Source organism: Amborella trichopoda, chromosome 2 (genome assembly GCF_054954075.1).
Source record: "Amborella trichopoda isolate Santa Cruz 75 chromosome 2, AtrichopodaSantaCruz75HAP2 v2.0, whole genome shotgun sequence".
NCBI lineage: Eukaryota > Viridiplantae > Streptophyta > Magnoliopsida > Amborellales > Amborellaceae > Amborella > Amborella trichopoda.
This window is the reverse complement of record NC_142337.1, coordinates 53,909,822-54,054,000: the sequence shown is the minus strand read 5'-3', so window position 1 is coordinate 54,054,000 and position 144,179 is coordinate 53,909,822. Positions and strand designations below refer to the sequence as shown.

At 35.6% G+C, this 144,179-nt stretch overlaps 5 protein-coding genes and 3 long non-coding RNA genes across 22 annotated transcripts; 3 read left to right on the top strand and 5 right to left on the bottom strand.

The window, feature by feature from the left end:
- Positions 1-26,459: 26,459 nt before the first annotated feature.
- On the bottom strand, positions 26,460-47,436 carry LOC148783352 (uncharacterized). The gene is made up of 2 exons (XR_016049612.1): positions 47,304-47,436; positions 26,460-27,113 (listed from the first exon to the last, which is right to left on the bottom strand). It is a non-coding gene; the product is annotated as an uncharacterized LOC148783352 (long non-coding RNA).
- On the bottom strand, positions 29,448-30,325 carry LOC110006992 (uncharacterized). Its single transcript, XR_002280421.2, has 2 exons — positions 29,898-30,325; positions 29,448-29,774 (listed from the first exon to the last, which is right to left on the bottom strand). It is a non-coding gene; the product is annotated as an uncharacterized LOC110006992 (long non-coding RNA).
- Positions 47,437-58,909: 11,473 nt separating the features above from the next.
- On the top strand, positions 58,910-77,425 carry LOC18431455 (isocitrate dehydrogenase [NAD] catalytic subunit 5, mitochondrial). Of its 2 annotated transcripts, none has more exons than XM_011623992.3 (7): positions 58,910-59,103; positions 72,010-72,330; positions 72,461-72,622; positions 72,742-72,816; positions 73,158-73,267; positions 76,584-76,656; positions 76,948-77,425. In XM_011623992.3, exons 1-7 carry the CDS (start codon positions 58,918-58,920, stop codon positions 77,137-77,139), a joined length of 1,119 nt encoding a protein of 372 aa, XP_011622294.2. In that variant the 5' UTR covers positions 58,910-58,917; the 3' UTR covers positions 77,140-77,425. The 2 variants fall into 2 exon arrangements, with proteins under 2 accessions (XP_011622294.2, XP_088714696.1); XM_088858570.1 differs by having other exon boundaries at positions 58,910-59,116.
- An 8,181-nt stretch (positions 77,426-85,606) lies between these two features.
- On the top strand, positions 85,607-90,281 carry LOC18431456 (nucleolin). 2 transcript variants are annotated; one of them, XM_011623993.3, is made up of 3 exons: positions 85,607-85,755; positions 85,945-86,342; positions 89,728-90,281. In XM_011623993.3, exons 2-3 carry the CDS (start codon positions 85,947-85,949, stop codon positions 89,965-89,967), a joined length of 636 nt encoding a protein of 211 aa, XP_011622295.2. In that variant the 5' UTR covers positions 85,607-85,755; positions 85,945-85,946; the 3' UTR covers positions 89,968-90,281. The 2 variants fall into 2 exon arrangements, with proteins under 2 accessions (XP_011622295.2, XP_020521025.2); XM_020665366.2 differs by having other exon boundaries at positions 85,607-85,779.
- A 789-nt stretch (positions 90,282-91,070) lies between these two features.
- LOC18431457 (protein REDUCED WALL ACETYLATION 1) lies at positions 91,071-115,600 on the bottom strand. Of its 13 annotated transcripts, none has more exons than XR_016049608.1 (17): positions 115,488-115,599; positions 114,926-114,992; positions 113,491-113,582; positions 111,765-111,896; positions 111,622-111,678; positions 111,457-111,529; positions 110,957-111,115; positions 104,674-104,823; positions 104,038-104,293; positions 103,814-103,935; positions 103,332-103,418; positions 103,142-103,244; positions 102,979-103,041; positions 102,821-102,877; positions 91,885-91,981; positions 91,623-91,781; positions 91,071-91,501 (listed from the first exon to the last, which is right to left on the bottom strand). XR_016049608.1 is itself a non-coding variant. In XM_088858564.1 (17 exons), exons 2-17 carry the CDS (start codon positions 114,956-114,958, stop codon positions 91,496-91,498), a joined length of 1,635 nt encoding a protein of 544 aa, XP_088714690.1. In that variant the 5' UTR covers positions 114,959-114,992; positions 115,488-115,600; the 3' UTR covers positions 91,071-91,495. The 13 variants fall into 13 exon arrangements, 8 of the variants coding, with proteins under 8 accessions (XP_088714690.1, XP_088714692.1, XP_088714691.1 ...); XM_088858564.1 differs by having other exon boundaries at positions 103,142-103,230; positions 111,765-111,899; positions 115,488-115,600; XM_088858566.1 differs by having other exon boundaries at positions 103,142-103,230.
- LOC148783351 (uncharacterized) lies at positions 94,709-94,944 on the bottom strand. The gene is made up of 2 exons (XR_016049611.1): positions 94,860-94,944; positions 94,709-94,744 (listed from the first exon to the last, which is right to left on the bottom strand). It is a non-coding gene; the product is annotated as an uncharacterized LOC148783351 (long non-coding RNA).
- Positions 115,601-123,068: 7,468 nt separating the features above from the next.
- LOC105420446 (pentatricopeptide repeat-containing protein At5g19020, mitochondrial-like) lies at positions 123,069-124,535 on the bottom strand. Its single transcript, XM_020665503.2, has one exon. The coding sequence runs from the start codon at positions 124,533-124,535 to the stop codon at positions 123,069-123,071; it is 1,467 nt and encodes a 488-aa protein (XP_020521162.2).
- A 5,831-nt stretch (positions 124,536-130,366) lies between these two features.
- LOC18431458 (pectinesterase) lies at positions 130,367-133,160 on the top strand. The gene is made up of 2 exons (XM_006841583.3): positions 130,367-131,650; positions 132,349-133,160. The coding sequence occupies exons 1-2, from the start codon at positions 130,648-130,650 to the stop codon at positions 133,044-133,046; spliced, it is 1,701 nt and encodes a 566-aa protein (XP_006841646.2). The 5' UTR covers positions 130,367-130,647; the 3' UTR covers positions 133,047-133,160.
- Positions 133,161-144,179: the final 11,019 nt, after the last annotated feature.

Genomic DNA, 144,179 nt, shown 5'->3' with positions numbered 1-144,179 from the left:
AGATAAATACATGAACCTTATGTGAGATAGGCCACTTCCAAACCTTGGTCTTCTTGTATACTTTTCAGGTTGTTTTTGTTTTGTTTTATGGTCTTTGCACGGTGATCTATCCTCACAGAGATAAATGTGGGAAATAATGCTTTGATTCATATAACATACCCTCTTATAATGTTGTGATTAGAAAAGCTAGGGATGGTCTCGCTTGCCCGATTCGTGGGTTTATACTTATTCAAGAATCACCCGATTTGGATCTGGCAGATCAAAATTGTTCCCCTAAAGGTTCAAAGCCGATTTTGGAAATTTAAAAGAAATTTCTCAAAATGCACCTAAGACATAGACAATTTGATATTTTACCTATATTTTTTATTGGAAAAAGTTTATATAGGGCCGAGGGTCTAAACAATCAAATTAGAACCCAACTAAAAAATGTTATTAGAAGTCGTTGTTTTGATGCCCAAATATCTTCAAATTGATCATCTTGTTATCAAGATGCACATTCATGAGAACAAAATGGATTTCAAATTTTGGAAATAGTGCATCTTGTAACGTATTTTTGGACTATCAATTTTCAAGATTTTCAAGTTTTTATAGATCTTTTCCATCCACACTATTTTTGAAGCTTCAAATTTATAATTCAAATGAAAATATATTTTAAGGCTATCACAAAGATTTATAGTATTGAAACATATTTCTCAACACTATTTGAAAGTGTGATTTACTTTGATTATTTAGAGCCTCGGCTCTATGTAGAACGCATCCTTTTTTATTTAACATTAAAAGGCCCATAAAATTATATGTAATCATGAGTTGAAATAAGGCCCAGGCCTTATGAAAGAAAGTAAAGCCTTACCTCAAAACTCACCAACAATTGTACTTCTGGTGTCGGAAACCTTCAAATCGATCATCTCAGATTTGACCATTATGGTTGTGAAAAAAAAAAAGATTTCAAGTCATAAAAATAATGTATATTGTAATATATACCTAGACCGTCCATATTCCAGTGTTCACGAATACCGCCATTTTCTCTATTATGTTTAGTCATCTATCGTAGCAGCTATTAATGACCACATAGATTATAAGTATGCTCTCTTTGAGAGTTCATAAGCATGCTTTCCCTTGAAACGTGGCTAACCACGGTCAAGAGTCTCACCTTCAAACACCTTGACTTCATACGATCAATCCATGTTCATCTCTCATCTTTGTCTCTCATATTTTTTTTGCGAGTTCGAGTAATTCGTCTAAATTTAGTCCTATTTAAAAAAAACACAAAAAAGAAGGATAAATATATAATATAATCCGCCTTCAATTAACATTAATTGTCGCCTTGTAGTGGCTAGACTAGCCACCTTTTTCACAATGGATCTTGAGTCTGATTACCCTATTCTTTTTTGGCTTAAATCAGGGGGATTCGAACTCTTGTTGTGATGTGGTGCACGATGAAACTTGCCTCACTTTTAAGACAAAATCGAGTTACTCGACCGATTCCGAGTGACCACGTCCAAGGCTCAAAACAATGCTCTCATGTGTTGGCAACCTGGTTTTGATCAAACCACAGTTATGAGACTCCGAAAATTGTCCCCATCACGTAAGTAATAACATAGAAAATATTTATGAGATTGTTATCAAATTACTTGAAATTTATGATAACCCATGAAAATAGTATTCGTTTAAAGACATCACAATTTAAATGCTTTGAATAGATATTAATATAATTTTCCGCTATCGTGAACTTATAGTCAATCTCATGGGTTGATTATGACCGATTTCTCAAGTTCTCTTTTACCTTTAACTTAGTTAAGAGTTTTTTTTTAAAAAGTGTACACGAGTATTTGGTAGATAAATGGAGTTTTTTAAGTTTGAAGAACCATGGAATATGGCGAATTTTCGAAATTAACATAGATGAACCTATGTGATTCCCACAACTCACAAGCTAATAATTATCTCATTTTATATATGTCTCATTTTTTTGCCAATAATACTGTAAATATTGTGACAATATGAACACTTAGCGGGCGTCTAAAGCTATATGATTGCCATCATATACCCTATGATTACGGGCATGAGTTGGGTTGGGCAGGATCTGAACCTGGACCTAGACCCGAATAGTAGTTAGGTTCAAATTTTAGATCCATACCCAGACCCAGGACTTCTGAACCCGTTGGGTCTCGGGTCTATTGCCACCCCTAAATGCATTGCACTAAAGGATGTGAATGCAGCTTGAGCATTCACGAGATAATAATGGTCTCATGAGCTGGAGGAGTTTAGACCCAACAAGTCCCTTTATGTATATTCTGGTCAGGTCTAAATCGGGTTTAGCAGTATATTCGCATTGGTTGGCATATCCAACTTGCCCCTAAGGCATGCATGTGCCAAACTTGTGTATTGTACTGTTGAAAACCTACAAAATTATATCCTCTACACATTCTGCATTTTAAAAACTACTCCTTGCTTTTTTCTTAGTGCTTTTATTTCTTCATACAAGCCTTCAACATGCAACTACCTAAAATTTTTATAGGACTGGTTTTTCTACAAGAAATCCACCTTTCTCTCTCCATGCATGTGGTACCATCATATCATTTTCTTTTTTATGAAGCTAACTTCTCTCTAGGCCATACCTACGAGACCACTGTCTCTCTCTTGGGGAAGTCTAGTTTTCCTATAAGGTGCAGTTTGCCTACAGATGCATCCGTAGGTGTAGAGGTAAGGTGCACTTTCAAATTTTATCAGGTATATAATTTTAAATTTTATCAGGTATATAATTTTGATGTAAAATGTTTTTAGGATTATCTCAAAATCTATTTTTATATCTAATTATAAAATTTTAAATTTCGAAAATGGTTAAAATCAAGTAGATCTATAAACATATGAAAATATTGAAAATGGACGGTTTAGATAATATATTATAAAATGCATTATTTTTTAGACTTAAAATCTTTTTATTTTTCATAGCCGTACATCTCGATGTCGAGATGATCAATCAAAGGGTTTTTCAACATTAAAACTACATTTTTCTGATGGATTTTTGAGAGATATCCGTAGTTCTACATTATAAGATAGCATCCCTATAAAAACTTTTTCCTTTCTTATGAGGTGACCCAACAAAGACGTATATTATTGTCCTCTCATTATATGAGGAATCCATACTAAGTAGATAACTTTAATGGATTTCTTAACTAATTTAGAAAACTTTAATCATATCGATCTCTTTTAATATGGGATTTTTTTGTATCGATGATTTTGGATATCACCATATCCAACAATCTCCATATAAAAATCAGTAACTCGTCATGCCAATGCAATCCAATAGCTTTATGAGTTCTTATGTTTTTCCAAATACATCCCTTTATCATTCTTGCTGAAAAATACTATACCTGCCATCATATTTCTCCCTATCAAACCACTGGCATCGTTTGCCATGTACTATTATTCGACTAAATTAACAAAGCTAAGTCTTATATTGATTTATAGGTTCTGATACCACTTAGTGGGTTTTTGGAACTTTCTTAAATGTGGAGACATAAACCTTTAATATCAAGATCTTACCAGGATCATATACTTAACCGACCAAAAATAAAATTAACAAGAGTAAGAACCATAATACAAGGATAAAAATAAATCATAAAATACATTTACCATGAGAACACAAAGATTTACTGATGTTCATTTTGAATGGGCTACATCTACGGGCATGGCAAATTGAAACCCACTATACTGATGAGAATTACATAGTAAATTTGGGACACCGCGTTGCCTCTCAAACTTAGTCAGACAAGCCTCTTACACTAGCTCTCATAACTAACATATGTTGATCTTTTATCGGTATTATACAACTAAATCGCTGTCCAAGAAGATTATCGTGGGAGTAACTATGACTTTCTCTAACTGAGAATATATACCACCCAAAATCTCTTTGGAAACCTATAGATCGAGGAAACTATGAAAGACCAAGGTACTTCGGGCAAACTACCCCGATAGTTGAACTAGTCACACTTGTCTTGACCCATACATAAACTGCCCCCCATGAGCCCCAAATCGCTCGGCAGAGCTCAAAACATGGAAATGTTCCTTTGGAAGGTAGAACGCGGAAAATCAAAACCCATGACTACCAAATCAAAGGCATTCTGACGTTGTTACTAGTGGAGCCGAATCTGCTCCAAATGGCAACACAAGAAAGAAGACACGAACGTGACCTGTCTCGATGCCATTGCCAATAACGCCGATGCCCCTTATACCTACTCCAGGGCTCTGATAGTCAAAACATGGAAACAATCGGGACGTATGGCCCTATGTTGCAAGTCAGTATAGACTGACACGTATCGATAGGTACTGATGTGTCATACATCAATACGGAAGGGCATGCTACCCTCGAATTCGTCGAGGAAACATCACATTAGCCGTCAATCATATGATGGAGCCGAAACATTTGATTGACACAAGCGCAACTCAGAAGTGCGCCAAAGGAAGTTAGAAATGCAACAGATTCTGATTGGTCCATGGAGTGTATGAAAGAACACTCAGCCCACATGTTGTACCTGGACTGGATTACACTATTCCGGAGCATTTAACTTTGTTGACCATAATTAATGCTAATGAATGCGTTTCTGATGCCATTCTTAGTGGCGCCAAAGCACTTGCAAACAACGACAGAACTTGAAGGGCCTAGATTGCATAAAAAATGATCCAATGGTGATCCTAAGACTGTTTGTCTATAAATAAGGCATTTGACCTTGATTCTAGATGCCGAAGATTTCATACTAAGTGCATAAGCTCTTCCACATTGAGCTTATCTTTCGACACTATTTGAAAGTGCTCAACCTTATACAAACCACACCCAAAGAAATATCCGCCTCTCTCTCTCTCTCTCTCTGTCGCCACATGAGCAAGTTACCTGCAGACACTATTACTTACTCGGGTGCGGTTTGTATACATCCGAGCCTCTAAACAATCAAAGTAAAGCGCACCTTCAAATACTGTCGATAAATGTGGTTTCAATATTGAAAACTTTGTGATAGCCTTAAAATATATCATTTTTAATTATAAAATTTAAAGCTTCAAAAATAGTGTAGATCTATGAAAACTTGAAAATTTTGAAAATTGACGGTCCAAAAATGCCTTACAAGATGCACTATTACCAAAACTTGAAATCCATTTTTTTTCTCATGCCCATGCATCTTGATGTCAAGATGATCACTTTTGAGGACATTTGAGCATCAAAACAACCTATTCTAATGAAATTTTTGAGGTGGGCTCTAATTTGATTGTTTAGAGCGTCGGCTCTATATAAATGTTTTCCTAAATTTAAACCCTGGTTTATAGCGCATACAAACACAATAATTTATGAATCATTTGGTACGAAAAATACTTGACCACTTCAAGGAAGTTATCCCACCCACACGAAATTCTACCCTAAAAAGGTGACAATTGATGGAAAGTGAAAGGTCTTAGGGAGAATAATGCCAAACACAAGAAAAGAAGTATCTTTGCTAAAGTGATAACTTGTAAAATAAATCATTTAGTATTGTTAACAAATGGAAATAGGAGGGTAGATATTAACCGCGGCACTTTCAACTCTTAAAATCAGTGTCCAAAAAATCGAACAAGCCTCGGAAACCGGCCATTGGCCGGTTTCGAGTGACTGGTAAATTGGCCGGTTTAACTGGCCAAACTAGACAGGTCCCGGCCGATCCAAAAATGTTAAAAAATTAAAAACATGTAAATTTTTTGAAAACAATATGAAAAGCAAGCATATTATTAAACAAAACATATCTAAATGAAATTGAAAATTAATGAAAAAATGAATTTTAAAAAATCGATTTGTTTTTAGATATATTTTTAATTTTTTTTAAAAAAATAGAAAAATGTAAAACCAGAACGGCCAATGCCCGGATCCAATTTGGCCGACCGAGTTTGCGAATATTCAAGAGATTTTCTACATTCCAAAGTTTGACATGAGATTTTTTCTTATTAACAAGTATTCAAGGCACACGCAAGTCAATGCCACGTTTTTTCTCGTTTTTTTTTTTGTTTTTTTGGTAGTTTACGGGTAGAAATCGAATACAGAGATGTAACGTTGCTTGATGGATACCTTTTCTTTTCTTTTTATTTTTTTTCCTTGTTTTATTTTTTTCTTATTATTTTACGAGCACGTGTGGCAAACTACTGGCACGTATGCGTGCTTGCCCACATCTTCAACAATCCCCGGTAAGGCCATGATCTTTTTTCTTGAGGAGTTGAGCATGGGCATTGGGGAATTCTACTTCTGAACTTGAAAAAAGTTTATATAAGGTTGCAATATTAAAATGTAAAATTATAGATGCACCTAAACAATCTATTGGAAAAGGTTTTTTTAATGTTGAAATCCTTTTAATTGATTATCTCGACAACAAGATGTATGAATTTGAAAAAAAAAAGATTTTGAGTCTTAGTGTATCTTGTAACATATTATCTAGACCGTCCATTTTCAAGATTTTCATATGTTTATAGATGTACTTGATTTTAACCATTTTTGAAGTTTAAAATTTTATAATTAGATGTAAAAATAGATTTTAAGATAATCTTAAAAAAATTTTATACCGAAATTATATGCTATGATAAAATTTAGAAGTGCGCCCTAATTGGATTGTTTAAGGTTGCAACCTTATAGAAACGACACCCAATATAAAATTGCATTCTAAAGTAGTAAGGCGTTTGTTTACTACAAGTGATCTCCGCCATCGGCCTCGAGGACGTGCGCAGATGAAACGTTCCTCCACTTTCGTGAACCACTATGGGAATAGGCGGTGCAGACTTGCACATAACATGCCGACATTATAAAAGCTACTTGTACTATGGTAGACTTTTGGTTACCTTGTTACCAGCCGACCTTGTGCGAAGAAATAGTATTGGAAGTGCCCATTTATTGTGGGAGTGGTTGCATGCACCTCTCTGAAAATTTACAGAGAATAAATAGTGTGAGAAATAGTGTTGGAAGTGTAGGAGCGGTTACATGTGCCTATTTACTGTGGGAGTGGTTACATGTACCTCTTTAAAAATTTATAGAGAATAGTGCGAGGAAAAGTATTGGAAGTGCTCATTTACTGTAAGAGTGATTACATGCACCTCTTTGAAAATTTGCAGAGAATGGTGTGAGAAAAAGTATTAGAAGTGCCCATTTACTGCGGGAGTGGTTACATGTACCTCTCTGAAAATCTGCAGATAATAGTGTGAGAAAGATAATAGTGTGAGACAAAGTGTTGGAAGTACCCATTTATAGTAGGAGTGGTTACATGCACCGCCAACACCTTACGCGCCGATACAAGTGTACAAAGTGCAAAGTGTACCATCAAACGCCTTTGTGCCCACATTCGTGCTCCGTACATGCACCATCACTCTCACATTTGTACTAGGAGTATAAGGCATGAGGATGCCTACATTTAAATGCCACTCAATTCACATTCTCCTCTTCAATATAGGATTAAAAGCTATATCTTTCTCTCTCTCTACAATAGTAGAGCTCAGAAGAACCACATAAAACCATATTGCTATTTCGAAATACAAACAAGTATTTTTCAAAACAAAAAATATTAACAAGGTATATTTTCATATTTTATTTGATTTTGAACTTAGTTTTCCTTTCTTTTCTTTTTTTTGCTTTTTGTCTATGGTTATGATATAAACAATGAAATTGATGTGAGCAATTGTTTGTCATTATTTTTAAGGTTTTTTATGGTTTTTCCAAAGATGGCTATGGAGGTCGGCTGGTAAGCTCCTTTGTTATTTTCACTTCTTTAGTAGATTTATCATGTTTCCCTTTGCTTTCTCTTCTTGCTCTACAGCCTCCTTGGCCCCAAGCCTTGCCAAACCCTTGGACGTCAAATCAGAATCCCCTTCTTTGCATGATTTCTTCTTCACATAGATATAAGATATATGTTTTCTATGCTTCTCCTACATCATAAAATTTATATATTTCCCCTTATCCAACCGTCCATTATGAATGGAGGGCTAAAATTGTCCCAATCACAATGTCACGTCTCTACACCATTTTATTTTTTATTTTTTTTCTATAAACTATTTTGACACCGTATTTTGGATGTCCATTCCTCTATTAAACTTGCACTAGCAAAAAATATAAAAAGGATATTTTAATAAAATAAAATGACTAAAATACTTTTGAAAGTTTCAAAAGATATTTTGATCATTATATTTTATCGAAAAATTATTTTTAATATTTTTTTATAAGTGCGCCCCAGTGAGCAGATGATATGTACCAAATTTCATATTTATACAATTGGTAAAAAAAAAAAAAAAAAAATACTTTGAGACGTCAAATCTAAGATCAAACAGTGAGTGACTCTCTTGATCAAACTTGGATGGCTGAATGGTAAGAGAAAGATAGAACTTTTATGCTGTAGAGAAAGTATAGAAACATTTTCCATTAATTAAAAATACATTTTACGTAAAGGACCTCCTTATCTGGATTCCATTTTGTGGTACAGACGGTGGCTTGGGGCCTTGGGCCAGCCCCGAAAGACTTTTAGCTTAGCCATGTGAAATCTTTTAGTTTTGAGTAGTTTCCATGAAGTGATATACTGTCGCATGCAATTGAATGTGGATGGATTGAGGCTTCATAATTTCTCTCTACTTGGACCCATAACCAACTCACCCATATTCCTCAAATTTTCAAATAAAATCAAAGTGGAATTAGGTTTTCCATTCGTCCCCCATAGCATAGATTCGAGATGTTGAAGCATGTGAAGAGAAGCTAAACCTAGTAGCCATGCCTTTAATTCTTGTGGCATGGATGGATCATGGGCATGCTTAGTTCTCCATTCGAGTGGGGAGCCACCCCCTAAAAAAATTTGGACTTTTTTAGGGGCGGGCCTAGGGGATGGTGTCCCTCTCTTTGTAGGGCCATGTTCCTTGAACTCGGTCTCCCATGTTTAGATGTTCCTTGAACCTTAACAAAAGGTTGCATCTTTCCTCATCATTCAAAAGGGGGGGTGATTTGATTGTGTGTGTTGCAAAGCGTGGATCCAACTGTGAGCAGATTGAGTACCAGATATAAGAGGTCAATCCCCTATCCACCCCATGCCCTTGACATTTGATGCATTTAATTCCATTATTGTGAACCACGATGGTGTGGTAACCATTTGTTTAAGTCGGCTTTCTAGCTCAGCCTGGCTGGAAAACCCCGTGAAATGTTTTAAAGCTCGCCGCGGCCAAGCAGCACCTGCTTGGCCGAGGCCATTGGACGGGGCTGAGTAATGAACATCATAAAAAAGTCAAAACAAAGAAAAAGGAAAAAGTGCATACTTCCCACTCTAAAATTATTATTTTAGATAACCTTTCGGTCCCATGGATCCCTCCAAGTTAAACAAAAACAAATAGGATGTATAACTATTTTTTTACCTTTTTCATTGTCGAAATTACAGAATTTTTCTATTTTATTTTCTATAATAATCTTATTATAAAAAATGAATTTGTGATGCCTCTTTTAATCTACTTGTGAGGTTCTTAAGATAAGAGAGAGGGAAGACGAAGTCTATGGGTGAGAGAAAATGAGAGTTTTTAGGATTTATACAACATAATGATTAAGAAAAAAAGACGGATAAATTCTATAATTTGGGCAATGGAAAAAGTAAGTAGGGGTTAGATGTCTTTTGTTTCACTTGGGGGTTCCATTGGGGTATTAATAGGAATAAGGGGTTATTTGGGATGATAATTTTAGATAGTGGGTTTATAACTTTTTTTTATAAAAAATAGAAAAAGGTAAACAATTTTTAAAAAACATTTAAAAATCAAAAAACATAAAAGAGATAATATAAATCTAAAAGAAGATGAATTTTTTTTATAAAAGATAGATTATTGAGAAAGTTTACTTAAACATTGAATATTTTAGACAAATTCTAAAAATAAAAATATGAAGGTTCCCAATCATCTTAAAAACTTTTCTTATGTCCTTTTTTTTGATGTTTTGCAAGGTGCCCTACAACTCGCCCTTATTTGGCGCCGAGGTGAAGTTACTCAGTCGAGTCCAAGTTCGGACTCAGCCAAGTCCTACTATGTTCATCCTATGTATAATCCGCTAACTCCAATTTCACTTTATTTCAGGAAAAAAAAAATTGACCTTAATTGTGTTTCATGCTATTCATAATAGACCTAGGCAGTGCACCTTGTAGCCCCCAAGGTCACATCAACCCTACAACAAGTAGAAATGGCCTAATGATCTTTGTCCAGATTCTCAATCTGTGGGGGCTCAAATCTGCCTCTGTTACCACCCATGTCATACATTAAACCTTAATTTCAATATTTTATTCTTCTTCTTTTTTTTAAGGGTTAACCTGCAATTCATTCCAAAAATTGATCATGTACAATGAACGATTCACTATTGGCCAAAAAAAAAAAGCAAAGAAAAAGAAAGCCAATAAAAGAATACAAAGGAAAAGAAAAAAAATTGGACCTAGATTCAAGGGGAGACATAGAAGACTCTCCTCCATCAAAACAGGCCCTTAAAGAGCACCAAAAGGAGCACAGGCTGATACCCCATATATCAAGTAGGAACCCCTTTTTGGTAAAGTATAAGCTACACTATTTCTTTCTCTGTCGACATGATCAAGAAGGTATGCTTGTATTCCAAGTGATGAAAAATCTCATCCACTATTGGTTGCCACCTCCCTAGAGCTTTATGGATGGGTCTGACCACCAGGAAATTACATTTGATGGGTCACTATCAATCACTACACACACTCCTCTCAAAATTCTTCTTCTGGCAAAGGAAATTTTCTAAAAACACTTTATTCAAAATCCCAAGGACCACACAAATTCTAATGAACCTTAGCATATCTGGAGTTAGTAAAATTGCCCCAAAACCTTTCAAAACCTATCTCAAATTATAGTAGACCTCGAGAGCTTTCAAACGGTCCAATAATCACTCGGACACACAGATTAGAAGTTAGAAGCTTCAGAGGGGCCGTGGCTAAAATGACCATGATACCCCTAGGCTTGCAACCAAGCCACGCACCACACGACACATCGGGCGACGCAGCTTGTGTCATGCGTTAATGCGTGTCGCACAACTCGATAGGGCATGTGCGGTGCTAACTTGCCCAATTTTGGTTGATAAACACAATTAAGTTGGTTTTTATCCTAATATTCCATAAAATTCTAAAAATCCAATATGTTTGACTAAATCTAGACCTTTAGATCAAATTGATATATTTTCAATCATAAGTACCCTAGCTCAGCCTATAAATACCCCCTCTAAAGAAACAGGAAAAATATATAAAAATTCCCTTGAAAATACTGAAAAATACCCCCATAGGAAAATCCCTAGACACTAATAGATAAATTCATGAAAATAGGAAAAATCATTAGATAAATCCTATAAATTTAGAAAAAATCAAGAGAATTCTCCAAAAATACTAGAAAATCCAAAATATTATATTAAAAATTAGGAGACCCCAAATTCCCCAGAAAAGTATGGAAAATCATCTCCCAACTTTAGAAAATAATTAGGTAAAGCCTTACCTGAGATCCTTAGCCCCTTTCTAAACCTTTAAAACCAAGTGAAAGAACCTTAGATCCAGTAAATTCCAGCAAACAAAGGCATCCAAAAGAAGGAGATAGTGGCATGAGAAGAGCGATCTGATCTACTGTGGGTTTCAGGTCCTTAAGGTAAGTGACTCATTCTTTCTCTTTAAATTAATTATTTTCTCCAATTCTTAGTTTATCCTCAAGGCCTTATACATAGGTTATGATGCTAGCACTGCCAGTGAACTCAGAAAAGAAGTGGATCTGTATAGACCTGTGATGATTTTGAGATCATAGTTTGAGCGAACCCACTATCTCTACATATTTTTAAAATTAACTTGTTCTATATGAGATTTGAATCTATCTCACGTAGAATTCGACACAAATCCGAGCATAAATAGTTTGGCACCTACCGTGGGGCCCTCAAGCTTCAGATATGGTATTTTGGTCTTGAAAAGCTTCCTAAAATTTTATTATAGTTTTTTTTCTTCAGAAAAACAGATATCATATAAGTGCAAAATATCAGAAAACACCCAAAAAGACCCCATAATTTGATCTGGGATCTCTTGTTTTTCATGACACTCCTTGGGTCACACAAATCTACATGATACGACATTTGTTGGGTAATGCAACACGCTCAGTGTCGTGTTATATAGATTGCCGAAAATTTTTTCTTATATCCTGTTACTACTGCTAATTCAGTTCCCTACGATTTTGGCCTTTTTAGTTTTCATGTTTTGCTGTTCTGTAAATTTCAAATAAATAAATAAATAAAAGGGATAAATAAGAGTGAGAGAGAGAGCTTAGGTCTTTTCTTTTCCTTATTTGTTCTAATTTGATCTTATTTGTTTTAGTCTCACCCACATAGCTTAGAATTTTAACTTTCTTCTCGTTAAAGATCTTTATCTGTTTGTGCTAAAATATAGGACTTAGACTTTTTTTACTCTATTTATGTAGATTAAATTTAATCTTGCTTTTTAACCTTATCTGCTTAGGCTAGAATATTTGAGCGTATCTCATCAGACTAAATCTTTTATTTCTGTCTTTCTCTCTTGTATAAGTAAATAGGCTTGTTTGCGTGTGTTTGTTTGATCATACTTGTCACATACATTTCTGAGCATTGATTTCACACTTATATGTTCAAACATACCCTAAATTCTTCAAAATTTTGGAAACTCCTACACTGAAACTTAAGTCGCGTGAGAGCCTAGTTTCGTGCATGGAGCATTGGGAATATGCTAGCGATGGAGCAAAGCATCCCTATGGAGAAACTCTGACCATTTAATAAGCTCACAAATAGTAAAGATCGGCCTCCGTAGACAACCACAGCTAGACCTTATGTGTATATCTATCAAGCCTAGACAATTTCAGCTTTTTACTTAGGAACCCACCAGACCCAGCCTAACTATAGTCCTAGGTCAAGTTATTTCAAACCATTTTCGAGTGTTTACTTTGTTGCATCTTAGGTTCAGTAGTCATGTTTAGTCCATGGTGACAAGGATACCGAGTTCACCGCCTCTTTTAGACCTCCTAGGCTAACCCCACGGCGACTCGGATACCGAGTCCACCACCTCTTCTAGACCCCTTAGGCAGACTAGAGCTGCAAGGCTTTATGGCTATGTTCCTTAGGCTTACTCCAATTACTATCAACACAACTCTAGTTCAAGTAGGCCCATAGTCTCATACCTTAGGCTTAATCTACCTAGCCCAACTCCTTTCCTATTGAACCCAGCAATCCAGCAGATCTGCATAGCTCGCACCACCTTAAATGATCAGGGTATCTAATTCAGGGCTAAGGAGCCAGGATTGCACCCTCCATCCAAGTAAGGGAAAGACCATCGAGGTTCCACAATCGGCGAAACTCTGGTCCCTCCAAACTCGCCTAACCCACGTGGTTGACTAGACCCAAGTCGACCTACCCAAGGTAAAAAGAAGGCCCAATAGGGTCAAGGTTTCTTAAAAACTACTCTAGAGGCTATAGGAGTCAGAACTCAAGCCATCATGGTTCAAACCGAGGGCATTCACCCTCAGCTCCCTAGAACGAATCTAAAACCTAGTTCTAAGTTCTATGAGTCATTCTCGTTTGAGCGCCTCAATAACTTACAATCGGTCAAGACTTTCTTGAGGAGTGTTGGTCTGCTTGAGCCACGTGACCCACCTGGAGTCTCGAGCCGATGCTCAAGGTCAAGGGACCTCTTCCGTCCCTGAGCAACATAATCATGCTAGCTCTACTCTGTTAGTGAGTCAGCATTGCCAAACCCGTCATCTCGAAGCTCCCACAGAGTCAGCTCAACCACATGACCATCCACTTTACGACCTTCAGCCGATGCTTGATCCTCCTCTGGCCACACACCACCACCCTTCAGTGCAGTCTTTCCAAGCTACCCCGGCTCACTCGAAGCTAGCCTATTCAGCCCCTACGCTAACCCATTACCCTTCTAATTAGCTCCATCAGTCGGCTCCACCTCTCCCAACAGTGCCACTGGCCTCTAGTTATCCTTATTCGGGGTATCCTGCACACCGTATCCTGGTAATCCATTTTCAGTTGTCGGTCCCGACATATCAGCCCCCGGCTCCACCAATTCCAGTCGCCCCTCAGACTTTCGTATTACCTACAGGCTCAAGTACATTTGCCTGTGCCATCTCTCTATCTGGCTCTCATCGTCCCGGCTCAGGCTTCTTCACCCGTGCCACTTCCTAACCTGGCTCCAGCCACTTTGCAGGCTCAAATTTCCCCTGCTTCTAGTCCAGTGCAGCCCACATTGGTTGCCTCTCCTGCACCTCAAACCATGCCATCAGTTTCGGATAACCAATCCACCGAGGCTAAAACCCCTGAGTCAGCTGAGCTTGCCCAATTGAAAGGCGAATTACCAATATTTAATGAAACTTTAGCTAAGATTGGAGTCCTAATATACTCCCATCAAGGTCTTATGTTAAAGATATCCTTGAGGATGTCGAACCCCTTCCCACGGGTTTCGTCTTTTCCAAATTCGAAAACAAGTTCAATAGAAAAGGTGACCCTGAAAACCATGTCACCGCCTACCTATTGATTGTCCTTGCTCCTGAAGAAAAACCGTATTGTCTTAAGGCCATGTTTCAATACACCCTCTCTGGACAACCCTTAATCTGGTTCTGAGAGGTAGAATCCAAATACCCATATCAAACTCCTAATGAACCATTTCGGTGCTTTGTCAAGCAGTATCGCGGAACAAAGCAACAACCAATGACTCTTAAGGAGTTGGTTTGCCAAAACAAAACCTTAGCGAGTCATTCCCCAACTTTGCCAACCGATTTTGGGAGGCCACATCAAATGTTATTAATTGCACATTTTCTAAGACCTCACAAATGAACATTTACTTGGAGAATTCTCCACCAAAGTACATGAACTTCTTTAGCCATGGGGTATGATCTTTATTCTTCAAACAAATGATCAATCAAGTCACTCTATATGAAAGGTCAAAAGTCGTTGCCGCCAGTGCGAAACCTGAAAATACGATAGTGATCACTTCATCTCAGACAAAACCTAAAGGCCAGTAATACCCTTATTTTGTGTAATCATCAATCCATGCATAAGAGAGCAAAGCTCAGCCTGATTTGATATTGTAATCCCACAAGGACCAGCATATGATAAAATAATATTCCCTCGCGAATATCTTAGAACACCTCCCACACTTTCTGATATCGGGTTCTCAAGGGAAATACCATCAAAATTCAACTTAAAAGAACCATTAGGAGGTAGCTTCCAAATTCCAAAAGAGAGCTATTGATAAGATTCTGCAATTTAAGAATATATCAACTTGTGAAACACCTTTACACTCTTTGGTGAAAGAGATCCAGTTCCATATATATTTTAATATTTTATCTTTTATTCCATCTATATCCAATACCAAACTGTCAAAGGTTCGTCTCTTGAGAAGGCAAATAAAACAACATTGCCCTTCATTTGAAACTAAAACAAAAAGATATAAAGCTATCCAAATACATAACGGATGGTAGAAACACCTATGTTCCATAGGCACCTTCCACGCTCTCATAAGTAGCATTATACATTAATTAGAAAACATATATTTTACTCAACCTTCATTTAGCTCCTAAAAATGAAAATCACTAATCTTTAGAGTTTATTAAAGTATGTACATAAACCAAATTTGGAAAATGATTCACGAGAGATCCTCTGCCTTCTTTCACATTTCAGCTCGTAGTAAGTGGGTAGAGAATAGGGGTTCGGTCAAATTATAGACCATAAAAAAAAAACAACATGGTGACTTCTTTTGTGGTTCACTAGCTATGAGCTAGCTAAAAGCCACCAAGAACCAAAAGAAAATTTTAGAAGTATTTAAAAACAAGGGGATAAGCTCTGGAAAATATTTTGGAATTAGAGCAAGCAAATGTAGAATAATAAAATTAAAAGAAATTAAAGGGAAATGAAGAAAGATGTTGTACATCTACTTGGCAAGCCAGACTTATGCCGGATGCAAAGATGTTGGTGAGATGGGGCCTGATTCATGAATGCTGGTGTAATGGTACCGTTCTCATTGAAGTCGAAGACTTTGAGTCGGAGATGCATATCATTGGGATTGAGTTTGGTCAAAGATTAGGGCCTTGAAGGCATAGGAGACTACTATAGTCTAGGGTTAGGCTAGTGGTAGTCTATAGCTTAGGTTTAGGATCTTTTGGTTTGAAGAATTGAGTTCAAGTCTCTAAAGTTGCTGGCAGTTCTGAAGGGCTCAGGGCTAAGAGCAAGTCAAAATTAGGGTTTGAGGGGCACTGCCAAAGTTTTAGCATAAATCTCTCAAAATTCACCCAAAGCCCCATGTCCGAGTAGCTAGTTATATTCAAAATAGGGTGTAACAATTTGTTAGTCTCAATAAAAATAATAACAAATAAATAAAATTGAAATCAATAAACAACTTACTCGGATCTGTCAGGGACTTGAGATTCCATTCCAAATCCTATAGACCAAGCCATCCGATGACAGGCTACCTTGAGAGTCCTCTTGGTGAATCTCCTTCACATCTTTTCTATAATTCTCTTTCTTTTCTAAAGGGGTTAACCTCCTTTTATAGAGAACACCGTTATTTAGTAACTCTCACATTCATGGTCAAAAGGAGTTGAGATCCAAGTGTAACTCCGACCTTAATTCCCTTAAGTGCAGCTAATTAGGATTAACAAGTTGTCACCAAACTGTTAATCCTATATAATGAGCTAAACCTGTCATTAGTTCACCAATGACTCATATAATAAGATGTCATCCAAGCATTCCCACAATTTACAAAGAATCCAAACACATTGTTGGGTTTTCCCTTTAGTGAGACTGGGTTTTTCCCTCTATGTTAAAGCTAAAAAATAAATCAATGTATATGGCATTGCCTCATGCTAACCACATGGGATTTTACATATACTTCAATATGGCTTTTGTACCATTATTGAAAAAATGAATTTTCGAGAGAAAAATGGCCTGATATGCCATATTTCCAACACAATCAACTTTTTTTCATAGTCAAAATAGGGTGTAATAATCAACCTTTTGTTTTTTGGGTGGGGGGGGGGGGGTGGTGTATTGTGATAGCTCAATCTCGACCTTCCACACCCCTACGAGTGTATTTGGCTCATGCATGACCCTCCCAAGGCTATGCATGACCGAAGTATACTCGCAAAAAGTAATGAGATCCAGACAAGTACAGTTTCTTGCCACCTATCCTCCCATGCTCCCTAGTGACAATTTGGAGGTTAGTTATGCTTTTAAAGTGGGGGATTTGAGAGTTTTAGGTTTAATGACTGCTTAAAATGTATTTTTTATTATTTTATGGATTCTTTTTTTATGTTTTATTAATTAAAGGGGATTAGGGGCTAATATTGCATGGTTGCTTACTATTCAGGGATGACCTATTAGGGAAGGTTTTAAGGGGTGTTTTAGGTTAATTTGGAAGATTTTAGGCCTAATTAAGGAGGTTTAAAAGGGCTTAGGCCTAATAAAGAAGGTTTAAGTTTAACTAGGTGGGTTTAGGCTTTAACTAACTAGTTTTAGAGTTAATTATCTAGGGTTTGATTCATGGTGTTAACCAAGGTTTTACAATTTGGCGATTCAGATTGGAATCGCCCGATCCAAATCGAAAAATTATTTAGGGTGATCTTGTTCCCTCAATATATCAGGAACTTGCCGTACCCCACTAGTATCGTCCGGTTCGAGCCGATCCGTACCAATTTTGTCATAAAAACACACAACTCACCTTAGAACCTGTTCCCAAATGTACTTTTAAAATTTTCAAATTTTGAAATGTACCTCCACATGTCTTGGGCACCCCACTTTCAAATTATTGAAAGTGGCAACCTCCATGTGTCTTGGGCACCCCCACATTCAAACTATTTGAACATTCAGTTTAAAATTATTAAAAGTGGCATCTCCATGCGTTTTTTTTTTCTCCCAAGTCTCCAATGTCCTTGCACGCATACAAATACCTTTTTGTTGAGAAAACTTTTATGTTTCTAACTTCCCGATAGGGATCGTATTTCTCCCTTGTCCGCTGCATCTTCTTATTAATAAAGCTATTGAATATATTTAATATTTTATTCATACAAGATGTATATATATATATATATATAATTTTATTTATTTTTGTTGATATGCTGCACTGTTTTCTTTTTTCACTTAATCTTATTCAAGTGATTTATTCCTTGCTTATAAAGCTTATGTCACCTATAATTTTTATCTTTGTTTTTTTTACAACAAGAAATGAGGATGCATGATCCCATATTTTTACAATCACACTTGATAATAGAGAGTATAAAAATACAAAATAAAAAAAATTGAGTTAGAGTGATCCATATTTATTGTAATGAGTTGCAATTGAAACTGCATTTTTATTATAAAATGGATGTAGTGGTCAATAAATACTCAAACGTGAAACATCATCTTAATATTTATATAGTTTCAATCAAATAGCGAAAATCTACATTGCAAACCTCAAATTTCTTTGAAAATATAAGAAACTATATTTTTAAGAAATTTTAGTGATTTTTTTAAAACATTTTAGGACAAAACCCTATGATTTGACTGATTCTCCAATCTAAATCGCCGATCCACCAATCTGATACTGTTTTTGAAGTGATCATTCTAAGTCACCAATCTATTTTTTCAAACCATTCTAAGTCACCAATCTATTTTTTCAAACCTTACCTGATATAATCGGTTATATGAGCGGTGAAGTATAATCATAGTACGGAGGAATATGAAAAGAGTATAGTCCTAAGGTTATCATCGTTGTTGATGGGACAGACGGTTATGGATAGAGAGGGAGGCCCACAATACAAAATATTGGGTCTCTTAGACTTGTTCATTCTTAAAATGGATTGTGGTAAAGCTAATTGGGTCTCATGGGACCGTACATTGTTGAAATGGATGGTGATCAGAATAATGTTTGTGGTTTCCCATATACTCCTTTGAAGTAGCTGGCCAAATGTGAGTCTTAAGGGCATGTTTGGATGAAGATTAATTTTAGGGATTGTATACTATGAGGCCATTTATCTACAATATATTAATGGAAAGGAGGACCCACACTGTTTTGATAACGCATCCCTCTCTCTACTCTATCTATTTGTAAATAACTACTTCAACTAAATGACTCTCTTTTCAAAAAGTTTTAAAATCAAAGGTCCCTAACTCCTTAAATCTCTTCCATAATTTGTCTCCTTAAAAATTAAATCTCTCATGTAATCTCTCTCTTTCTCTCTCATTTTTTTCTCGCCTACTCATTCATCTATACTTAAATATCTCTCTCTCGATCTCTACCTCCTTAAATCTTTCTTTCTCTCTCTTGGAATCTATTTCCCTCTCTTTCTCTCTCCACCCACCTCTTCTATCTGTCCCCTCAAATATCTCTAATTGTATTTCTCTTTTCTAATTACTCTCATAAATCTATTTTTTTTCTTGTATATCTCCCTCTTATTTTCCTACGTAAACCATACTTCTTTTTCCCAAAAAAATGTCTCTTTCCAAAGAAAATATCTCATCTCCCTCTTCTTTTTCAATATCCAATATTTTTATCATTTTAGAAGAGAAAATATCTCATCTCCCTCTTCTTTTTCAATATCCAATATTTTTATCATTTTAGAAGGGAAAGTGTGCCCTTTTCCTTCTAAAATCTTTTTCTCTCTCTCTCTCCGTATTTTTTAACTTCTCTCTCTCTATTTTCTATCTTATTTTGTCTTCTTCTGATTTTGCCATTAATTTGTCAAATTTGTGGCCTTCGACAATTATAACAATTACATAGAGATATTGACACTAGGCTGCCTTGAAAAAGTTAAGTAACAAAATGAATTTCATTTATTTGTTATTATTTTATGCTATATATATTTGTGTCATTTTCCATTTAACTTAATTGTATTTTTATTCATTAAATTCATAAATTTATTTTATTATTGGATTCAAAATGGAAACAATATCATTTAGCTTGAATAATTCTGGTTGAATAATTTGAAACAGTAAACTATTTGGGATTTTTAGGATGTTCCTATGGTGTATGCCATATGGGGCTATGGTACGCCATGGTTTGTTACACTAATATGGTCTTTGATGCAATTTGGGTTAGGAATGGGGTATTTTGGCTAGGTGAATACAAGGTTTTAGGTCTGGTATATATCTGGGAAGGCTCTTGGTCAGTGGTTTTTGAGTTGTGGATGTTAGAGAATCTCTTTAGCCGGAGTAGGGTGTCTACCTATAGGGAGCTTTTAGAGGTTTATGGCGTATGTAGTATAGGGCTATGGTTCACTATGGTTTATTACACTAGTATGGTCTCTCATACAATTTGGGTTAGGAATGGGGTATTTTGGCTAGGTGAATTCATGGTTTTACGTCCGGTATATATATGGGAAGGTTCTTGGTCAATGGTTTTCGGGTTGTGGATGTTAGAGAATCTCTTTAACCAGAGTAGGGTGTCTACATATAGAGAGCTTTTAGAGGTTCATGGTATATGCAGTATGGGGCTATGGTGCACCATAGTGTATAGTATGGTCTCTCATGCAATTTGGGTTAGGAATGGGGTCTTTTGGCTAGGTGAATACAGCGTTTTAGATCGAATATATATCTGGGAAGGCTCTTGGTCAATGGTTTTCGAGTTGTGGATCTTTAGCCACAACATATAGAGAGCTTTTAGAGGTTTAAAGATTATAATGTTGACTGGAATCCGAGAGAGCGATAAAAAGAAGAAGAAATGAGACTTTGTATAAAGGCCCACCCCTGTATATCAAAGAGAGGAAATTTTAGAGAATGGCATGCTTTCTATGCTTCTACTACTGCATAAAACTTGTATACTTTTCCCTATCCAACTATCCATTCTAAATGGACGGCTGAAATGGCCCTAATCACAATATCATGCCTCTAAACTATTTTTTTTTTAATTTTTTTTTTACAAACTATTTTGGGTGTCCACTCCTCTTTTGAACTCGCACCGGTAAAAAATATGAGACAAATATTATCAATAAAATAAAATGACTAAAATATCTCTAAAATTTTCAAAGGAAGTTTTGGTCATTATATTTTATCAAAATTTATTATTAGTATTTTTTAGGTGTGCCCTATTGAGATGATGACACGTATCAAATTTTATATTCATATAATTTGTATAAAAAACTAAAAATAAATTACTCTGAGGCATCAGATCTAGATCAAACGGTCTGTAGCTCATTTGATCTAAATTGGACGGTTGGATGAAGGAGAAAGCATAGATTTTCTATACAATAGGAGAAGTATAAAAACCTTTCCTTTTAAGGAAATCCTTTAGTATGTACTAGAGAGAGAAAAGAGTCAGAGAGTGGAAAGAAAAAGGAATTTCGAAAGGGGGTAAGTGATTTTTACTAAAGAGATATTTGAGAATTTAGAAAGAGATAAAGAGTAAAATTGATAAAAAAATTAAATGGCCTCGAAATTGTGATCTTAAAAGAGGGGCAGCTTTGTTTTATTGCGTCTCCCAAATAGTTACTTGGAGGGGGTAGAGCTTTTATCACAATGTTAACTATATATGAGAACTATCTCGGATGGTCTTTCTCTAAACTTAAAATATATGTTTGATCATTTTAGATTCTATATCAATCGACCATATTTAGTTCTATATGAAAGCTGTATATTTGATCTGTTAAATTAGAGAGTGCTATTTGTTCATGCGATGCATTCTTTTTCCTGTTACTTTATTTGTCATCATGATTCCTTTCCATCATATAGTGAAAACTTTATATTGGCTTATTACCATACTAACTTTTCAATGTTTCTTTGGTCTTGATTTATAAGAAGCTATTCATGTCATGCAATTACTATTTTGAAATGTGTTATTCTTAAAAAAGTTTGTATGTTTAAGCGCAATAATAATGTGCTCATCATGTTTTACTAGTTGCACGCCTGATCCCGTTATTTTTGGCATATATTTATTTCCATAATTGGACTATGACTTCTCAGATTGTACACAATCAAACTATTTGCCTATTATATAAGGATGTCAATTACTTATAACCAGTGTTTTAAAACCTTGCGATTTCTGATCTAAATCGCCCATACGGATGCGGGACTGAATTGGTTTTGGGATTATATGGGTCCCGACCCAATTTTCCCCTAAGATCCCCATTTTTTTTTTTTTTTCTTTAAGATTATCTAATGTTATACTTGATCCCCCCTAAATCTCCACTCCATAAACATGTATTTTATTTTTTATTTATCTAATTTATTTTTAAAGTTTTGGTCTAGATCATTGGTACAGGCGATACGAAAACGATATGGATCATTGATCCTGCGAATCCGACTGGGGATTGGGGTTAGACAATCTGCTCTACCGATCCGTTTTTTAAAACATTAAGTCAGAAAATTTCTTTTGAACTTTGAGTTTGGTCAATGAAATAAATGTAGCCACCCAATTTTACACCCAATGGTCATGATCAATTGTAACCATCTTATACAAAAGATAAGTGCTCTCATTGTATACTTTTCCACGACTTCTTCCGTTACATATTCAAACTTTATGCTCATAATATGTAAAAATAGGCAACGGATTAGAAACTTTCATTTCCGTAGAGATCTTCGAGCCACGAACAACATAGAGATGCATGTTCTATACACTTGTTTGAGTGTGCTTATAGAACTTGTGAATGCATAGATGAAAACTTGTTCGATTTTAGATGTGTAAATTCTATAAGGACCTTTCACACCAATGGAATAGATAGGAAGAGATCTCTTTTAAGCGTTTTTTTGGGTAAGTATTTCTTTGAGCTTTAAACATTGAAATTTTGAAGTTAACGTTCAAATTTTTTTTTTCTTTTTTTTTTTTTCGTTTTTTGAGAATGGCATGGGCCTTGGCGACAATATTGCTAAGCTCAATTATGAGGTCTCTAACTCCATTATCACCAAAGAGTAGGGGCCCAAATCCCCACCGACTTACCACTTTTTGGGAAAAGGGCTAGGGTCGGGGTAGTAGCACCCCACATTCTAGTCACCACATTGTGTTTTCCATTCCCACTACTAACACTACCTCACTACTACCTTTCTGAGAAAACAATACCTTACTAGTACCTTCAAAAAACTAACTCTTAATCTACTAGAAAAATCCGGGTAGGGGCCTGTCTTCCCCACTGAATTATCCCAAAAAAAAAAAAAAAAATTCAAATTTTGAAGTTAAGTCCACACATCTTGACGCGACAACATTGGCAAGGAAACAACATTATGTATTAAGGCATTGTACATCATTTCTTATGTTGGTCTAAGAAGGATGACGATTTTAAAATTTCTCTTAACCCGACCTATACCAAGATAAAGGAGTTCTGTTAGGTAGGCACAACGTAAAACTTTGCAAAAACTTATCATGAATTCTGAACTTACAGTAAATGGCCAACCCTAATTAATTGGAAAAAACCTTTGACAATGATGATCATATCATTTCTTAAGTATATTATACCTACATTAACAAGATATAAATTAATGTTTGCTTGCTCTAGGGCTTATAAAACTGAATAACGAACTATTTGTTTTAAGGTTCAATAGAATATCGGCGGCAAATGTCTTAAAACTATATATTTGATGTGATCATTGTAATGCATTCAAGATGTAATTTGATATTGTAAAGTATTGTCATTCCATGGAGAGATATCCTTGCAACCCCTTTGTACTCCACCTGAAATTTTTAGCACTTTTTTATGGGTGAAGCCAAACGAGCATACGAGTTTCAAATATATGAGAGGTTATAATGGTGCTTTGGGTTTAACATTCTTAAAGTTGCAAAATTAAGAGAAAATTCTCTTAGAAAGGAGGGAATATATATAGTTTTTGTTTCGATACAACCACTCATTGACGCAAAAGAGCAATATAAGAATCGCTTGATGATTATTTTCATAAAAATTGTATATCGAGTTCTTCAGCACATGGATCATGCTATTCGAATATTGGACGGTCCATATTCAATCTTGAAAAGTTACTTTTTAAAGATAAATTTAGTATGCAATTTGAACTTTTCTTTTAGTGTGCATTAGGTTTCATCTCCAAATTTGGAATCCTAAAAGCATTGTTAACATGGCTTTTATCCAAGGAGCAAATGGGTAGTAGGTTCTAGTTAAGCAAGAATTCAATTCAGTTTTTGCTTGAGAGCAAATTATCACCCATTATTTAGTTTGGTGCCTGCTTTTTCTTTTTTTTATATCGTTCGGTCCCTAATGATGTAAATAATAGGTTTATGCAATGTTATTCCCTTCAATGGAGAAAATGAAACATCAAACTAATAATTGAGTCACTAGTTTTGAGGATCCAAAAACTTGTCAAAATTTGTGTGAAGCCATCTACACCCAAAAAAAAAGAAAAGGGATGAAGTTTCTATAAAGTTTAGGCTTTATAAAAACAAAATAAGCCCTCACCTCAAATCCTCATCCGGAAAGCACTTTCAGCAATAGAAATCTCCATGATGGCTCTAAAATCAATTTCCATCACCAACAACAAAATTCAAAACTTAAAAAATGATACAGATCTTGTGGATCTAAGACCTGTAGCCAATATAGGAAAAAAATATTAAAAAAATAAAACAAATACAGTTTTTTTAATAAATATGCAAAGTATATTTAAAGCATGATTAAACAAAGCACATCCAAATAAAGTTGAAAATCAATGGAAATAATGGATTTTAAAGAATAGATTTGTACCCAGGAGTATTTTCGAAATTTTTCAAAAAAGATGGGAAAATGTAAAAATAAGTATTAATGGCCAAAACAATTTACAATCATTGCTAAAATGATGAAAAACATTAAAAAATACATTACACATAAATTCCCTTATTTATTGGGATGTTATATAATTTTTTTGGAATTTTTTAAAATACCCTGCCGGTTCACTAAAGCCGATCGAAACCGGAACTAACGAATGGCCAGTTCCGATTAACCAGGCAGTTAGAATTCTGACTGCCCGATTTTTCTTAGCTACAGCCCTATCAAATTATTTTTCAATAAATAACAAGGGAAATTTATCAAAATAAATACCTAGACGGGATGTATAATTTAATATTTTACCCATATCTTCTAATTTAATTTCAAGATACCCTTAAACAAAAACACATGGCCCTAAGTTGGAATAGTTGCAAATAGTTAATCTCTATAATGTGTGTGTGTGACTTCCACCTATTTTTAATTTGGAAAAGCAAATACAAAGGTGAGAGAGGGAACCCCCCTTCTTAAATAATAGCCAAAACTTTTTAGAATAGGGTATTCAACTCCTTTTCTATAATGTCCCTACCTTCCAAAAATCCCTTAGAAAATTGCCTGAAGGAGGGTTTAGAAGCTATCTAAACCCTCCAATATTTGGAGAGCTTCAATCCTGGACAACCATATGAGAGACCCCCACTCATTCTTTCAATAGGTTTTTCAAGTTTATATGGTCATCAAACCCTAATATGTCAAAGTGCAGCTTCCAAGGAATAATATCCAATCTAATTTGAATAAGACGTGTTACATAGGCCAGAACTTTTCAATTTTAAAAAGTTAGATACTATCATAATTAGGTCAAGTGGATAGATTTTTACATAGGCTTCAATTTTGGGATTTGAGAAGATTGAAATTTGGGGAGGGGGGGGGGGGGGGGGGAGTGTAATGGTTTAAGAAAACATTAGAAAGATTTCAATGTGAAATCATGGGAATACAATGAACAGTTAGCTTAATTTAATCCAAGACATAAAAGTTGAGTGCAATTATTGGAAAGTAGAAGGTGAAAAAGGGGTGTTTGATGAAATTTATAAATCTATCCATGTTCATTCCCTAATTTTCTCAAGGGAAGGGGAACTCTTGTGAACGACCAACTTCGTGCACATGTCATTAGACCTTGTTAAGGACTTAGCCAAAAAGAAAATAACCTGGCCCAAGACTCAGAAGCTATCCTCTTGGGAGGTTTCATGATTGTAGGACAGTGCATGTTTGCTCTTAAGATAGGGGATTGGGCTATGTCACTCTTCAAATTGTGACAATTCTGCAAATTGAAAGAACCAACGTTTAAACAAATGCCGGTTTAGATCAACACTAGCCAATTCGGATCGGGAATTGTCAGGGGTGAACTGTTCTCATTAAATATCAGCAATTGGTCATTTCCTTGACAGAACCGGTTGGTTCGTTGACAAAACCAACTCGATCGATTCTATCAAAGAACTAGTCAGAAACAGCTCCACCATGTATTTCTATTTTTAATATTTTAATGAACGGTTCAAGAAATCGGATTGAAAATCCGAATGCACGATTTGGGTCCATGGTCTATTTCTTAAAACCTTGGTGATAAACATTCTTATCATTATGATCCCACATCTTATTAATATTCTTTTAAGTTGCAACAAATGTTGCTTCTCCCATTGAAACAGTATTAGGAGAGTTATATTTTAGTCTCTTCAACAGTCAACTCAAAAAGAACCTGAGTGAGAGTGGAAAGATTGGCTTTGTACAACATGGCATTCCTAACCCTTTCAAATTTCAACTGAAGTGTCATTAAGAATTCAATAACTCTAAATTCATATTAAGATTTTCAACAATCATTATATTGAATCCATCAATGATTTAAGGCTCCAAAAGAGTCAGAGCATCCCCAAACACCTTCATGGAATAATAGATATCTTGAATGAACTGGTCCTCTATCACCTTCATGGAATAATAGATATCTTGAATGAACTGGTCCTCTATCGCAGTGAATAAAGTTCCTGCACTAACTAATACTTTCTTTCTTAGTTGGTTCGATGATAGATTTCTGCTAGGCTACACATGCCTCTATGCATTGTCAAAATTGGTACAATTACAACATCGCATATCCATCACATGTTGGTTAGGAGCAAAACTAGGGCATATGGCTTACCACAGGATAAGCAAAAGCATGAATGTCAAAGCTTAATTCAGAGAGACAACCTTCTTTCAGAGCCAAAATAGAGGGTCTATACACATTCACAAAGCCCCACTTTCAGACCACTAAAACCAACCACCAAGAAATTATCCTTGATAATGGTGTCAAAATTCTGAATAATCGTGAGGATCCCAGAGGACCCACAGGCCACCTGAATCACCACAATCATCAATACCAACAAAAGCAACTGCACCAGAACCCCAAATCTTCCTCACCCCTGAAACATCAAGGCTAGGGAATTTCATCTATTGTAGGACCAAAATCACAAGTTTGAATTTAAAAACCAAATGAAAATATCCCTTTTCCTACGGGGGGTTACCCAAACCCCTTACATTCCAAGAAATGAAATTCACTAAAAAGGAGGGGGGTTTGAGAATGAAGCTGGTCCTACGTGACCAAAAGCAAGAAGCAATTCCATCACATGTTGGTTTGGAACAAAACTAGGCCATAAGGTTTACCAATCATTTTGCTAGAAGATAAAAATCTTATTTTTTCTACTTTTACATCGATGAAGGAGCCAGTTCCAAGTGACAGATGCTATTTTATTTGAGAGATACTATTTTATTTGGGGGAGTCAATGGGGAGAGGGCCTATTTTATTTGAAAGATACTATTTTATTTTTATTTGACAGATGCTATTTTATTTGGGTGAGTGAGTGGGGAGAGGACCTATTTTATTTGAAAGATGCTATTTTATTTGGGTGAATCAGTAGGGGAAAGGGCCCCTATCTTTGGTAGGAATTGAGCCCATGACATGACATTACCAATTGTCAAACGCTAACCAATTAAACCCGAACTCTTTTCCCAGTAACATATAATATTTAGACATGAAATAGTTCCAAACGATCATATGTTTAGATACGGATTATTGTGAAGTTGTTGAGCACGTGGAAAAGGAGTGCGTGTTTTAATTAGTGTTATAAAATTCAAATAGAAATCAGTAGAGACCGAACTGGTTCCAAGATGTTTAGATCCCAGCCCGGTTCCACTTAAAACACCCTTTTTATATTTTTTTTCCTTCCTTTACTTTTTTTTGGTTTTTTTTGGTGATCTAATATTTTCTCATATTCCCACACAGACCCAAAACTTAAGAACACTAGTGCGCCAATCAAACTTTAAGGTAGGCCAAGGCCTAATCTTGGGTTATTAATTTACTGGCAGGGTTCAAAAAATTATTTAGGTTATAGACCCAGGCGCAATCCCAGCCCGATTAATTTGCAGGTTACGTTGGGTCTCCATGGTGCAATCGGTCTAAGTTTGGCCTAACCCAGGGCCCAGCATGGGCCTAGGCCCAAGATAAAAAACTCAGCCGGGCTAAGCCAGGTCTGGCCTTCCTGTTTTCATCAATATGAGGGCCCCAATTATTTCTTTAGATTTTACTTTCAACTTTTATACTCGGATGCTACATTAGGTAGTTGGCATCATAAGCCATGATCAAAGGAAATAGATCGAAATATACCTAAAAGTCAAACTAATTACCCTTTTTACCTAGATTTTTTACACAAAACCCATTTTGCGTAAAAATAGATAAAAGATATACATAAGATGTGAAATGTTTCAAAAAAACCAATTTAATAAATTATCAAATATTACAAAGAGTAAACCCTCAATAAGTTTGTGATGGCTATCCCCTAACTCTAGGACTAAATTTTAGCACTCACACTCTCAATAATAAAAAAAAATATTAATGTTCCAATAATATGTCATTGACAATGCTCAAAATTCAAAACAAATTTTTTTAAACTTTATGACACACCCAAACTATCATATTGCACATCGGATGGTTGTAAATAATTGTGACCTCCTTTTTCTATATCTATTTTTCATATTATTGTTTGATAAATTATAACTAAAGGCCAGAATAACCTTAAATTTGAGTTTATTAATCAATACATACAAGTTTTTGGAGATGGTTATTTATGACATAAGCCGCAAAAGGACGCAGGTTACCGTCCCAACCTAATTTAAAAGGGCAACACCCGGTCCCCTCTCCGTTTCCTTATAAAAATCTACTAACGCTCAAATAATTAACACACTTTTTTTTTTAATAATAAATCCCCTAATTTAAAGCCTTTATTATTTTAAAATAATCACTCACATATATCTCACGTCACAAGAGAGGAATAAATCCATATTATTATCACAGAAAATAGCCAAATACTATAATTTTGAGTACCAAGAAAACCACTAAATTTCAAAAGCATGTTATTTTTACTAACTTTTTTTTTTAAGTAGATTATTGGGGAATACAGCGTTATCCATTTTAAAAAATAATTAGCGTTTTTTTAAGTAGATCACTGAGGAGAATACAAACTTTATCCGTTTTTTAAAATAATAAACGTTTTTTAAACGTGTTAGTGAGAATGAAAATCTAAACTTCCACCCCATTCTAAAAAATAACCAATTAATTTGACCACTTTTATTTTCAAAAAAATTAGTCATATGTTATGGCTGAGGAATACTCCACATTAAAAGCAAAAATTCCCTACTTTTTTTTTTTTTTTCAAATTGCCAAATACCGCACAAATAATATAGAAAAAAAAACCACCACAAATTCAAATTCCCAGAATCTTTGATAATGAATATGTACACCGAATTCCGCCAGGTGTCCAACACGCACAGTGAAATTGAGAGAAGAGAGAAGATACAAGGGAGAGAAAAGATGAGAGAGAAAGAGAGGGCAAGAATGGTTTTACCACAAAACCGCCTAACCCGGGCCAGAATCCACCTCGCTACCCAAAACCGCTTCACGAAACCACCTAAAAAGCGGTATTTCATCAAAACCACCCAATTTCAGCGATCAAAACAACGCCAAAAACCGCTTCTCCCCACCTATATTGACCAGACTGCTGATAAAACCGCTTCTGCAAGCGATTAAGCTGAAACGAGTCAAAAGGGCAAAAACCTCTTCTTCAGTATTAGCTCATACTCCGCCACGGTTTCAGACGCTACATCCACAGAAAACAAAGAAGAAACATAGCATAGAGACCAGTGCTACTGACTCACAAACCCATGCCAATGTCCATACGATCTCATCAACTATAGAGAAGCTGAATTCCGGCCACCAAAAGCTAAATTCGGGCCACCATAAGCCGAATTCCGGCCACCGGAACAACACAGGGAGCCAGCCCCAAGGGCACTCTCTCCCCATCTCTTTTCTCCCTCTCTCTCTAGAATGAACCCCTCCTCTCTCTCAAAGGACTGAGATATCTCCCGAGTGGTAGTAAGTGAATAAATAAATGGGCGCTAAGGCTTGATTTCTTGTCCCATAAGGAGAGAGAAATTTTAAGAAGGACCAAAGATTTCCCTAGGGTTTGAGAGAGAGATTTTATGAGAAGACTGAAATCGTTAACTGAGAATGAACTAGGGTTTTGGAGGATCATAAAACATTCTAGAGTCTATGCGACCCATTTCCGTTTTACTGTAAACATCGGGAGAACATCGGGCCACTTGGGTTTAAATTAGGAAAATTGTTTCATGCGGGCAATAAATCGGAAACTAATCGTTTTTACTTTTTAGTGTAAAAAAGTCCGATAAAAGAATCGGACAAAAAATATGGATTGACAAAAATACTTTAAGCTAAAAAGATAGTGATTATATCCGACTAGGCTAAAAAAATAGGATATATTTAAAGGGTGTGGTTTGCATAGAGCCTAGCTTCTAATCAATCAAATTCGAACTTACCTTCAAATAGTGAAGCAATGTGGTTTCAATATTGGAAATGTTTATGATAGCCTTAAAATATATTTTCATATTTATTTATAAGTTTAAAGTTTCAAAAACAGTGTAGATTGACATATCTATAAACACTTTAAAATCTTGAAATTTGACGTTCCAAAAATGTATTATAAAATTTATTATTTTTAAAACTTGAAATCCATTTTTTTCTCATATCATTACATATTGATGTCGAGATGATCAATTTGAAGATCTCTGGGCATCAAAACAACCTCTTCTAATGAGATTTTTGAGGTAGGCTCAAATTTGATTGTTTAGAGCCGCCTTTATATAAACTTTTCCCATATTTAAAATATGAGTCCCCCCTTCCCCACACTCATGTGTATGACCCCCAATGATCACCGTTATATTTGACACAGATATCAAAAAAACGTTATCACATAAGTAGGACTACAAATGATAACTATTAAATTTGGCACAGATATCTAAAAAAAAGTTATCACATGGGTGTGGGACTAGATTTTTCTAGAGATCTGTGCCAAATTTAATGGTGATCATTTGGGGTTCTACACACATGGGTGTGGGAAGGTCTCATAGGATCATTACTCTTAAAATATTAGAAAATTTGAAACTCTAAATAATAACAATAATAATATATATAGGAAAACACTACGCAATGCTTATAGACGAAAATGAACAATGATTTTGCCTACCCCCATCGTCATCCAAAGTATATCGCATGGTCACGATTGTCCGGTGGTGTTTTATTTTTTATTTTTTTTCTACAAATCAAAATGATCTGAAATTTAGAGTGTGTATTCATCAAAAATAGGAGAATCTTCAAAAAATATTATATAAAATAAATTGACCAAAATACCCCCGATAAGTTTTGGGGGTATTTTGATCAATTTATTTTTTACAGATAAATTTTTTTATATTTTTATTAGATGTGCATCAATACGATGTACATACCATCTAAATTTCAAGTCATTTCGATTTGTAAAATAAAAAATAAAAAATAAAATACTACCGGACAATCGTGACCGTGCAATGAAATTTGGACGGTAATGAATATAGGTGAAATCACTATTCATTTTCGCCTATAGGCTATATATATATATATATATATATATATATATATCACTCAATATAAAAATGACCTCCCTATAAATATAAATTTCAAATATTCAATGTGATATATCTCTAAATCACAAGATGGTCATCTATTATATTCATTGTTTAAAAAGTCAATGAGTTGAATTGGACTCGTCTGGTTCGACTCGAGAATCGGCACACCCGTGCTGGTTCCAGCGAAACATGGGGAATTGCCTGTGTCTAGAGAGAACCAGGCAATTCCCAATAGTATATCGCCCGAGTCACTATTCAAACACGGGTGAACAATGTTTTACCATGGGAATCAACAAATTTTGGTATTTTTTTTATAATTGTTGTGCTTTTTCAGCATGTGAATCGAATATTTCAGCTTTTTTATTTAGCTTTTCAGCCTTATCATTCGATAAATTGGAGTTGAAATCTTCAATTTCGATCACAAATCGGCGGATTTGTGAACAAGAATGGGTTTTGTTAGGTTTCCACCATTTCCCTGATTTCAAGCAAAATAGAATATCATTTTTTGTAAAATCTAAGGGTTATTAATCTTATGAGTGTTATTTAGAAGAAATTAATAATACCTTGCGAGTATTTTGGTCCATTACAACTCATATTTGGATTTGAAGCCACAGTTGCAGAAAAACAGGTAAGAAGTTCGGTTTTCCACCATTCAATCGATTGCATTCAAGTTTTTGCAAATAATTTGTTAATATTATAGGGTTTTGATTCCTTATAGTGTTATTTATCATAAAATACATTCAATTAGATCTAATTTGTTTGATTTGAGGTGGATTTTCGAGTTCAAATGATTGATGCCAGGTTTTTTCTGCATTTTTTTTTCCACCATTCTTTGAATTACACATGAAATAGATCATTATTTCGTATGAAATAAGAGAGAAATTAGTCGTGATTGTGTTATTCATTAGAAATTGTACACCTTTTGTGTCGATTTTGGTGGATTTGTAGTGAATTTTTTATTTTGAGTCACGGTTTTGTGAAGAACAATTAGGGTTTTTTTTTTCCCCATCAAACTACAAATATGATACGAATTAAAGTACTATTATGAATTATTTTAGAGGGTTTTTTAAGGTAATACTATTATTCAATTAATTTTAGGTGTAATTTGTCGGATTAAGCAATTTTTATTGCTCGATTTCGGATGAAGAGGAGTTGTGTTGAGTTTTTTTGAATTTTTTTTTTGATGACCACTGGTTTTGAAAAATCTTGATTTTCTAAAAAATTGTGAAAATTGTGATAAGGTTTTGATTATCATGAAGAATTAAATTGTATTTTTAATTTTTATTGTTAAATTTTTAGTGCAAAAAATTGCATGTTAATAGATTATAGATGCAAAAAAATACATGTTGTTAAATTTTTAATGCAAAACTGTATTTTTTAATTTTAATGCATAAAATGTATGTATATGATTGATAAATATTTTATCATTATATTATCTTGAATGACTATATCATTGTAAATATTATTTGTGGCATGTATGTATATTCTTGGTATTAACTGTAAGAATATCATTGTAAAAAAATCGTGGCATGTATGATAATTATATTATCTCGTATTTTTCAATTTTATTATTAAATTTTTAATACAAAAAAATGTATGTTGATACATAAATTGTATATATATTATTGATAATTGAGTTATAGGCATGTTTAGAGCTTGTATTTTTTATTATATTATCTTGCATTTTTGTAATTGAGATGTACGACTATTTATGATCATTTTAATTGAGTTGGGTTTGTGCCCACTATATCATTGTAAATATTATTTGTAGAATTGTGAATGACTATATCATTGTAAATATTTTTTGTGCCAAATGTACGTGTAGTGACATTATGGATGACTATATTATTGTAAATTTGTTGTTGAATTGTATGCTTTATTGTACTTTATGTATGATGATGTATTTAATCCATGATAATTCTATACTTATCCTTTTGTGTGATATAAATTAAATGATAAACAGTAGTTTATGCAGGAAAATAACCTATCAATATTTGCATATTCATGCAAAAAAACGAAAATTTTTAATGGAGTACCCCCATTTATTATTGGATTCTTAAAAGACAACATTTATAATGAATTTTAATAATTTTTTCGGATTTTTTTTAAGGCTTGACCTAATCGATTCCCGATCCGAATGGGTTTTTGAGATGTGCCCGATCTGGGGCACCGATTTGTTTTTTAAACCGTGAATTCTATTCATCAAGATAAGTATTTGGGTAGGTGAATTCAATTTTCATCTTTCTAAAACGAAATAGTCTACCCCATACTTGTTAACTATGATCTACCCATAACGACATGAAAAAATACGCACCATATCCAACAAGAGAAAGTTTTGGGAGGATAGAAATAGAAATTTCATAAAACAAGAAAAAGATATTGAACTTTCCAAAAAAAAATCTGAGTATATTAATAGAAAATTGTTTTGAAACATTTTTTTCAAATTTCTAAAAGTCAAGTTTTAAACTTCTTCTTGAAAAAAGTCGCAAATTAAATCGCTTTTAAAAAACGCACCGATTTTTTAAAAAAGTCATGATTAAATCATTGACACTCTAACTATGGGCTGGACCGCATTTCTATATTATGAGGTCGAGAGATATAAAGCATCCATCTTAAAAAATGGATGCAAATAGGTGGTCTATCTAAAAATAAGTGTGGTTAACGGTCTAAATATTTTTTTAATATAATTATTATTTATAGTTTTCTAAAAAAAAAATCATATTCATGATCTCCATGTTAAAGATTATATATTCTCTAAATATTAAAATCAAATTATATTTAAAAATATATTTATTGCCAATCCTATATATCTACAATATACGGGCTGGCCACATAGAAACTATCCTTTTGATTATCGACTTTCTTCTTTTGGTTCTGCCACCCAAAACATTGATATGAAATGACCAACAACAATATTAGGTGGACTAATAAAAATTTTACGGCTACCTGACACAAGCCTTTTTGTAGTAATTTTTTTTTTTTAGTTTAATTTGGTTTGTCCTCCCTTGGCCTGATTAGGGCTTTGCCGGATCCAAGCATACCCTATGGGTACTAAGGCCATGGCCCGGCCTAAACCTGATTCGTCCCTAGCTCGTTGCCATCCTTAATTATTACTTGGGCAAGTGCATATATGAGGACATCTAACTTGTGTTGAAAAAATTGAATCAGAATAGTTAACCGAACATGGGGCCACAAGCAGTTTAAATGATATGATTGGTAAATCGGTCAGTTCAACCAGCTTAATTGGATAAATCTCTAGCGGTTAAAAAATTGTTAAAAAAAAAAAAAAACAAAACAAATCTAATAAAATATATTTAAAACATGATTAAGCGAACACATTTAAATGAAATTGAAAATTAATGAAAAAATAGATTTTTAAATTAATTTGTGTCTAGGAATATTTTTTATATTTTCAAAAAAAAATGAGAAATTACAAAAATAAATATTAATTACCAAAACAATTTCGAATGTTTATCAAAATGATGAAAACCATTAAAAATTATATTACAAACAAAATATCTTGTTATTTAAGATTTTATATATGTATTTTTTAAAATACTTGGCCAATTCATCGAAACCAGTTGCACCAAAATCAGATCTAACCGAGTTATTAGAATTTGAACCGCCCGATTTTTCGGGCATCTAACATGACAACACCATTGAAATCATATTTAATCATAATTTTGGAAAATACTAATGTGCATGCTTGTAGTTGAATCTGCGCCCTTGGTTTCAATGATTAGGGGTGGAAAACTGGAAGGGCAATCACCGTTCATAAAAAACTGGAAGGGCAATCAGCTGCCTGCGATTGAATCGTGGCCGTTGATTTTAGGGTTTCGTTTTGGGTTCTAGAGTTTCAGTGCAGCAATGGAAGTTTGATTAAAATGGGTTTTTGGCGGGCGGAATTTCAAGATGGTTTTTGTCGGTTTTGGACAGGTCAGTGGTCCACGTGGGTGAAACTATGTTATCCCTCAGGTATCGAGTGACACCTATTTATTAATGATTTTGGACTTTGAATTTTTTTTACATGTTTTCAACAAGTTTGTGGAAGACAAAAGCCATAGAAACAGCGTCGACTCTTTTGCAAGAAGAAGATGTCCGATTTTTTTTTTTCGGAAAAAATTTATGTAGAATCAAGGCAATTTGAGCGCACCACAAAAATTTTATTAGAAGAGGCTGTTTTCAAATTCAAATATCTTCAAATTGATCATCTCTATGTCAAGATGCATAGAGATGAGAAAAAAATGGATTTCAAGTTTTGAAAATAGTGCATTATGTTATGTATTGTTGGACCATCAATTTTCATGATTTTCAATTTTTCATATATCTATTCTATTTTGGAAGCTTTAAATTTTATAATAAGGGATAAAAAGCTATCACAAAGATTTTTTAGTATTGAAACTACTTTTTTATGCTATTTGAAATATTATTTTATTTTGATTGTTTAGAAACTCGGTTCTATATAAACTGTAATTTTTTTATTTTTTATTAATGATTTGATTTTTTTTTTGGACTGTAATGGAGTTTGGTTTTGTTCGCATGATTTGAACAAGTTTGTGGAAGACAGCCGTAGAAACACTTTCGTCTCTTATGCAAGAAGATATCCGACTTTTTGTGGCGGGAGAAAGTACCGGATTCAAATATCTTAATCCCCTATCCGACTTTTTGTGGCGGGAGAAAGTACCGGATTCAAATATCTTAATCCCCCACCCTTCCCGCCTTTCCATTTTCATAAATACTATCTCGATTTCTCTCTCTAAAAGGTAGAGAGGGTCAGAAAAGTTTCAATGTAACCTCATCTAGAGAGAAGGTTTCAGGCTGAATTTTCAAAAAGAAAAAAAAAAGATCTGATTTCTATGCGGCCAAGCCTGCATATGTAAAAATACGGACCCTCTTAATAAATCTATTTTTGAGATGAATTTTAAGACTTGATTTTTAAAGACACTATGAATATGAAAATAAATAAATTTAAAAACCTATAAATAATAATTCTAGTAAGAAAACATTTAGGCCATTAATTTTTATTGTTTTTAGATGGAACACCTACTTGTATCTATATTTAAGATGGATATTTTACACTTTTTAAACTGTATACATAGAAATGCAGTAAAGCATGAAACAATTTTCCCAAAAAAAAAGAAGAAAAAATAAAGACAAGCTCGAGGTTCAGGCGCCGTTCTAGAGCCTTTCGTGCGGAAGACGAGCTATGATGCATAGATTAGTGTTTTAAAATCTGAATTAGTAGGACGGATCGTCCACGTCATAGGTTTATGTTCCATTGTCAGAGACTCAGAGTGATAAAAAATATTAAAAATAAAAATAAAAGTAGCGTTTAAGTGGGTGGATTTAGGGGAGAGTGGGCCTAAGAAAAAGTAATTAAAAATAAAAATAAAAGTAGAGCGTATTTGTTTTTATAAAAATATTTTTTCAGATTTTGAAAGAGTTCCGTGTTTGTTTTGTACTTTCCATAAAGATTTCAAAAACTAATCTTTCAACAAAAGTTCATATTCTTTTGTTAAAAAGTGAAAGATTAAGTTCTTAAAGAGGGGTATAAACTTAATCTTTCATAATTTTTTTGTTGATCACTATTCACAATGTATAATATAAATACATAACATTAGTGTTATTAATAGGGAAATGTTTGTATGTTTCCCCTGAAGTTCTATCCTCTTCCTACCATCCAGTCGTCCGATTTTGATCAAGAAAGCTACTCACTGTTTAATCTTAGATCCGACGTCTCAAAGTATTTTATTTTTAGTTTTTTTTATACAAATTGTATGAATATGAAATTTGGTACGTGTCATCTTCTCATTGGGATGCACCTATAAAAAATATTAAAAATAATTTTTCGATAAAATATAATGACCAAAATACCCTTTTAAAATTTCAGGAGTATTTTGGTCATTTTTTTATTGAATTTTTTTTATTTTATTTTTCACTAGTGCAAGTTTAATATAGGAATAGACGTCCAAATTTTGGTGTCAAAATAGTTTATAGAAACAAAATTAAAAATAAAATAGTATAAATACGTGATATTGTAATTGGGGCAATCTTAACCCTCCATTCAGAATGGACGGTTGGCTAAGGGGAGGATAGAACTTCTATGCTGTAGGGGAAGCATAGAAAGCTTGCCCTTATTAATATGATGTAGTATAATATAATATTACTGTAACATAATATTATAATTTATAATATAATATAATATTAGATTATATATTTATATATATATTTATTTTATTAATATAATTTATATTATTATATTACAAATAATATCTTTATTATATTAAATAAATAATAATATAAATATTGTATGCATAATATATAAATATCTTATATTATATTATAATAAATATTATATTATATGTTGTACATGGTACAAATATACATTAATAAAATATATCATATTATATATTATATTATGTTATATATTTATATTTATATGGTTAATATGTATATATTATCAAACACAATACTTAGAATTTTTCTAACATTCTAACAGGTTATCAAACACAATACCCAGAACTTATTTAAACCTTACAGAACAAAACATTTAACGTTCCAAAAAATATCTTTCAAAAAAACAAACGTGCCCTTCAAGAGAGAAGATTCGAGGTTTAGGCTAAAATTTCAAAAGGAAAACGTAGGGTTTAAGTGGGTGGATCTATGGGAGGGTGAGCCTAAGAAAAAGTAAGAAGAGCGTAAGAGGAAGGAAAAATAGGGCAATTATGACAAATGGTGTGGTTTGTATAAGGTTGCAACCTTAAACAGTATGATTAAGGTGCACTTCCAAATTTTATCATAACATGTAATTATGGTGTAAAACATTATTAGGATTATCTGAAAATCTATTTTTATATCTAATTATAATTTTTAAAATAAAAAAATGGTTAAAATTGAGTAGATCTATACACATATGAACATATTAAAATGTAACGGTCTAGATAATATGTTGCAAGATGTACTATTTTTGAGACTCAATTTTTTTTTTCTTTTCATATTTATACATCTCGATATCGAGACGGTCAATCAGAGGACTTTTCAACATTAAAACAACCTTTACCGATAGATTTTTGAGCTGCATTTTTAATTCTACATTTTTAAAGTTGCAACCTTGTATAATTTTTCCATTAAAAAATACTCAATTTTTTCTAAAAATACTATCACACCCACTTTCACATACTTTGTTTTTTTTTCCCAAAATACCATACATATATCATCGTTCTAATGGAACCATAATACTCCCTACTTTACCCTATGGCCTCTCGCAAAACAAAAAAAATAAAGCGTGGGGAAATAGGTATGAATGTAGTTGTAGAAAAATTTAAATAATTTTCTGAATTTCCAAAAATAAGTAGGATAGGGAGTTTTAGGAGGATCGGACCTTCATTGAACTTGTTTTCTGAATTCACGATTCTCAAGCTGGATTAGTGAGTTTTAAAGCACTATTCAGACATTCATTAATACTTTAAGCTCTTGGGTTCCCTTAAAATGACTGAACGTTCATGGACCTAAAAAATGGGCAGAAATTTTGGAAGATAATGTTGGTATTAGATCGATTATTTTCATTTTTTTGTGAATAGTATGGTTATTTTATGGCATTTTTCTCTTAAAAATTAGGTAAAGGAAAAATTTAAAATTTTATATAAGGTGTCAACCTTATCCTATAGAAGTAAGGCGCACCTCAAAACTCACTAGAAAATGTTGTTATGTCGTAAAAAAATCTTCGAATTGATCATTTGGACCTCGAGATATATAGATGTTAAAAAAAAGAGGATTTGAAGTCCTAGAGATATTGCATCTTGTAATGTACTATATGAACCGTCTATTTTTAAAAATTTTAAGTGTTTGTAGATTTGTTAGATCTACACTATTTTTTAAGCTTTAAATTGTATAATTAAAAATGAAAATAGATTTTTAGACTTATCACATAGACATGTGACACTAAGACAATGTCTTTCGACAACATTTCGAGGCGTGCCTTAGTTTGATTGTTTGAAGCGTCAACCTTATACAAACTTCACCCTTGGAAAAATTAAGGTAGCATTTGCCTAGGGGTTTTTTTTTTTTTCTGTTAATTATAATAATAAAGGATGCCTAAGAAGCAACTGATCTTTTTTCCGGTAATGCCAATGGCCCTACTTATCCGCAATAGTCTCGTAAGTTGTTTATATTGATTTGGTTGACCGACAGTGGACAGGACCGAAATCTGCCTTCCCCTATTTTAGTCCTTAGGGCAATTTTTTTTCGGGATTTTCTACAAAGATACCATTTACCTTTTGTACAAGCAGGTCACAACTATACCTACTCATTAGATGGCTTGGGGTGAGTTACAAAGTCTGAGAATTTTTTTTAAAAAATTTTGTATCTAATAAATGGCACTCTCATAACCACCCATTTTGAAATCTAAGCAACAACAATGATTGTAACCTCCTTGTATAAAAAGTAAATAATTTATTTGTAGACAATTCCATTTTTTTCAGCTCATAATTGCATGCATATTCTTTTAGTTTTAGGATGAAGTTAAATAGAAAATAAACTTTTAAAGAAAAAACAAGCTATAATATAGGCCATTTATTTTAAGAAGGAAAAAGTTTATATAAGTGCGTGATTTTAAATAATCAAATTAGGATGCACCTCAAAATTTTATTAAAAAATGTTGTTTCGATATTGAAAAACCCTCACTTCAATCATCTCAACATCAAGCTGTATGGAGAAAAAAAAGTTTTCAAGTATTGAAAATAGTGCAGTTTGTAATGTATTATCTGGACCATCAATTTTTAAAATTTTCAAGTGTTCATAGATCTGCTTGATCTACACTATTTTTTAAATAAATTTTTCGGCATTATTTAAAGGTGCACCCTATTTTGATTGTTTAGAGCATCAGCCCTATACAAACCACACCATTTTAAGAAATAGAAAAAAAAAAAGAGTTACAATCATCTAGTTTAAGAAAAAAAAACGGGGTTAGAGCGTGGCTTTATACGAGGATTTTATTATCCAGGGGAATGTCTAACCCTTAGAATGCTACAAATCCCTTGAGCGATTAAATAAGATAACTTTAGTTCTTAAAGGACTGTTTAGCTACATAAAATGGCTTGTGTTTATCGAATAATAGGAGGGAGTGTTTGGATGACAATTAATTTTATCTAAAATGGATCAAAACAAGCAAACTAGAGCCCACCTTCAAATAGTGTCAAGAAATATGGTTTCAATATTGGAAAGTTTTGTGATAGTCTTAGATTATTTTTTTATCTTTAGTTATAAAATTTAAAGCTTAAAAAATAGTGTAAACCAAGTAGATTTATAAAAGCTTGAAAATCTTGAAAATTGACGATCCAAAAATGCGTAACAAATTGCACTATTTCCAAAATTTGAAATCCATTTTTTTCTCGTGTCCATGCATCTTGATGTTGTGATGATCAATCTGATGATATTTGGGCATCAAAATAACCTCTTCTAGTAAAAGTTTTGAGGTAAGCTCTAATTTGATTGTTTAGAGACTAGGCCCTATATAAACCTTTCCCATCTAAAATTAGTATACTCCATCCAGATAACTTTTTTATTAGTTGTTGGTACGTAGCTTGTATTATATATAATTTTATTTGATTAACACTAACATTTTAGTTGATTTCCAACGATTTATAATAGATTACTTTAAATAGAGTGAAAATAGCTTTAAAATAAGATAATTTTATACATAAAATCGTCTATAAATTTCTATCATATAACTTTATGATGGGCAATACCAAACAAACAGATAATTCATCAACCAATATTAATTTTATCAAGACTGTGAATTATCATTGATTACTAGTTACATCGAAACAAACCCTTAAATAACTATTTTCTAACTAATATTTTTTTCAGAATTCCTTCAAAGGCGTTCATATTGCCGATCTAGAAGGGAAGATCGGCAAAGGTTTTGTGAATTTTTGGAAAGAAATGTCTCTTATAAGCTAAAACTGTAACATTCAATGACATGGCGGAATTCTACTTTCGAAGACCATAGACATTGGCTATTTGAGGTGAACTACGTGAATCATATGTTATTGTAGTGTGTCTCTATTTGGTTTAATTCTCGCATCTTTTTTGTCTTAGATTTCAGTTATTTTACATCTAAGCAATTATGTACATGATTTTAGATGAGATCCTAATATTTGAGGTTCTAGGAGTTCCTAAGGAGCCAAATATTACTAGTGGTACGTCTTTTGACTTGCATTGTATTAATTTTTGGTAATTTCCCCAAGCCGACCATACAAATCATTTAGAACATATATGTGACATTCCTAAAAGGACTTAAAATTTGATTTCCACGCATTTCTTGAGCATTGCAAATGAAATCCAAGATTCTCAGCTAAGGCCTTGTTTGCACATGCTAATAGTCATAACAACAAAAATCTAACTCGGGTGGTAATGGGCTAGGTGGCCCGCCTAGTTTGATAGGCTCAGCTCTAAAAAACTAGGGTCTGATCCACAAAATGTAACCCGAGGGCAGGGCTCGAAGGCCTACGACAAGGCCGTGGCTCGGTGCAGCCCAGCCCTGCCCTGTCCTTATTTTTTTGTACTTTTTCTTTTACTTTTTAAATTTTTTTCTAGCTTGGCTTGGCCCTAAGATAACTAGGGATGGGCAAGACCAAGGTAGGGTCAGCCTAGGCCCAAGCCCAGCCCCAGCCCGTTCTCAACCCTTTATCATGCTTTCCACAATGGGCACTGATAAAGCATTATCATAAGCAATTCATATCATAAAAGTACTCTTTTTGTGTTTGTGACATTTGAAGGGGACTCTGCTAATGTTATTAATTAGTGCAAAAACCCAAACCTTGTGCCTTGAGCCTAGACCTCAATCATAGACGTGATTGTTTTAGATTTAAAAAGGAGTTTTTTTAATTCTTATTTTCATGTTCGTCTCCTCTCCCCATACTTCTTTTTCGTTTGCTTTCGAGCTTGTACTTTTATCATTATCTCAATGAAAATACACTTACTGCTAAATAAAAAATAAAAAAGAAAAAATCCTTTTTTTGTGGAAATAAACAATCCGCTAAGCGGCGTTTTGTTGGTGTTTGGGGAACAAGCATAGTTGCAAAATATAGCCTCCCCATGATAACCGATCACGAGACATCAATCACTTCATAGTTGTGAAATAAAATAAGGGTGCGGTTTGTATGAAGATGAGGCTTTAAACAATCAAAGTAGAACGCACCTTCAAATAATATCAAAAAATGTGGTTTCAATACAAAAAATATTTGTGATAATTTTAAAATATATTCTTATATCTAATTATAAAATTTAAAGCTTTAAAAAAGTGTAGATCGAGCAGATTTATGAAAACTTGAAAAACTTAAAATTGACCATCCAAAAATGCATTACAAGTGAAATCTATATTTTTTTCAAATCCATGCATCTTGATGTCGAGATGATCGATTTGAGGATATTTAAGCATCAAAACAACATCTTCTAGTGAAAATTTTAAAGTATACTCTAATTTGATTGTTTAGAACCTCGGTTCTATATAAAAACAATGTTATTATTAAAGAGTATTGATTCTATGAGACCCTCATACACCCTCTCACCCCTATGTGTGCAGGACTCCAAATGATCATCATTAAATTTAACACATATATCTAAAAGAATATCACATGGGTGTGGGACTTGATTTTTTTAGAGATCTGTGTCAAATTTAATGGTGTGGGACTTGATTTTTCTACATACATAGGTATAAGAGGGTCTCATAGGATCATTACTCTTATTAAAAACTTAAAGAATTATGCGTCCAAATCGGACTAGAGCATGTGTCATTGTGGAAAAGTATTTTTTTAGCCCACTAGCTAATGAAATAATACGAGTGGCCTAAGGCCTTATATTCTTGAAATAGTAACAGTGGCCTAAGGGCTCATACTCAATCTTGACAGTTCTTATAATAGTGTGAAACATGGGCACTTTTTTATTTTATTTTATATTCATAAATTTGATCAACCGAATGATTTTGGTATATGTTCCCTAGGTTAATAATATGTAAGAAAAATAAATATAAATACCCCCACCCTCGTTGATGTTTTCCATATTATTTATTTTTTGGTTTCCTTGTGTGCCTAGCTCAATGGCGCATGCCCCCAAACTCTCAGGTGCAATAGATTTATAAAAAAAATAAAAATAAAAATTAAACGGAGCCAACATTTTGGCTGTTAGATTTACCCGGATTCAATCTAAATCATAGGTATGTTATTATTTCCATCATATGGTAGGATGACAAAATTTACTCTCTAGCATTATATAAAGGAAAATTGTTTCATCCGGGTTGGACTGCATTTCTACATATGCGATCCAGAAAGTGTAAAGCACCCATCTTAAAGATGGATGCAAGTAGGTGTTCCATCTAAAAACAATGCAAACTAACGATCCAAATGTTTTCTTACTAGAAATCTTATTTATTATTTTAAACTTTATTTATTTATTTTTATTCATGATCTCCATGTTAGAGATTACATGTCCTTAAAAATTAAGGCTTAAAGTCCATCTCAAAAATAGATTTATTTAGAAACCCGCATTTTCATATATGTGGGTTTGGCCACATAGAAAACAGGTGCTTATATAAAAGCGATATCCATTTTATTATATGGGGAACCTATACTCTACTCCTGCCAAAGCATATATTTACTCCCTCAGTTATAATACTTACTTATGAGGATTTTTCCGATTAGACACTTTGGGAATCACCTAAAAATCACTAGATGATTATTCTAATATATATATATATATATATATATATATATATATATTGAAATTTGAATTTTATTACACTTAGATCTCGCCCTCTAAAAATTAGAGGGTCTCTAAACTGAAGGCGCATGCCTAATTCAATGCCGTACACCTTCAATTGATCATCTTGACTTTGATATGTATGGATACATTAAGAAAAAAAAAAGAATTTTAAGTCCTAAAAATAGTGTATATTGCAACAAGATAAGTTATCTAGACTGTCGTACACCTTCAATTGATCATCTCGACTTTGATATGTATGGATATATTAAGAAAAAAAAAGAATTTTAAGTTCTAAAAATAGTGCATCTTGCAACAATATAAGTTATCTAGACCGCCTATTTTTATGATTTTCAAGTGTTTATAGATCTGCTTGATCTGCACTATTTTTTAAAATATAAATTTCAATAATTAGGATTAAGTATGAATTTTCAAGTCATCATAAAGTTTTTGACACCATTACTACATCTTCTCGTAAAATTTAAAGGTGTTGCTTACTTGTACTTTATAAAGTGGGCACCTTATTCAAATCTCACCCTTTTTAGTTTGGCAACTGAAAATACAACTAAAGAGTTTTCAAATTTCTCAAATGAAAACGACATTTTCTACGTCTTGCCTAGAAGACTAAATTTCTCAAAAAAAAAGAAAAATGTTGATTTCCCTTTTATGGATCATTTTGCTATCTTGAAAATGTGGGATGTTTCCTCATTTATTTTTGTTTTTATTTTTCAAAATCTCATCAAGATGAAATTCGGAGGGATCTGCGCCCTGGAGTGCATATGTAGAAAAAGATCTAAAAAATATTTCAAACAAATTAAAAAGACCAGACTATACCTGAAGATTTTAGGGGTATTTTGTCTATTTTATTTTCTACCAGATATTCGTTTACCGTTTTCAATAGGTGTGTGATAAAAAAATAAAATTGAAATACTCATATATGCTCAAGAATGTTCGATCAAGATCTGGCAATTTTGTTTTCGGTGTGCTATAATATAGAGTTTTGGGTGTGCTTTAGTCGTTTTGTGAGGGTGTGAAACATAGATGCCTAAAATTTTAGCTTGATCCAATATTCACAAAAAATAAAATTAAAATGTATGTTCAGACAGGCCCTCAACCATCCATAAGGGTATTTTGATCATTCTACGTTTTTTCTTTTTCTTTTTTTTTTACAAATACATAAGGGTGAAAACCATAGACTCTAAAATTTTAGCTCAACCCAATCCATAAAAATTAAATAAAATTGAAATACTCAAACATACTCTCCTTTTATCCAAAAAGCTCTTCCTTTTTGTGTGACCTGTATCGTCAATTTTGTTGGACCTACTATGGACAAGCTATGATTTCAAAATCTCATTCATTTAATGAACATTACCAACTCATTAACGAGAACTTGAATGAAGGGTTGGCTAATTTATAGATTCCCTGGTTTACAAAACTTCAACTTAACCAAACACAATTTTTTAAAATCTCTAAAATTTCGAGCTGGTTAATTCAACACAATATTTTCCATTACCAAGTACCCTAATTTTTGGTTTCCGGATTTCAAAATTGGATATTATCAATTCTGATTCCAACTACCAATTCTAAAACACCTTATGAAGGTTCGAGAAACTAAAAGATGAAACTAGAATTGGAAGATTCTATTATTGAAATCCAAAGCAGAATATTTGAGTAATTTGGTAATCGAAAATATGGGGATTCAAGAAAATTATCAAACTGCCCGAAATTAAGGGGATTCAAGAAATTTGTCAAAATGATAAAATAGGCGAGAAAAAATGAGAATCCTGATATTCTCATCATCATCGGGAATTTTGGCATTCCTAGGGGGATGATAGAACTTCGGAATTCTCGAAAATGAAAATAGTGAGTTTCCAATTCTGAATTTATGTAGAGTTCCTAGTTCCCAAACTAGGAATTGCTACAATGTTTGAAGGTTCGAGTTCTAACAATCAAATTTCTAACTGCTAAAGCGCCCCTGAAAATGAAATCACTACGGACCATTAAAAGACATCTCTTTCTAACAAAATGTGCATGATCCATGCTTCCTCTTAAGGAAGGCAATACGTATCTATTGCTATTTGTGTTGCTTGTTTATTTTTTATTGTAATATTTTGGGCAGTTCTGGGGAAGAAATTGAATTTGAAAAATGTTTACGCTACAAACAATCAAGCTGAAGCCTCATTTTTATAAGGATGCGTCTCTATGAGGCCTACACTTCATGAAAAAGTAAAGCCCCTCCTTAAAACTTCATCCATCGGTCATTTTTTTTCATATCAATAATAATCAAGATTGAGGTGATAGATTTGAAGGTTTTTAGACTTTGAAAATATAGTTTTTAATGAGATTAAGATTGAGATGATAGATTTGAAGATTTTTAGACTCTAACAATATAGTTTTTAATGAGATTTGAGACCCAGATTTACCTTTTCTCAAAGGGGTTGGGCATTATTTTATTTTGATTTGAAGTATTCCTAGTATTCAATCACATGCTTGCACCATTACTTCAAGCTCATAAATCACATTAGCACTTTTTGTAACACACCAGCAAACATTCGGAATGAAAGAAAGAACAATGTGATTTTGCCAAGATTTTATTTTTTATTTTTAGTTTTTTCCACCCCTTTTCTTTTCTTTTTCTTTTGACAAAGATCACATACAAGTAGCCTTATTACAATAATTCTTGCTTCAAAGAAAATAAAACTTTACAAATCCAAGACCTTAAAGACTTTGATGTCATTAAGCCAATTTTCTTTAATCAAAGAAAATTACCACAAATCTTGTACTTGAAAATATAAAGACTATACAATTAAATATGCAAGAAACAAAAGAAGAATATCGGAGATTACCTCAACCGGGCTTATCACACCGAGTCACCACCATCCAATGATACGGGATCGACGGTCTTCGTTCAATCTCAACCAGGAAAGCTAATTTCGTTCATGTTCTTCAATAGAACCCTTGTGCACTCGCAAGATCTTTGGGATTAATTCCCCCAAACTACTTGAGACAAAAAAAATATCCCTTCTCTGTTTTTCTTAAACCTTATGTCTTTGAACAAAATTGGGATAGATGAGAACTAATTGGATAGAGAAACGTGCCTCCCCTTTTTTTTATTGAGTCAAAGAAGAGAGAGAGAGGATGGGGGCGTGCCCCTTGAACATAGGATCAGGGAGAGAATGGGTGCGTGCCCTTCTTTTATTAAGATGATGGAGAGAATGGGAGCATGCCCCCTTAAAGAAAAAGATGAGGGAGAGAGAGAGTATGATGCATGAGAGAGAAGAGAGGGAGAGTTGCGTGAGAAAAAGAGAGAGAAAGAGGACCCATATTTATAATGTTGGGTCTAGGGTTCCCATTGATTGCCTTATAAGATAGAATTTCAACTGTCGATCAATGGTGACTTGTGGAGTGAGAGATTTGAGCCATTCACTCTATAGATGAGCCATCAACATTACGAAATATGATGAACCATTATCCCCTTTCCTTTGACCATTGTTGCATCAAATAAAAATTAATCAAAAAATTATTGTGCTCTATCCAAAATATATATTCATAAGCCTTATAGGCCTATTAAAAGATTTACTTAAATCTCTTAAGGATAAAACACTTTATCAACTCAAACCAATTTGAAATAAAATGTATCAACAAATTCCATAAAGAGGGAAAGGTGAGACCCATGGGATAAGCCTCTCTCCAAAAGGTGGCTTGCCACCCAGGATAGGGACTCATGGCCCCACGTTCTAGAATATGGTGGGCTCACATGCATAATGGGCCTCCATAAAATTTGATATATATTAAAAATAATAAAATAAGTTTTAGAATATTATTTGAAAATTAAAATAATTAAAAATTAATATCTTTAATTTTATAAACCCAAATATTATAAATAAAATATTCAGGGAATTATAAAATTCAAATAATAATTCTAAAATAATATCTATCATAAAAGAAACATAATTAAATTAATGTGATGAGAAAAAGATCCATATTGTCAAAGAATTAAATCAACAATGGGTTACTCCACCTTCAACTGTAGATTACATACCACGTTTGCTTTATCATACCGATCCAATATTGCCCATGACCCACAGTCCAAGTAGGGGTTAATTAACGAGTCACCAAAGTCTGGCCGATGAGCCAAGGGGTCACACTCCTAGTCTGTGGATTTCAAGTTCTCCCATAGAGACGAGTCAATGTCACCTAGACCTGATGCGACCACAGCTCTATAAGCATAGGGGTATCTCTTACACATGCATACGCTTCACTCTAAAATGTGGATTGCTCGCTTTTCCCGAACGGTCTATCAATATGCATGCCGTGTGATGGTACATAGATGAAGCTTTGGCCCCCGTCTCTGTAGGCCACCATCACACACAAGAGTCACACAGTCTCTCGACTCACTCATCTAGGCATATACTCCAACCTTATCAAGGGATGACTCATTAGAACCCTTATCAGTTTATTCCCTATGCCTAGGTAACATGGGTTTTTCCCAACCGTCTGACTTAGACCATCAAGTACAGTCCGGTATCTGCAAACATCGTTTGTATATTATGGTCCACGAAGGACCACACTCCCACTGAGTTCATGATCCACTACATCAAATGTCTCCTCACAATCACTCATAATGTCTTTAAAGGCCACATAAACCCAACATATCCGACTTGACCTTTGAAGGCCTTACATTCTCTCTTTTTCACTTTCTCTCATCCACATCTGTCTCTCTCCAATCACAATCTCTATCAATACGTGAATAATGACTTTTACCATCAATCATTTCACAAAAGGACTCATAGAGGCAACACCTCTTTCTCTTTGCTGCTCGAATCTCATCCTGAAAGTGGTGGTAGTCCATCTTTCATATCGTACGGTGAATCATGGACCTGCTGTTACAAAAAATCATCACGTATCCTCATCGCATAGGCTCGTATTCTCATGGGCTCAAAGGAGTTCTTCAAACAAGCCATTTCTTTCAGTGACCAAACAACTAGCGCCACACATCTGGGTTCCATAGGTAAACAACATCATAGACTGTTGTTCCAGCTGGTCTGTAAAACACTAGGTGCTCCAACTATAATTTTTAGTTTTATACGCTTGGAGTTGTTATGGAATCGTGACTCCCTTGTACACGCATATCGCTGCAGTATTGTCGCAGAAAATCCTTACTGGCTCACAATGCACAGGTTGAAAATTAAATTGATTAAAAAATTCCTTAATTGATACGGCCTTTTTGGCCGCCAAACAGCACGCCACGTATTCTGCCTTCAGGTCGTACAATGCCACCGCATCATGTTTCTTTGATTTCCAAGAAGCTATACTCCCTCCAAACATAAACACGTATCTAGATGTAGACTGCACATCATCTGGATCCATGAAATAGCTTGCATCTGTATATCTGAATATCAAAGCAGTTAAAAAAAACTGTGGGAGTGTAGATCCCACTCAATTATTGCACATACAATATATACGTTTTCAACATTATTATGCCTATATCATGAGGTAGCATAGCAAGTCTCATGCAATAAATAATTCAATGCCCATTGGTTTCATAATATGTAAAACCTTTATAAACCACAAAAGTTGAACCATACTAATCATCTTGGTAATAAATTCATACAAACCGGGTTATCTAATCAACATAACATGTGTCAATGAAGCTTATCAAGATAGCCTTCTTACAACATTCCCTATGGTTCAAAGCCTTAAATAATTGATGATTCTAAATAACTACAAATATGAGTCAAGGCATATGGGTATTTTAAAAACCTGTGCATGACAAACTTTCTTCCAATTTTATAAATACCTTGAAAGCATAATGATTTTTTCCCTTTTAAAAGTTGACTTAGTATATATATCACAAGCAATGGTTAGATAATAGTATGACTGTTTAAAATATTTTCTTACATAAAAACTTAGGTTTTTTTCAAAATATCCAATTTAATATTAAATTATATGTTTAGTCTTCAAAAATCATTTTACCGTATTTACCCACCAAGCCATGTTTACAGCTATAAAAATAAGCCATAAAGTCCATATTACAATTATATATAAAACAAACCAAAACTAAACAATGGTTATTAAAATCTTGACAAAAATTTCTTTTTGCCAAATATGAAGACTTTATGAAGAGATTATCATTACATGCAACACATCATATTACTAGACATTATTGAGATGATGGTCACTAAGACCGAGTTCTATCAGAACACTCCATTCGTGCTTAAATATTTGAATGAGTCATACCCATATCTCGTATCTCATACATAGGACTCAAAACCCTTAATCAAATCACATCTCCATGTGTATCACTACCTTAAATAGTTCGTACTCTTAGCACAAGGAGGCACCCAACACATGGTATTCATAAACATGCTCTTTCAAATTTGTTAGTACATATCACTCAATGTCCATATACTCCATATATATTCATAAAACAATTAGCAAAATATAACCAAAGCATATAAAAAGTTATTGAATCATCTTTCCCTATATGACGTTACCATGTAATGTGGGATATATTTATTACCTCAAAACCATGTAGTGCGGTACCTGAGCTTTCTTGATTCATTGCTTTTACAATCGTTTGGCGATGTTGGAAGAACACACAATTGATGGAGAATATATTGGCCTTCAATTTCACATGATGTGTCCATCTCTTCGGCACTTGGACTCTTCCTTGTATCAAACCGTGAAGAAAAATGTCTTATTCATCTCATCATTTCAAATATCACAAATTTGATTCTCTCGCTGATCTTTAGCTGTTATTTGCTACCTCCAAACCTCTCTATGTATCCCTTCATTTCGAAAAAACCAAGATGTTTTTATAGGTATTGTGTTTCTTTTTCTTTTTGCTATTCTCATATTGAACATTCTTCATATAAAGTGTCGTACCTTGCCCATTATGTATTACCTATCTCTGAAGTTTCATTATAATAATCATACGCATGACACACTATAAAACCCCTTTTAAATGAGCCCTAAAAAAAAAAAGTCACCAGTATTGGGAATCCAAAGACGTGCCTTAATATATTACATCTTTTAATTTACTGCTGAATAAAATATGAGCATCCCATGATAAAAATATGATATCTCTCAACTCATAAAGAGTTTCTCTCCGAATAATTTTCAGTACTGAAATAGACTAATAAAATATAAAATAGAGCTTAGTTCCATCCCTAAATCACGCAATTTAGTGAGTCTACCTTTTAGTAACTTTTACTTCACAATGCAATTTTCTCAACAGAAAATTAGGTTGAGCATCTCTCAATAAAAAAAATGTTTCTCCCAAGCCTCGAAAAATTTCTTTCTGAAATCTCTTGTATTGAAATCTAGACTCAAAACCAAATCATAACAACATGGTGTGAATCCTAAATAGTACTTTTCTTCAGAGACATAAATAAGGTGATATATACATCACAAAATAACTCATACTCCAGAATTCCAGGATGAATACTGTATAGTTAAATTGTATTTTCTCTCTACCCTTGTGGAGTTTCCTTTCAAACTAATTTTGTTTAAAAGTAAACACATAATGGCAGCACATATATTTTCACAAGGCTCATATCACTCTGTTAAATAGGCTTAATAATTATAGTTATTTAAGTCTCAATGGAGAGCACGTCATAATTACAGAAAATTGAAGATGACTTCTCTTCAATCCAAAATTTTTATTCCTCTCTTCCCATAGATATTTCTCTCTCAAATAAATTTCTTTAGAAACTACACTCAAAATGAAAGTCTAGAAACTAGTTGTGGCCCATAAAACATTCTGTTACAAATGGAAATAAAATCATGACTTCCAAGTCATTGAAATAGTTTGTGTTGTAGAAAATAGCAATTGCGCATCCTTCAATAAATTGATCATATCTATCAAATCACAAGGAATTTATTAATGAAACTTTTTTTTGTTTGAAAGTAGACTCAATTTTATGAGTCACAATCCAATTTTAGAAAAATCATGAAACTCAATGGACAGTTCCTGGATTTTGCATAGTCAAAATTAGCACCCTTCATTCATGAGTCCATAACTCTCAATTCCCTTAGGATCTCCCTTTGAAATTTTGCAGTTAGATCCTAATCTTAAAGACACACAAAAACACTAAAGTATGTAATAGAAAAATACATCATTATGTTTTTTATCTAACTTCTCTAAAATAACACAAAATACCTATTATGCAGAGTATTTTTCTTAGTGTTTAGAATATTTCAATAATTCTTAATCGGTGTGTATTACTTGACCACAAAGATTATTAGATTTCTCATATCTCATTCCCAAGTTTGATCTCGACTCAATAAAGAGAAAACGACATCTAGTGACATCAAATATCAACATTGCTTTGATACAAATGATAGAAAGGCCAATGTGATCTTGTCGGGATTTTTTTTCACCCCTTTTCTTTTCTTTTTCTTTTGGAGATCACATACAAGTTGCCTTATTACAATAATTCTTGCTTCAAAGAAAATAAAACTTACAAATCCAAGATCTTAAAGACTTTGATGTCATTAAGCCAATTTTCTTTAATCAAATAAAATTACCACAAATCTTGTGCTTAAGAATATAAAGATTATACAATTAAATATGCAAGAAACAAAAGAATAATGCTGGAGATTACCTCAACCGGCTTTATTACACCCCCACACCGAGTCACCATCCGATGGTGCGGGATCGATAATTTTCGTTGCCATGTTCTGAGAAATATTTACCATCCGGAAAGAGGACAAAATAGAATGTTTGTCTAAATAAATGCGTTGAGAAACGGTAGATGTATGGAACCTTTCAACGATATAGTGCTTTTTCAAATCTTTCAAAATGGAATATGTTCCAAACATATATGCCATGGTTCTTTATTACCTTTCAACGAGATACTGCTTTTTCAAATCTCTCAAAATGGAATCTGTTCCAAACATATATGCCATGGTTCCTTACTTCAACAAGGTCCAAATGTATAAATTTCATCGTTTTAGATACTTTTTCAGACCTATTGCCGATACTAAGTAGAAAGCTAATTTTGGCCAAGCTCTTCAAAATTAGCTAATTTTAGCTAATTTTGGCCAAGCTAATTTTGTAAGATCCTTGGGATCAATTCCCCAAAACTACTGAGATAAACAAAAATCTCCCTTCTCTATTTTTCTTAAATCCTATGTCTTTGAACAAAATTGGGATAGATAATAATTAATTAGAGAGAGAAACGTAATTGGAGGGAGAGACTTGCCTCCCCTTTTTTTTATTGAATCAAAGATGAGAGAGAGAGGATGGGGGTGTGCCCCTTGAACATAGGATCAAGGAGAGAATGGGGGTACCCTTCTTTTATTAAGATGAGGGAGAGAATGGGGGCGTGCCCCTTAAAGATAAAGATTAGGGAGGGAGAGAGTATGGGGCATGAGAGAGGAGAGAGAGAGAGGTGTGTGAGAAAAAGAGAGAGAAAGATGACTCCTATTTATAATGTTGGGTCTAGGGTTCACATTGTTTGCCTCACAAAATTGAATTTCAACCGTCGATCAATGGTGATTTGTGGAGTGAGAGATCTGAGCCATTCATTTCATAGATGGGCCATCAACATTACGGAATGTGCTGAACCATAATCCCTTTTCCCTTTGACCATTATCCCATCACATAAAAATTAATTACGAAATTATTGTGCTCTATCCAAAATATATATTCATAAGCTTTATAGGCCTAATAAAAGATTTGCTCAAATCTCTTAAGGATAAAATATTTTATCAACTCAAATCAATTTGAGATAAAATATATCAACAAATCAAAGGAGGTGCCACCAATGGGATAAGCATCCCCTCAAAAAGTGGTGTACCACCCAAGATAGAGACTCATGGGCCCCATCTTCTAGAATATGGTGCCCACGTGCACAACGGGCTTCCATAAAATTTTATATGTATTAAAAATAATAAAATAAAATTTAGAATATTATTTGAAAATTTAAATCATTAAAAACTAATATCTTTAATTTTATAAAATCAAATATTATAAATAAAATACTCAGGTGTTTATAAAAATTCAAAAAATAATTTTAAAAAAATATCTATCATAAAATAAACATAATTAAATTAATTTGATGGGAAAATGATCCACATGGTCAAGAAATTAAATCAACAATGGGTCACTATACCTTCAACTGTGGACTACAGACCACGCTTGCATTATCATGCCGACCCAACGTTGCCCATGACCTACAGTCCAAGCAGGGCCTCATTAGCTGGTCACCAAAGTCTGGCCGATGAGTCAAAGGGTCGCAATCTCAGTCTGTGGATTTCAGGTTCTCCCCTGGAGATTAGTCAATGTCACCTAGATTTAATACGACCACAGTTATATGACGCATATGGGTATCTCTCGTACATGCATACGCTTCACCCTAAAAGGTAGCTTGCTCGCTTTTCCCGAACGGTCTATCAATATGCATGTCATCTCCGTAGGCCAACATCACACACAAGGGTCACACAGTCCCTTGGCTCACTTATCTGGGCATATACTCCGACCTCATCAAGGGATGACCCATTCTTGCCGAGGTAACATGAGTTTTTTCCAACCGACTGGTCTAGACCGTCAAGCACAATCTAGTATCTACAAATATCGTTTGCATGATATGGTCCACGAGGGGCCACACTCCTACTGAGTTCATGATCCACTATATCAAATGTCTTCTCACAATCACTCATAAAGCCTTTAAAGGCCACATCAACCCAACAAAGAAAGCCACTGTAACTTTTCATGATTCATACTCACAATGTATCGTTTAATTAAGGGAAAATTATGTCTACCTCCCTGGACAATGCTTTCTAGGCATGGTCCCCTAATATATTTTCAACCTTACAACAAATCCAATCGCTATTTATTTTTGCAGCCACCTCCAAGAAATAACATAGCTTTGTTTTCGATTAAAATACCCCATGTATACATAATTCTCGCTTTAAAATATTGAGATAGTTTCTCTCTTTAAAATATTAAGATAGTTTATCTATCTAAAAAATTTGAAATTTGAGATAGTTTCTCTCTCTAAAAAATTTGAGATAGTTTCTATCACTAAAAAATTCAAATTGAAGATGATTTCTTTCTTTAAAAATTTTGAGATAGTTTTTCTCTCTTAAATTTCTAATTTCAAGTTTTTAGATAAAAAATTGTGGGTTTAACCATGGGGTCTTTTTTGTCGAAAAACAGTAATTCTTTTCCATGGGGGATTACTGCAAAAACAAATGATAATTTGGTTAGTTTGAGTGATTCAAAAAGTAATAAGGGGTCTAGAAAGTATGATTCAAGGGGTACACATAACTTTCCCCTTAATTAACAGAAAGGGAAAAATATAAAAAAAGGGGTCGAAACCACTTGCAATATCATTAAAGAAGTCAAAAGATTACAAATTATAATTGAGGTATTGCTTTTAGCAACCAAGTACATCCTCTACAAAAATATTAAAAGTTTACCAAATTGCATCAATTCGGTGTTGGGAAGCTCGAAAAAAAAAGCCTTAACCAATTGCGCCAAAAAAATGGCCTTAACTAATTGATAATGGGGGTAAATTTAGCAACATACGCCTAGCTATTCCAGCTTTCTAACACCAAACAAGGACAATTTGAAAAAAAATTGACATTTTTATTGATGACGTATCTTATTTATTTAAAAAATTCAAAACATGCCTACACTTATAATTTGCAACCTTTTACTCCCTTCTTCTTTTATTTTTTATTTGTAACTACAAGGGGTTGGACATTTTTTCAAAATAATTTAGGGCATTTCAAAATAACATCATTTTGGAAGTTACTCTACAAAAGTATTTAGGTTCAAACGATCCCAATCAACATTAAAACATGTATTTCTCGTTTTTTATTTATTCAAGTGCCTTTTCTAATAATATCATAAAAATACCCAAATTGCCTTTATTTAAGTTCGGAAACTCTAAACAAGTAACAATATTTTAATAATTTGACCCAATATGAATGAGCAAGGGTATTCAAGGGAGTTAGTTGGGGCTTCTTAGGTTGGCAAGATTACTAGAATATCCCTCCTAAGTACCAACACTTGTGCGTTTTTAAGATCTTTTTTTTTAACACATTATTGAATGAAAAGAAAATTAAAAAGTAAACACTTTAATTTTAATTATACTGATTTGACCACTTTAATAATTTTATAAAAAACTTATTACCGTTTAAATAATATTTTTCCAAAGTTATAACATTGTAGAAGGTGTTCTTGTATCATTAGAGAGGTTGCTAACAAATAGTAATAAGATAGTCGAGTACATTTAGGGCATGTTTGTTTTTATTAAATAATTTTTTTTAATTTTTCAAAACTTTCGAGTTTGACAAACGATTTCAATCTAAGTTCAACAAGTAATCTTCCAACAAAGTTCTCATTCATTTGTTAAAACATAAAAGATAAATAAATAAATAATAATTTATCATTCCAACAAAGTTATCATTCAATAATATATAATATTAATAAATAAATAATAATTTATATAAATATTATTTTATATCATATATGGGTTATGTTAAGGTCCTCACATTATGCAGTAATTTATTATTGTATTCAACAAATTTTAGATAATTCCATGCTCTTATTTTATACTTAAATTATTTTTTAATAAAAGTATTATCGGGTATTAGGAAGAGTGTGACATCATCCACATAGGGTGTGATGTTACCTACAACGAGCACACTAGTAGCATTTAATGCTTTATGTGGATAATGTCACACCCCATGTAGATAATATCACACATTTCCTAATGATAAAAAATACTCTTACAAAAAAAAACGTTTCATATTTACAAACATAGGTAATAAGTGTTCAATTTTATTGTGTACAATATTAAATTACTCCATAATGTGAGCACCTTAACATAACCTTATTATATACTATATAATATATAATATATATTTACGATATTATATATAATATATAAATATGTTATATTATATATAATATATATTTACTATGTTATATATACATATATTCACACGTATATAGTACATGCATGTGTACACACATATATTATATATAACATATAAATATCTTATATTATATTATAATAAATTATATTATATATAATAAAATATATATAATATAATATTTATATTGTTAATATATATTTGTTATCAAACACAATACCCATAACTTATTTAAACCTTCTAAAACAAAATATTCCACTTCCAAAAGAAAAAAGAAAAGGTTTTTTTTTTTTTCAAATAAATCTTTCAAAAAATTACAAAAAACCCCTAAAAATGAAATTTCTAGACAACCTACCCCCAACAAAGTTTATTTTAGCAACTTTTATCCCAAATTGAAATTTTTTGGGAAATACCCCCAAGTAAAAAAAAGTCATATTTTTTTGACAGAAATGTCCATAGTGCCGGACCGTCCTCATTTTGTGTCGAACCGCATGCCCAAAGTGCTGAATTGCCCCTATTTTGTGTCGTATCGTATGCTTTCTGGAAGCCCAAAGTGTCGGACTACCCCCATTTTGTGCCAGAATATATGCCCAAAGTGTAGGACCACCTCTATGTTGTGCCTAACCGCAGGCTTTCCAAAAGCAAAGTACCGGACCGCTCCATTTTGTGCTAGACCGCATGCTTTCCACAGGATATTTTGGTCTTTGTTTTGACGTTTTTATGGCTTAGAGGTGTTTGCTAAAAAAGTTAAATTTAGGGTAAAAAATGAGAAAAATAATTTGGTTTCACACTCTCTTTCGTATCCATATACATCGAGGTTAAGATAATCAATTGGAGAATTTTTTAGTGACAAAACAACTTTTTTCAATAGGTTTTTGAGGTATACTTTACTTTTCTACAGTCTAAGGTTGACACCTTATATAATTTTTTTCTTTTAAAAAATGAGACACAACAAGTAATATTGGGGTGCAGTTGGCATACAGATGCATATGCATATGTAGCTGGAAAGGTAAGGTGCACCTTCAAATTTTATCATCCTATATAATTTTGATATAAAAGGCTTTTAGAATTATCTCAAAATTTATTTTTATATCTAATTGTAAAAATTTAAATTTAAAAAATAGCTAAAATCAAGTAGATCTATATACATATGAAAATCTTGAAAATAGACGACAGATAATATGTTGTAAAATTTACTATTTATGAGAATTAAAATCTTTTTATGTTTTATAGACATACATCTCTACCCGAGACGATCAATCAAAGGGTTTTTTAACATTAAAACTACCTTTTTCGATGGATTTTTGAGGTGCATCCATAGTAGTACATTATATTTTTGAGGTGCAACCATAGTTGTACATTATAAGGTTTAATCCTTATATAAACTTTTTCCCTAATACAGAGGGTCTTATTGAAATACTTTTCCTTTTAGTAACACTGCTACTTCTTCTTTCCTTGGTACACCATTTATATCTTTGGTGGGGATTCAATCTCTCTATATACTTCCCTTCTCTCTCTACATTTATGCATATAAATCGTCCTTCTTTCTCTCTCTAAAGGGGCATAATGCCTGTTGATGCGAAATTGGTGAGGCAGCTGCTGAAGAGCAGCTTGTTCAGAGAGTTAGCAAAGTCTGGTTTTGGCGACAGTCGAGGCCTCTGTTCTCTTTCTTCTTCATCCATCAAACCCATTCGAGCTACTCTCTTTCCTGGGGATGGAATTGGCCCTGAGATCGCAGAATCAGTTAAGCAGGTAAATCTCGCAGGTAACTCTCTCTTTTCTCTCCTCCTTTTGCATTCTCTCTTTACTCTCTCCATAATTTGATACTGTTGAATTGCCTCTTATTGGGTTTTCGCATCCATGTTCTTAACAAATTATATGCAAGGATGGGTTGATTTCCATCGAAGGCTTAATTTGCTTCATTTATTGTATTATATTGAGCCCCCAATGGGGAACTTGGCATTGATTTTACTGTTTTCTTGGAATTATCCTTACATGTTTTTGGCAACAGTACAAATAGTTTATGATCAGAAATTTGGGATATTATTTGATAAATTTACTATATTAATTGCATACTATGTCTTTCTTACCTGGATGATCTGGTTATTGGGGGCCAAACAATTTTTTGGCCTCGAATCCTTAATCTGATCATGCGATTTCACCTTTTTTTTTTTTTTTTTTTGTTATTTGTTAAAATGAGTGCCTTTAGGAAAATGAATACCCTAATTTCTGTTTGATAATTTCATTGCCTATCCTATGAGCGATGTAAGTTTCCAATTTGACTTGCTTTTCTCTTGGTTCATTTGCTAAACATTGAAAAGGATATTCAGATGCCATTGCAAACCAGAATACTGGTGATTTAATGAGACATCCTTCATCTACGCCTAGGCGGCAGCATGAACAAAAATACCGCACGCCTCGACCCAGGCGGCCCTACACGGGCCGGTGCCCAAGGCCCAATTTTGGGCAGGCATCCAGGGCCGTAACCTGTTTTTCGATTTTTAAATTAACCCAAAGGGCAAAGGGGGTCAGTTTGACCCCCAAGTTTGTATAAAAAAGTTATGGGGTTTATTTTCGATCCCCTAAAGTGAAAAAACGAAGAAACCCTCAATCTCTAAACTTATTGCACCATAGGGTGCCCGAGGTTTTGGGCACCGTCGCCTAGCGTTTTTTGAAACCTTGGCTACTATTGAGCCTCAAGAAACTCTATGCTAAGGAGTTCCAGATTCCTTCTTTGCCACTATATCACTATTATCATCAGTTAATCGGCCCCACCTATGCCCAACCTCCCTGGCGTTCCTCTGTCATACCTGCTGCCAGTAAGGCTGTAGTTGGAAAATCTGACATAGACTCTTTTGTGACCAATTAACCGACAATTTCTACTCCACCAAAAGACCTTGCTTCTCACGATAAGGTCCACTCCTCCTCTCCTTGCCCTCTATTCTTCAGTTTGAATGGAGTGCCTTGTATCTCTTTTCAAAGGTCCGGTGAGATTCAATAGCGTTTATCCTCCCTACACAGCTTTCACTAAAGAAATGGGAGGAGTCTCTGGACGCCACACGCATGACCAAATTCTGGCTTTGGGTAGAAGAGATCCTGATGCATCTTTGGTCACAAATGGTCTTCAAAGCAATTGGAAACTCCTGTGGGGTCTCCATTTCCATTCACTGGAAAAGTTTTGGCAAGTATCTCTTAGGTTTTGTCATCATCCTGATTGAATCCCGCAATAGGAACTCCATCGCTTCCACAATCTTTTTACAGTACAATGTTCTCGTATTTCCTATCAAAATCTCCATCCAAGTTTTTGCTATTGCTTCTTGCCATGAAAGCTCTCCTTTAAGCCTTGATGGATGGACTACTGTAGTCTACAAGAAGCTTAATTTGCTTCAATTCCTACTCTATCTTTCCTGTTCTATACAACTTCCTACTCCACACTGGACCATCATGGTCTAGATCACCCTACACAATTTTCTAGGTTTGATATCCCTCACATTGATCCCGCCTATCTGGAGCCTCGTTAGCCACCTCGTAATAAACAACGCGTCATTCCTTCCCATCGTTCTTCCTTCCTCCAAGGTGTCTCCCCCGTCACCTCAGCCACCTTGTTATAAATAACACATCATTCCCTTCCATCATTCTTCCTCTTACGTGTCTCCGCCGCCGCTTTCTTCATTAATACCCCACTCTACCATTAATGACGCATTTAATGTGGCCGTGGTGGCGCTGACTTCCATCCCTATTTATTTGGACGCGTGTCATCCGCGTATCTTGGCCCAAGGTATTTTATCCCCGAGAGGTTCCATTAATCCCCTGCATGCTTCGTCCCTTGTGCCTACTTCCTCACCCACATTTAATGTGGTGCAGGACTCTATTGAACCCCTTGCCACGTGCCCTTCCCCTTCGTCTATTTAGGTGGACACGTCGCCCTAGGTGATTGTTCTAGAGCCACACATGCCTTGTGCCGTAATTTCTCATCCTCCTTAGCATCCCTCACACCCCTTCTCCCTCATGAGCACCCTTCTACAACCCCTCTCCTTCTTTCCCATCATATCCCATTGGGAACTGAAGACGGTCCTCGGGTAACACCCCACCATATCCCTCTGCTCCTCCCCCCCCCACCTCATTCTGTTGCCTTTTGGGACTCAATACGTCTCTTCGCATGCCCCGCTTGTCCCCTTTAATGTTCCCATTGGTGGCACCCTTCAATTGCCATCAACTTCTTAGCCCCTCTTCCCCGCCTCTTACCCTTTTGGCGAGTCTAGGGACCTTTCCCCTCCTCTGGACTCTCCCTAACTCTTATGTTCCACTCCTCACGGCTAGTTCACCTCCTATTCTATCTCTCCTATAACCAAACCCCTGCCATCCTATCCCTTTCACCTCTCGCAACATGCCCTAAAGACAAAAAAAATGACTTGTGCTTCCCAGTGGATGGGTGAGACCTCACTGTGCAGCCTTCTCTCCGTACCCTCCCCATCCGCCCACCCCAACCCCATCTGCCCTTAATTTCCCTTGTTTCCCCTCCCCCTCTTCCTCAACAACTTAGGTCCCTCTCCCTTTCTTTGCCTTCTCAAAAACTTCCTCATCCACACGTATCCCCTCCAACTCTTTTGCCATCCCCCTTCCTGAAGCCCCTGGCTCGGGTCTTCAGCACTCGGAGCTCGACAATCTGGTCCACTTCCTCTTGATATTCGTTTGGCCATCAATGTGTATGAGGCATCCCAAGGTAAGATCCCTCCTTTTGTTCCCCCTTTAAATTATTTTTTCACCCGCTACCTGCTCCTCTCACCCAACCCCAGTCAGATCTTACTCCTATACCCCAAATTCCTTGTAGATCATCCCATCTAGCGAGCTGGGTTCTTTTCCTGAAACCTAGCCTTCTTTTTCATCCCTTCCCGTCTCTTCACCTTCTTCAAACCCATCACAACCGTTGGCCCAACAGGCTCTAAAGGATGACTTCAACTCTGACACCCTTTCATCAAGCGTTCTAGATACTCAAGAACTATAAAGGATAGATAGAGGTGAACCCTGCATGAAAAGTATGATCCAGACAATGGGCTTGCTCTTTGATGGGAATATAGTTGATATTGACCATTTACTTAGAGAAAATGGTGGTGCTTTCCAGGTAAGTGTTTCTCCTAAAACCCCCAAAGGTTTTAGAGAGTTTGCAAATCTACATTCTGATATGAATTATGATTCCCCTGCTTTGACCTCCAAGCATCCTCCTCTGCTTGCTTCTTTATCTGCTAGCCCCAAGAAGCGTAGGTCTAGAAGGAAACTGTCCCTCCATCCCGACTTGCCCAAATGAAGATTCTTTGTTGTGCGTTCCTTGGTATTTTCCCATTCTCCTACATTCTTGGCTTATTTGAACTCAAACTTGCGGCTCCAGATTTACTTTTTATTAGGGACCATCTGGGGTAGGATGCCCTGCAATTGGGTCGTTATAGAGTCTCTGGGGGCATCAAGTGGCATTTGGGTTCTATGGAACCCGACTATCCTTCAAGTTGTCCTTCGTTTGTTCGTAATTACTCGGTCAATGTGATGCTTTGCAGGATTTTTTATTATCTCATGCTTAAGCCTCCCTTGTTTACGGTCCAAATTGCCCGACCGCTCGCCAAGATCTCTGGTTTGAACTCATGTCGGAAATGCCTTGCTCTGATATCCCTTGGCTGCTGGGGGGATTTCAGTGCTATTAGATGGGTCCACGAGAAGAGCTTCAGTGGTCGCATTGCCTCCTCCATGAGAGCTTTCTCAAAATTCATTGATAGGGTCCTCGTGCTGGACATTTCACCCTCAAGGTCCGCCTGCACCTGGTCTAACCATGCTGCCTCCCCCGTCATGGCCAAAATTGATAGATTTTTGGTCTCCAACTCTTGGGAATCCAGATTCCTAGGCACACATTCTTTGGTCCTCCATAAGATTCTGACCATAAACCAATCCTCCTCGATACAAACCGTTCTTTCCTGTCAATAGACCCTTTAGATTCGAACTCTTTTGGTGGGAAGAACCAGCCTTTCCTCAGCTTTTTAGGAACTGGTGGTCCTTTTACTCAGTTAATGGGTGGGCCGGATTCCATCTTTCCAAAAAACTCCAACTCTTGAAAACAATGGAGCTGCTCCATCCCGGGCAACTTTAGGGATCAAATCGTGGTTCGCATGGCCCTCATTCACTCTCTAAATACCCAAGAAGAAACTAGATCTCTTTCTTCCCAAGAACTCGCAGATAGGGCATCTGCCAAACAGAACCTATTCCTTCTCCGTAAACAGGAAGTGACCTTTTGGTACCAAAGGTCCAGAACTAAATGACTTAATGTTGGGGACCGGAATACGACCTTCTTCCATAAAACAACTAGTTCCAAGAGAAGGGCCAACACTATTAATCAACTTACTGTCAGTCACGACATCTTCTCCCAACCTGATCAAGTGAACATACTTCTCGTTAAACACTTCAAAAACCTCTTCTCTCTGCCCTCTACTTCTAAGCCTTCCCTAGGTAATATCTACTTCTAAGCCTTCCCTGGTAGGGCTTTAAGGAACAGATTCATAGGGTTGTCTTGGATCTTAGGTTGGATAAAGCCCTACTAGTGTTTTAAAATGTGGGATGCGGCCAAAAGCTGTGGGGGGGGGGGGGGGGGGGGGGGGGGGGGGGGGGGGGCGATGCGGCCTAGAGGCAAGTGCATCGCGACGGTGCGGTCAATAAATGTAAAAAAATTCTAAACAATCTAAAAAAATAGGTTAATGCATAGAAAAAAAATATGGATGTGATATATGTGATAGTAGGTATTTTAGTTTAATGATTAACTTCAAAATTATTAGCTGTCGGAGGTTCTGTATCCAGTTATGCACTATCCCCTGATACAAACTAGAAACTTGAAACTAACTTCATAAAATATTCACAATCAACAACCATAAGCACAAATTTGCACCAGAAGCACAACCATAAGCACAAAAGCACAACCATCAACAACCATAAGCACAACCATAAGCAACCATAAGCACAAAATAGTGATATTACAAACCAAAAGTCCAGCTCAAGAAGAGTTAATAGTTAATAACTTAATACAATCATCCATTTTGAGAGTCAATTTTGAAATTGGAAGTCAAATTTTGCCCCTCGATTTCTTATCACAAATTCACCCTAACATCCCCAAATTAACAATCAAGAGCATCAAATCAAGATCCAAGTATCAAACAACTGCCAAATCGAAGATTTGAATGAAAAATAAATTTCCTCCAAATTTTTTTTTCCCTCGATTTGATGTAAAAAAAGCCACAAAAGTGGCTGGAAATCATCGTTTAGGGGGTTTAATACGCCCCAAACAGTTTCCCCCATTTTTTGATGGTCAAAAAGACCATTTTGTCCCTCCCCGAGGGGCAAAATTAAAAAAAATTTCGGCGGAAGGGGATGCGGTGCGATGCAGGATTCGGCCTGATGGGGTGCATATGCAGCCACATACGTCAAAAGCACATATGCAGTCAGTTCTGATGCGAAGCCCACTGCATACCGCATGATGTGGTCGAATATGCGGCGATGCGGCTGCATATGAGGCGATGCGGCCGCATTTTAAAACAATGAGAGCTAGGTCTTGATGGTTTCCCGATGGCCATTTACCAAGACTTCTGGGAAACCCTGGCTCTAGATATTCTTGCCTTTTTACTGAATTCTTTTATAAAAGTCGTTTAAATTCAGGTCTCAACTGTACCTTCATGCTCTTATCCCCAAGGTTGAAGGAGTTGAAAAGTTAAGAGACTTCCGACCTCTAAGCCTCCTTAATTCCTCGTGTAGAATTCTTGCTTCTCGTCTTCAAGCGGTCTTACACTCTGTCACCTCCCCTGCCCAATCTACTTTTGTTGCCAATAGGCAAATCCTCGATGGGGCATTCACAACCCATGAAGTGATCCACTCTGGATCTTTATCCAGGGATAAAGGCCTGGTCCTAAAGCTTGATTAGGAAAAGGCTTATGATCGCGTCGATTGGAGTATACTTAACGATATTCAATCACGAATGGGGTTTGGTAGCAAGTGGAGATCTTGGATCAAGGCATGTATCTCCAATCCCCACTTTTCTTGAGGCCTATAGAGGCCTCAGTTAGCTTCTTTTCGGCCTCTAGAGGTCTCAGGCAGGGAGACTCTCTCCCCATTGCCGTTTACCTTCATTAGGGTGTTCTTTACTAGATCTCTCTCTAGATTATATGATTAGAGCATCCTTAAGGGCTTCCATACTTCCTCCATTGGACCCATCCTCTCCCATCTCTATGCTGATTACACCCTCATTTCTGTGATGTTGAGCCTACCTAGTTGGATAAACTTTGGCTTTTCCTTAGATTGTCCGAAGTTGCCACTGGGATGAAGGTCAACTCGTTTAAAGACAAAAATGTTAGGGGTTAAGGTGAGTGATATTGAGACTGCAATCCTCACTCAACATATTGGGTGTGCCATTGATTCTCTTCCTTCTACCTACTTGGGCCTTCCTCTTTGCATTGGGAAAAACCCAGGAAACACCTCTGGGACAATATAATTGAAAAATTCATTTGGAAATTTACCCACCGGAAGGGAAGATTCCTCTCCCTTGGGGTAAGAATCACACTTATTAAAGCTACTTTAGAAAACATATCCATCTACCAGACGTCCCTTTTCCAAATTCCTGCCTTAGTTGCACACCGCCTTAAGAAACTCATGAGAGACTTTCTTTGGTTTGGCACCTCTGAGGATCATAAATTCCATCTTGTGTCCTGGGACAATCTGCACTCCTAAGAAATACGGTGGCCTTGGGTTTAAGAGAATTAGGACAATAAACCACTACTTATTAAGAAAATAGTGGTGGAGGTTCATTTCTCCCCATCCCCTTTTTGGAAGACTATCATCCAAGCCAAATACTGTCTCGAGGATAATGGGTGGTTGCCTCGCGATGTTTTGTGTTTCAGGGGTTGGAGATCCATCTCCTCCAACAAATTTGCTTTTAGGGCTTCCACCAAGTTCAAGTTAGGCATTGGTCTTAGAATCAGGTTTTGGAAAGACCTCTGGTTAGGAGAGCGAACCCTAGATCTTCTCTTCTCTTCCCTTCCCTCTTTCTTCTCAATCCGGATCAAGACGTCCTCATTGCCCACTATGTGGAATGTAGGGGCCACACTCACTCTTGAACTCAAATGTTTAGAAAAAAAACCTTGTAGACTCTGAATGGCCCACTCTCAACTCTCTTCCTCACCCCCATTTTCTCTCTCCTTTTTAGAGAAGACTCTCTCATTTGGTCTCCCAACCCCTCAGGTAACTTCTCCGTCCCTTATAAGGTTCAGGCCTTTCTTTGGAACCTTTGTCAACCAGTGTCCTAACTTTGGATCAGCTTCAAAAGAAGGGTATCTCTCTCCCTAAATGTTGTATCCTATGTTTTCAGGAAGAAGAAGATGTGCCTCACCTTTTTATCCATTGCCTCTTCTACTCTGCTCTCTACTCCACTATCCTACAACTCTTTGGCCTGCTTTGATTTACACCTCAATCCATCCATTTCCTCCTCCTGAGCTTTGTCTCCCCTCCTTTCCCCCCTAATGGTACAAAACTTTGGCGTATAGCTGTTGGAACGCTCTTTTGGTCCCCATCTTGCTCGAAAGAAACGCGAGAACTTTTTGCAGGGTAGCTAAAACCCTTCAGTCCATCTCAGACTCTCTTATCTCCCTCATTTCCTTGTGGGCTTCTACCATCCCCTTCTTCTCTCAAATACATATTTCAAACCGTAGAGTAAGTTGGCACAGTTTGTTGGCATCTCATCCCCTTCACCCACTATTAAAGTCATCTGGCATCCACCCCCACAAGGTATCCTCAAACGTAATACAATGGTGCATCGTTTGGCGACCCTAGACCCTTTGGATATGGAGGTACCCTGGCCAATTCTAATGGCTTATTTCAAAGAAGAAAGAGAAAAGAAAAAATAAAAAATAAAAAATCTATGTATAGAAAAAAAAAAAAAAAGACAAAAAGAAGAAATTTTTTTTTAAAAAAGAAAATCTAGCATTTTGTCATCTCTCCCACTTTACTTTTCCTCTCCCTCACTCCCTTCTATCTCGGGTTTCCTGTTTATATTTCCTCCCCCCTCCGTTTATTCTGTGCTCTACCCCTTCTCCCTATCTATATTCTCCCAGCCCATTGTTGCATCTTTTCTTTTTGCATCTTCCTCACTTTGACCTATCACATGCCCCTTCTCTTTATCCCCCTTGAAACCTCTACTCCCCCCCTTCTCCTCCTCTACCTCTCCTTATATCTCCCTTCTCTTTTGCCCCTCACCTGGATACAGGCCTTAGACCATTCTTCGATTTCCTTCCCTTCTCCTATACTCTTCTTGCAGCTTGCAGTTAGTCTCCAATGGATATTTCCTGCTCAGAAGGTAAGCACAGAATTTCAGCACTCAACCTCACCCTGGCGGTTTAGGGTCACTGCCCGGCTGCAGATCCAACATTCGGATGTTTTCGACCCCTCGAATAACAAGATAGGGCCACATTGCCCTCCTTTTGCCTCGGGCACGGCCTACTTTCAGGACTCTCCCCACCTCTTTTGGTTCAACACTCTTCGTTATGTTTGTCAATCCCATTTTGACTCTCTTTTAATTGTTATTTCAATCTCTTTGGTTCTTTGTGTGTCCATTCTATCACCCTCTCCCCACTGTACTCTGAGCACCCATTTCATGGGTTGCCATTTGTACCGCACCCTGTGGTTTTGTACATTTTTCTTTCTATTTAACAAGTCAACTAGTTTCAAAAACTAAAGAAGGCTATTCATGGAGGAGAGGAATTGATAACAGTACACTAGATGCATCACCGATAGCTGGACCCTAATGCTTAACAAAAACTTATAATCACTGAGTTTTCTTTCTGGTTTTATTGCTTCTAGAGTACACTTCTTAATTTCTATAGGTGATGATCAAGCAATGATGAAAAAATCATCCAAAATTCTAAACTAATGAAAATTATATTTGTTCTACTGTTCTTATATGGAAATGCAAAACAATAGCAGCATCCTATCCTGATTATGGTCTCAAAGGATGCTACTTTAGTTTGCATTGCTGTAGAATAAATATTCATTTTCCTATTGCTTTCTTAACTGCAAGTATACTTTTACATCATAAAACATCTTAAATTAGCTACTCGTTGTATAATAATGGGAAGCTAGCATGCCATCAAACTCCTTATTAATTTTTTTCTGGAATCAGGATATAATTTTAAGGGAGGGTATGAAAATATGATGACATTTCACTAATGTAAAAGGAGCAATAGAACAATCGTCAATTCAATGTGACTGATCATTCTATTTCCAAGCAAAAAGATCTGAAACCCTCTCAACTTTTAAGTTTTGGATTTGATATCAGGCTCGAGAAAAGTGGCAAAACATGTGCTTTTATGGAAGTTTGAACTTGTCAAAACAATTCGTTCATCTTTAGAATAAGGTGGGGGGGCTCCACCATTTTATTATTTTGCCTCCTAATAAATGAAATAGTAATGTAAACTAAGATTGCTCTTGGCACATTTCTATAAATTAAAAATTGAAGATCTCACAGTCTCTTATCCCCAACTCCGGTATTAAAAGCTCTGGCCCTTTTTCCTTTCCCATCAACGCGTTTGGTTATTGATCCACCTTGGTCATCTACAAAAGGAATACCTCTTTCTGACTTTATTCTTTTTATATTCTTCACATTTTCAATTGTTCCTCTGTATTTTCTTTCAATGGGGCAATGTACAATTTCTCAAGCCACATTCAAAACTTATTGGCAGTAAATCTTGTACAACCTTATTTCAAATTTCAGTTGATGAAAAATCATTCAGTATATTTGAGCTTAAAATTACATTATACAACTATACTACTATTATATCATTAGCATTATATTATTTGGTAATGGTTTTCTATTATATTTAACCCACAATTGTATTGGTCTTTCCACCTCTCTTGTACTCACATATGAATGATTGCTTTCATTTTTTTAATGTGAGTTCATTCAACACATTCTGCTTAAAATCTCGTCATAATGTCATATAACTTTAATATTATACCCTAACCTCCACTATTTTTTGTTTTGTGACACTCTTCCAATATACCAATTTATTTTATTCTCCTAAACTGGCTTGACAGCACATGTGTGCATGAATGTCACTCAATAAATAGTTTCCTGGCATTTGAAACACTTCAAGTACTCAGTTGGCCTAAGGAATTACATAATATAGTAGCTCGCGGGTCTCTTTAGAATATGCTCGTAATTGTTACGCATAAGTGCACACACATAAGCTAGATGTCCAAATGTGTCGTGAATGTAATTCTTCACTTCACTTTAATTGTCTTAGCTACATTCTTTGACAGTTCGCACTTCGCACGTCCATGACCTGCAAGCACTGTGGTAGCAAATTATCAGCCAAATTATCTGCCTTCCTATTTGAGTCAAACGATCAGCTCCTTGTTGGTCCACCAGGAATGTGAGTGATATCAATACGAACGAAACTAGATAAACATAAAAGGATGAAAAATGAGCCTTGTAGCATCTATAGAACATGATATTCCTTGCAAAGTGATTGAATCATATCTAATAAGTTGCATTTAATAATAGTAGGGCCTTTAAAGTTCACAGTGAGCATTTGAACTCCAACCAGTTGGCATAGAGTCTTCAATCCTAAGGTCATAATGAGGATTCAAATTTCAATTAACGCACAAAGAATCTTCAATCTCATGATTTCGTCTTTGCTGAATATAAAAGGATAGCAGCCAAGATTGTAGCCCACTGTTCTAGATGGTCAATAGCCAACAATCTTGTCTTTATAGATCCACCAAGATTTGACTACCTTGGCACTAGATTTATGCAAATCAATGATCTCTTGAGTCCTCTCAAACATCTAAGAAGGAATGTGTGTCTCATTACTCCACTAAAGCTCTGCCCAAAAGATTTGTAGTATCCATGGTCTATATATATGAAATTATGAACTTCATTTTACCAAGAAAAGAAGTGGGACATGCTTATTGTTATTGTCCCCTTCTAGAGGGAGTAGTTGAGTGTAAGCTTCTACCATGGAACCTATTGAAGGTTATGATGCCGCTTAGGTTAAAGAGAGAAAATTTCTTCTCTGCAGCAGTTCACCATAGCGCAAAAACAATCCATATAATATATTGGCTCCATACCAATTTATCCATAACTCTTATTTCATTCTGTGAAGTATTTGCATAAAAAGTCCCACCCCACATGATTGTTTGCCTTTCATGAATCATGCTCATAAGCAATCCCAGTTATCCATATTCTAAATCTAGAATGCGGTGGTGAAGTACGTCATCATGTTTGTCTTTTCTCTTTTCATGGAATTGAATTTTTTTTCCTGTTTTTCACTTGTGAAAATTTTACTGGACTCAATTGCATGTGAAGGAGAACTATATGTGATGTGATGGTTCAATCAACAGATCCTTTATGCTCCTCTTTTCCTTTCTGTTTTAGAGAGATAAGGCTTTGATATGGCTCATGTTTCTCTGTGAACTTTCATTTTAGGACTAAAAGAAGTAATTTATTCTTATTGTTATTGGTAATAGCCCATACACATTACTTTTTTTGAATAAAAAATGTCATAATGAAACCAGAATTATCATCTAGAAATTGTCCAAAATACTGATTAAAGAAGGTACATTAATATTCAAAAGTATGTTTTCCATTATTTTATTTTTCCCACTTCTATTTATTTCAAAATATTTGTCAACTTAGCTCAATTATTTTTGTGCTGTGCATTTGCTATAAGCTAATGTTGAGAAGTTACATACTAACAGTCTTGTATCAAGACTATTCTCCAATTTATGTAAACTTTCAGCAAAGAATTGAAGAGATGATATGATCAACAAGATTTTGACTTTGGGTTGTTTCACTTTGTCATGAACCATTATTTGGTTTCTAAAGTTTCATTTTCGTCAGTTTTGGTTATCATGCGTCTGTGCATAAAACCTAGATTCGCATGCTCATATTTGGAAATAGATGAACTATACTATCCATGTACTGCTTGGCTCTGTAATTTGATATTTTCAATCCAGTGATGAAAATGCTTTTACATTATTGCTCTTTTATTCTCTGGGGTTCATGTGTTTTATTGAAGGGATTTACAGAACCTTATCAACTTGCTGATAGTCTTGCAATCTTAAATCTTGTCGGTTGATTGTGTGTTGATGCGGAGTATTTTCCATATTTTTGCCAATGTTTAATTTGTCTGAAATGCAACGTGTTTATACTTGAACAAAAAAAAAGTATTTTCTTTTTGTTTTATTATTATTTACAAAGCTATTATTGCCTGCATCTAGTTTTGGAACAAAGAATTAAATTTGATGCCTTCCAGAGACGCGTTTCTCTATTTCAAATCTTCCATGTATCTAGGGGAGCACCTAGAATTTGCATTCCATTAAATTGCTATTCAAGTTTTTTTTGTGTCAATTTTGTAAACCTTATTAATGTCATGTGTTGCTATCTGACTATGAAAGTTGTATCATTTTGACTTACATTGTTTTGTCATATGATGGTTCATTTTGTGATGTTTAGTTGGTTTCTGCTTTGATAATGAATGTCTTGATTTACTGTGTTGAATAATGATTTGATTGTATTCATGCACTTTGAACTGGTTCCAAGTGCATCTCAATTAAGTTTTGTCATTCATTCTATGGATATAGGTATTTTCTGTTGCCCAAGTGCCAATTGAATGGGAAGAGCACTTTGTGGGGGACAAAGTTGATCCTCGAACAGAGAGTTTTCTGACATGGGAGAGTTTGGAATCTGTTAGAAGGAATGGCGTTGGCTTGAAAGGGCCCATGGCTACACCGATTGGGAAGGGCCATAGATCATTGAACCTTACTCTGCGTAAGGAACTCGGTTTATATGCTAATGTCAGACCTTGCTACAGCCTTCCTGGTTACAAAACTCGATATGATGATGTTAATCTGGTCACCATTCGTGAAAACACTGAAGGCGAGTATAGTGGCCTAGAGCACCAAGTGAGTCTCCCTTTATTATGCTTCACATCAATGAATCTCCCCCCAAGTATACATATCAAGATAATTGTAGTTTTTCTTGTTAATTGGGGCTATGTTTACTGAATTTGTAGTTTTCTCTGATATGTGGTAGGTGGTGAGAGGTGTGGTTGAAAGTCTCAAGATAATTACTCGCCATGCCAGCTTAAGAGTGGCAGAATATGCTTTCCACTATGCTAAGACACATGGAAGGCAAAGGGTGTCTGCTATACACAAAGCCAACATTATGAGGAAGACTGATGGACTTTTTCTTAAGGTGTGAGATATAGTAGCTCACCTTTTAGTTTACCGATTTTTAGAATTGAGTTTCTCTCACCCGCCTTTGCTGTGCGCATCTCCTCATATTTGGTTGGTTTTCTTGTTCTGTTCTTGCAGTGCTGTCGTGAAGTTGCAGAAAAATACCCTGAAATCATCTATGAGGAGGTCATAATTGATAATTGTTGTATGATGGTATGCTCAGCTCTGCTTCAACCTAAATGCTGACTATTTCCGACTTTCAAATGATATATTTCCACTTAGATTCTTGTACACTGAATTTAAGTGGTCTAAACTAGTATCCTGTGATATATCTCATCAAATTTGAAGTCAAATGTTGACTATGTCCCACTTTTAAATGATATCTTTTGTGCAGAATTATTTCTTCTTTTGAACGTAAGTGGGACTAATATCCTAGAATAATGTCTCATAAAAATATGCTATTTGATGAATTTAAGTGACAAGTGCTGTGCTGTGCTGTTTTTTATAATCTGGTCTTTCAACCACTCTTGATCATATGTTTTGCACCTTGACAGCTTGTTAAGAACCCTGCGCTCTTTGATGTGTTGGTGATGCCAAATCTCTACGGTGACATCATCAGTGATCTCTGTGCAGGCTTGATTGGTGGCTTGGGTCTAACACCAAGGTATTTCGTCCTCACTTATTTGATTTTATGTGTCCTAAAATTAACAATGAAAATTTTTAGATGTGGCCAAACTATGTACTTAACATATTAGGTGCGTTCAAATTCCCTTTTTAGAATGCCAACCATAAAATGTAAGTCAGAAGATTAAAAAGTGGAGGAATATGACAAAAGGCAAGTTGTGCAACCATGCTCCGGCTGGAACATATTCTGCCTGTGCTCTTTGATTAGAGCATCCAACTGATTGAGAAGTTTAGGGCGAAGGGAAAAAACATCCACATGGCCTTTATTGATCTAGAGAAAGCTTGTGATAGAGTACCTTGAGATTTGATTTGGCGGGTGTTGGAAAAGAAAGGAGTTTTCAGACAATACATCGACTAGGTGAGAGATATGTACGATGGAGAGCTAACTAGGGCTCGAACAACTAGTGAAGAAATGAGTGAGTTTTCAGTGACAATAGGCCATCAAGGGTCAACATTGAGCCCGTATCTCTTTATCTTAGTTATGCACGACTTAACTAGGCACCTATAGAATGAGGTACCGTGGTGCATGTTGTTCACAGATGACATAAGTTTGATTGATGAGAACCGAAACGACGTCAACACAAAGTTAAAACTTTGGAGGGATGCTCTAGAATCCGAAGGTTTTAAAATTAGCCTGACTAATACAGAGTATGGAATCCAAGTTTAATAATAATAAGAGTAGAGACGAGGAAGTAGTTAAGATTAACAGTTAGGCAGTACAAAAAAGACCACACTTTCGATATCTTGGATTGATAATCCAGGAAAATGAAGAGATTGAGGAAGATGTTGCACACAGAATTAGAGCCGGGTGGGCGAAATGGAGATGTGCAGCCGGAATTTTATGTGATCACCGCATACCAATGAAGCTGAAGGGCAAGTTCTATAGGACAGATGTGAGACCAGCTTTGCTCTATTGGGCAGAATGTTGCAAAAAAAATATGCCCATAGAATGAGTGTAGCAGAGATGAGGATGTTGAGATGGATGAGTGGCAAGACAAGAAGGGATAGAATTTGAAATGAATCCATTTGGCAGAATTTAGGTGCGTCACCAACAGGCGATAAGATGAGAGAGAGTAGACATAGGTGGGCTAGCCATGTGTGGTGCCGACTAAGTACAACTCTTGTTAGGAGGTGTGAGTTATTTCAAGTGGAATGACTTAAAAGGACAAGGGGTAGGTCCAATAGGGTGTGGTTGGAAGTAGTTCAGAAGAATATGGGGACTTGTGGCCTCACTGAGGATATGGCCTTTAATAGAGCAGAATAGTGGACCAGGATTCGTGTAGTCCACCCAAATTAATTGGAAAAGACTATGATGATGATGATGATGATTTCTTGCATTACCAAATTGCTAAGAAATTCACTTTCGGAAAGGATTCGTTATCAATAGATCTTGTACTTGGACCCAGAGTGATTAGAACCTCCATAGGCACCAAAGTGATTTGTGCTGGAATTGGATGAGCCCTTTGATTATAAGACGATAGAATTGTCTAATGATACTGTAAAACTGTTGTCAGATTGGAGTCGTGTGGTTCTTTCTCAAGCTGATCCAAATAGACAAGGCTTTTGCCTATGCTTCTGCACATGGTTGGGTTAAAGAGTCAATGGATATCGCTTTTAGCTTAGGTTGGGTGTCAATTGTCTTGAATCAGTCAACTAGCCTTGGCAAGTATTTGCTATGTAACTACCATCCCTAGGATAATTATTTATTTCAAGTTCAAGAAGATATGACAAATAGCCTGTATGAATTAGGCAGAACAACTGCTTTAAGATAGTTGTAAGTGGCCCTTTTATATGTTATACTCAACCAGAGAAATACCAAACAAAAGATATAATCCATTGGTAAACTAGATAGTGATAGCTGCATCTCTGAATTTAAGGCATTTGAAATTGAATAACAGGCACTTATTTGCCAATCTTTTGGTTTAGGAACTGTATTATTGAAACATATATATGTAGATATGTCCGTCTATGACTCATCAAATAATCATGAAACTTGTTAGCAGTATCTTCATCACCAAAATTAGTCTACAAATCCTTAATGCTGTTGGCCAATCGAGTCTCATTCATATTTACGACAAACAATACAACTCTTGTATGTTTTAGATTTACATCCCGTGAAATGAACCCAAGTTAAGTGAGAAAAGAAATCATCAAAAAATAACATATCACAGAAGCAGCATCCTGGAACAGCCTTTTGAAGGTGCTTGAACTCAAGTCAAGACAACCTATCCTCAAGCATGCCAGAAACAAAGACTGTCTTACTAATCGATCAGAATGTGATTTCATGCTCTTCATTTGTGATCCTTGGTCAGTGATGGTGGATCTATGGTATCAAGGGCATATAGATTATGGCTTGCTTATCGGGGTGTCCTAAGCTCAAGGGTTTAATCAAATTGTAGGTTTGCTATATTGCACCAAGTATTTTGAAAATATGTATGTATATATTCTTTTTGTTGCAGTTCAGCAGTAGGAAATTATTGGAATCAAACTTTGGATGTAATGTTGCAATGGTTAAGAATCAACCATTCAAGCCCAAGTCCGAGTCAGAGTTTATATATTTTGGAATTTTAAATTTATATAATTGCTGAACTCAACAAAAAGAAAATAAAATAATGTGGTTGGTGAACTTTGTTTACATTCTGCTGTAGATTGTATCTGATTTTCTGTTATTCACTAGCAAGCATGCTATGTCAAAACCAATTTGTCAGCTTCCCAGGTACGTTCTGTACAACATCACATATCTGATACCACTTAAATTGGTATGTGTTTGGAGGAAGGTTGTAGATCAGAAGTATATGAAATGTCATGAACAAAGGCAAAACAAACTCAATAAGAAAATGATTTTTTTTTCCCTGGCCCAGGAAAATGCTATGTTTCTTTAATTTAGTATCAAAATGGCACCACTTGCCAAATTTACAAAACTGGCACCACCCAAGTACCAAGATTTATGATTAATGTATGCAATTTTCTCGAATTTAAATCCAAATCTTTAATTTTGAGGGACCACCAACATTTAGTGAACCTAGGGGCTGCAATATGCTCTTCCTGTGTGTGTGCCCGGTTGCATGTGCGTGCATGTTCTCTGTTCCCGCATAAGACTACGACCTAGATTTTTGGTTTTCACATTCAGTAGCAGAATAAAACCTCAACTCCCCTACCTCCAATACTGTTTCTTCAAAGGATTGGAGACGTGCTAAAAAATGTGGGAACACTGAACTCTGAATATATTTTCTTATCTGTACTTTGTTCATTTCGTGTCTGTGCATCATTGAAGCTCTTCGCTTTTAAAATTTCAGTTGTAACATTGGCGAGGGAGGTATTGCACTTGCAGAGGCTGTGCATGGATCTGCGCCTGATATCGCTGGCAAGGTAAGGCATCTTGATTCACATTGCTACCCTTTAAGAGGTATTTTGCTTTCTTTTTTATTTTTTTTGGGGGTGGGTTGTTTTTTTTTTCGGGGGGGGGGGGTGTGTGTGAGAGGGAGGAAGGGAGGGAGGGCAATTGTTTAACCTGATTCCAGTTCTATGATTAGTGTGTGCATTCCTGTTTATGAGAGAGAGAGAGAGAGAGAGAGAGAGAGAGAGGGAGAGTGTGTGTGTGTGTGTTTAGACCTGATTCACGTTTTATGATTAATGTTGGGGTTTTCATGGCAATGGCAGAATCTTGCGAACCCTACTGCCTTGCTGCTGAGTGCAGTGAGCATGTTGCGGCACTTGGACTTGCATGACAAGGCTGACCAAATACACAATGCCATTCTTAAAACAATTGCAGAAGGAAAGTACAGGACTGTCGACCTTGGTGGCAACGCCTCTACCACTGATTACACTCAAGCAGTTTGTGACAATCTTTGAGCCCTTTGAGCTTGCCTTGGAAATGGATTACTTATGATGATTTGGTTTCGTTGTTTCCAAAATAAGTTTTTATGACGGAGCTCGATCATGTTAGTATGATTCTTACCATGTTTTGATCGTTGTTACGCCTCTACTAGACAGAGAGGCAAAATTCTAAGCATTTTATTATCTTTTTTTTTTTTTACTTTGAATGGGTTGAGAGGAAATTGATTGCTGTATAAATTTAAATTAGATGTTAATAAGTACCAAGTGATTGGTATAGCAGTACGTAACCTTTCTTGTCCCAGAGGATGGGTAAGTTTGTACTCTTGATCCTCTCTCTCTCTCTCCCTCTGACTCTGTGTACGTGCGCGCTCTTGGGATTGCAGTTATGATTGAGGGTGAGATGAAGTGAGTCCCCTTAAATTCAAAGTACTATATTTCTTGTGTAGATTTCACTTCCATTGTGCAACTCGTGCAGACCATTATTATTATATTATGAGAATATTTGAAATATCTTTTAGTTATGGGAAAAGTTTAAATAGAGCCTAGGCTCTTAACAATCAAATTCAAGCCTACCTCGAAACTTTCACGGTTGTTTTGATGCTCAAATATCATCAAATTGATCATCTCGACATCAAGATGTATGGACATGAGAAAAAATTAAATTTTAATTTTTGGAAATAGTGCATCTTGTAATACATTTTTCGATTGTCAATTTTAATGATTTTCAAGTTTTTATAGATCTGTTCAATGTACACGATTTTTTAAGCTTTAAATTTTATAACTAAAGATAAAAATATAAACAAAACTTTCCATCATTGAAACCATATTTCATATTTTTCGTCACTATCTGAAGGTAAGCTCTAATTTGATTGTTTAGAGCTTTGGTTCTATACAAATTGTACCATTTTAATTATTAAATTTTAAAAAATAATTGTATATAATAAGACTATTTATTTTTTTGTACAAGAATGTCAAAATCACTTTTGAAATGTGAAATCCAATAGATGAAATTGTACATTAAAAAAAATTTTGGTTTGGATTTTGTGCCCAAACAATGGCATACCTTCGACCACCCAATCTCAAATCTAACCATTGATAATTGTGATCTTGTATCAAAACTAAATGGTCCTATTGTATATATTTCCTCCTAAAAATTGTGTGCGCACACATTTGGGTCAGTTGAAGATCTGTGAAATGCTTCTCTCTTCTTGTTCAGCTTCCTCGACAATAAATTTCTTCAAAATTCTAATGAGAGATGACAGGGTTCACGGGTGTGAGAGACGTAGGTATGAGATGACGGGAGGTGAAGATGAATCAAAATGGGGATGATGGAAATATTTCTCTAATTTTTTTTGGATGTCAATTGCTGGAAATCATTTGAGATCTTTCATTTTTTAAGGAAGAATATATTGGAAATTAATCTTCAAAACCCCAAACAAGGTCTTAATGAACTGGTTTTTTTTAGCCAATTGCTAATATATAGTATACTGAACTTCCCAACATTTTTTGATGCTAGTGGATTCATCATTTGTCTGGGACAAATAATATAGACACCACATAAATCAAGGGTGTTCATATCGATATTAGTGCATATTTAATGCTTAATTTTTAGTTAACAATGGCATATTAGAAATCTTTGCAGAAAAATTAGATTTGCATGCATGCCTAAAATTTTAAATAATGTCAAATGCACACACAAGCACAACCAAATGGTCTGGAATGCAATGCTAATCTTTCAGTGTTAACTGGGATTTTCTTTAGTGTAAACCAAAAAGTGCGAGTCAAACTATACATCAATTTAATATGGGAAAAGGACGTATACCACTCAGTTTAAAATCATAATTTCAAATAAGCCTTAAAGTCCATAAATTAGGACCTCCTCAATTTTAATGAAAAAGAATACTTAAAAGTCCATAAATTAGGACCTCCTCAATTTTAATGAAAAAGAATACTTAACCTTCGATACCTTTTTCACTATCTAAATTACAATTAGTATCCTTTTTTTTTCTTAGTAACCATCATATAAACATAATTTGAGATGCTACTTTTAACTTACATGTGAGGCTTACGAGATGAAAGAGAGAGATGAGGGTTCAAGGGATGATGCTAGAGAGGGAGGGAGGAAGAGGTTCATGGATGATAGAGATAGAGAGATGGATGTGGAGTTTTTTTAAAACTTTAGATAACTGGGTCACTAGAAAAAATAAAAACAATAAATATTATAATTTGGACATTCTTAATTGTTTAGTGCTTGACAAATTGCAATGCTATGTTTTAGGCTCAATTCCTATGAAAGTTAGGGGCCCTCTCCCCACTTACTCACCCGAAAAAAAAATGTTTCAGCCTAACTTTTTTATGAAAAGAGCTGGCAATGGAAATTAGGCTGGTTCCCTTAACTTAGCATGGGCATATCCGTCACGGTAATATTCTCTATATTAAAGAATGAAAGGTTGAAGTGCCCAAACTTTTGAGCAATGTTAAAATAAAAATAAAAAATAAAAAAAGACCAAAAAATATTAAAAAGGAAATGGTGCTCGAATCACCTTTTTGGAAAACCGGTATGGTGCTCGAATCACCTATCTGAAAAACTGGTTCGGATTTGTGGATCAGCGGTTCAGATCAATGTGCAAGATTTAGCCTTGAATTTTTTTAAAACAATACTATCATTTCTTAAAAATATAGCGTTTTAGGTATTTAAGAAAAAATAGTATTATATTATAATGCTTATTATTTTAATATAAATATATAAATACTGAGGACATGTCTCATGTATGAGTTTCTGTTGTCCACTACATTGATATTATAGTTAAATAGTGAACTTATAAGACAAAAATGACTATATTTGGGAATGGGGAAAACATGAAAGGGAAATTATGAGAAATATACGTTAATTTTAGTTTAATTGAAAAAAAAAATAATCCAAAACCTTGTCTACATCATTTTTTCTCACTTTCGATTTTTTTTACCAAAATAATATTCGCGGTAGTCGTATTATCGTGAAGAATATTACGTTACTTTTAAGTACCCTAATGTTTAGCGCATTTTATAAGATACTTTAAATACGTAATAGTTAATGCATTTTATATTATAGTTTAAGTACCGTAATATTTGTATTTTATACGGTACTTTAAGTACCAAAATGTTGAATGCATTTTATATTGCACCTTTAATCCAGTAATATCTCCACTTCTATAGAACAGTGAACTCCTAGCACCGCTTTTTACTATGGCGGATTCTCACTCTCTCAGGCATTTTGGCGAATTGGGTTCGCAGAATTTGATGATCCAACAATATTTTCAGAATTAAATGGCCTGCTGGAACTACCACCCCCCTTTCCCATTCAAAAAAAAAAAAAAAACTTCCACCCCCCTTTCTTCCTCTTCGCTCTGCTTCTCAACCAACCCTTCTTTGTCTTCAAACCCTCTATAGAAATGCCAGACTCTACAAGATCTCGTCGCATGAAATGTTGCACTAATGGAGAGAGCCCAATAGCTCTCTGAAATTCATCGATGGTGACCAAACGATCAGAGCCCAGTCTTCTCAGCATGCTTAAAACCCCTATCTCTTCCAAACCACCACTGTCGGGAGACTCAACTGGTCCATTGGACCAACTCATGAGAGATGATCTACCCGATGAAAAATTGCTTTCAAAATCCGAGCTCATTAGAACGGCCTCACTGTTCTCTTTTAACCTTTCAAAGTCCGGTGGTTCGAGTACCGTAATAAGTGATATAAGTGATATTGAGGTATTAATGTTAAAGTACCAGGGAAATGCAAACATTAATGTATTTAAAGTACTGTATAAAATAGGTTAAACATTATGGTACTTAAAGTATCGTATAAAATGCACTAAACATTATGGTACTTAAAGTACCGTGATGTTCTTCACAATAATACGACTAACGTGAACTTTAATTTAGTAAAAAAAAACCGAAAAAAGAGAAAAAATGGTGTAGACGAGGTTTACGAAAGTTTGGGGTTTTTTTTTCCAATTAAGCTAAAATTAATATATATTTCTGATAATTTCCCAAGATTAAACTATGAAAGCAAAATAGTAAATTTACAAGAAAATATAAATATTTTTCGGAATGGAGAAAAGACTTAAGAAAAATGAAAACGATATTTTGAGGAATGGATATGAACGAAGATATTGGGTATAAGTAAAAGTGTTTAGTTTGATCGAATAAATATCCAAATTAATTTTGAAAATAAAATAAGATTGTCTTTTATAAAAATAGAATAATATATATTTACAAGATTTCTTTGAGGGAAAAGTTTTAAAAAAATAAGACGAGGGTGGTGTGAACTAACTAAAATATATTTTAAATATGGTAACTTTCATTATTTTCCTAATATTAGAAGAACCTAGAAAGGCCCTTAGGAACCACACTATTCCAAAAAACTTCGGACCACAAAACACCATATTCTATAGTCCACATTCCAATATCCCTTATCCCTTTAAACTCTCATTCAAATTTAAAAATAATCCAAAAATAAGATAAAGATAGTAATTAATTTTGAAAACAAGATGATACATATCAAAATGCATGAGAGATAGCGTGATTGAAATCCCGGAATTCTAGTGCACTTTGATCGGATCGACACAAAGTGTGTCGTCTAGAGTGACACAAAGTGTGCTGCCCAGAGCGGCACACTGTGTGTCGCCAAGAGCGACACATATTATGTCGCTTAGACCATTTTGTGTCTCTTCATTGTATCTGGGTAGAAATAGGTAATGTGACACAATTTGTGTCAACTGGTCATGTTTGACTGGAGTGACACACTTTATGTCACCCAGACCATTTTGTGTCTATCACTGTATCTAGTTAATATTAGGTCTTGCGACATAGTTTGTGTCGATTGGTCATGTTTGACCAGAGCGACACACTTAGAGACGCCTAAACTTTGACCACATGAATTTCGAATTTTGAACTCTAACCGACTAGATAAGCATCCTTAACCTTTTCTTGATGACTATGAGGTCTATAAAAGGACTTGAGAGTCCGACCTCTTAAGGGTTGGTTAATCAAGTTCTATTTAGACTATGTGAGTGTAGATAAAACTCTTAGCCTTCTAGTATCATCAATCCCAATTAGAGAGTCCTAAGTTCTAGCCTTTAACCATTAGATCAGGAACCTAACAATCTCATTTCAACCAAAGATACTACTTGGTCCATTTTGAAGAGGAAAAGGAGAACGAACGATGTAAACTGAAGTCGTGGTCTTGATACGGGAGAAGCTTCAAGCTCCAAGGGTCTTTGGCCAATTGGCCGGGTTAGGTAAGTCTTTCTTCCTCGCTTTTTCAGTTATATTCATTTCTAATTAGGACTTAGTTGATTTCATTGCTTCGAGTATTTTAGTGCAAATTTTATGCTGGTTTTGCCAATAATCTAAATGAGGATTTGTTTATTTGGCTATATCAGCCCCTAAATTAATTCAATTGATCCCACGACTTCTCCATTCTTGTAAATAACAAGTTTGTAATGTCAGATCGGGAGATTCTTCATTTAGAAATCTCTCAGATATGTGGTTTAAATAATAATGTTTTCCATTTTTTTATTAGAATGCATTATTTCATTGAGTGACTTAAGTGGGACTCAATTATAAAATGGGATTGTATACAATGAGACCATTTACCTATTATACAAAGAGGACACAATTGCTTATAACTATTCGATGTGAAATTTGGTAGTTTGAGTGTGTCACAAAGTTCAAACAAATTTCTTTTAAGCTTTGTGTTTAGTCAATAGAATAACTGCAACCACCCAATTTCACATCCAAATGTCAATACTAATTGTGACCACTTTTTTCAAAAGATAAATGGTCTCATTGTATACTTTTCCATATCTTGAAATACCCTATCTTGTTCTGATTCCAATCATAGAACAAGATATTTTTATGAAAAAGTACAAGTTTTGTGTTTAAACTCCCATTAAGCGAGGTGGTTTTTTCACTTGGCTTAGGTCACTTGAGCCAAAATAAAAAAACTAACCCCGGTTTTGAATCCAAAACAAGACTTTTCAATTAAAAGAACTTGTTCTAAGGTAGGGTAAGCAAAGAACCGGGCTAGTATTGATCCGAGCCTGGCCTTGGTCCCTTGATAGTTGGCCCTAGCCCAGACCAAGCCAAAGGTGCCCTAGCCTAAGCTTTGGTCGAGCCAGGCATGGCCTAATAGAAAAAACAAAGAAATGTTTAAAAACAAGTTAGGGTTGCGCAGAACTGGGCTGGGCAGACCCTAGCCTAGGCATGGCTCTACTCAGCCTATTCATCACGCCTGACTTGTCCTCAGGCCACATTTTGTGGCCTAGGCGTGCTTTTTAAGGGTTAGGCTTATCAAGACTACTTGGCCCATTGGCAGCCCTATTCCATGGTTTGGAACCTAAAATATGCTTGGACATTTTAAGTCATTTAGGTCAAGTGACTTACGTGAGTGCTCTCACTTGTTTAGGTTTTAGAACTGATCAATTTGGGTATATATATATATATATATATATATATATATATATATATAGTTATGTTAGGGTGCTCACATTATATAACATTTTATAATTGTACTCAACAAATTTTGGATATTGATATACCATTGTTTTGTGATACATTATTTTTTAGTAAGAATATTTTTTGTCATTAGAAGAGGTGTGACATCATCCACATAGGGTGTGATATCACCACATGGAGCATTAAATGTCACTAATGTATTTCATATGTGTGATATCACACCCTATGTAGATGAAGTCTCACTCCTCATAATGACCACAAATACTTATACTAAAAAAATTATTTCATATATAAAGTATACGAATAGACCATTTACTTTTAGTACAAAGAGGAGGTCACAATCATTTTTGTCTATTAAATTTCAAATCATATGATTGTAAAATAGTACAAAGAGACCCTTTACTTTTGGTACAAGGAGGAGGTCACAATCACTCTTATCAATTAGATTTCAAATCATGTAGTTGTAAGAATGTCATTAACTAGACTCAAAGTTCAAAAATAATTTCTCCACTTTTGTGAGCCATCCAATTTTATATTTAATGGCTATGAATAATTGTGACCTTCATGTAACAAAAATAAATAGTCTTATAGTATACAATCAAAACAAAAAAGACACGGTTTCCATGCGATCACATATTGTACAAATACAGGCTTGGCAATAAATATGTTTTTTTTTAATATAATTTGATCCTAAGTTTTAGATAATATATAATATTTAACATGGAGATCATGAATATGAAAAAAAAAAAAAAAAAAGAGAAAAATGACATTTACTCTCTCCCCGAAACTTCCATCCCTATTAGCCCAATGGGTTGACCAAAATCCCTTATACCCCCTCAAATTTAAAATCTTGGGACTGTTAGCCTCATAATTATATTTTTTTTATGTTTTTTTTAACAAATTTGATCTTTTTATTTTACAAAATTTTCCCTTCCTTTTCTCTTCCGTTGCATAAAACCAATCTCACCTTCATGGATCTCACTCTATAAATTTAGACATGAAAAAGAAAAATGAATTTTTCTTTAACATTATGACCTATTTTACAATTATATCTTGTTTGAACTTGAAAATTGATTAATCAATATATTTGTTATTATTGTTAATGGTTATCATTATTTATTTATTAAAATACTTTATCAAAATACTTATAAGAGTTGAAATATTTAACAATTAATCTATTATTGTTGTTATTATTATAATTATTCATTAATTATAACTACTATAAATTATTATTATCAATAAAATTTATATATCAAGTCACATAAAAAATATGGATGACTAATGTATGGGTTTGGTATTTTGTAAAACAAAAAGATCAAATTTATAAAAAGAACAAAGAAAATTATAATTAGAGGGCTAATGGTCACAAAGTTTAAAACTTGAGGGGTTGGTTGCAAGGGATTTTAGTTAACTTAGGAGATTTAATAGAAATGAAACTTTCAGGAAAAGATTAGAGGTCATTTTCTCAAAAAAAAATTATATTAAGAAAACATTTGGACCAGTTACAATTGTTTTTAGATGGACCACCTACAATTGTTTTTAGATGAACCATCTATTATGAATGTTTTATATCTCTGGACCGCATATTGTACAAATGCATTATATAATTTTCGAAACAGGAATAAAAAAAAAAAAAAAAGGAAGAAGAAATAACATCAAACATTTGAAACTGTATTTAAATCACAATGTTAGTGAAATTAAATTTAGATTTATGATGACTTTCGCAAGTGTATTAGGCAGCCCTAACGCCGTTGCGAATCAGTCAAAATTTCGCCGAAAAACTCTAAGAGGGACGATATTTGTGATAGATTTCGCGCAATTTAAATCATCGTTCCTTCTTTCTGGAAAGTCCTGGGGGCCACACCGATATTTCTAGCCATAACCGGGTACTTTTCGTAGCTTCCGGACTAATGCGTAGTGTGTGAGATTTAGAAGGGATCGTGTGATGACGCCAGCCCTATATCTCACACGTGTGTAACATACCAGGGGCGGCATCTTGAAGTCCATTCAAACATGCACTCGCAGGCAAGGGCCAACTCGTGATCCAAACCGTCGGATTGTATTGCCACGTCATCGATCCGCGATTAAGTCAGATCGGACGGCTGCGGGAGCCTGTTGAGCGATAACCGTGGCGGTCTGTAGCGTTTCTGGAATTGCAGTGGAGCTCTCTCTCTCCTCAGATTTTTCTCTCTCTAAATTCCCTCTCTCTTCTTGAACCTCTGAAATTCTCTCTCCTCCCTCTCTGTTGAGAGATTGTCTCTTTGGCCTTTAGAATTTATTTCTTTCTTTCTTTCTTTTTCCTGGTTTTGGTTTTGGATCTCAGGGATGAAGGCCGCTGATGGTAAAGAAGAGGAACCAGTTAAGGTTTCTAATGGCTATGGGGATTTCGAAAACGAGGATGATGATGATGTTGAAGAGATTGTTGAGGTAAAAGATGATGATGATGATGATGACGATGATGATGTTGATGATCATGATGGTGGAGATGATGATGATGGTGATGGAGGTGACGACGATGACGATGATGAGGATGAGGAAGGAGATGAAGAGGAAGATGACCCTTTGCCATCTGTTCCTCCTGCTGCTCCCTCTCAGGTTCAGTCAATAGAAGATGATGGCGATAGTGATGATGATGATGATGATGATGATGATGACGATGACGACGACGACGACGACGACGATGACAATGACGACGACGATGATGATGGAGAGGAGGAAGAGGTAAAGTGTGTTGTTTGATTAATTTTCCAGTTTTTGTGCTTTAATTTTTGGATGCAATTGCTCTGTTTTTTTATGTGTTCTTTTTCTGATATGCGAAGTTATTTTTCTCTTTGTTTTATCAAATATAGAAGCTATGTTTTCTTTGTTATTTGGTGAAAATATATCGACAACGTTTGCTTCTTTAGAGAAAGGGGTTTTCTTCTTGTTTTCATATTTCAAGGTCCATCATGTTATTATTTATTTACTTTTTCACGCTTCTATGTTTCGATCTGGAGCAGGAAGAGCTAGATAATTCTTATTAAATGATTTCAGCTGTGGATGTTACTGTTCGTAATTTAGGGTTTTGATCCAGCTTTTTTTTTTTTTTTTTTAGCTTTCGTTGTTTTAATCGTTATTTTCCATAATTTTCCATTTTTCTTAATTTATCTATGCATCTTAGTCTGCTGAATATGATTGTCCTCACGAGTTATGCGAATTTTCCGAACGTTTTGACATGGAAATACAGATCCGTTATTCATTTCGGCGGTTTTACTTTTACGTCCCTGCAAAATTCGTTGGGACTTATCATCTCTCTCTCTGTTTTCTCAAACCTTCTGATTCTTCCTCGCTCAATTCTCTCTCTCTCTCTCTCAAGCATGGTCTACTCATCAGTGGTTATTTTTGCTGGTTGCTGGTTTTCTTGTTTTCTATGTTCTCTATTTGATCTACTTTTGAGAATTTTCAATGGATGGTTTTTTTAGTGATACTTCGTTTAGAGGGCGATATTATTGGTTTCTGCAACTGGTTTTGGTAATTGGGTATTTCATGGAATAATCTTGTACTGCGACTGGTCACTCTTTTTGTTGCTTGCGAGAAAAGGAAACCCTCTTGACCCACTTTTCAAATTGTTTTTTTCCTTATGAATGATACAACATGTAGGCCTTTACTCACCCACGGTTGGTTTTGACCTGGTATTTTGGTTTTCCAAATTTATTTCAATGATCATGGTTTATATGTTTTCAAGATTTTTGGATCGCTCTCTCCTCTGCTAAACTTCTTTCTGTGACCATGTGTTCTTTCAGTTTTTGTCATTTTCCAAGTGTGCTAAGTAGGGTTTTTAAAACCCTGGCAGCCCGGTGGATCCCCGTGGAACCGATCCGGGTCCATGAAAAATTGGGAAAGAAATAAAAAAAATGGGACGGACCTGGATGCCCGGCATTTTTTTTAAGAGTGAAGTCCTGACCCGACCTTGTGATTTCCATTTTTGCTTTGCAATATTCGTTTGTTAATTCTATCCTAATTAGTTTGAGAAAAAGATTTTAAAATGATAAATATTTGACTTGTTACTAGTGTGTTTCTATTCTTTATTCTTAATTCCTTTGTAAAGAAACTAATCCATACTTCTTCCTTTTGGAAAATAAAACCCCACTTCTAGTTTAGATCTACATGACCTGGGGGAACAAAAACCCCATTTCTTGTTCAGATTTTCTAGTATTGGTATCACGTATTGGCTTTTTTTCGAAGTTTATAAACACCTTGTTGTTGTTCATTGAATTCTTGAGCCCTTTTACATTGTAACTTGCGTAGCTTCCCCATTTCCTATTTTAGGAGAAGCTAAGAGACATAACTGTGCTCTGATGCATGAGCCCAAGTCGATTTGGAGAGAGTTGGAAACTATTACTAATACATATCCTATTAAATTTATAAATTTTGTATGGTTTGAAGTTTAAAATTTGAATAAGTTTATTCTCAATATGCGATATGTGATATTTTTATATATATAAAAATATGATATAATAAGATAATATTTTCAAATACAATAAATTACAAAATTGACACAAATATATATATATTTTTATAGAAAAATATCTCCTTATCCTTTATTTTTTGACTTCGATATCTCATGATACCCAATAATTGAAAATATTACTTGTAAGCAAAAAGTCTCGATCTTTTCTATCTTACAATCCCCTAGACCCCTTTGACCATGAATTTTTTATTCAAAGAAACACTAAAATGACACTTTTTCCAAAAAAATTTCTTTTTTGCTAACGTTTTCTCTTTCAAATCACTGTTAACGTTTTCACGTTTTCTCCGTTTTCTCTATCTCAGATCACCGTCTCTCTCTCAACTCCATCTCTCTTTGTAAAATCCAAAGTTACCGAGAAGTTCTCCTCTCTACATTCTCTCTCTAAAAATTACCCTCTCTTCAAAAAAAGTTATCCCAAACCGGTATGGTCAGTCCCATATTTTGATATGTCTTTGCAAGGAGAGTCGATGTAGAGAGGGGAGATGTCTTTGCAAGGAGAGTTGATGTAGAGAGGAGAGTCAATGTAGAGAGGGGAGATGTCTTTGCAAGGAGAGTTGATGTAGAGAGGAGAGTCGATGTACAGAGGGGAGATGTCTTTGCAAGGAGAGTTGATGTAGAGTACAGGGGGGAGATAATTTTTATAGAGAGATGAGAGAGAGACGAACCTCTCTACATCTTTGGGTTTTAGAGAGATGGAGTTGAGAGAGACGGTGCGTTGAGAGAAAGAACGTTAATGGAGAGGGTGTCATTTTAGTGTTGTTTTGGATAAAAAATTCATGGTCAAAAGGGTTCAAGAGGTTATAAGATGGAAAAGTTGGAGGCTTTTTGTTTACAAGTAATATTTTCAATCCTTGAGACTCATGAGATATAAAAGTCAAAAATATGGGATAAGGAGATATTTTTTCTATTTTTATATATAGAGAACTTTACTACAAGGAGCCCAAAGTTCTGGCCGTTAGGCCCGGCCGCCTAGCTTTTTTTGAAACCTTGTTTAATATAATTTGATCCTAATTTTTAGATAATATATTGTCTTTAATATGGAGATCATGAATTTGAAACCTTGTATAAATATAATTTGATCCTAATTTTTAGAGAATATATAATCTTTAATATGGAAAGCATGAATTTGAAACCTTGTTTAAATATAATTTGATCTTAATTTTTAGAGAATATATGATCTTTAACATGGAGATCATGAATATGAAAAAGAATAAATTGAAAACTGAAAAGAATAATTATATTAAAAAAAATTTGGACAGTTGGTTACAATTGTGTTTAGATGGACCACCTATTTGCCTCCATACGTAAGCTGGGTGCTTTATACCTTTGGACCGCATATTGTAGAAATGCGGTCCAACCGGCATGAACCTTCCTTGGTTCATACGAGTAGAAAAAAAACAGCATTTCTCTTTGTACTTACTACTTTCATCTAATCCATATAGCACTGCCAACTACCGAAGTGGCAATCCTTTAACTTTATTTTTGTCTTAATTAGTTCTCTTGTGGAATACACAAATTCCGAACCCAGCAGATGCCTCTTAATTTTCTCACTCTTTATTTGTCTTGTCAAATTTCATTAATATGATACGGTCACAGGAAGAATTGGGGACCGAGTATCTTGTTAGGCCGGTGGGGCGTGCAGAAGATGAGGAGGATGCCAGTGATTTCGAGCCTGGAGAAGGGAATGATGAGGAAGAAGATGATGTAGATGAAGAAGATGACGGCGATGATGGTGGTGACCAAGTTGGAGTTGCAGGGAAAGGAGAGAAGAGGAAGAGGCCCGGAGATGAAGATGACTCTGAGGATGAGGATGAAGACAGGCCACCAAAGCGATAGCCATATCTCTCACACACACACCCATGGTCATGCTTGGGTTGTTTTCTGTTTTCTTTTTTTTTTCCTGTTTTTTGGTCTAGTCCAGACTGGCCTTCCTCATGGCCACCCTCTCTCTCTAATCTCGACTTGATGGTGCAATACAGATAGGAAGTTGGGCGAGTGTGGAAACAGTACAAGGTTGGTATTTGAAAAGGCTTTTGGGTTTTCTTTCTTCTGCTTTTGTTCTTCAAAATTTTCGAGTTGTTTAACAGTAATCTTTGTAACATTTTCCACTACTGCTTTTTCTATGAATTTCAGAGTTATTTGAGTCCAAATGTTTATTCGCTTTGTAATGTTTGGCCTGAATAACTTCCTGACATTGGTCCGTTGTCTATTTTTCAATGAAAAAGGTGGATGTTATTAAGGGTGAAAAGGGCGGCTATGGAAAAAAAAACAAGAGAAAAAAAGCATGTCACAAGTTTGGAAAAAGTTTTGGAAGGGTGCTGCATCTCAAGAATATTAGAAGAGGTTGTTTGCATGTCCAAAAATTCTTAAATCGATCTTTTTTAAGTCTTAGAAACAATGCATCTTATAACGTATTTTTTTATACCATCAATTATTCAAGGTTTTCAAGTGTTCATAAAGCAGCTCAATCTATCCTATTTTTTAAGCTTTAAATTTATAGTTAGAGATGAAGAGTCTTGTTTTAAAGCCTCAACCTTATACACTACAAATCAAGACTCTTTACCTCTAGCCCAGGGTCATAATCAACCTTCAGTATGACATCAGGAGCTTTACTCTTGAGGTGTACATATGCATGCAGGTTGGAAGTGAAATTTGCGGCTCACGAAAAAACATGCATGTAGCCTGTGTACAACACAAGGAACCGCATGCCACCCATTGTCATACATAAAAGACCAATAGCACAGTTGCTCTCGATTAGCGTCCCTTGTTACCCATTCCTTTTGAAAGACAAGAAAATATGAAAATATATGCTACGTTCTAATAATTTTTCCCATTCTGATTACAAGTTGGGGTTTGATTTCAACCCAAAAACCAAGATGCAAATAACAGAAAACTTCCTGCCATTGAAACACCAGTGCTCAACCTCACATCACCTGAGATTTTGAAAAGGCCTTTCTTATTGATCGCTTGTGCAAAATTTATAACCAGGCACTCGGTCACTTACCAAAGACGAGAACTAACATAACCAACACATATCGGTGTTACAGATAGAGAACATTGTGTTTTACAAATCACGTCATTATAATTAAAAGGCAGAATACATGAATGCATATGCCAGAACTTCCCCTGAATCCCTCAATTTGAGATTGAATTCAGAGATCAGCCCCCTCTGTACACAAATTTCTGAAAACAAAGGAAAACCTAAAAAATTGTGAGGAGCGAACTTCACGTACACTTGCTACCCATCACTGATGCTGATGTATGTATACCCGATCGCATATATTGCAAGGCTCAACAAATTAGAGGTACAAACAGCCGCAATCAATTGCCATAAAACCTCCATGCATCCAAGCTCTTCTAATGGTCATGCCTATATATGTTGGCATTGGAAATCAGATACATATGGTGGATTCTCTCTCTCTCTCTCTCTCTCTCTTCTGTCATGTCTAATTGTACCTGCATAAGCTTCTAAGCTCATTTAAAAATCATACCAGCATTTGAGGGATCCGGAGAAACACAGAGGATGCTGAGTAGAGCACAAGAGCTATAGCAGCACCAGCAATCAGGTTGTACATGAGCCTCTTGTCGTCTTTGCTTGGCACGAACGCACTTTTTAAAGTGCTTGTAAGCTCAAACAACCGGCGTGATATCTGCAAAAAAAATTTCTTGGTAGTTAGGAGAAATAGCTCCAGTTGGTGAAGGAAATCGAGATTGGACTCCATGAGAGAGATTTTCCTTATTGGATATATTTACCAAGACATAAATGGCAGTAGTAAGCATGAAGTTGAGAAGGGGGTAGTTGGGGATGAGAGAGAGCAACCATTTAGGCTGTCCATCAGGCATGCCAGATCTGCAAGTTCATTTTAAAATATCAAACACAAGCTCATATAACTGCACTTTAACCCAACCACATGGAATTGTTGCATTTTCATTCTCATCATTTGGATGTCTATTGAGAAAAATTCTTTAAAAATCTCAAAATCAGCGTAGGTAGAATATGCCAAGTGAGAAGAAGCTTATGAAAATCTCAATGTCACAAACATCACCAATTATTATTATCATTATCATAGTGTTAACTAAGAGAGAAAAGAGTACAAAAAATGGACCACCCACCATGCAAGTGTGTGTATACAAAACCCACAATGGGGTCCCAAAAATTTCTATACAACAGGCATTTAGAGCTCAAAAGAGTGGGGGTCCAACTGCTGTGAGGCGCCTTCTTTAACGAGGGTGTCAGCCGCATTGTTGGCCTCCTTCCACATATGCTGAATAATACGGATGTGGCCCTGCAAAGGTGAGGGATTTTGTCAAAGATGTGAATCAGTCTCCAGGGAGAAGAAGAAGATCCAGAAGCCCAGGTTATGACGTTTTTGGAGTCGCCCTCGATGATAAGGAGTTGCTCCAAGAAGGATCCAATTTACCAAGGCCCACAAGGAGGGCACAAGCTTCTGCAACAGTATAGCTGGTGTGGCAGATGAATAAGGAGAAGGAGAGTAGAGTGTTGTCACTCAAGTCTCTGAAAATGCCTCCAATACCAGCTGGGCCAGGGTTGCCGAGAGAGCAGCCATTGAAATTGAGATTCACTTGAACCTGGCTCAGGAGGTCTCCATAAAGAGGACCAAGAGACTGTCGCAGGTCTAAGGGTCAGCAGAGCTCTCCAGTTAAGGTGAAAATCCAAAAGGAAAAGGTGCCAGAATAGCTTGTGGTTTTTTACCCAAAAAGTGACCAGAGATTGACGTTGTGAAACAAGGCCTGGACGATTGAAGATTCACTTTTGAAGATGTGGTGTTGCTCTCCAGTCAAATCACCTAGAGAGTTGCTGCTACCGAGGCACGCCAAAGGTAGTTGCTGTGCTTGGTCCAGGGAGGGTGAAGGGAAGTCTGGATAACAACTGGAATGGATGAAGGGCATACCCATCCGAAAAGTTGGAGCATCATACCCCAGAGGGCATGTTCGACCTGCTATTGGAGGAAAAGATGTGGGTTGGTTTCCTCATCCTCCAGGCATAAGGAACATCTATTTGGGAGCTGATGGCCCTTTCTTTGGAATTGGTCGACTGTGAGGGCTCTTTCGGAAAAAGATATCCAGAAAAACATTTGGATTTTGGGAGGGGTGAGGCAGGACCACGCTCTGGCTATGTGAGAGGAATTGTACGGCAGAGGGGAGGAGGGGAGGAGGGTTGGAGGGCTTTGTAGGCGGCAACCGAGAATGTACCCGAGGCTTCAGGGGACCATATGGGTAGGTCAAAACCCTGTGTGGGAAGTAAAACGGAATGAAGAATTGAGGAAAGAGCTAAGAATTCAGGGGGTCTTGGGTTCTGAAAAAGGCCTCCTAAAGCAAGGGTTCCACACTATTTTGTTTCCCAGTGATTGGAAGCTGTCGGGCACCGAGGCGATGGGCTGTAAGGCTACCCCAAAAAGGTGGGGGAATCTATCTTTGAGAGGGGTGTGGCCTTACCACTGGTGGAACCAAAAAAAAGATCTGATGACCTGGGAGAGAATGGAAGCGGAAGTTAAGGGAGGAGGGGAGGCAACTGAGTATAGATCTCCAAGCCCTTGAGAGGTGAGGGCCAGCGCTCCTAGAGGGAAAGAAAGTCACTATCGAAACAGCGGTACAACTGTGTGCCAGAGGTGGTTGTCTTGGGTGGCAAAGCGCCATCACCATATACCTAGTAGATCTAAGTTATTGAACCTCAAGTTGCGGATTCCCAAACCACCACGGGATTTTGGGGAACACACCCTGGCCCAAGAAATGAGATGATATTTGCTGCCCCCTTCACCAGACCCGAGAAACTTTCCCATGAGTTGCTGCTCGAGGTAGTCGATGACAGAGGCTGGCATGTTGATGCAGGGAGAAAAAAATAATTATAATAAAAATAAAAAACTGGGTGAGAGATTATATCCTCTCTCAGAGTCTGCAAAGGAATCTACCCCCAACGAGATAATATACCCTTTATCAAGGTCTGCAAGGGAATTCACCCCAAAAATGATCGTTTCACAAGACCAAATTTTTCTCAATTTCAATATCTGATCTTTACAATGAGGGACTCTTCCCTTTAAATACAAAATACGAAATAAAAAACCCATAAAATAAAGTCTTTCTCTCTCTCTCTCTCTCGCAAAAATCTGTACTTTCCCTTTACTTTCTCTCCACGCCTCTCTCTCTATTTCCTCTCAAGTCTATCTCCCTATTTCCTCTCACGGGAATCTCTATCCCCTCCCAAATCCTTCATAAAAAAACTAGTTATAATCTATTCCCCAAAATCTCCCACTTAACAGTATGTATAAAAAATCCTCCCTCCTCTTACTTAACTTTATCCTTATCCAAGCTCTCTTCCTATTCCTAATTAAAAATAAAAATAAACTCCAATTTTTATTTGCATCATTCTCCTCGGGTTGGGAGAAGCTTGACCTCGAGCTTATGGAACTCAAATATTTTAAAGGCCTTCTCGAAAGTTGGTGATGTAATGCCACCATAAGCCTCGACACGATTTCTTCAATTTCTTCATTAAGCTGATTCATTGGATGCTTCGTTCTTATCTTGAAGTAGAACACAATGATCTCGGGCTCAATCTTGATTTTTCCTTTAGATTCACTTGGTTGGATTTCGTATACTGCATAACACATATATTCTTCTTCATATTTGATTTTCAAAATTTCTTTTTCTTCTTCACAATTGATATTGGAAATTTCTTGCACATCGACATCACCTTTTGTATCAAGACCTACCTCTTCATATTCTTTTTCCTCTTGTTGCGAGTGTAATCTATGAAAGAAATCTCACAGACCTTGTTCTACTACTTTGCTAATACGCTCTACTAGGTCTTCTTTGAATCTCTCAAATCTTTGATCTAATAGCTGCAACCGTTGATTCATGTCACGAACTTCGCTTTGAACATCTTCTAAAATCTCAAGGCTCTCCATATCAGCAGATCTTAGGACTCTGATAACAACTGATGCAGGGAGGAAAAAAAAATTATAATAAAAATAAAAAAATGGGTGAGAGATTATATCCTCTCAAGGTCTACAAGGGAATTCAAGAGAATATACCCTCTCTCAGGGTTTGCAAAGGAATTCAACCCAAAAAAGATCTTTTTACAAGACCAAATTTTACTCAATTTCAATATCTGATCTTTACAATGACGTACTCTTCCCTGTAAATACAAAAAAAAAAAAAAAAAAAACCCACAAAATAAAGTCTTTCCCTCTCTCTCAAAAGTTTGTACTTTCCCTTTACTTTCTCTCCACACCAATCTCTCTATTTCCTCTCAAGTCTATCTCCCTATTTCCTCTCACAAGAATCTCTATCCCCTCCCAAATCCTTCATCACAGATTAATTATAATCTATTCCCCAAAATCTCCCACTTAACAATACGTACCAAAAATCCTCCCTCCTCTTACTTGACTTTATCCTTATCCTAGCTCTCTTCCTATTCCTAATTAAGAATAAAAATAAACTCCAATTTTTATTTGCATCACATCTGGAACAAGGACATCTGAACGATGGAAATGCTGACAAGGGTGTCTTTGATGAATGTGAGGCAGCAAGCAGGGGATAGGTATCTACCCTTCCACCCTACCATGCAGCGATTAAATTTGTCTACAATGGGGCTCCACCGATTGGCTTTGGGTTTACCGAAAGAGGGGTAGGCCATGGTAGGTAAAGGGCAAAGCTTTGGTCTTGCACCCTAGGCATTTGCAAGGGCAAGAAGGGTGTGGGTTTCAGCAGCAATCCCCATTAACTTGGTTTTGTCTAGGTTAGCCCTGAAGCCAGTGTCGAATTCAAAACACTTGAGGAAGAGCTTAAGAGTATGGATTTGAGAAGGGACAACGTCGTAGAACAGTAAGGTGTCATCTGCGTATTGGAGGTGGGACACTACCGCTCTCCTCCTTCCCACCTCAAACCCTTAGAGAAGGCCAGCACTATATAACCCCAAGATAGATAGGTTGAAGACTTCAGCAGCGGTAGTAAAGAGGAAAGGTGATAGAGGATCGCCCTGTCTTAGGCCTCTAAAGGACGGGAAGTAGCCTCTAGGAGAACCGTTTATAAGACTTGAGAAGTTGAGAAGTACAGATGGGAGATGCACCCAGAGATCCACCTCCTCAATCGCTGGCCGAAACCCATCCTTTCCATGGCTTGGTAGAGGATGGTCTAATTGACATGGTCATACGCCCTTTCCCAAGCGATTTTGGTAATGATCCTCGGCACCTGGCAGAGGTGGCACGAATGGATGCATTCATGCCCCACTAGAGCGCCATCTAGTATAATCAAACCTTCACGAAAGCCCCTTGGGTGGTGGAGATAACCCAGCTGAGGGCGGATCTAAGCCTAGGAGCCAGGACCTTGGATAACAATTTGTAAGAGTTGTTGATGAGACTAATGGGACGAAAGTCCTTGAGTTCTTCCATGCCTTCGATCTTGGGGATCAAGGGTGATGACGGTTGCTTTCATGGCCCGACTGATGACCCCCCTTTTGTGGAACTCGTTGAACATGTCAAGGATATCAAGACGAACGATATCCCAAAAATGTTTGAAAAAGATCATCGGGTAACCATCCAGACCTCGTGCGCGGTCTTGGGCAGGGTCCTTAAGAGCCTTAAGGATCTCTTCTTCAGAAAAGGGTGTTTCGAGCCAGGTGACCTGGTCAGGGGGAAGGGCCTTGAAAGGGAGAGTGGGCATGGGGAGCCTGGGTTCTGAGGGGGATGAGAACAGGTTCTTGAAGAAACATGTGATAGTGTCCTGAATTTGGGAGGGTTGGTCGAGGACCAAGTTCTTAACTTCCATTTGGGAGATGAAATTATCGCACCTTCTACAATTTGCGATGCTATGGAAGAAACCCGTGTTAGAGTCCCCCCAACTTCAGCCATTTGATTATGGATCTCTGGTACTAGAAGATTTCTTCCTTGTAGAGGATTCCTTGGTATTCGAACTTGGCTTGACCCCTCTAGGCTACTTCTACAAGGTTGAGGGGGCAAGTTCTTCCATGGAGTCCAAAGAGTGAATGGCTTCTAATAGGGAAGCTTTTTTTGTACCCTGAAGTTTCCGAAGGGTTTGGCGTGCCCAATCTTTGAGGAGGGGTTTAGGAGTTGAAGTTTTCTTTACAGGCGGCCCAACCTTGGATTTGGAAAGTTTGAGACTGCCAATTAGAGAGGACAAAGGGGAAGGATTCCTCCAGCCAAAACATTTCGAACCTAAAAGGCTTGGGTTCCTAGAGGGCGGCAAGGGTGTCTAAGAGAATGGGGCAGCGGTTTGGGAAGGGCAAGGGAGTGAGTCCCCGGGAACGAGGTGTCCCATTCTGTCGAGATGAAAAAACGGTTAAGTTTGAAAAGGGTTGGGGTGGCCGAATGATTAGACCAAGTGAAGTTGGCCCCTTGGAGAGGTAGGTCAAGCAGATGGTTACACAAGACGATGTCAGAGAACGCTAGCATAGACGGGGTGACGCTGGAGTTGGTATTTCTCTCGAAAGACCAGCGGGTGACGTTACGTCGATGCACCAAGTAGGAGCGAGGAGTGAGGCAATGTGATCGAGTTCAATCCAAATGATCTCGGAGTGAGGGCAAATTGGGGCCATATACACCCGATAACTTCCAAAGGAGCCCATCAAAGACTCCGGATAAGACAATGTTACAGAGTAGACTCCCACGTGGGTGAGGGAAAGAGTGTGGAGTGAGGGGTCCCACACGATCCAAATCCCACCTGAAGCCTCACGTGCCTCGAGAGAGGACTCCTGGCATGGCCTGCATCCCCAAATTTGCCTGATCAAAGTGAGGTCTGCGGAGGGGAGTTTAGTTTCCATGAGGGCTAGAAGGGGTGGGGGAGTGTTTCCTGCAAAGGTCAAGGACTGAGCGGTGCTTGAAACCGTCGCCCAGACCCCTTATGTTTCGAGCTAGAATCTTCATTTAAAGAGAGGGGTGGGGGGATGGACCCTTCACAAAGAGCGCCGAAGGATGCGGGAGCAACAAAGTCATGACGAGAAGGAAGGGCGGGGGAGGGAAGGGGGTTGGGGGGGGTCGGGAAGAGGGAGTTTGGTCGTAATTGATAAAAGTCTTCAGGTTTTGGAGTTCGCAATGACATTTGGAACTTACTTTCATTTTGGTAACGGTATACTCAAGAAGGCGTGGAGATCGTCCTGAAACCGGTCGAAGTTGAAGCCCATAACTTTGAGAACATCATGGAGGTTACCTGAGCTTTGTCCATATCTTCGACAAACGTAAAGTCAACCTAAGTGGTGGCATTTTGGGATGGAATGGAGAATGGTCGGAGAATGAAGAAGAGAGATTCTCAGAGCTGAGGAGTGGGGGAAAGCCCCAAGGGATGGAGGGAAAAGGCAGGCACAGACGGTTTTGAGGGGAAATTGAAGCCAAGGTGGGTGGGGGAATGGGGAAAGAGGAGGGGAGGTGAAATGGTGGGGGTACCAAAAGGGGGGGGATGGGGAGGAAAAGGGACCAGTGGAGGAGTTGGGTAGATGGGGACCCTGAGGGAATAAGGGGGGGCAAGGGAGTAAGGGGGTGGGTCAAGAAACGGGTTAGAAGGCTCAAGGGGGATGGGAGAGGAGGACTAAGAGCTCCTTGGGGCGAGAGAGGGGAGATAGGAAAAGTGAGGGGAGAAGGAGGGGGGAGGAAGCGGGGCCATGTAAGTTAAAAACCTAGCAAAAGTGGGGAGTGGGTAAGGAGAGGACGAGCTCCAAGCGATAAAATAGGGTCAGCAGAAAGGAAGGAGGGTGCAGAGTCAGACCGAGAAGGCAAAGTGGACTGAAACGAGGGTGACGGGAGACTGGGGTCCTTCAGAGAAGGATCCAAAAGGGGCACCGAAGAGGCCGAAGAAGTCGTAGGAGACCCGAAGAAAGGAGACAGCTGGATGGAGGGGGGGGACAGAGAGGGGTAGAAGGTGATGTGGGAGGGTAAGGATGGACAAGAGGAATAGGACAACTCTCCCTAAGAAAGAGAGGGAAAATAGACAAGGGGAGCGAGAGGGGTGGAACGAGGAGGAAGAGAGAGAAGGAAGAGATTGATGTTGCAAGTGTACCGGGGAAGGAGTCATTCCCCTAGCCAGATAGACGGTTTGAAGGAGAGAGGGGGACACATGGAGGAACTGGAGGGTAGAGGATCGAGGGACCAGAGGAGAGGATAGAGGAAGAGAACATGGGGTCAGACGAAAGGGCAAGGGGTTCATGAGGGAGGATTTGCCAACGTGAGCGAGGGGTAGGAGCGGAGATATTAGAAAAGAGCAAGGAGTTTGAATTATGCACATGAGTGGGAGAAACACGTGTCGAGGGAGAGGGATCCTGAAATGGTGGCACATCGCAATCCTCTCCATCGTAGAGGACATCGAACATGTTGGAGGAGAAGATCACATAACAGGGGTGGGCATGCAGACCACCTAAAAGGCTAGGGCTGTGAACTATCAAAGAAGGGGGAGCATGCGGGGTCGCGTGGTCCAGGCAAGGATGGGATGGTGGGGCTGGTTGAGTGAATCTCCGCCGGTAACATTTGCGGCAACGAGTGGTTCATTGGTTATCAGCAGGGCAAGGGGTGACAGGGGCGGGGCGCAAAGGTGCTCGAGAAAAAGGAATAAAATCGAGGAGATGGAGGCGAGGCTGAAATCCAGACCAGTGTGATGAAGTAAAAGAGCCCGTCGATGTCCAACCATAAGGAAGGTGGGATGACATGGGGATTAAGGGCCTCGATCAATAACTGGACGAAACCAAGGGGAAGGGAGTAGGTGGAGATCCAATACACAGATAAAAATTGCAGTAATCCCCTATGAGCTTGAAAACATTCAGGTGCCATGCGTGTAAGGGGGATGTTGAAGGCTCTCAACCAAACCCTTGTTTAGAAAAAACCCCTAAATCTCTACTCCATTTGGACAAAAGGGTAGCCCCTTTGAAAGAGGGATGAGGGTGAAGGCGGGCCAAGGATGGGACTTGAGCCAAAGAAAAGGAGAAGAGAAAAGAACCATTGGAGATCTTGCAGAAGCTAAGGTTGCCCACAGATTTTGTCCCCATTTCTCAATACCCCTAGGGTCATCCCAAGCAGGGGAAACGAAGCAATCCAACAGGATATTAGCAATCCAACAAGATGTTAGACGAGGGGATGTTAGACCAATAAGGGGGATGTTGAAGGCTCTCAACCAAACCCTCGTTTAGAAAAAACCCCTAAATCTCTACTCCATTTGGACAAAAGGGTAGCCCCTTTGAAAGAGGGATGAGGATGAAAGACAGCCGAGGACGTGACTTGAGCCAAAGAAAAGGAGAAGAGGAAAGAACCATTGGAGATCTTGCGGCAGCTAAGGTTGCCCACAGATTTTGTCCCCATTTCTCAATACCCCTAGGGTCATCCCAAGCAGGGGAAACGAAGCAATCCAACAGGATATTAGACGAGGGGAGGGAAGAGTTTGAGAGGTGGATGAAGTGGGGCTCAAGGAAAGGTAGGGGTTGGCGAGTCAAGGAGGGGGAAGAGATGTGAGGAGGGGAGGAGGGAAAAGAAGAAGGGTTGGGGGGGCGGAAGAGGGCGATGGTCGGGATGAGGGGGTGAAAGAGGTGGATGTAGTTCTGGTAGATGGGAGGTAGCGGAGGGGCTCTGGGTTAAGGACCTCTCAGCTGAGGGACTCTCACAAGGACAAGTTACTAAGTCCTAGTTGATAGTAATTCGTTGCATATTTTTCTGTATGTAACTGATTAATTTGTACATATGACAAACATCACCAATTATTCAAACCCCAACCTGCACTGGTTTTTAAGTTTTTTCACAACTATTACAAATACGTTGAATGCCCAAGTAAGATGGACATGATTTGGCCACTTGTCACTGATCACAGTGGGTAAAGATGTTCAAGATCTTTGTTTGAATTAGGATTTTTTCAGAAAAGCTGTTTTCTTTTTTGAGCACTAGGTTCAAGAAACTCAGTTTCGTGATTTGATTTGTTAATATACACCATTGCTTTTGAGAAGAGAAATAAAGAGAAAAAGAAAATAAACTTATGAATGCATGTTTGTCCATCAACTTGGGCATGCCTAGCATCAGCATGGAAATTTCAAGATACTTCAGGGATCCTTCAGGAGGGACTTCTGGGAGCAGCACTTGGACAAGATACAGGAATACCGATGTAATTTATGCTGAAGTAAAGAGAATGATTAGTGAGAGAGAATTCGGGATAATTAGAAGCATAGCCATCAGTTCAGTGATTTTGGCTAAAAGCAACGTAAGTTTTAGTAACTGTCACCATTAGTGGCTACTCATGTACTATGCCTTCATCTGGTCCATTTTCCACTTTCATTATTAGAGGATCATAGAGAGAGATAAGATAACCATGGCCTTTAAGAGGATCATAATTTATCTATTTTGGATGCTATTAACATGAAGAGAACCACATAAATGCAGATGCATACATCGAGAGGGGAGAGAGAAGGTGCTCTTAGGGTGAAGCTATGAACCACATATGCCCACTCTAGAATGAGATCCATATTGGTGATACCCCTTAAAGTTTTTGTTGACCACTGCCCAGGAGATAATGGAAGCCCTGATATTCTCCTAAACTAATGTGGCCCCCGTGTACCTTTTCTACATTAGATTCCAGTATTCCTCTCTTCCAAATGCCGCAGAAAATTACAAGGAAAAATAACATCCCTACGAGCTTTCCTTTTCAGGCAAAATGCCCGATACTTTAGTGGTATAGGAGCGGTGCCACAATGTGCAGCCATACCCAGTACACACCAATAGCTCCAGGAAGGCTCACCATAAATGCCTGGCAAGGAAACAATGAATGAACAAGCATTCCACCTTTTCCACTGCTGCTTGACATAGAAAACAGATGTTAGGAAACTAAAAACCCTATGTTTAAGATAACTTTTCTTCTAGTTGGGACATTGACTAAGATTACCGGAACTTTCATCTCTTCTTGGGTGCAGGTCTTGAGAAAGTCTATAGACATAGTTCAAAACAAGAGAGGCTAAACCTAAATAAGCCATCAGGAATAGACCCAAGGTTCAGCTGCGAAAAATATATCTAGAAACGTAATTTCACTGAATACTAGAACTTGTGATTGTTGGGTGGCATCATGAGCCAAAGTGAACATCGAAGCTTCAAGGCCCATGGTGGACCACTAAACCAGTGTAACTCCACTGCTACAAAACCGATGCCTTCTTAATTGGCCATAGCGTTTTCTACCAACATTTATCAGGGTTTTTGGTAGCAGAGGATGACAAATTGAACATCATCCTAGGGATGACTCAAAACACAATGGCACAATGGAGATTAGAGCATAGAAGTTTTCAAGATGGTGATATGTTAGTGATCACTCTTTTACTGATTCCCTGGATAAGGAGAGGTTTAACAGAAGAGATCTATTCATTGGTAATTCACTCCCAGTTCCTTGACTCATACCTCTATGAGGGACTAACCCTATAAAATTTAACATTATATATTTCTAGGGCACACAACACGTTGAATGCATAATTTTGAGAATGAAAAAGTTAAATCTAACATTTTTTCTCTTTCTGTAGTTGTGGACAATAATATGGAACTAACCAAATAAACAGAAGTAATTAAGAGCAGTCCAAGCAGTTCATACCATCAACTCAGAAAACAGATATGTCAGTCATCCAGTAAAATTACTAAAAGTATACTTGTACAAAATTGGAACCCATCAATTAACAGATGTGGAACTCAATATATTTCAACAAATAACGTACCTTAGCCAGATATGAATCTGGGAGATGTAGGTCTCCAGGGTTATCTTACCAAGCCACCTTAAGAGAAAAGGAAAGAATATAAGACTCTACAGTGCCCCAAATTCAGAAATATGCATCGTGCAAATGAAAGATCGTAGGCTAAGATTAAGGCCCCTTACACAAAGAGTGTTAAAGAGCAGCTTCGAAATTGTTGAGTGACATTTCTAAGGCAAATGTAGACACTGATTCACACAATTAACATATATTAGTAACTTGAAATACAGACCTAGTAACACCATCATGATCACAATATTATTTGAAATAACAACACTTCGTACTCACGTTATTGGAATCCATGACGTATAGGGATGATATTTGTTATAGTTAATCTTGTCCAACTTGTAAATATATTCATACCATAGATAACCCACCTAAAGTGGCAAAACTGAACATTTGTCAGAACCACATATTTAATTAGAAGCCTATCTATCTTGTTAAACACACACTTGGGCCACAGAACTGTTCAACTAACCACTAAAGCGATTGCAGCTACAGTTGTTTTTATTGCTACTCTAATCTTGGTTTCAGACTCTTCCAGTTTTTCCATCCATCTTTCAACCTGTAATGAGAGAGGTTTGTCAACCCAAATTATCTACATGTAAAAATGAGAAAATGGTGGCAAGTTAACCTATGCCTACTACAACAAGCCAATTCCCAACTCCCAAACATCGAAAAGCAATTTCGATGTAATGATAATAATACAAAGGAAGTGTACTAAATTCAATTGGAAGTCAATGGAAAAATGTAGTTCATTGGGGTCATTACTATCCAATGAAATGGTGGTAATGGAGGGAGGGATCCAGCAACAAGGTCATGTCATGGAGGCTCCTATTCTCTCTATATCTATGTCCATTATTCAATCCGGAGGTGATGACCCCAATGGACTACGAGAACAGCATAGTCCATTTGGATTATAACATACTTTCACAAAAAACAAAAAGATCAAACACGTACAGTAGGATGATAGTACGCATATATCATTCCAATAATCCAGATATACCGATCAAGACCCGACCTAAATTGCCACTCATGCAAGCGAGAGTATTGCTTTTTCGAAGGATCTGGGTCATTGTACCCTGCATTTATCTGTGGGTTTAGTAAAACCATCATCTATAACAAAAAACAAGACACACACACACATATTTGCATGTGTACAGTACCATTTTATCCACACTGACCTAAAAGAAATGTTAGCGGGCTCCAGAATATTTCGAAAACTCCCGGCACCTCCCAAATCAAGATAACCACCAAAAAGCAAGCTGCCACTTTTGCAGCAATGACTGATCCAATTTCATTGTATTTGTGAAAAATTCCAAGGGCACCATAGACCATAAGAGTGAAGAGTGTATGCATGGGGCATATGTAGTAAAGCATGTAGTTGTTGTTTAGTACAATGCAACAAAATGTGACGAACAAATTGAGCCGCCACATCATCTGCATACCAAGCAATAGGATGTTAATCAGCTGTAAAAGATTTGTAATGAACAATAGAAAAAAAAGTCAAAAGCCAAAATTATTCACCAAAAAGAAAAATCCAAGATATCATAATAGTTCCTGAATCACCTGCATAGACCATGCAGGCGATCCAGAAAATATCAGGAAGTAACAGGACCTGTAAAGATTCAAACTACTCTTTTTCACCCCAGTTTGGTGCTACAAATACCAGAAAAGTGAGAGCAAAATTATAAAATAAGTAGCTTAATATAGCCGTTGAATAAAAAAGTGATGAGTCCACATATCTTCCAAACAAGAATATAAACAAGGTAAACCCTAAAAATTTACTGTGTTAGCATGCAAACACAATGGAAATGTACCTGAGCAAAACGTGCCAGGCTGAAATCCTTACGAACATAATAATATGAAAAATTGCCAAATCCAGTCATCCAAACATATGAGGCAATAAATACACGAATCGCATTATAAATTTCAGTTGCCGCGAAGTAGTGGTACATCAAAAATAACACCTGTTAAGTTGAGAATGACAAATTAGCGAACTTCATAAGATATTTTGTTCTCACCTTAACTCTGAAGAAAAGAACAGAAACTCAATATTCAACTTGGAGTTACAACATATATTTATATATAACAGAATGCAGTATGACCATCAGCTAAATAGCCTGAATAGAGGAGTTAATTCTTTGGATTTTGATTTAGTTATTTTTTTCCCCAAACGAAGCTGAAATTAGAACTTCTGAACAGTTGATTGCTAGTACAGGATGGCATTATGATGATATCTAACAGATGGAAAACATGCATTATTCACTATCAATATTCATTCTTCATCATCTGAGCCTTATCCCAAATACTTGGGGTCGGCTAAAATAAGCTAGTACTGTAAAAGATAACAAAAATTAGCAAGATGACAAGATTGAATTTGGGTTAACTTCGGTATAATAAAACATCATGAATTTCTGTGTAATTTCAGGCAGAATTGAATACATGGAGAAAGAGAATCCTTAAAGAAGCATTGTAAATGAGGAAGGAAATTCTCGAAAGGACACAGTATTTGAAAAAACTTGCCACTGTAAACTTTAGCATTTCACTCTCAATCCACTCAGGCAACGAACTTGTTTTATTAAAATTAAAGTTCATTAATCATCAAACGAAAAAGGACACGGTTTCTATGTGGCCAAGCCGGCATATGTAGAAATGCAGGCCTCTTAATAGATCTTTTTTTGAGATGGATTTTAACACTTAATTTTTAAGGACATGTAAATAAATAAATAAATTTTAAAACCTAGAAATAATAATTCTAGTAAGAAAACATTTGGACCATTAGTTTACATTGTTTTTACATGGAACACCTACTTGCGTCCATCTTTAAGATGGATGCTTTACACTTTCTGGACCGCAAATGTAGAAATGCGGTCCAGCCCACATGAAACAATTTTCCAAAGAAAAAAGTATACATCACTTTGTACTGGAAGTTGCAAGCTATTAAGAAAGATCAAGGGTTTCTAGATGTATCTCATAGGTTAACTTTTCTGTGCTCGTTAATGGTTACCGACACAATTACTTCCACTCCTCAAGGGGGCTTCGCCAAGGTGACCCCTGTTCCCTTTCCTTTTTGCTACCATAGCGAAGATCTTCAGTTCTTCCATTACCAAACTATACAACAGCTAACTCCTCACTGGGTCCCCCACCTCTCCAAAGGGGCCAACGATATACAACCTCCAATATGTAGAGAACACCCTTGTCATCCATGATGCAAGTCTCACGCAGGTCGATAAGCTGTGGCAGTTCATCAGTCATTTCTCACCATTAGACACAATCTCAACAAAAAAAAGGTTAATCTTTTGAGGGTTCGTCTATCCACTGATAGAACCTTAGATCCAGGTTGACCGGTGGACTCCCTCCCCAGTCCCCAGTAAGCATTTTGGATTACCGCAGGGTATGGGGCAGCTAGGAAGACACTTTGGAAGGGGGTGGTGGAAAAATTCGAAGGAGACTATCTGTCTGGAAATGCATTTACCTATTTTCATCCCTGATCAAGGCCCCTTTGTCTAATATTCTGGTGTTTCGAATGTCAATTTTCAGAATGTCAGTGTCTATCAAGCTCTGGCTCAAGCACTGCACTAGGGAGTTCCAATGGGCATAAACTCCACCTTGTGAGATGGGAAATCAACAATAGTACTTAAAACAGGGTGCAATCGGAATTGCAAGGCTGAAAAACTGCAACGCAGCGTTGTTGTGGTGGTTGACATTCGCCACAGAAGATAACTGTTTGCGGTGGCGAGTGATCAAGCACAAATACATGGTAAACAACTCTAGCTAGCTTCCTAGACCAACCAACCATAGGACCTCAGGTGCTTGGAGGGCTATATCCACTGTTCCCATAGCTTTCTCTTCCCAGACCAGAATACTTGTGATGTCCAGCAATGGAGTCAGATTTTAGAAAAAGGCGGGCTGGCTTCTGAATGCTAACAGTTAGAATTCCCTCAAGCCTTTCTCACTGCCTAAAACCAATATGTCAGGGTCACAAAATACAGAAAATTTTGGGTGGGCCAACAGTTTGCTTGCCTACTTTCGGGTGAAACTTGAATGACAATGAAGCTCTAGAATCTGGACCTCCTAAAATCGTGCTTCACCACATATGGGTGATGCCAAACTGGTGTGGACTTCAGGCCCTTCAGGTACTTTCTCAGGCTCTTCTTCCTATGGTGCTCTCAATCCCTTTCCCACTAGCTGAGCCATTGCCTGGAGGGCCTGGTTTGCCCTTATGCCTCCTACGATACAGGCATTCACTTGGATGGTTATCTCGAATGAAGCCCTGACTGAAGATCCAAGTACAAACAAGAGGTATCGCCCTTCCTAACTAATGCTCTATGTGCAAAGCACTGGAAGAAAATATAGACCATCTATTCCTCGATTGCAGGTTTGCTTCACAAACAGGGCATGGGCCACGAAACGTTTTGGGTGGAGTGGGGTCACACACCACACCATCACTCATTAGTTTGAGTTATACCTCTCCCATCCCTTCCCAGCACAGGCCTTCTTTTATGAAGGCCCACACTATTGCTGAAGGTTGTAACATTTAGGTGCATTCTCAATAATAAGGACTGTGCTGAGTCCACGCTCCACAGTTATCTTCTGGGCATGCGGTAATTAAGAACTTCTCCCTACCCATCAGAGACTCTCGAAAGGAACTGGATATACATTGTTTGGTCTATCCCACCAGCATCCACGAGGTCTTCCCTTTGGATCCTGCCTGATAATTACAAGATCAAGCTGAACTTTGATAGAAGTTCCCTCGACAAGTATTGGAGGAAATTTCAGTAACCACATGGGTGAAACCCCCTTAACATACTCAAGTCCCTTTGGCACAGCTGATGCAACACTTGCTGAATCCTCCTAATTGGTCTCAAACTATTCAAGAGAAACTGGGGCTCCAGTCTTTTGGTCAAGGGCAACTCCCAAAATGTCATCAATTGGGCTAAATTTCTATCTCCTCCATCCCATGGGGACTAGAGCATATTAATTATATTCTAATTTTCATGACGGCATGGGATATGAGGATCCTCTATATCTAAATCAACAGGCTGGAAGGTGATGGGAGAGTGGAACTACCACTAAAGTCAATTCTGGTGGATCCTAATCTCTGCACCACCTTTCTGCATATTGATTTGATGGTGATGACCATCATGACAGCATAATCCATGTTGCCGTGCACACTCAAATATTCATAATCTATAACATCCAAATAAATAACGTTGTTGTAATTGTACTTGCATTTTGAGAGGTTCCTATCAAATGATTTAATGTAGCATTGTTTTATACATCAATTTGGATTCATGATTATGCCCCTGAGGATATATGAATTCATAAAGGACGGACCATAGCCAAGTTCCATGACAATTAACGTTGAGAAAAATGTTCCCTATTTCTGAGTCCTATCTTATCCCTAAGGCTGAATTAAAGCTGATGGATTTGGCCTAACCCCTGGCCAAAGCTTGATGGGCCAGCCAAGAACTGTTTAAAATCTAAGGGAACATTAGTGGCACTTTTTAAGTCAAAGTAAACAGCCCTATTCCTGTCCATACTTAAAAAGAATAGGCATGATTATATCTGATACAGAGCACATCTAGACTAAGTCAGGTGGAGCTTCCATCGAAGTTCACTGATCTCTACCCTAGATCTCAAGATTTCCATCAAGTTCCATTCGCTCTTCCACACTCAGAGATCAGGACATCTACCCTGAGTCCATGTAACTCTGCAAAGACAAGAATCCATGGAGGCATAAAATCCCAAATATGTACTACACTTTCCCCACTACTAGTGCAAATTGTTGGAAGTCATGGATTTGCTTTGATTCTCATTCTTTCCTACCTGCATGGACCAAGCATTAGGCATCAGGGTGTTCATCATTATTTTTTGATATCTTATTACTGGAAATCATGGATGACCAGGTAGGTGTGTACCTTCTGCCCAGTCTCCTACTAATCACTTTCAGGAATATCTTCGTGGTTAGCTCAAGTAGTTCAATATTTATAATTTGGTTACTTGATGGTAATAAAAGTACATAAACAAGGTATTTCCATGGCAAAGTTGTCAATTTCAAGTTTTGATGGAGTTTACTGCAAGGAATTGTACTTAAAATTGCAACAAGTGATACAGCTGATCAGCAGATTTCAGCTCTGGAGTCTAGACAGAGAAAAGTGAAATGGAGGAGGACACTTCATGAGTCGAAAAAGACCATAATTAAAGACAAGATTCAATATGTCAAGGATTGTTTCTTTTAGTCGGTCAATATGCCAAAAAGTTTGTTCCACTCCAAATCAAAATCGTAGCTACCAAGCTCTCTTCATCAAAGTATAAATTTAGCTCATATACACAATTAACTAAGTCTGCTCAAGCATGCTTAAATCGAGTTGAGGAGCTATGTGACTTGATTTAAGTTTTCTACGATGCTATTGTTTACAAGCATTCAGTTCCATTTCCTTGCGGAACCATGCTACCTCCCTCTCTTTCTCGAGCTATGTGACTTCATTTAAGTTTTGTATGAAGATACTGTTTACAAGCATTCAGGTCCATTTCCTTGTGGAACCATCTTATGCAAGACTCCCTCCCTCTCTGCTTCAAATGTTAACTTGGGATCTGGTGACGATGAAATTCTAGACATTATGTTGTGGCACCAGCCACACTGACCACCTCTGCCTAGAGCATGCTCGTTATGCAAGACTCACTTTTGAATAAATAAATTTTACATTGTTTCATTGATATAGTTGTCCATTACAATTTATGAGTTGTTTCTGTTTTCATGTTGGCAATTCGTAAGCGTTTCATATAAGGGGAACTATAAAAAGTCTTTCCAGCAATGGCTTTCCCCATAGACCCAAAAACCAACTGCTAAAGTTTAGAAGTTAGACCTGGTCTGGAAGAATCAGATACTAAATAACCTGTCCCTTTGAAAGATTCCTCAGATACTAAATAACCTGTCCCTTTGAAAGATTCCTCACATAAAAGTGAAAGGTTAAAACAACTAGAAATCCTCTTGCATGAGCAAAAAAGAAAGCCAAAATCCCCTCGAATCACCACCTGTCCCATAGTGCCAATATGCTACAAATCCCTGACACCTGCAGCCCTTCAATTCTGTTGCTTACCTTACAGGAGCCCCGATAACCCTTTCTACTACGAAATTTAAACCCCCTTTCAACTTTGGAGCTTAAGCATGTTGCAATAAGGCTTATACCTTGATACACTCTCCTGTGCGTGAAATATCCAAACCATGCCACTGTTCCCACTACGTAACAGGAGATACTATCTCCATAACCCAGATCCATTTCTAAACATGTTTCTTCCATGATAAAAGACTGTGTTTCTTTCACTATCCCCTAATGCTTCATTGCAATTACCAAAAATACCAATTTGAGTAAAGTTTTCACATAATCCCCTAGATATATTATATGGGATGTAGGGGTTCTACTTATTATTCTACCACAGAGCCAAAGGGGACACCTTCAGATTCCCCTATCTACCCAACCTATATCTCCTTTTTCCTTTCACTATCATGGCCACCCTCCCCCCATGGCCCACAGCACATCTGATATTGGGCTCAGAGTCTCCTTTCTAATGCAGAATTCATCTGACCTAGGCCCACACCCCTCGAACAGTCCTTTGTACAACGAATTGTTCAGGGAATATGACTTCTGAAAACAGATGAAGAAGGTTCTGTCATATATACTATTGTTTTCTATTTAGAAAACCATGATAACATTGAGTGTCAGGAGTGACTCTTTTATTCATCATTATCACTCCTGAGCATCCCTTCCTGCTTTCCCACACCCAAAACCAAAGATAAACGAAGGAAGAAGAAATCATAGACAAGCAAACACAAGAACAAGACAAAACTGCCCCTAGATTAATTTGCTAAACCCATCCAAGTAATTACATTAAAAGAAGAACAACCATAGAAAAGTAAAACTTTCTCCAAAGGATGAAAAAATTAAAACTAGCATAACAAAAGCATCCTCAATGACAGTCTGCATACAAGAAGAAAATGGAGCATGACTATACAACAATAGCAAATAAAATTATATTAAACTAAATTAGACAGAGAGTAAACTTCTCTTCCACATATAAATAAAAAGAATTAACAACCTGCATCCAGCCCTTCCATTCCTCGGTTTGATGTCTGTTAAGATACAATATGGATTTGCCAGTAAGTGCTGACTTATCAAGGAGTATCTTGAAAGAAGTCATCGCTGAAACTATGATTAGAAGGAAATAAAGAAAGAGGAAGAGATCCCGGTTGTAACTCTGCAACAAATATCATGGCAATCTTAGCATCTCATAAGACAAACAGCATACAAAGAAATCCAGTAAGGAATGAACATCAAATTGCCAAGTGAAACAACACCTTAAAAAAAAAAACAATGTACAAACAATATGCCTTCAAATGAAAAACAGAAGGGGACTTTTAGTCCCATGATGTAGAAAGAGCAAAATGATATGGAACTGAAATTTCCATTTCATTTTCTCATTTTATGATCAAGAAACACCCACAGACAAGTATTATGGGTACGATTTTCCAAATAAAGAATTTGCACACAAGTGTTTAAATAGCAAAGGTTGATTGTCGATCGAAACAGAAAAGGCACCTTTTTCGACTCTCCAAACAAATTTGTCCGATCACATATGTAGAAGTAGATCAGAATAGCCCCAAACTCTGACCTGCAAGTTATAGCTTCAAATAAGCCACAATTGACCCAAACAAGATTTTAAGAGTTCACAATCCAAAACCAGATGGCTCCAAGTATACTTACATTGCTCTCAATATCAACCTATTCTCAACCAAAAATGTTTCATCCATGAAAAAGAACCTGAAGCAATTTGGCAAAACAAGGATAAATTATCAGAATGGATGACGAAAGAAACCAACAACTCTGACCAATAATTTCAATCCAACCTGAGAAGGTTAGATTTAATGGAATGGTGGACTTTTGTGGAAGCAGGTTGAAGGCCTCCTTCCAGCAGTGCAGTTCTATCATCTTCCTTAACAGTTTCACCGCCCAAGTCAGCCAAGTTAATCTCTGAATGCCTGCTGCAACAAATATTAAAGAAATTCACACGACTAAGCACATACATCTAGAAAGGGATACTTTTCAAGGATGGCCTCAATTATGCTTTAACATCAAGAACAAAACAAACAAACAAAATAAGCAATAAAATGACTACAAGCATCCTTATATGGTCAGCCATATGCATGCATTGTGAATGATCTATTCAATATGCGATACCGCTTTGCATTTGTTGTGGATCTAATCTATGGATAAGACATCCTATGACAACTTTGCACTCTGCGGCATTTTTCCCTATTAAGATAAAACACCTAGATTTTACTTACCACTAATAGAAAATAAAAGAGATAAAAACAATAACATGGAACATACTAAATCCGACACATTCAGATGAATGATTCCTATTAGATAGCATTGTGTATCAAGGACCCTAAGTAACATGGACAGATTTTGTTATGAAAACTACAGAAACCTTGTCTTGTCCAAAATTCAATACAATCACAGGTCATATAACTTCACGTTTTGGGCATATGGAAAGAATCAAATCATATTCCATGCAAAAGAAGAAAATGGAAACACATACAAATGAGACAAGGCCATTCAAGTAATAAAGGAATATGAATCATAAAAAATATATTAATTAACAATGTTTCCCATCATACAAAATAATTTCAACAAAACTAGTGAATATGTGCAACACCCCTTAACAATGAGATCAACTAATAGGGGATCGAAAGCAAGCATACTAAGGAGAAATCTGTAGAGCCATACAATTGGCTCACATCGGGCCAAATGATATGCAGCAGACCATCCACAATATTGGCTTGCTATGAAACATAATAAAGTCGATAACCAAATTTAAGTTTCAGGTTGTCCTCCAGAATTTTCAATCTCAACATCACAACGTTTCCTGATGATATGCTATTGTGAATAAAGAGAAACGAAATGAAATATGGATATAACTAAAATTTTATATTCTTAATGAAAGGACCATCCAACACAAATGATGTTAAGTGAAAAGGAAAATCAATCACTGTTATAAGCTAGCTGATTTGAAACCGTTTATTTTTTCTTCTTTTTTTTAGTAAGGCTCGTTCATAGTATTAATCACTGAGATTATGGAAGTCGGGCATGATTCTATCCAACTTGCATTACATTCAATATCCTATCGGAGGATCTTTGCATTACATCAACGAATACAGGGTTGAGGGAGATGCCCCCTAACTTACATATAAAAGACAACTTGCTAAAAAAATTTTGTGCAGGTGGGCAAAGGTGCTATAGCAAAGTAGCATAAAAGCATAACAAAATAAAAGTTCAAATTTTCTCCATCATTTGCAAGTAGATAATTAACAACAAGCAATCCACGAGATACTTTCAAGACAAAAACTTCACAAAGAAACTTGAAAAAAAATTTAAAAGTGAAAGAACAAAACAGTTGATTCTCATTCTATTGGCAACATAAAAACACATACAGGCCCAAACTTTATCATCTAGACAGAAAGATAACTGGCCCATCATGGCTAGAGGACAATGCCCAGGTCCAAAACACTCCACATAGCAACACAAAGGATAATACAATTTACAGTTTGCAATTTAACATCTTAAACTTACGCTTTGGTAGGGGTTGAACTTTTCCTGTACTCCAATATTTCAGAATATATCCATGCTACAAACACTGGAGTTATTCCGAGGAAAAATGACACCTGCAACATGGGCATACATGAAACATATGAAATTAAAAAGGCTATTCAACTGTCTAACATTACAAAACATCAAGCAGCAAGTATGAAGTCTTCAGAAAATCAACTCGGCCCAGGTACTTGGACCTTGGACGAGGCAAGAAACTCACGCAAGTCATGAGTAACTCGCTCGACTGCAGTGCACGTTATTTTAAAAAGAAAGAACAAAATAAATACTACAACCTGCATTACTTTAGCATAAGACGTTGAATGTCATACTCATTGGGTTGTCCACCCTCGTACACTTCGTTTTAAGAGCTCATGGGTTCGATTCCCACAAGCATTGTTTTTTCTTTTTCTTTTTTTTTCAGGCTCCTATTCTTAACCCTAAAAAAAACGAAAAAAAAAAATGAAGTCTTACCTGGGGAATTAAACCCCAATAGCTTCCAAAAGCATGCGCATACACTATCCAAAAGGACATTCAAGCATTTACGATGTACAGTTGCCACAACAACATACATTTACCATTTAAAAATCGGTACAGCCTACTCAGATAAAACCCGCCCCGAGTAACTCGGTCAAGTCCGAGTGGCCCTGGCCGAGTCTCAAAACACTGACTCTTCATATCTGAAAACACTAGATGTTTATGTAATGTGAATGCTTGTAGAAATAAAGAGCATAAATTTCTCTAAATATGAAGATCCAGAAGCCCTTTAGCAATAAGATGGTCAAAGGATATTAATTTGTTTCACAATTCAGTAAGAGTGAAGCACATAACTATCCCTAAGCTAGCTGACAACACTTGACGGGAAGTGACCTTAGAAATCAAGAATCACATCAGAAAATTTCCAAATGAACTCTTAAAGAGGTTTTTAAAATGTCTTCAAAAAGAATAATATCAGTAACTTGTATAAGTCCAAAACTCCCTGCAAACAACAAATGATGCATAAACATGGAGATAAGTATACATTAAATTGGTTTTTAACTCTATCTTACATCCTCCATATCTCATCATGGCATTCAATAAGCCTAATATCTAACTGAAAACAATCAAGAAATCCGAAAAAAAAATGAAAAATAAGGCGTAAATTCCCGGCCCATCCATTCTTATTGTTGAAAACTAACGTGAACATTGTACTGAGTTCTATGAACTCACCACAATTTCACATGAGGATGAAAACCAGACTCTTTGTGCATATTCAGAGGAAATAAGCAAAACCCATTATATTGCAATGATCAAATCGCATTAGTCCACCCATCAAGAGCTTCAGAATTGAATAAACAGCAGGATCCCCAATCTCTCTCTCTCTGTAAATTACGCAGAAGAAGCATCAAAGCATAGCAGAAGCTAACGCCAATTCAGATACCTGGCCAGGAGTAAGCGATCCGGAGACCACCATCTTGCTTAAGACCACCACCCAATAGCCAACAAATCTAGAGAGAGAAAAGTGATGATCAGAAATGGAGTGAATTAACATGCATTGCTACCAAAACACGATTACCGTAGCCAGAACTCAAGATCTGGTAAAAACCCAGATCAAAAATCCACAATTCAGCCCCAAGGAAAACCCGAAATTATGAGATTTTATAGAGAAATTATATGGCAACTTGGGGTAGAGAGAGAGAGAGATGGTTTTGGTCAGAAGGAGAGAGGGTGGGGGTGGATGAGTGAGAGAGGGATGAGATGTGAAGCGTTTTATTCTTGAATTTCGAAGCGGGTGGGTGACAGAGAGATCGATTTTTTATTAATGGTTGGTCGTTGGAGGTGGAGAGACAGAGAGAGATCAACGAGATTTATCAGAGAGGGAGAGAGTTGCAGGAAGAGGGAGATTACTGAAATGGAATTTTGAGGAGAGAGAGTAATTAAAGAGATTTGTGATAATGCTCCGTATCGACAACAACATCGCAAACATGCCCCTGTGTACTCACCAGCTTTTGACACTCCTATCGCCCATCTTCTTAAGTTTGGGTCCGGTTTGTATACAGCGGAGGCCCTAAACAATCTAAGTAAAGCGCAATTTTAAATAGTGTTTAGAAATGTGGTTTTAATATTGAAAATGTAGTTTTAATACTGAAAATTTTTGTCTTAAAATATATTTTTATTTTTAATTATAAAATTTAGAGCTTTAAAAATAGTGCAGATCGAGCAGATCTATGAAAATTTTGAAAATTGACTGTTCAAAAATGCGATTCAAGATGCACTATGTCCAAAACTTAAAATCTACTTCTTCTTTTTTTTTTCTCATGTCTATGCATCTTGATGACAAGATGATCAATTTGAAGATATTTGAGCATCAAAACAACCTCTTCTATAGAGATTTTTGAGGTGGGCTTTATTCTAAAAGAGATTTTTGAGGTGGGCTTTATTTCTATTGTTTAGAGCCTTTTTCCTATTTAAGTTACATTTCTGTCCCATGCTTTCATTTTAATCTCTCGCTCCCTTCTATTTTCTTGAAATGACGTGACGTCCCTACCATTTCGTAGTTTTATTTATGCCAAAATATTTTCTACTCTCACATGAGTATATTATCTATCTAGTCTCTTGGGTAAACATTAAGCGTAAATTTTGGGATGTGATTTAAAACCTGGCAATCAACCTTAACTGTAAAAATAAAAATAATAAATAATAAATATAATAAAATACTCTCACTTTCTGTGTGCCTGAAAAAATGGCATCCCTAAATTACAGTATAACAATCCCTTTTTTAGGGAAATAATCTAAACGTTCAAGCTCAAAATCCTTTTTTTTTTTCTTTTAAATAATCATCTATTTATAGTTAGATGGAACCCAATTTTTTAAATAAAAAACAATGTCCCAAGAAGTGTCTTGCCCAATAGAGTAAATGTATAGTATGTCCCCATGGGGAGCATGTTATAGGTGAACGTTTGCGTCTAATTTAATCGTGGAAAAAAGATAAGTGACTAACACTCAAATTAAAACTTTAAGAAGTGACAAAACTGTGTCAACGACCTTTGATTCTCTTAATAATATACAGAATTGGAGAAATAGAGGTTTCTAATTTCTATTCAATATTTAAAATCTCCAACTTGGCAAGAGTCACAAATCAAATTTTGGTTTAATACATAATCTTAGTTGTTTTCGTTTCATAAGCCACTTTGTTCTACAAGTACCGCTATTGCACATTTGAATATTCACATCTCCTTTTTGTATTCTCTACACACTTAAACATGGGAAAATTTTATATAAGGTTCAGCCCTTCATCATCATCATTATCATCATCTAAGTCCCCATCCCAACTACTAGGGGTAAGGTATATTAGTCATGTTTGGCCATTTTACTCATAGTTTTATAATTTATGATAAGATTTGATAAAGTTTGACACTAACTGTCCTACCTAACATAATCATTATCCTTTATCAATGCTTGGGACCGTCATGTCCGGCTTACCCGCAGCCAAGGCAGAGTAGATATAAAGATGAAGCCCTAAATAATTTAGGTTTTAGTTTGGACTCGCTCATTCTTCTTTCGATAGGAATGCACACAGTTAGAGATCGATGTCCTTAGCAATAGGAATGCACACGGTTAGAGATCAACGTCCCGAGCGGACACGTGAATGTTCTATTTAACTTAATTGGTACTACTTCACTATTGGTCAGGATTAGCCGTCCTTGCTGAATCCTCTAGCTACTAAGATGTTTTAGTCCGCTAAGTAATGTTTTGCCCATGGGCAGTTTGCAATGTTGGTTGACCCAAGCTTATTTTCAACTCCACTCGCTTGCTACGTCTATGTGGGTGCCTTTCCTCACTTGAACCTAGCCGGTGAGAAAGCGAATTGAACCTTAGGTTCAAACGAAATTAAAGCAACGTGGTAGGTAGATAGCCCACCCAGACATTAGACTAGACCAAATCGATCAAAAAAGTAAAGCGCACCTAAATAATTAACAAGAAAATGTTGTTTTTGATACTAAAAAACCTAAATTGATCGTCTCAACCTCATGATTTACAAACGTGAAATCAAAAATTGTATTTTAAGTATGGAAAACTACACATCATATATTGCATTATATGGGCTGTCAATTTTCAATATTTTCAAGTATTTATAGGTCTACTCAATCCACACTATTTTTTAAGCTTTAAATTTTATAATTATATATGAAAATAAGTTCTCAGACCATCATAAAGATTTTTGCTAAGAAAAAATCATCTTTTGACACTATTTAGAAGTACACCTTACTTTGATTGTTTAGGACCTCAACCCTATAAAAACCACACCGTTTTTTGTATCCGTCCTCCAAAAAGCTCTACCTCTCATTCCTGGACTGTGTTTTTATATGCAATTGAGAGTATATTTTCTCAGATTTTATGAGTTCAATTGTTGACTTTGAACTTTACATTAATAAGACCATCTAGCATTTCACTTTGCAAAAATTTGTTTTTTTATTTTATTTTTTATGTTATATATCTATGAGACCATTTATCTTTATTACAATGAGATCAAAGTTACACCTGGCCATTAGATATCAATTTAGATGGCTTGAGATGTATCACGAATTTTGATAAATTTCATTTGAACTTTAAGTCCCGCCAATAATACTCTTACAATCACCCAATTTAAAATATAATAATAATAAATGATTGTGACATTTTTGTATAAAAAATAAATGGTCTCCTTATATGTTTTTTCTTTTATATTTTCTAGTCATCCTACAATAATAATGAGTACAATAACAATCATCATTGACTTAAGGGTGCGGTTTGCAAAACAATCAAATTAGAGCCTACTTTAAAATACTGTCGAGAATTTCAATATTGGAAATCTTTGTGATAGCCTTAAAACATATTTTCATATTTATTTATAAAGTTTAAAGTTTAAAAAATAACGTAGATCGACATATCTATGAAAACTTTAAAATATTGAAAATTGACAGTCCACTACAAAATACACTATTTTCAAACTTGAAATCCTTGTTATCTCATATCCATATATATAGATATCAAGATGATCAATTTGAAGATATTTGAGCATCAAAACAACTTCTTTTAGTAAAAATTTTTAGTTAAGCTCAAATTTGATTGTTTAGAACCTGGGTCTATATAAAATTTTGTCTTACGTAAAGGCCATGTGATTTCATAGGCATCTTAGCTCCAAGGGCGAACTCGATATATGTTCAAAACAGAAGGGCGTATTAATCGTTATCCTACTAAGGAACGCTTGCCCGTAGACTGTGACATTGTAACTCCACGTCGGTGGGTGTGGGCCCATCAATAACGGGTTAAAATATGGGTATCGAGAAGGGCAATCATTTTCAATCTTCTTATGAAACCGCGTATCACATGGACAATTGTTTTGTGCTGGCCGAACCGCATTTCTATATAATATACAGTTCACACAAACAAAATTCAAAATTAAAAATATAATTTTTAATTATTATTATTATTTTAAATTTATCTTCTAATTTTAGGAGGAGTTCACAAAAAAAAAAATTCAAAAACAAAATTCGAAAAATATTATTATTATTATTATTATTATTTTTTAATTTATCTTTTAATTTCATAAATATGAGGTGTACAAGGATAATTAAATGGCCATTAATTTATTTTGTGCATGAATTGATATTGATTAATTGGATTGGTTAGTTTATAAAAAATATATAAATATGATAAGGCATGAATTGATATTCATCAATTGAGTTGATTAGTTTCTAAAAGAAAAAATATAAAACATTTTGCTTCTAGGGGAGGCTTTGGATAAAACGTCGGCTATCTATTTAGAAGCGAATCTTTTTGATACGTGAGGTTAAGAGAGAGAAAATAAGGATGAGAGATAAAATAATGAGGAGAGACAAAATAAGAAATATAGGGTTTTTTTAGTTATTGTTTATCTTATTTTTTTAATACATTAAAGGGAGATCTCCCTCCCTTGTAAATCGGTGAATGAGTTCGATAAAATTTGATATTGTAAATAGATTATTTTGTAGATAGATTCTCTTTGAGAGATGGTATATTATCTCATTTTTTTCTATTATTATTATTCTCATGTTAATTTCTCCCTCAACAATCCAGAAGTATAAAGCATCCATCTTAAGAGATGGATGCAAATAGGTGATCCATCAATCCAAATGTTTTTTTAACACAATTATTATTTATAATTTTCAAATTTTATTTATTATTCATATTCATGATCTCTATGTTAAAGACTATATATTCTCTAAAAATTAGAATCAAATTATATATAAAATATATATTTATTGCCAAGCCCGCATTTCTACAATATGTGGGCTAGCTGCATAGAAACCGTATCCCTTGTATATTCACATTATTTGTAAGACGTGGTTAGCATGTGGCCAGCCCGCATATTGTAGAAATGCGGGCTTGGCAATAAATTTTTTAAAATATAATTTTATCCTAATTTTTAAAAAATATATAATCTTTAACATGGAGATCATATATATATATATATATATATATATATATATATGAAAACTAGAAATAATAATTATAATAAAAAACATTTGGTCAGGTAGTTATAATTGTTTTTAGACGAACCACCTATTTGTATATTATACCTCTAGACTGCCTATATTGTAGAAATGCGGTTCAGCCCCCGCATGAAACGATTGTACTTATTTCTATTTTATTGTATTCAATAATAATGTGAAATTGTAGTATAGCCGTGCCACTGGGTTTGGGGCTCAAATCCCCACTGACTTTACCACTTTTGCTTACCCAGAAAAAACGGTTGCCCCTTGAGGCGAATAGAAGCCAAAATACTTCCTACTCCTTCGCGAGTATGCTATCCATCTAAATTTTATATTAGGAATGTCTTTTAGACCTTAAATTTTGGGGATTTGATCTCGAGTCCTGCAACTAACCTCAAAGAGAGAAAAAATTAGCGATCTCTAACAAAAAAAATACATCCCAAGGTTGCACTAGAACCATCCGCTTTTTAGAAGGAATGATGTAGATGTTTAAAAACTCAAAATCTATTTTTTAACATTCATTTAGTTATAATTAGATGGATCCTAAAATTTCAAATCACAAAAAAATCTACCAAATAAGTGCGTTACCGGAGGGAGTAAATATATCATATGCGCCTAAACGAGAAAACGACGCCCTTCAACACTTTAATGTTCACCTAAAAAATCCAACCTTCCCATGGTTTAAGGGAAAAATGGAGAGAGATAACATTTGTCAAAATGATGTGAACATGTATGAAGAATAATTTAGGGAAGAACAAACATTGAATTTCGCAAATGTTAAAAAAGAAGTGGGAAAGCTTTATACATGACCCCACCTAGATATACAATATATGTTTGCCCTGCCCATATCTGAAGTGAGTAGATCGCCGAGATGGCATGAGTCAAAATGTTACAAGTTGGCTATTGATTTTGATCCAATGGCCCTGAGTATTTTATTTTTTAATCTTCATTTTATAAATCATTTTGCAGTGAAATTTAAGAGATGCGCACATTGGACAAGGGAGAACATCATAAAAACAATAAAACAATATTTCCTTCTATAGAAATTTAACAAAGTACCCTTAAAACTTTTGGTGCCATTTTGGTTATTTATTTTATGATGAATTTTTCTTTTATTGTTTATAAGTGTGCCCCAATAAGAAGATGGGACACCTCAAATGTCAATAAAAAATATTTTGTAGAAAAAGAAATTAAAAATCAAACAGTATTTGGCTAGACATTGTGAAATGAGTAATCCTAGTAGTCTATTCAGATCGAATGATGAAGAAGTGGGGTTTAGAGCTGATAATTTTTCGGATCGGGTCTGGATCCTCCTAGATTTGGATCTGGATTTAAAAATTATATCGGATCCAGATCCAGATCTAATTGGTTCCAGAATAGATATGGATCCAAACTATATATAGGATCCAGATCTGCATCTGGATCCATATCAATTCCAATTTAATATTATATATATAAATTAATAAATATACAAATTATAACATATACGTATATGCATATATATAAATAATATATATTATTTTACAAAACTGGTCGGATCTATATCGAATCCACCTATACTTAGATCCAAATTTCAGACCTAGATTTTTTTTCCAAATCCAAATCGGGTAAATTCTTAAACCTACCACCGATAGACCATCAAACCCATTATACCTCTTTCCCTATATACTTCTTAGTAGCTTTGCTACCGATTTATGCACGTTATTTAATAGGGTGCGGTTTCCAACCGTCAACAATACCTTCAAATTTTATCATAATATATAATTTTGATATAAAATGTTATTAGGATTATTTAAAAATCTATTTTTTTATCTAATTATAAAATTTTAAATTTAAAAAATAATTAAAATCAAGTAAAGCTATAAACATATGAAAATCTTGAAAATGAATGGTGTAGATAATATGTTGTAAAATATACTATTTTTGAGACTTAAAATATTTTTATTTTTCATGGTCATGCATCTTGATGTCGCGATGATCAATGAAAAGGTTTTTCAACATTAAAACTACTTTTCCGATGAATTTTTGAGGTGCATACGTAATTCTACATTATAAGGTTGCATCCTTATATAAACTTTAACTTTTTCCTATTTAATATGATATGATAATAATGTATGTACTTACTTCCGGCGGAGGAGTCAACGCGGCCTTTTTCAAGCCTACTTTATACTATTGCATGTTTATGTAAACTTTTTCCTATTTAAAAAGATATGATAATAGTTATGATAATAATGTATGTACTTACTTGCAGTAAAAGAGTCAACACTGCCTCTTTCAAGCCTTCAAATATTTATGTATGCAATGTGATCCTCTCTCTCTCCCTCTCTCTTTCTCTATATGAGGGAGCACTTAGGTTTAATGTCCACCTCAACGTCTCCCTCTTCTAGTTTTAAACAATTAATTATTTTGTTTTTTGATGGTTCCTAGTAAGGCCTACTGAACAATTTTACACCCCAAGAATCCAGAAAAAAACATACTAAGGCCTGTTTATTGAATAATCTTTTATTGTCAAAAAAAAATGTTTCTAGAAAACATACATTATAAGTTGCATGATGGAGTTACATGAAAAGGACAAGGCGGATCAGTGGTTTGAAGGAAAGATCATTTTCATGATACAGTATGCTTGCCCACTTCTTTCTTTATTGGAATTTCTAAGTTCTCCTTTTTTGTTCCAGCATTTCCAAGTTCTCCTTTCGGGTTCCGGCGGAGAAAGAGATTAAAATCCAAAAATTTTGGGACTGTACATCATGGTACATGTATTTTTCTGTTCAGTTTGCTACATTTACCATTAGCCACCCATTGTCGACAGGGGTGAACGAGGGCCAGGCCTTGGTACACACGGGTTAACTCAAGCTATCGAGGCTTATATTCAGGCTAGGTCAAGCCAGGTCCCATGAAGGAGTTCAAACCAGGGCCACATCAGGCCAGGCCTTCCCCATTTGTGCTACATTGGACCAAAAAGGTATATCATAAGGGCCCATTGGGCCTTGGTACTAAAACCCAGTTCGTTAGACTAACAGCTCGGCCCAGCCCAGCCTCGCCAAGCACAACAAGGCTCTATGAAGGGCCTCAAACCTGGCCCATGTCAGGCTGAGCCTTCGAGGCCCTACGGGTCCATTCTTTCGTACCGTTGGTTTCAATCCAGCTGCATCCAGGGTTCTTCATTGCCCCTATCTCTCTCATAACCTCTCTCAACCTACCAACTTCAACCCACTTTCCAAGCCTAGCATAAACCTTAGACAACATGAGATATATAGCAGGATGGTGAGGCGCCAATTCAAACAACTTCTCAGCTGCATAAACCCCAAGTTCCATGTTAGAGTGCACACAACAAGCTCCAAGAAAAGCACCCAAAATCGGTATATCAGCCTCAAATGGCATATCTGTAATCATCTTCTCCACCTCTTTAAGCCTCCCAGCTCGCCCCAAAAGATCGACCATGCACCCATAATGCTCAATCCTTGCTTTAATTTTGTGAACTGATTCCATCTCTTCAAAGTATCTTATGCCATCTTCTACTAAGCCTACATGTCTACAACTTGATAGCACTGCAATTAAGGTAACATGATCAGGTTTAATCCCTTCAATTTGCATCTCTCTGAACAATTCTAAGGCTTTGGAGCCATCCCCATGGTTTGCATAGCCTCCTATTATTGCGTTCCAGGAGACCAAATTCTTCTCTCTCATCGAATTGAAGACGTGTGATGCACTGGCCATGCACCCACATTTTGAGTACATATCAATTAGTGAGCTAGAAAGGACAATATCAATGGGATCACAATACCTTAAAACCATGGCGTGAAGCTTTTTACCGGTTAAGAGAGAGCAACAACCAGCACAGGCACTAAGAACACTAGAATAAGTGCATGGGTTTGGTTGGATGCCTGTTGCTTCTCTCTCTTCGAGCATTTGATGAAACAAACACAATGCTGCTTCAAATTGCCCACTTTGCTCGAGCCCACTGATCATAGCAGTCCATGAAAACACGCTCCTCATCTCCTGGGGCATTCTGTCAAATAGAAGGCGAGCAGGATGAAACATTTTGTTGCAGAGGTAACCAAAGATCATGGCATTCCAAAATGCTGAATTTCTATGAGGAATTTCGTCAAACACGTTTCGAGCCCCTAGAAAATCCCCAAAACCACAGTATGCCTTGATCAGAGAAGACCCAATGAACAAATTGGGCTCAAACCCACTGCAAATTACAGAGCAATGAAGCTGCAAAACCAAGTTCAGAAAAGACCCATTTGAACGAATTGAACTAATCACAGTAGAGAAGGTGAATTCAGTTGGTCTAAAACCGGCTCTCCGCATCTCTACAAAGAGTATTGAGACCATGTTTGGATCACCATATTGATGATAAATAGCAAGCATGGTGTTCCATGATACAACATCTCTGTGAGGCATTCCATTGAACAAATCTCTAGCATTGTGAATCGTATGGTCTCCTTTGTAAGATTTGAGCATCAAGTTCCAGGTAATGGTGTTTCTATGATATGGGTATTTCTCAAAAAATTGGCGGGCTTCTTTTGACATGCCAAGCTTGGAGTAGAGAGAGAGAAGGGCATTCAGGGAGGTCGCAGAAACCCTAGAAATGCTGTTAAAGACATGGGTAGCTTCTGAAACAGACCCAAGCTCACTGTAGATGAGCAAGAGATATCTTACTGAGAAGTGGGGTATGGCAGAGCCGCTCACTATGAAGTGGCAATGGATGGATTTGGCCGGAAGACAGGCACTGGCTTCGAAACAAGCTTGAAGAAGAAGTGGCCATGGCGATGGAGCTTCTGGTTTAGTGAAGGCCCTGCAAGGGATGTGGGTATGTGTAGAGAGAGAGAAACAAGGTGGGGAAGAGAGAGAAAGCGAGCAGGGTTGGGAAGAGAGAGAGCGAAGAGAGAGAAAGAGGGGAGCAGAGAGAGCGGCCGCGGAGCACATTACGCATTTACGAGAAACATTTCCCGCGCAAGGCTTACTTATTTTAAATTCTGACGGGCCGTCATCTTGTAATATGCTCCCGCGAGAGCGTGCTGTGCATTTACTCCTAGGGTAAAAGAGTTCTGAGTGGTTTCTCGATCTATTTTTTTTTAGAAGAAGTATATATAGAGTCGTCAAGAATTAAATTTGAGCCTACTTCAAAATTTTCATTAGAAGAAGTTGTTTTAATGGTCAAATGTCCTCAAAATGATCATCTCGACATCAAGATAGGTTAGAAAAAAATGGATTTCAAGTTTAGAAAATAGTGTATTTTGTAATGTATTTTTTGGACAGTCAATTTTTAATATTTTCAAGTTTTCATAGATCTGTCAATCTACACTATTTTTTAAGCTTTGAACTTTATAAATAAAGGTGAAAATATATTTTAAGTCCATCACTAAGATTTCCACTATTGAAACCATATTTCTCGATACTATTTGAAGGCAGGCTCTAATTTAATTGTTTAGAGCCTAGGCTAGGCTGTATACAAACCGCACCTCTTTTTTTTCATCTCTTGAATTACAAGATGAGCCTAAAAGATAAAATAAAAATAAAAATAATGAGAAAGGAATTTGACTTTTTAAGTAATTTAATTGGATCATCCACAATTGGAAGGTGTGTGTTCAATCTTGGGATATTATGTTTTTCAAGCACACTAAAATATGTATTTGCTTGTATGTTTTTCTTTTTTGAGATTAGCGCTGTTGATGAATTTATATCCCCAATTTTTTAAACGGTTTTTTACCTTAAAGAGCATGTACCCCCAAAGAGCATATAATCTTTATAGGGTGAGGTTTCTATAAGGTGTGAACCTTAAACAATTAAAGTAAGGCACACCTCCAAACTCTAGCGATAAATGTAGTTTTGGTGTCGAAAACTTTACAATGACCTAAAAATCTATTTTTAAAATTAGAATCCATTTTTCCATATTTATACATATTGAGGTTGAGATGATCAAGTGGAAGGTTTTTCAGCTTTTAGTACAAATTTGACACCTTATATTAACTTTTTTTCCATCTATATAATCTTTCAATTCTCATAGGATTAACAAGGCAAGGGAGAGCAACACAACCTGAGGGTACTGTAGATGGGCCAGCCGTATGGGGAAGGGTTGTGCTAGGGTGAAGAATTTGAGAGAGAGATAGAGAGAGGAACTATTTGAGAAAGTAATTATGCCCCACACAATTCTTGTGGTGGTTCTTTTATTATATATATAATGGTGTAATATAGACTTGCCTATCTTGTTACATGCAATATCCACCTTCTTATCTTGTTTCATTCTCATCCCAAAATGAAAGAGTAAGTCACTTTTACTTTCCTATTTTGATTGAATTGTTTCTATTACTCCCCCTCAAATTTCGCTGAGGTGGCAATTGAAGACAAAGTTTGAAACAAAGATATCGAAAAACATCTCGGAGCAAAGGCTTGGTGAAGATATCAGCTACTTGATTGCAAGAGAAAACAAATCGAGTGATAAGCAATCCAATAGCAACATTTTCGCACACATAAAAAGATAGTTTAACTCAACGTGCATTGTCCGGACATGAAAAATATGATTAATTGTCATGTAGAGAGCACTAATATTGTCATAAAAAAGTGTTAATGACTGAGGAAGAGCTACCTCACAATTTCAAAGAATGAAAGAAAGCCATGTCAAATTTGCAGTAGTGGATGTCATAAATTGGTATCCTGTTTCAGCATTTGAACGAGCCATAGTGGATTGTCTCTTAGCACTCCAAGATATACAGTTGGAACTAAGATAGGTATAGAAATCAGTGGTTGAACAACGAGTGTTTGGACACCCAGCTCATTAGAGAAAGTATATAACTTGAGAGAACTATCATATAAGATTTTTATACCATAGGACTGTATGCCCCTGAGATAACGAAGAATCCATTTCACTGCCCGAAAATGTACAATTGTAGAGACATGCATAAATTGACATATTGTATTAACACTATAGGAAATGTCAAACCGTGTTATGGTAATGTATTGGAGTGCACCAATAATGCTCCGATAAAGGGATGGATTAGGAAATGGATTAGAATTCTCATGAATATTATTCTTCATTGCTATTGGTATGGAAATAGGTTTAGCACAAAACATCTGGAGCATGATCAACAAGGTCCCGAGCATATTTGCTTTGAGATAAAAAATTCCACCAAAAAAATAAGATACCTCTATGCCAAGAAAGTAGTTAAGAGGTCCAAGATCTTTCACTGCAAATTCTCTTCCAAGTTGGGAAATAAACCATTATAGAAGATTTGAAGTATCACCAGTAACAATAATATCATTGACATAAAGGATAAAGATAATAGTGCCTTGAGTAATGCGATAAACAAATAGAGATTAATCCGCTATGATGCAATAAAACCTCAATGATAATAAATAAACACTAAATCGATCAAACCAGGCCCGTGGTACTTGCTTGAGACCATAGAAAATTCTTTTTAATTTGCATATATGATTAGGATATTTTAAGCTCACAAATCCAAGAGGTTGTTCCATAAAATTGAATGAACTAACTCTTTGAGAAAATAATTGTGCCCCACACAATTATTGCAATGGTTCTTTCAATGGTGTAATATACATTTTCCTATCTTGTTACATGCAATATCTACTTTCTTAACTTGTTACATTCTCTTCTCATAAGGAAAGAGTAAGGCACTTCACTTTCCTATCTTGATTGAATTGTTTCTATTATAGGGAATTCCTCAAAACACTTAAAATGGATGGCCGGCGACGAGGTATCACATTCTTGTGCTTAAAGTTTCAAGGAAATTTTTTTCGCAAAATTGAGAAAAGCCAATGATTCAAACAGGCCATTCGATTTCAAACGTGACTGATTAAGAACTGATTAACTCCAGAGTCGTCAACCATTCACACAGCTCATTCGATTTCAAACCTGAAGGACTAAGGTGCCATTAATCCAAGATTCACCCACGCCATTTCGATTTGAAATAGGAAAAAGTTTATATAAGGATGCAACCTTATAATGTAGAACTACGAATGCACCTAAAAAATCCATCGAAAAATATAGTTTTAATGTTGAAAAACCCTTTGATTGATCATCTCGATGTCGAGATGTATGACCATAAAAAATAAAAAGATTTTAAGTCTCAGAAATAGTGTGGTTTACAACATAGTATCTACACCGTCCATTTCAAAATTTTCATATGTTTATAGATCTATTTGATTTTAACCATTTTTTAAATTTAAAATTTTATAATTAGGTATAAAAATAAATTTGAGATAATCCTAAAAACATTTTACATTTAGACCCTGATAAATTAGAAGGTGCACCTTACCTCTACATCCGTATGCCAACTGCACCCTTTCAAATATGACGGATTAAAGTGATATAAACGTTTTGTAGAAAAAATAATTCATTCATTTGAGTTCTAAAAGAAAGGATGGAATCTTGATCTGTCTTGTGCTTACTTGTGGCGGAGGCTTTTTGCGAAGTGCTCAAAGGCGCAAGTGGTTTTCTTAACTTCCGTGGGAGCATAGTGTTCACTTGCTCTCTTAAATAATTTTTTTTTTTTGCAATTGAGATATCCACTTAAGAATCGATTATTCTGGTAAAATACAACATAGAATGCATTTTGATTTCTTTCACACTTCGATTTGGCTGTCCGATTAGACAAATCTACAATGAATTTTAGAATATAATTTTGCCAAGAGTGTATATGAATTTTTGTTTTTATTTTTTTCAAAGGTGGACACTAGCTTAGCTTGAAGAGGATACATCACTAGAACTTGTGGTCTACCATGATATTCAGATTTTTACCTGAGATAATATTTGGACACTATGCTCCCAAGAGTATAAAATCTTAGGAAAATTACAAAAAAACCCAAAACTAAATTTTTTATGTAACTTACCCCCAACCTAACTTTTTCTCTCATTTTTTTCCCCAAAATATACTTTCTATCCAAAAACCTCCAAACCAAAAAAAAAAAAAACCTAAACTACCCTCCCTTATTTTTACCTTACCCACGCCTCTCTCCTCTATCCCACCAAAGTAGGAGCTCCGACATCGTGTAAGTGCGGTTCGGCAGTAGTACCCGCCACTGTGTAAAGTTCGGTCCAGCAATAAGACTCTGGCACTGTGTAAAGTGCGGTCCACAGTAGGGCTCCGATACTGTGTGAAGTGCGGTAGGTAGTAGCGCCGACAATTGAAAAGGGCGGTGCGGCAGTAGCAAAGGACGGTCCGACAGATGCAAAGGGCGGGTCCAGCACTTGTACGCTCTGGCATTGTGCTATTGGGGTCCAAAAGTCATGTGCAACTGCGGTCCAAAAGTCAACATCAAATCTGTCCAAAATGATTTTGGTGTACGGGAAGGGCATTTCCGTCTAAAAAAACAAATTTTTCCCTTGGGGGTATTTGTATAGAAAGTTTGTCTTGGGGAAAAACGTGAAAACAAAAGTTCAGTCGGGGGTCAGTTGTAAAAAACGTCTAGTCTTGGTTTTTTTTTTCCCTAAAATCTATTGCATTTTCCAAAAATGAGCTTCAAACAAATTTTATGGCGTATATGAAACTTGTATTGCATATTGCATTGGTTACACATGACCCTTCCACCGGTCGAGATTTTCACAAGGATATATCCCACTGTCAAGAATTAGCCTCATATTATTATTTATTTAAATGAGACAATTATTTGAATTTTTGGTGCAGGTGTATTTTTATAATTATAAATATATAAAAAGGGGGCCGTTTGTATAAGACTGAGCCTCAAAACAATCAAAAGCGCACTTTCAAATAGTGTTGAAAGAAGTTTGTACAGTACTGGAAATCAAAAAATTTATTTTCATCTCTAATTATAAAATTTAAAGCTTAAAAAGTAGTGTTGATCAAGCAGATTTATGAATATTTGAAAATCTAAGAAGTTGAAAGTTCAGAAAATACATTACAAGAGGCACTCTTTCCAAGACTTAAAAATCTATTTTTTCTCATATCTATACATCTTAAGGTCGAGATGATCAATTTAAAGATTTTTTTAGCATCAAAAAATCTCTTCTAGTGAGTTTTGAGGTGCGCCTTAATTTGATTGTTTAGGGCCTCACCCTCATATAAACTTTTTCCATATAAAATGATTAAAATATTTTAAATAAAAAACTAAAAAAAATACCCCCACATTTATTCTGATCAGCACTTTTATTATTTTTATCTAATACTACTTATAGAAATGGACTAAATACCAATTTTCATATTAATATTATTTTTTTAAAAAAAAAATATGAAATTCAATTTTGATCCTTGGATGAAAGTTGAAACTGATCCATTAAAAGGTGCAAAAGATGCTTGTGCACCTTGTAAGTGTCCACAGCAGGTCGATGCAATACCAACCGTTTCCTATTATGCATAAAGTGAGGCATCGATGCTTCCTTCACCTTCCTTCTTGAAGTAAATAATTAAACCAACAACCAAGCTAGGGATCACATCAGCAAAACCCCATCTCAAGATGGCAATAGATACCTTACTTCCTCCATCTCATGCCTGTAACTTCCATTCATGTATATGCCTTTTTCCCACCATAAAAGACCCTTTTGTTTGATCATTCTTCATAAAGATGAAACCTTTCATTTAATGTTGGGTGGGTAAGCTAGACCTTGATCCTTGTGTTTCAGTCCTTCAGCCACTATTTAGATAAACAGACTCTCTAAAACTTGTAGTTGATGGCCAAAAAGTGGTTTCTTTTGATTCTCCTCTTAGTCTCCATAATACAGGCTCATGGAATTTTGCCATCTTTCCCGGCCCCGGACCCGGAAACCTTTTCACCACTCTTGCCAGACCCTGAAACTTCAATATCCTTAATTGACTTAGCCTGCTCCAAAACCATAAACCCCGAAGCATGCTTCGAAACCATCCAAACAGAGTGCATAGAATGTAGCTCGATTGCGATTCTTAGCAGCACCGCAAGGTTGACGCGCAATGAAGTAAAGAAGGCCATGGAATTCCTCTCTGAATTCAGGGCACAATCAGTTGACCGCAGAGAAGTAATCGCCACGAAAGACTGCATGGAGCTCTTGGATTTCACAAGTGAGGAGCTCAGCTGGTCATTATCAATAATGAATAATCCTAATTTTTCTGAAGAGACAATGTTGCACCGACAAGGAGATGTACGTGCATGGCTGAGTGCTGCATTAGGCAATCAAGACACATGCATCGAGGGTTTCGAGGGCACCAAGGGACACGTGCGAGATTACATTCAAGGTAGCCTGCAACAAGTATCACAGTTAGTGAGCAACATGTTAGCTATGGTGCAACGTATAAATGATTTTTCAGTAGTTATCCCGTTAAATAATGCAACAATGGAGGTTTCTAATGAGTCTCATGGACGATTAGAAGAGGGCAATGGGGAATTTCCAATGTGGATGTCATCTGAAGAACAAAAGGGTATTTTTCGAAAGGGGGCAGGGGGTGTGCGTGCTAACGTCGTGGTGGCATCGGATGGAAGCGGGAATTTCCGATCTATTACAGAGGCCATAAGGGCTGCCCCTGATTACAGGAAACAACGCTATGTGATACACGTGCGGGCCGGGGTATATAGAGAAAATGTGGAAGTGAAGAAGAAAAAAACAAATATTATGTTGGTGGGGGATGGAAAGGACGTTACAGTGATTTCCGGCAGTCGAAGTTTCCTGCAAGGATGGACTACCTTCCACACTGCAACCTTTGGTTAGTACTTCACACATCTCCTTGTGATTATGATTGGTAGTAGAGGTAATTTTGGGTTGCATTTTCTTTTATAGTCATATTCAAAATGGTCACAATTTTCTATATTTTTACATGGTATATTTCTCCTGAAAACCAAGTTATAAAGAACGGATAGGACTAGCGGTCGTCTGACCGGTCAGATCACCTACTGGTGCTTTAGCCGGTGTGGTCCAAAACAAAAATCAGTTTTGATCATAAACTGATCAAAATCAGGGTTTGATATATTTTAGCCAGTCTGACCAGCCGATTTCGACGATTTAACCTGCCAAACAAAGTGGGTAACTTTTTATTTATGCATGACTGTGGAAGACATTGATTAGGTGGAGATAAAACACATGGCCGCTGTTGTTTCTATGACCATATGGATCACATTATAACTTTGCCTGAGTGGGTAATTGTTTGTTGAATTAAAGATCCCTCCAAATTTATTTTCAAAATTCTCATGAAAACAACAACATGTACAGAAACTTAAATGGGAAACAAAAGAAGGTAATTCATGCATTAAATTGTCTTGTTTATTTATGCATCGATTTTTCTCATGCTCTTGTGCATAACATCTTGCATGCCAAAAACCCAAATGCTTCGACTTCTAACAAAAACTATATATCCATTCCCATGTAATTTCATTACACCATTCAAAATTTGTGTGGTGATCGCAGCTGTATCTGGAAGAGGATTTATAGCAAGAGACATAACTTTTGAAAACACGGCCGGCCCCTCAATGCACCAGGCTGTGGCGCTCAGGGTCGACTCCGACCAATCAGCCTTTTATCATTGTGCTATCAAAGGTTACCAGGACACCCTTTACGCCCACTCCCTTCGCCAATTCTACCGCGAATGCGACATCTATGGGACTATTGACTTTATCTTTGGCAATGGCGCTGCCTTCTTCCAAAACTGCCGAATACTCGCTAGAAAGCCACTTTATAACCAAAAGATCTCTATCACTGCTCATGGGCGCAAGGACCCCCACCAATCCACAGGGTTCTCCATACAAAATTGTATTGTGGAAGCCGCATCAGACTTGGCCCCAATAGTGAGCTCGGTCCCAGCTTACTTGGGTCGACCCTGGAAGCCATATGCTCGGACTATCTACATGGAATCGTATTTAGGGAGCCTCATACAACCTGAGGGATGGCTAGCCTGGGCTGGAAACTTCGCGCTTAACACGTTATATTATGGAGAGTATAGGAATTATGGGCCAGGAGCTAAACTAGATGGACGTGTTAGGTGGCCTGGGTATCATGTCCTCCATGGCCCAACAGAGGCAAATGCCTTCACAGTCGAGCATTTCATCGATGGTAGATCATGGCTGCCATCTACCGGCATTGCATTTACTGCCGGCTTGACTAAATGACGGTGTCATCCAGAGAGTGTTTGTTGAAAACTTATGAATATGAACACTGTGTGCATAAAATGTATCATAGATAATGTTGCCTTTTCATTTATATTCAGAAATTTTGATGAGAAAGACTTTGTTGGAATTTTGAAAGCACGCCATTTTTTAAGAGAGTCAGGAATTTGGTAAGTTTCAAACTAGTGGAGAAAGAAGAGGCTCTGTGCACACAACTTACACTTTTTAACCTCAACATAAATAAAGATGAAAGGAAGACACAATAAGCCACTTTTAGGGCATGTTTAATTTTGAGAACGTGATTTTGGAAACCGCATCTTTCAAGAAAGTGGATACCCCAAGTTCATGGCTCCCCATAGAATGGACTATATCCATAGTCCACTGGATTGTAAAACTTCCCCGTTATCAAACGGGAAAGTGCCCCAATTATCAAACAGGGAATTGCTACAATACTCAGAGATGTTGTTTTCTAAAATTGTCTTCTAAAAGTCAAACATGCCCTTAGCAAAAAAGAACTTTCCAAGCTTTCTGCACTCAAGAGATGTACATGAGAGTAAAAGGGCAAAATTATATTTCCACCACTCATACTCAATATAGAATGACAAATAAACACATCGAAAGATTACCAACAAGTTCAGGGAGATGTTATGGCCAAGATCCATAACAGAGCTCCTACAATTTACCTCAAGGGGCTTCAAAACCCTACATATTTGTTCTTAACATTTTTTTCGATTTAAAAGTTACAACCCAATCCATCCAATTTGATATGTGATGGTTAGGGTTACTTGTGAACTCCATGAAACAAAAATAAGTGGACTCATAGTATACAAACCAAATATTTCCCTATACAAATAAACTTTTCACATAAACAACATTTTTTGTCTTGTTTGACAATTGGAAGTTCCGATGCCATATGCTAGAACTTCCAAGGCACTATGCAAATCCTGGTTTGATAACTCTGAATGGCACAACCCTTGGAAGTGCGAATTTTTAAAAATGAGAAATGTGCACCTCGGTGCCCCCATGGAAGCGCAAACTTTTTGTTAATGAATGAGAAGCTTCCATCTTCTCATGGGATGCTTGCCTTGTACATTTGTCATTTGTATTTTTATTGAAAGTCAACTGAAGATGAAAATTCGAGGTGGCCATGTGCAAATATATAAATTCTCAAAAGAGACAAAAAAAAAAAAAATCCTACAATTCAAGGGTTTTTTGGTTATTTTTTCTTAGGTATTTGTGGGTGAGAATTAAGAGGTATAATAATAAAAAATTTAGGTCAATCTGATATATAATGGAAATTAAACTCAAAATACTCAGACATGATCAAATTTGAAATATTGTATAAGCTTGAAAACTTGCACATTTATATCGAACATTGGGTAGTATTTAAAAAAAAAAAAAAAAGTCTCAATTCTTACACTTTTATCATATACGGGTTACTTTCTCCCTTAGTATTCCAAATAAATTCTCAAAGAGTCAAACACAATATTAATTTACGATGGGTGAGGTCTCCACCTCCATGTTATAAATTAATAAAGTACCCAATAAGGAGGGAAGATGCTTAGATACATTAAGGGCATGTTTGATAACTAGAAGCAAGTTCATAAACTGTAAGTTGGCAGTTTCTGAAGAACTATAAATTAGAAGTTACTTAAGAAAAGAACTATAAATTAGAAGTTACTTAAGAAGTTAATGGTTTCTGCGTTTGATAACTTCCCTGGGAAGTTAAGAAGTTCATAGTTTTTGTGTTCGATAACTCCTGGGATATATGGTAAACATCTTATATTTATATTTACATTGATAATAATTTAAATATAAATATATAATATTTATAACATACTATAATATATGATATACTGTATTTTATATTTATTTTTAATATATATATATAATATAAATATATGTTTTATATAATATATATAACATAGTAGAATATATAATGTAGTGGATTTTATATTTATTTTATTATATAATATATATTATATAATAAAATATATTATATTAGACAAATTTATAATATATATAACATAATAATATAATTTTTATTTATTTATTTATTATATATTTACATAAAATAATATAGTATTATATTTATTCTATTAATATATTTTTTATTATATTTATGACATACTATAACATATAATATACTGCATTTTATATTTATTTTTAATATGTATATATATATATATGAAATTATCTTATATTACATAAATAAATATTTTATATTTAATATATATATATAATAAAATAATGTATTTTTATTTATTATATTAATATATTTTTATTATATAATATTATAAATATCTATTATATAAATAAAATAGGATATATAAAAATATATATTATATAATATACAAAAAAAAATATTATATATAATACAAAAAAATATATACATATATCATGTATAACGTAATATAAAATATAATATAATGTATCTTATATTTATTTTTTTGATATATATTTGTATCATATAAGATATATTATATAGTGAATTATTTTATTAATCTTTATTTTTATTATATAATATACATAAAATCATATTATAATACATATATATATATATACTATACTATACTTTTATTTCTATTGTCTTCTTTTTTAATATTTTTTTTAATAAAAAGCTTAGCTAATTTTGATATTAATTGATCCATTAGGGTTTTGTTATTATCACCTATATGAAATTTTTCATTATTTAAGACAAGAGGTGGTTTAAATAGTACAGATTTTTGTGATTCTTGAATTGGTGCTGATCTTAACATATTTTCTATTCTTAAAGTTTGTCTTCCAATGGATTGCATATATAAGTTAGTGTAATTATTTTGTTCTACTATATGAGGAATTAATTCTGTTCTATGTACTATTTCTCCAGAGGTCATTTTATATGGGGTAGCTTTTGTTTCTAGGGTAGGTGCATTTCTGTTTCTTTTCCTTTTATAATTAAACTTTTTTCTGGGGGATCTATGCTAGTAATTTTAATCTCTCGGACCAACTTTCTTTAATGGGAAATTTAATTAGGAATCTATCTAACAAAGCATTACCTCAAACTAATACTATTCTTAACATAAAAAATAAGGAAGAAATTCTTATTGACGATATAGAAAATAAATTACAGAACTGAAATATACCTAAGGTACCTATATCTCATATATATCAGGAAGGATCGTTTAATTTAAAAATAGGTTATGCTATTGAAACAGTAGAACAATCTTTATCTGTAATATAGAAAGATATAGAACTATTTTATTTCAAACTAATATAGAAAAATCCAACACTATAATACCAAAAACAATAAAATGGTCAGAAATTATATTACCTGAATCTTGGTCATTACAAAATGAAAATACTCACCATCAAACACTTTCAAACAATATTCCTGATAAAATTATTGAACACATAGATGGTAATATAGAAATACAATTTGCAAGATCAGAGAAAATATTAAAAAGCAAGGATGATTCTGAATTAGAAAAACCAAACATAAAAATAGAACCATCAAGATATTCAACTTCTTCTACATCTAGTTCATCATTAAAACCTCAATTGCAAGGAACAATAAGAACTAGGGAAAATATTGTACTACCTTAGTATAAACAAATAGCGAAGGAAGCCAAAGGAGAGTTTTCTGATTTAGAAATGGATTTTCATGTCTTAATGTTAGAAGAACAAAAAATAGATAAAGTTTATATAGAAACAGATTACTTATCAGATGAAAATAAAGAAATAAGGAAATGGTATCTTAAAAAATTTGAACCAATATTAGTAGACCTATTCCATAAGAAATATAATAAATTTCTTAAAAAAGAAAAACAAAATAAAAGATTTTTCATATGGTTAAGAGAATTATTAGAAGAAAGAAAAATTCCAATTCATGGCTTTGAAATACATACTTTAGAAAGTCAATATAATACATATAATACACTAGAAGGAACTAAAATTACTAGCATACATCCCCCAGAAAAAAGTTTAATTATGAAAAGAAAAGAAACAGAAAATGCACCTACCCTAGAAACAAAAGCTACCCCATATAAAATGACCTCTGGAGAAATAGTACATAGAACAAAATTAATTCATCATATAATAGAACAAAATAATTACACTAACTTATATATGTAATCAATTGGAAGACAAACTTTAAGAATAGAAAATATGTTACGACCAGCATGAATTCAAGAATCACAAAAATATATACTATTTAAACCACCTCCTGTCTTAAATAAAGAAAAATTTCATATAAGTGATAATAACAAAACCCTAATGAATCAATTAATATCAAAATTAGCTAAGCTTGATATTAAAGAAAATATTAAAAAAGAAGACAATCGAAATAAAAGTATAGTTATAAAAAAATCAAAAACTCTAACCCTTGAAGCTGAAGAACCTCTAATTGAAGATTCATTAGAAAATATGGAAACGACATTCACTGAAAGTACTAATAATCAATCTATTCAACGAATATCATATGGAAGAAATTGGAAACCTGCTACAGCTCGACCATATCACCCACGACCAACTCTTGTAGATATTCAGTTCAAAGAAGACCTCATATCCCATACAACCTCCTATTCAGGACGAACTATAGTCAATTAGAATATAGATGGCATGTCTGAACACCAGACACTGGATACTATGAAACATATGACTATATATGCCTCTGCCTGTAAAATGGTAGGCAATCATGATCAGGAAGTCGCCAAAGCCATAGTCTGTGGATTTACTGGCTGGCTTCGTGGTTGGTGGGATTTCCATTTACCTGAAAATACTAAAAATCAAATATTAAATACTACTAGACAATGGACTGTTAAAAATGAACAAAATCAAAATATATTATATTCCGAAAGCGATGCTGTTAATACTCTTATTTATACCATCAGTCTTCATTTTGTGGGGAGTACAGCCCTACTGACTGATTATCCAATTTGAAATGTCCAACATTATCACATTATAAATCATATAAGGATGTATTTTCTCAAGATTATTAACTAGAGAAGATAATCAATTAGACTATTGGAAGAAAAAATTTATAGCTGGTTTACCATTCTTATTTCCTGAAAAAGTAAAAAATAGACTTAAAAGTAAACATGACGGTATAATACCTTATTCTGGTTATATACTAGGAGAGCTATTTGCTGAATATGTGCAGAGGGATTAGCTCTATGCACAGATATGAAACTCAAAAAACAATTAGATAAACAAAAAATGATTGGTAAGAAAGAGCTTGGAGATTTCTGTGAAGAATTCGGTTATAATATTGAGAAGTCTAAAGATAAAAGTTAAATATATATATATATATATATATATATATATATATATATATATATATATATATATATATATATATATATATATATATATATATATATATATATATATATATATATATATACGAGAGAAAAGAAAGAAAGCCATATAAGAAAAATAAAAGAGAAAAAATTATGAAATGATTTTCACCAAGACAAAAATACAAAAAAGGAAAGAAAACACTACCTGTGTGTTATAAGTGTGGAAAAGTAGGCCATTATAAAAGTAATTGTAAAGTCTAAAAGAAGATAGACTCATTAATATTAGATGAAACTATTAGAAATAAAATATATGATATTATACAGATATATCATGAAGATAGTTCTGAAATAAGTTATTCATAAAGTTCTAGTGACACTTCATTAATAGGAAATATAGAAGATGAGAATCTTATATGGACTAGTACTGAAGAATCTGACAAAGAAATGCAAGAATGCTAATGTAATATGCTATCTAAACAATATAATTTAATATTAGACTTAATAGAAAAAATTACAGACCCAGATGAAAAGAGAGAAACTATAACTCAATTTATTAATATTACTAAAGCAAAAAATAAACCTACACCTTTGATAAAAACTCCGGATGAATACAATTTTGTTGAAATAATTAAAAGAATAAATAAGAAAGATATAGTTCAAAATTCGATTTAAAATCTGGATATTGGCAAATCCAAATAAAAGAGGAAGATAGATACAAAACATCTTTTAATGTCCTTTTTGGATAATATGAAAGGAATGTCATGCCCTTTGGATTAAAAAATGCTCCATCTAAATTCCAAAGGATCATGAATGATGTTTTTAATCCTTATTTAAAATTTATGATAGTATACATTGATGATGTCTTAATTTTTTCTGAAGATATACCACAACATATAAAACATATAAAACATATAAATGTATTTATCAATAGTTGTTTCAGCAAAAAAGATGAGTTTATTTCAAACAAAAATTAGATTTTTAGGACAAAATATATCTCAAGGAACAATCATACCCATAGATAGAACTATTCAATTTGCTGATAAATTCTCATATATTATATTAGAGAAAAAAGAACAACAAAGATTTTTAGGATGTCTTAATTATATAGTAGATTTTTATAAAAACCTAGCAATAGATGCAAAACCCTTATATGATAGACTAAAAAAGAATCCTCCAAGTGGACTGATATTCATACTGAAGCAGTTAAAAAACTTAAACTTAAATCTAAGGAATTACCCTGTCTTTCAATTCCAGATCCAGATGCTTTTAAAATAATTGAGTGTGATGCCTCAGAATTAGGATTAGGAGGAATCCTTAAAAAAAGATGTAATGCCAAAGAACAATTAGTAAGATATACATCTAAAGCCTGTAATTCTACTCAACACAATTATTCCACTGTTAAAAAAAAAATTTTAGCTATAGTTCATTGTGTTACTAAGTTGTGATATTTTAAATACGACATTTCTTATCCGTACTGACTATAAAGCTACTAAAGACATTCTTCTAACAGATGTGCAAAATTTAGTTTCCAAACAGATCTTTGCCCGTTGGCAAGCCATTCTCTCTGCATTTGACTTCACTATTGAACACTTATATGGTACTTCTAATCATCTTCCTGACTTTCTTACCCGTGAAGTTTTGTAGGGGGCAGAACAGATCACTCTGACCATGAAGAACTTTCTTTAGCATTAATCCTGTTTAACAAAAATATGAATACTAATAATAATAATCGAGGCAAAATACCAATGGATATGACCATGGATTTAGTTCCAGCCACTTCATCACCTTCACCAATTAGAAATTTGACACCATATTCTCCAAGCAACCCAAATAGTCCGGTCTATCCTACGTATTCCAGCCAACCTCCATCATCTCCACAAACACCACTATTCTTACAATCCTCCATACCTAAAAAACCTACTGTTAAATCCCAATATGAAGCAACTGCTTTCATTGAAGACATAATAATAGAAGATATCCATATGGCTGATGACCCAAATACAATAGCCCGATATTATCTATGTAACAATCTTAACCCTTCTTATGGTATAAAAATCAGAGAATGGTTTGAGATGCTTATCCTCGAAACAGGCTCAATTACCATAGCCCATTACTATCAAAAGAATTCAAAAATAATAACCTATTCAAAATTGCAAATACGAAAAGTCATGCATTTCAGTGAATGGGGATCAGATCCTTCTAAAGCTAAAAGTTTAATATCTCCTTAATTCCCAAATAAACATTATAGATATTCTGAATATATTGAAGTCTGGAATAAAGTATTGACTGTACAAAACCAGTACAATTCTCACACTTGGTTTCTCCAATTCAAACTACCAGTTACTGACCCATTCCCAAACTGGTTTAAAGACTGGTTTCTGATTTGGGGGTCCAGAACCCAAATAATGCCCGAAGCCTTGCAAATATCCCAAGATAAATTCATTGACCACAATGATAGAGATCTCAATATTAATTATCCCTTATATTTTACTGCTTTTATATCAGAGACCATGGATTCTAAAGTGGGCATACGCAATATCTCCAAATATTACTCAGAATAATCAATATATACCATGTCTGGGTAAACAAATTTCAATAAAATGGTGGGACGTCTTTGTCTGCCATCATCTTGAGCCTAATAATATTTTGATGAAACAAATACCCCTAGCATATAATTCATTTTCATATATAAACCCAAATAGCCTCTCAAAATATATATCAATAATGAAAAAGAAAAACCCTCAGGCTACTAAAGCAGAGCTAGAAAAAGAATTGCTGAAGATCTTTTCTGAAGAAGCAGAAACTGCTCAAATACATAATGAAGAAGCAGAACCTTAACATAATGAAGACCAATCTGAAGATCAATCTGCTCATGGCTGTTCGCAGGAGCACACCTTGTATTGACTCGGCTCGGTCCAATTACCCTAACAGATCCAAAAGAAGTCATATCAATCAATTTCAATATATCATATCAAGACAATGACCAATTACTATAGAAGATTCCTGTCGACACTGAACTACAAAGCCACGTGGATTCCACCAAAGCCGATAGCCGAAAAATATCTCATCAGCTACAATAAAAAGAAAAAGCTAAAGGAAAAGCAGATTCCCTCTTTCCACCTGTCCTCCTTTTTAAAAGAAGATGCTACTTGTCGAGTACCTCTAGCAAAAGGAGATTCCCTTTTAATCCCAGCCGACCATCTGTACTCTACCTAGCTGCCGACATACAATTACCCCTTGAAGACCATCCATTTGGCATGCATCCGAGACACCTGCAAAAGCAACAAACCGAAGAATAATCCTAGCTCAAGTCCGCCCTCTATAAATAGCAGATTTGACTACGACATAGAGCATCCTTCAAGTCTCTCCTCGAAGCTCTTCCTTCTCCTCATCTGGCTTTCTCTAGCCTCTAGAAATTTCTTCTCTCCATCTCTCCTTATAAAATATATGTGTGACTGTAATTGGGATAATCTCCCAAGTTATTGTCCTAGTCAGTGGAAGGCTTTCTGCAGTTACTGCATTTGCAAACAGTAAACTCTTCTTTCTTTCTTTTATTTCTTTTCATGTGTCTGAAAGAAAGTTTGTTTGTCTCTTATACAGTTTGTCTATCCATATACAGTATGTTATATGTATTTGTCCATACTGTCCTTTTGTAATACAGTCCATATAGATATTGTGAATGTTTGATAATGCAATTTAGAGTTGTGTTTAGCACTAAAGTTTATGAATCTTCTTATACTACTTGGTTATTGGTTGACATATCTCCGTTTTCATTATTTCTAATCATCAGTATATTAGTATATCTAGGATATTTTAGATTGTTAGCATAAAAGTAGATTAAGGGATGATCTTGGCGTAAATTGGTATCAAAGCAATTCCCGTATAAGAAACTTATAAGTAATTATTCCAAGGAAATTATTAATTTGAGAAATACTCTATTAGACATAAACCTAATTAAATTTTCATTAAAGAAAGTTGGTCCGAGAGTTGAGGCTAAAAACACCCAGTCAAGAGACCGTTAGCGCCAGGAGAGCCGCTGAGGTCCAAAAGACATAAGAGGTAGTTAAAAAACACTCATCCGTAACCTAATAATAGAAAATTTCATTAGGAATCTATCTAACAAAGCATTACCTCAAACTAATAATATTCTTAGAATAAAAAACAAGGAAGAAATTCTTATTGACGATATAGAAAATAAATTACAGAACTGGAATATACGTAAGGTACCTATATCTCATATATATCACGAATGAGCGTTTAATTTAAAAATAGGTTATGCTATTAAAACAGTAGAACAATCTTTATTTGTAACAAGTACTCAAGAAAATTTTCAATTACTATCCAATAAGATACAAGCACATAAAATTAAAAATTATAACTACTTAAATATAGAACTTATCCAAGTAGACATCAAACCAATAACAAGATTAGGACTTAATAATTCAATCTTAGTATGTCTTAGAGATACTAGACATAATAAGTTTTCTGATTCACTACTAGGAATGGTAGAATCTAGTCTATGTAATGGACCCATGCATTTTAACTATTTTCCTAATTATTCGGTATCATTAAATGATCCTAATATTCTTAATGTTTTAACATTAAATGTAAAAACCCAAGGTTTTGATATGATCCCAGGATCACAAAATATAGCCATCATAAATAGAATATATTATAAAGTTATGAATACTTTATGTAAAGTAGTACAGATGGATACTAAAGGAAGAATTATTTTATTTCAAACTAATATAGAAAAATCCAACACTATAATACCAAAAACAATAAAATGGTCAAAAATTATATTACCTGAATCTTGGTCATTACAAAATGAAAATACTCACCATCAAACAATATTCCTAATAAAATTATTGAACACATAGATGGTAATATAGAAATACAATTTGCAGGATCAGAGAAAATATTAACAAGCAAGGATGATTCTGAATTAAAAAAACCAAACATAAAAATAAAACCATCAAGATATTCAACTTCTTCTACATCTAGTTCATCATTAAAACCTCAATTGCAAGGAACAATAAGAACTAGGGAAAATATTGTAATACCTCAATATAAACCAATACAGAAGGAAGCCAAAGGAGAATTTTCTTATTCAGAAATGGATTTTCATGTCTTAATGTTAGAAGAACAAAAAATAAATAAAGTTTATATAGAAACATATTACTTATCAGATGAAAATAAAGAAATAAGGAAATGGTATCTTAAAAAATTTGAACCAAGATTCGTAGAACTATTCCATAAAAAATATAATAAATTTCTTAAAAAAGAAAAACAAAATAAAGGATTTTTCATATGGTTAAGAGAATTATTAGAAGAAAGAAAAATTCCAATTCCTAGCTTTGAAATACATACTTTAGAAAGTCAATATAATACATATAATACACTAGAAGGAACTAAAATTACTAGCAGACATCCCCCAGAAAAAAGTTTAATTATAAAAGGAAAAGAAACAAAAAATGCACCTACCCTAAAAACAAAAGTTACCCCATATAAAATGACCTCTGAAGAAATAGTACATAGAACATAATTAATTCATCATATAATAGAACAAAATAATTACACTAACTTATATATGTAATCCATTGGAAAACAAACTTTAGGAATAGAAAATATGTTAAGACCAGCACCAATTCAAGAATCACAAAAATCTGTACTATTTAAACCACCTCCTATCTTAAATAAAGAAAAATTTCATATAGGTGATAATAACAAAACCCTAATGGATCAATTAATATCAAAATTAGCTAAGCTTGATATTAAAGAAAATAGAAAAAAGGAAAGAAAACACTATCTGTGTGTTATAAGTGTGGAAAAGTAGGCCATTATAAAAGTAATTGTA

Coding starts and splice junctions, on each gene's coding strand:
- LOC18431455 (XM_011623992.3), top strand. CDS start 58,918: ATGCCTGTTGATGCGAAATTGGTGAGGCAGCTGCTGAAGAGCAGCTTG. Junction 59,104..72,009: donor TCGCAGAATCAGTTAAGCAG/GTAAATCTCGCA, acceptor CTATGGATATAG/GTATTTTCTGTTGCCCAAGT. Junction 72,623..72,741: donor CTGATGGACTTTTTCTTAAG/GTGTGAGATATA, acceptor CTGTTCTTGCAG/TGCTGTCGTGAAGTTGCAGA.
- LOC18431456 (XM_011623993.3), top strand. CDS start 85,947: ATGAAGGCCGCTGATGGTAAAGAAGAGGAACCAGTTAAGGTTTCTAAT. Junction 86,343..89,727: donor ATGATGGAGAGGAGGAAGAG/GTAAAGTGTGTT, acceptor ATACGGTCACAG/GAAGAATTGGGGACCGAGTA.
- LOC18431457 (XM_011623994.3), bottom strand. CDS start 115,036: ATGTTAATTCACTCCATTTCTGATCATCACTTTTCTCTCTCTAGATTT. Junction 103,936..104,037: donor CCCGCTAACATTTCTTTTAG/GTCAGTGTGGAT, acceptor AGATAAATGCAG/GGTACAATGACCCAGATCCT. Junction 103,231..103,331: donor TAGCTGCAATCGCTTTAGTG/GTTAGTTGAACA, acceptor TTGCCACTTTAG/GTGGGTTATCTATGGTATGA.
- LOC105420446 (XM_020665503.2), bottom strand. CDS start 124,535: ATGTCAAAAGAAGCCCGCCAATTTTTTGAGAAATACCCATATCATAGA.
- LOC18431458 (XM_006841583.3), top strand. CDS start 130,648: ATGGCCAAAAAGTGGTTTCTTTTGATTCTCCTCTTAGTCTCCATAATA. Junction 131,651..132,348: donor CTTCCACACTGCAACCTTTG/GTTAGTACTTCA, acceptor TGGTGATCGCAG/CTGTATCTGGAAGAGGATTT.